Raw genomic sequence first — 144,179 nt, 5'->3', positions numbered from 1 at the left:
AGGAGAGGAGCCTGAAAGCTGAAGGCTCTGCCTCCCATTCTACTCTTACAAACCCTAGGAACTACAAGTAAGCCTGCAGTCTGAGAGCGAAGCGCTCTATTGGGGTGATATGGTACTATGAGGTCCCTAAGATAAGATGGGACCTGATTATTCAAAACCTTATAAGTAAGAAGAAGAATTTTAAATTCTATTCTAGAATTAACAGGAAGCCAATGGAGAGAGGCCAATATGGGTGAGATATGCTCTCTCCTTCTAGCCCCCGTTAGTACTCTAGCTGCAGCATTTTGAATTAACTGAAGGCTTTTCAGGGAACTTTTAGGACAACCTGATAATAATGAATTACAATAGTCCAGCCTAGAGGAAATAAATGCATGAATTAGTTTTTCAGCATCACTCTGAGACAAGACCTTTCTAATTTTAGAGATATTGCGCAAATGCAAAAAAGCAGTCCTACATATTTGTTTAATATGTGCATTGAATGACATATCCTGATCAAAAATGACTCCAAGATTTCTCACAGTATTACTAGAGGTCAGGGTAATGCCATCCAGAGTAAGGATCTGGTTAGACACCATGTTTCTAAGATTTGTGGGGCCAAGTACAATAACTTCAGTTTTATCTGAGTTTAAAAGCAGGAAATTAGAGGTCATCCATGTCTTTATGTCTGTAAGACAATCCTGCAGTTTAGCTAATTGGTAGAGAGACACTGTGAGAGACATAATCTAAAAAAAAAAAAAATCTGGAAATCACAATGTTTGATTTTTTTAATAATTTATTTGTATGTTACTGCTGCAAATAAGTATTAAACACCTGTGGAAATCAATGTTAATATTTGGTACAGTAGCCTTTGTTTGCAATTACAGAGGTCAGACATTTCCTGTAGTTTTTCACCAGGTTTGCACACACTGCAGCAGGGATTTTGGTCCACTCCTCCATACAGATCTTCTCTAGATCTTTCAGGTTTGAAGTTTCAGCTCCCTCCAAAGATTTTCTATTGAATTCAAGTGTGGAGACTGGCCAGGCCACTCCAGGACCTTGAAATGCTTCTTATGGAGCCTCTCCTTAGTTGCCCTGGTTGTGTGTTTGGGGTCATTGTCATGCTGGAAGATCCAGCCATGACCCATCTTCAATGCTCTTACTGAGGGAAGGAGGTTGTTTGCCAAAATCTTGCAATACATGACCCCATCCATCCTCCCTTCAATACGGTGCAGTCGTCCTGTCCCCTTTGCAGAAGAGCACCCCCAGAGTATGATGTTTCCACCTCCATGCTTCACAGTTGGGATGGTTTTCTTGGGGTTTTTCTCATCCTCTAAACATGTTAAGTGGAGTGGATTCCAAAAAGCTCTATTCTGGTCTCATCTGATCACATGACCTTCTCCCATGCCTTCTCTGGATCATCCAGATGGTCACTGGTGAACTTCAAACAGGCTTGGACATGTGCTGGCTTGAGCAGGGGGACCTTGCTGCCCTGCAGGATTTTAAACTATGACAGCATCATGTGTTACTAATGTAATCTTTGTGACTGTGGTCCCAGCTCTCTTCAGGTCGTTGACCAGGTCCTTCTGTGTAGTTCTGAGCTTTCTCAGAATCATCCTTACCCCACAAAGTGAGATCTTACATGGAATTCCAGACCAAGGGAGATTGACAGTCATCTTGTGTTTCTTCCACTTTCTAATAAATAATCATAACAGTTGATGTCTTCTACCAAGCTGCTTGCCTGTTGTCCTGTAGTCCATCCCTGCCTTGTGCAGGTCTACAGTTTTGTCCCTGGTGTCCTGAGACAGCTATTTGGTCTTGGTATGGTGGACAGGTTGGAGTGTGATTGATTGAGTGTGTGAACAGGTGTCTTTTAGACAGGTAACAAGTTCAAACAGGTGCAATTAATACAGGTAAAGAGTGCAGAATAAGAGGGCTTCTCAAAGAAAAATTAATAGGTCTGTGAGAGCCAGAATTCTTGCGGGTTGGTAGGTGTTCAAATACTTATATGCAGCAGTAACATACAAATAAATTATTTAAAAATCATACATTGTGATTTCCGGATTTTTATTTTTAGATTATGTCTCTCACAGTGGACATGCACCTAAGATGAAAATTTCAGACCCCTCCATGATTTCTAAGTGGGAGAACTTGCAAAACCACTGGGTGTTTAAATACTTATTTTCCTCACTACAGTGGTGGGCACAGTTCTGCTAATCCACTAACCGCTAATTATCAAAGATAATGTTTTATCGGATTAGCTTTTCAGATAACTTTGAAAACCATTATCGGACTAATTATCTTCCGATAGGTTTTAGTCTGATAATTTTTAGACCGCTAAAGTATTTTTGCAGATGTGGTAAACAAAGCTGAGTAGTTACAAACATTTATGAAACCTAAAATCAGTTGAGTACTTACCTGCTAAATGTTTTGTAGCAGATGCACAGTTCTATCCTCCACAGGCAAAGGAGAACTGGCCACAGAAAAGAAAAAAGCTCATTTCTTTTGACCCCATACTGATACGCTGGCAATATCACCCAAGTCATCCAGAGGCATACAGTTTTAACTTATAGTTAAAATTTTAACCAAACTAATTTCAGACAACTTATTTAAATTAACTTCAGGTCTGAAGTTTTATAAAGTGAAAATATCAGATATATGTTTTAGTTTTAAAGTAATGCACTAATTTTGAAGGTTTTAGTGTGGAGATGGTGGGCCCAGCAGTGCATTATGGGTAATGGCAGTACATTCACGATAGAAGAAATGCATTTGAGACACTCTGATCAGGCTCCACATGGGCAACAGCATTAAACCCTTTGTATATTGTGCCTAAAACTCTCATGAATATATTCTCTGGGTTTATAGACATTATTGTGTTTGTTTTATGTAAAAATGCCAGAAGACGCCCAGGTTGCTTCTCATTATTTTCAACTGGAATCATTGCAATCGATTCCTGTTTGCTATTTAGAGTCCTGCTTATGTCAAACACTGTCTGTCGTCTTTGTTCCAGAGTAATATATATAATATGTCTGAAATTCAGTTTGCGTTAATTAAATTCAAGGCATCTTAAACGTAGCAGAGACGGATTATCTGGAATTTTGTTTTGGCAAGTTTTCACGGTCTCTACTGCCATCTACTGGTGGTTGGCTCTCACTGCGGTATTGTATCACTTCCTGTTCCGGAGCACAGCGGTGTTTTGCTGTATCTGTTAGCTGTTTAATCTGCACAGTTTGATTGATCTAGATAACTAGATAACGCTTTCTTTGACAGTGTAATCTTCACGTGCCTTAACTAAAGCACTCCCTCTGCTGAATCACCTCTAAATTATTTACACATTATTCACTTCGTGTGTTTGTAGGAATCCGCTAGCTTAGCGCAGCTACTAGCTCTTAGCCGGTTTAGCATGGCGGCTTCTCCTGTCTCTCCCGCACTTTTCTGCTCTGGGTGTGAAATGTTTAGTTATTCCTCGGCCTCCTTTAGCAGTAATGGTACTTGTAATAAGTGTAGCTTATTCGTAGCTTTGGATGCCAGGCTGGGCGAATTGGAGACTCGGCTCCGCACCGTGGAAAATCCTACAGCTAGCCAGGCCCCTGTAGTCGGTGCGAACCAATGTAGATTAGCCGCCATCAGTTCCCCTCCGGCAGATCCCGAGCAGCCGGGAAAGCAGGCCGACTGGGTGACTGTGAGGAGGAAGCGTAGCCCTAAACAGAAGCCCCGTGTACACCGCCAACCTGTTCACATTTCTAACCATTTTTCCCCACTCGGCGACACACCCACCGAGGATCAAACTCTAGTTATTGGTGACTCTGTTTTGAGAAATGTGAAGTTAGCGACACCAGCAACCATAGTCAATTGTCTTCCGGGGGCCAGAGCAGGCGACATTGAAGGAAATTTGAAACTGCTGGCTAAGGCTAAGCGTAAATTTGGTAAGATTGTAATTCACGTCGGCAGTAATGACACCCGGTTACGCCAATCGGCGGTCACTAAAATTAACATTGAATCGGTGTGTAACTTTGCAAAAACAATGTCGGACTCTGTAGTTTTCTCTGGGCCCCTCCCCAATCGGACCGGGAGTGACATGTTTAGCCACATGTTCTCCTTGAATTGCTGGCTGTCTGAGTGGTGTCCAAAAAATGAGGTGGGCTTCATAGATATTGGCAAAGCTTCTGGGGAAAACCTGGTCTTGTTAGGAGAGACGGCATCCATCCCACTTTGGATGGAGCAGCTCTCATTTCTAGAAATCTGGCCAATTTTATTAAATCCTCCAAACCGTGACTATCCAGGGTTGGGACCAGGAAGCAGAGTTGTAGTCTTACACACCTCTCTGCAGCTTCTCTCCCCCTGCCATGCCCTCATTACCCCATCCCTGTACAGACGGTGCCTGCTCCCAGACCACCAATAACCAGTAAAAATCTATTTAAGCATAAAAATTCAAAAAGAAAAATAATATAGCACCTTCAACTGCACCACAGACTAAAACAGTTAAATTTGGTCTATTAAACATTAGATCTCTCTCTTCTAAGTCCCTGTTGGTAAATGATATAATAATTGATCAACATATTGATTTATTCTGCCTTACAGAAACCTGGTTACAGCAGGATGAATATGTTAGTTTAAATGAGTCAACACCCCCGAGTCACACTAACTGCCAGAACGCTCGTAGCACGGGCGGAGGCAGAGGATTAGCAGCAATCTTCCATTCCAGCTTATTAATTAATCAAAAACCCAGACAGAGCTTTAATTCATTTGAAAGCTTGACTCTTAGTCTTGTCCATCCAAATTGGAAGTCCCAAAAACCAGTTTTATTTGTTATTATCTATCGTCCACCTGGTCGTTACTGTGAGTTTCTCTGTGAATTTTCAGACCTTTTGTCTGACTTAGTGCTTGGCTCAGATAAGATAATTATAGTGGGCGATTTTAACATCCACACAGGCGCTGAGAATGACAGCCTCAACACTGCATTTAATCTATTATTAGACTCAATTGGCTTTGCTCAAAATGTAAATGAGTCCACCCACCACTTTAATCATATCTTAGATCTTGTTCTGACTTGTGGTATGGAAATTGAAGACTTAACAGTATTCCCTGAAAACTCCCTTCTGTCTGATCATTTCTTAATAACATTTACATTTACTCTGATGGACTACCCAGCAGTGGGGAATAAGTTTCATTACACTAGAAGTCTTTCAGAAAGCGCTGTAACTAGGTTTAAGGATATGATTCCTTCTTTATGTTCTCTAATTCCATATACCAACACAGGGCAGAGTAGCTACCTAAACTCTGTAAGTGAGATAGAGTATCTCGTCAATAGTTTTACATCCTCATTGAAGACAACTTTGGATGCTGTAGCTCCTCTGAAAAAGAGAGCCTTAAATCAGAAGTGCCTGACTCTGTGGTATAACTCACAAACTCGCAGCTTAAAGCAGATAACCCATAAGTTGGAGAGGAAATGGCGTCTCACTAATTTAGAAGATCTTCACTTAGCCTGGAAAAAGAGTCTGTTGCTCTATAAAAAAGTCCTCCGTAAAGCTAGGATATCTTACTACTAATCACTAATTGAAGAAAATAAGAACAACCCCAGGTTTCTTTTCAGCACTGTAGCCAGGCTGACAAAGAGTCAGAGCTCTATTGAGCCGAGTATTCCTTTAACTTTAACTAGTAATGACTTCATGACTTTCTTTGCTAATAAAATTTTAACTATTAGAGAAAAAATTACTCATAACCATCCCAAAGACGTATCTTTATCTTTGGCTGCTTTCAGTGATGCCGCTATTTGGTTAGACTCTTTCTCTCCGATTGTTCTGTCTGAGTTATTTTCATTAGTTACTTCCTCCAAACCATCAACATGTCTATTAGACCCCATTCCTACCAGGCCGCTCAAGGAAGCCCTACCATTAATTAATGCTTCGATCTTAAATATGATCAATCTATCTTTATTAGTTGGCTATGTAGCACAGGCTTTTAAGGTGGCAGTAATTAAACCATTACTTAAAAAGCCATCACTTGACCCAGCTATCTTAGCTAATTATAGGCCAATCTCCAACCTTCCTTTTCTCTCAAAAATTATTGAAAGGGTAGTTGTAAAACAGCTAACTGATCATCTGCAGAGGAATGGTCTATTTGAAGAGTTTCAGTCAGGTTTTAGAATTCATCATAGTACAGAAACAGCATTAGTGAAGGTTACAAATGATCTTCTTATGGCCTCAGACAGTGTACTCATTTCTGTGCTTGTTCTGTTAGACCTCAGCGCTGCTTTTGATACTGTTGACCATAACATTTTATTACAGAGATTAGAGCATGCCATAGGTATTAAAGGCACTGCGCTGCAGTGGTTTGAATCATATTTATCTAATAGATTACAATTTGTTCATGTAAATGGGGAATCTTCTTCAAAGACTAAGGTTAATTATGGAGTTCCACAAGGTTCTGTGCTAGGACCAATTTTATTCACTTTATACATGTTTCCCTTAGGCAGTATTATTAGACGGCATTGCTTAAATTTTCATTGTTACGCAGATGATACCCAGCTTTATCTATCCATGAAGCCAGAGGACACACACCAATTAGCTAAACTGCAGGATTGTCTTACAGACATAAAGACATGGATGACCTCTAATTTCCTGCTTTTAAACTCAGATAAAACTGAAGTTATTGTACTTGGCCCCACAAATCTTAGAAACATGGTGTCTAACCAGATCCTTACTCTGGATGGCATTACCCTGACCTCTAGTAATACTGTGAGAAATCTTGGAGTCATTTTTGATCAGGATATGTCATTCAATGCGCATATTAAACAAATATGTAGGACTGCTTTTTTGCATTTGCGCAATATCTCTAAAATGAGAAAAGTCTTGTCTCAGAGTAATGCTGAAAAACTAATTCATGCATTTCTTTCCTCTAGGCTGGACTATTGTAATTCATTATTATCAGGTTGTCCTAAAAGTTCCCTGAAAAGCCTTCAGTTAATTCAAAATGCTGCAGCTAGAGTACTGACAGGGACTGGAAGGAGAGAGCATATCTCACCCATATTGGCCTCTCTTCATTGGCTTCCTGTTAATTCTAGAATAGAATTTAAAATTCTTCTTCTTACTTATAAGGTTTTGAATAATCAGGTCCCATCTTATCTTAGGGACCTCATAGTACCATATCACCCCAATAGAGTGCTTCGCTCTCAGACTGCAGGCTTACTTGTAGTTCCTAGGGTTTGTAAGAGTAGAATGGGAGGCAGAGCCTTCAGCTTTCAGGCTCCTCTCCTGTGGAACCAGCTCCCAATTCAGATCAGGGAGACAGACACCCTCTCTACTTTTAAGATTAGGCTTAAAACTTTTCTTTTTGCTAAAGCTTATAGTTAGGGCTGGATCAGGTGACTCTGAACCATCCCTTAGTTATGCTGCTATAGACTTAGACTGCTGGGGGGTTCCCATGATGCACTGAGTGTTTCTTTCTCTTTTTGCTCTGTATGCACCACTCTGCATTTAATCATTAGTGATTGATCTCTGCTCCCTTCCACAGCATGTCTTTTTCCTGATTCTCTCCCCTCAGCCCCAACCAGTCCCAGCAGAAGACTGCCCCTCCCTGAGCCTGGTTCTGCTGGAGGTTTCTTCCTGTTAAAAGGGAGTTTTCCTTCCCACTGTTGCCAAGTGCTTTCTCACAGGGGGTCGTTTTGACCGTTGGGGTTTTTCCGTAATTATTGTATGGCCTTGCCTTACAATATGAAGTGCCTTGGGGCAGCTGTTTGTTGTGATTTGGCGCTATATAAATAAAATTGATTTGATTTGATTTGATCTACTGACCAGTAGTGTTCAAAGGATTCAAAGGATTCAAAGAAATTTTATTGTCATATGCACAGAAGAACATGTTCCCTGCACAATGAAATGTGTCTACTGCATTTAACCCATCCTAATTGCCAGTAGGAGCAGAAGTCGCCATTAGGCACCCGGGGACCAGCTCCAGATGTACATCCCTGCCTTGGTCAACAGCAGGGCTGAGCAAACCAACTCCGACCCATAACAAACAACACACACACAACACACAACACATAGGCCGGCCCGGTACATAAAACATATATATGAAAGCAAAACACAAGGGAAAAGGAGAAAAAAAACCCTCATAGCCGCTGCATTACACAGTGGCAATGAGGAAAAAAATCCCCATCAGCACAGAAAACAATAATCACACAGACAAAAACAAGGACACAGGACGACAACCGAGATTTGAAAGGGTCCAGTTTATCAGAACACTCCGGAGGCAGCCTGTTTGGCGCCGTCAATGGCCTTGTCCGACAATCCTGGAGGGGGAGGGGGCAGCCCTGCGCAGTCCTGAGCAGTTCTGAACACAGTCAACGTCAGAGCTGGAGAAGCTGAGGGGAATGGGGGAAGACCAGGGAGCGAGGCTTAAGTGTTGATCTTCTGAGGAGGTTTTATCACAGCGACCTTGAAGTGCAGCTGTATTTGGGGAAGCCAAATGAATAGCCAGATTAGCAGACGCCTGAAAGATTCCACAGTTCTGAGAACAGAGTGGCTCTCAATGCATCTGAATGTAGAATGTGGTCTTCACAGACGGTCAGAGCGGGTTTCCAGGGCTGCAATTCTGCTCAAGATGTTTTCCAACGCGTGGTTAACCCCCGCCGACTGCGCAGCCACTGCCTTCCCAATCGAATCAATCATGTAGGGCAGCCTGGAAGGACCAATCAAAGCTGCTTCCACTTTCTTGATTTTCCGGTAAACCAGCATAGTGCCCGCTCCACACATCAGAAAGCCGGTCACCACCAAGCCGAATATGTACACATCTTCGACGTCCTCCACAGAAAGCATGTAAAGGCACATGACCTGCCATCTCCGCCACGAGTCCATCACGTAACCCATCACATGCGTCCCGGCAGGACAGGTCGGGTCCTCCGCCCCCGAATGTCTTGTAGAAAAAATAGTGTCAATTGCGTTCAGAGACCACTTTAACAGATCCATTTTTGTCGTTTTCCAGAAGAGCAAAGCTGCAGCCTCACAGACAACACGCCACAGAAGCAGGAAAGATAAGGAGGGAGGGAGAAGAGAAAAGTGCGTCCGTATCGGCCGAGTGCAAGCTGGCAAAAAAAAAAAGAAAAAAAAAAGGGCATTATTCGCTCGGCACCAGTAGATCATGGCAGTGTTCTATTTATTTTGACACCGGTTATATCAGACATTTATCTAATTACAACTTGGCTTTTTTTTTTTTTGAAAATGCCTTTTTATTATAAATGAAAAAATGACATATTTTAGAAAAGCACATTTATTTGTAAACACCAACACACAACACCTCACATTAACGTGATGGTTTTTACACAGAATGAATGAGTCAACAAATCAGTATTAGCGGAAGCACATTTTACCTATAATCCCTTTCACATTTGTCTGTGTTTGTTACAAAACTTCAGAATTAGTGCATTATTCAACATTAAAAGATGTTATATTTTAACTTTGTACAAATGACAGAACTGACATTAATGGAGTTATTCTATCAGTATTAATTTTATTTATAAACCAAACCACAAGTCAGTACTGTTTTATTTTCCAAGACCTCCGCCTCACGGCAATGCTGTTATTGAGTAGACAGTTGAGCTTCGCTGCTCCTCTTAACTGCTACTATGCTGGAAGTTATGTAGTAAACAGGAGCTTCCAGCAGCGGGCAGGGCGCACAAAGACAGAAGTGCTGACTCATTGTTTGGGTCTGTAGTTGCCTTTGATGCTACAAGAAGTAGCACCAAGAAGTGGTGTTAGACCTCAAAATCAACTTGTTCGTAGTTGCAAGTGCACCAGAGACAGTACTGGAATTTATGGTTATTGGTTATCTGTAGCTTTCGATAAATTTTTGGGTGGTTTATCGGTTTAGCTTTATAAAAGATAACTTTTCAGTTAGCTGATTATCAGTTATCGAAGCAAATTTTTTGGTTACCTGTGCCCACCACTATATATACGAGGTCTATTAGAAAAGTATCCAACCTTATTATTTTTTTCAAAAACCATATGGATTTGAATCACGTGTGATTACATTAGACATGCTTGAACCCTCGTGGGCATGCTAGAGTTTTTTCACGCCTGTCGGTTACGTCATTCGCCTGTGGGCAGTCTTTGAGTGAGGAGTCGCCCACCCTCTCGTCGTTTTTTTTCATTGTTTAGGAATGGCTCAGAGACTGCTGCTTTGTTTGATCAAAATTTTTTCAAAACTCTAAGGCACAACTGAGTGGACACCATTCGATAAATTCAGCTGGTTTTCGGTAAAAATTTTAACGGCTGATGAGAGATTTTGGTCTGGTAGTGTCGCCGTAAGGATGGCCCACGGCGCCTGACGGTGATCTGCGCTTCGAGGCGGCATGTCTCGCCGTTTCAAGTTGAAAACTTCCACATTTCAGGCTCTGTTGACCCAGGAAGTCGTCAGAGAACAGAGAACTTTCAGAAGAAGTCGGCATGAGGAGTTTATTTGGACATTCCATTGTTAACGGACATTTTGTAATGAAAGAACGTGCGGGCAGAGTCGCATGTCGGGCCGGACCCGACCGCGGGGGGTCGCGACAGGAAAAACACCTCCGTTGAAAACCTTAATGGGCAAGTTGGAACATGCCCAAGCTGTTAAACAATCTCTCAGTTACTCACTTGTTGAAAGCCATCAAAAGCCGCCTGAATTTTACAAATGGTTTACAACACGGAGGTGTTTTTCCTGTCGCGGCACACACAGATTCGCCGAGTTGTCACGGAAATGACTCGTCACGGAAACGACTCGGCGAATTTGCGCGCACGTCTTTCATTAAAAAATGTTCTTAAACAGTGGAATGTCCGCATAAAGTCCCCATGCCGGCCTCTTCTGAATCTTCTCTGTTCTCTCACGACGTCCTGGGTGAATTAAGCCTTAAATTAGGATGTTTTCAGGTCGAAATAGGCCGACGACGGCGCCTGGAAGCGCTGCAGGACGTCCCGCTCTGTGGGAAGTCCTTACACCAACAGAAACACCCCATAATCTCTCATCAGCCATTAAACTTTTCACCGAAAACCAGCTTAATTTCTCGAATAGTATCCACTCGGATATTCCTCACAGGTCGAGAAAAAATTTTTGATAAAGCAACGCACGCCGTCTCGAGCAACGTGTGAAACAAAGGAATTCAGCTGAGAGGGCGGGACCACATCTCACTCAAGGCCTGCCCACAGGGAAATGACGTCACCGACATGCGTGAAAAAACTCACGCATGCGCACGAGGGTTCAAGCATGATTGGTGGAATCGCACGTCATTCAAATCCATATAGTTAAAAAAAAAATAAAAGGGTCGGTTTATTGTCTAATAGACCTCGTGTATATATATATATATATATATATATAGATAGATAGATAGATAGATAGATAGATAGATAGATAGATAGATAGATAGATAGATAGATAGATAGATAGATAGATAGATAGATAGATAGATAGATAGATAGATAGATAGATAGATAGATAGATAGATAGATAGAAATGTGTGAAATTTGGTTTGTGTTTATGACAAAATAAAATAAACCTCATCAAGGTAATGATTTAAAATGTGTAAAATGAAAGCAATTCTTATTTAAAACACAATCATTTCTGTCTCAATATTAATATAATATGTATATGTCGCAGACATTAATGAGCGAAGCTTTTCAGCATCTCACCATGTCATTTAGGTTCTTCAGATTTTTCTCAGTAAATCCTTCTGGGGAGCATTAGCATGGCTAAAACCTTCAGCTTCCCCCTAACTACAGCCCTCTTAACCCCTTTCCACTTTAAGCATTTTTTTATGTAGATGGAAATTAATATTCAGACCTTTCAGCTAGTTGACAGTAGGGCTGCACAATATGGCCAAATTATCGTATCTCAATATTGAAGCCAAATATTATATCTCTATCGATATGATATTACACAATATGACTATGATTACACACAAAGTACAGCAACAGGGAAAATTAAGCATTCTTAAACAATACAGTAATAATACCATGCTCATTTTTCACTCATCATAAGGTTAGGATACAGTGCTCTCCAAAAGTATTGGAACACTTGGTGTTTCACACATTTTAATTTGTTTATGCCATTTCAAATATAAGAAATACAACAAATATATTTTAAAAAATTCTAAAATTATCTTCCTTAAACTCAAACTGAAAGCAAATTTCTAAAAATGTATAATGTGTAAAAAAAAAAAGCCAAGATGATGGGTTACATAAGTAATGCTACATTTTGGTATAATACCTGTAAATAATAATCACTTTTATTGCCAGTTTTCTTCAGACAAGTCAGGGAACGCATACATGAACATTTCCAAGTCAATGAATATGTCTTGGACTTTATTTACATCAATTATGAAGAAATATAAAATTTCTTTCACCAACACATAAAATTTTTCTACACCCACTTAAGTAATGGTCACCAAGGGGCAGAGCCTATTCCAGCAGTCATAGTGCAAAAGGCAGGGTACACCCTGGACAGAAAACCAGTCTATTGCAGGGGCACTGACAAACACACACACAATTTAAAGTTATTATTTCACCTAACTTGCATGTCTTAAGGCACTATCCATCCATCCATCCATCCATTTTCTTCCGCTTTATCCGGAGTCGGGTCGCGGGGGCAGCAGCTCAAGCAAAGCTGCCCAGACCGGCCGATCCACACACACCTCCTCCAGCTCCTCCGGGGGAACACCAAGGCGTTCCCAAGCCAGCCGAGAGATGTAGTCCCTCCAGCATGTCCTGGGTCTTCCCCGGGGCCTCCTCCCAGTGGGACGTGCCCGGAACACCTCTCCAGCGAGGCGTCCAGGGGGCATCCGGAAAAGATGCCCGAGCCACCTCAACTGACTCCTTTCGACTCCGAGCTCCTCCCGAGTGACCGAGCTCCTCACCCTATCTCTAAGGGAGCGCCCAGCCACCCTGCGGAGGAAACTCATCTCGGCCGCTTGTACTCACAATCTCGTTCTTTCGGTCATGAGCCAAATCTCATGACCATAGGTGAGTATCGGAACGTAGATCGATCGGTAAATCGAGAGCTTTCCCCCCTACTCAGCTCTCTCTTCACCACGACGGTCCAATGCAGCGACCGCATCACTGCAGATGCTGCACCGATCCGTCTATCGATCTCACGCTCCATCCGTCCCTCACTCGTGAACAAGACCCCGAGATACTTAAACTCCTCCACGTGAGGCAAGGACACTCCACCGACCTGAAGAGGGCAAAGCACCTTTTTCCGGTCGAGAACCATGGCCTCGGATTTGGAGGTGCTGATTTTCATCCCGGACGCTTCAAACTCGGCTGGGGCGGTTTGCAGCCGAGCCGAGTCTTAAGGCACCTTGACACGAAATTGATCCCTGCACTGCCATGCAGTTCGTTGTGCCAGTGGATCCCGCTTTGTCCCACTTGACTCCACACTATATACAAAAAAAAAAATAAAGTCTGTGCCATATCATTTCATAGCCGATGACACATTTGCGCTCTGAACTTGGCTGATGAAACCATTTTCTCATCGCTCCCAGAATCACAGAGAAATTATCTACAGCTGCATGTTGTCTCGTGTGTGTCATGAGGTGGAGAACGCATTTGCAGCCCTTCCCCTTACCCCTTCCCCTCCATTTTGCACGGGCACGAGAGACAGAGGGGTGTCTCATTTCTCTTTTTGGAGCGAGGCGGATGGATAGACAAAGGGCTACAAACCCCTTCAAACGGAGTGAATCTAGAGGCACACTCCCTTTGGAGGGGTGGGAGGAGCTTACCACTGTCTCCACAGAAACAAACATCGCCCTGAAAGAGCCACACAAATGAAAGCCGCTTTCATTACAAACTACACTGTTTAGAAAATTATAACTTGCCAAAAAACTTTACAGGCAATTGCCTATGACAGCAACGTGTATGCTGCTGGATGCATATATTGTCATTCTGAAGAATATCGTAACTTCGCTCATGTGCTGGGGCGTTATAATGCATATACACACGAACGCTACGATAAGACACTTTTATTTCTCACAATGGAGAAAATCATGATAAAGGATAAGCACATTAATTTGTATGTTCATACATCTTTGGATAATAGGGATTCCTGCTGTTGGATTTCAAGGTCTGTAATAAACAAACAGGGAGACCTGAGCAAACTCGTCTCCTAATAAGCTTTCAGGCAGGAAATGAGGGGAAGTTTCATCAATGGGAGTAAGTCGGAAAATATATATACACACACATGTATATGTGTAACACATAACCTGATGTCCTAATAGACCGCTATTATTTGTCAAGGAAATTTCTAAAGGAAATAGGGCTGGATGCAAAAAAAATGGGAGAATTTGAAAAAGAAATATAAGGTTAACAGAACTAGATGCAGCCCATAACATACATACAGGTGCTGATCATATAATTAGAATATCATGAAAAAGTTGATTTATTTCAGTAATTCCATTCAAAAAGTGAAACTTGTATAATGTATACATTCATTCCACACAGACAAGTGTTTGTCTTTTAACTACAAATCAATTAATTAATTAATTAATTACTAATCAATCAATTAGTGATTAATCAATTAATATTAATTATTACTAATATTAATTGTTAATTATTAGTAGTATTATTAACGTTAATTAATTACTAATTAATAAATTATTAATGCTATTTATTATTATTATAAATTACTAAATAATTAAATTACTTATTAACAACACAAAATTCTCTGACATGATTGCGATGCGTCAAAGAAATCTGCGACTTCTTCTATTTGTTTGCATTTACGCAGAAAGGCGAGAAAATAAAGAGCAAACAGGCTACTGCAACAAGTTGCACTTCAGTTGCCATGTTGACAAACAGTGAAGACTGTAGTTTGAGACGAGCAGTTTTTTCCCCCATAAGGTGGAGGGATGTCTCAATTCACAGGGCTAGAAGCATACCCCTTTGCCTTACCCCTTGTTTTAAAGGGTTAGGCATAGGGGTAGGGGTACAAAAGAGAATTAAGATTGGGCCTTGGAATCTTGTCTCAAAGATCATTATTTATAAAATATATACAGTAGTGTTCAGAATAATAGTAGTGCTATGTGACTAAAAAGATTAATCCAGGTTTTGAGTATATTTCTTATTGTTACATGGGAAACAAGGTACCAGTAGATTCAGTAGATTCTCACACATCAACTGGCCTAAAGAGAAATGGAGGAATATTTAGTGGACTTTCTTGGCAAAGGCTCACCCATTGATCAGCTCCAGGATGATCAAAGACAGTCTGGAGTTACCTGTAAGTGCTGTGACAGTTAGAATCCTGTGTGAAGCTAATTTATTTGCAAGAATCCCCCGCAAAGTCTCTCTGTTAAATAAAAGACGTGCAGAAGAGGTTACAATTTGCCAAAGAACACATCAACTGGCCTAAAGAGAAATGGAGGAATATTTTGTGGACTGATGAGAGTAAAATTGTTCTTTTTGGGTCCAAGGGCCGCAGACAGTTTGTGAGACGACCCCCAAACTCTGAATTCAAGCCACAGTTCACAGTGAAGACAGTGAAGCATGGTGGTGCAAGCATCATGATATGGGCATGTTTCTCCTACTATGGTGTTTGGCCTATATATCGCATACCAGGTATCATGGATCAGTTTGGATATGTCAAAATACTTGAAGAGGTCATGTTGCCTTATGCTGAAGAGGAAATGCCCTTGAAATGGGTGTTTCAACAAGACAATGACCCCAAGCACACTAGTAAATGAGCAAAATCTTGGTTCCAAACCAACAAAATTAATGTTTTGGAGTGGCTAGCCCAATCCCCGAACCTAAATCCAATTGAGAACTTGTGGGGTGACATCAAAAAAAGCTGTTTCTGAAGTAAAACCAAGAAATGTGAATGAATTGTGGAATGTTGTTAAAGAATCTTGGAGTGGAATAACAGCTGAAAGTTGCCACAAGTTGGTTGACTCCATGCCTCACAGATGTGAAGAAATCATGAAAAACTGTGGTTATACAACAAGTTTAGTGATTCACAGGATTGCTAAAAAAGCAGTTTGAACATAATAGTTTTGAGTTTGTAGCGTCAACAGCAGATGCTACTATTATTGTGAACACCCCCTTTTCTACTTTTTTTTTTTTTTTACTAATAGCCCAATTTCATAGCCTTAAGAGTGTACATATCATGAATGCTTGGTCTTGTTGGATTTGTGAGAATCTATTGAATCTACTGGTACCTTGTTTCCCATGTAACAATAAGAAATATACTCAAAACCTGGATTAATCTTTTTAGTCACATAGCACTACTATTATTCTGAACAATACTGTATATATTGTAATGGCTTGGTAAAACCATTGCATTTTCATTCCTTCTTATGAGTTAGATAATGTATCTGTAAAGTTATGTTTATTATAGATGTAACATCTCTTTATAATCTAATTTGAGGTTCAGATGCGCTGCACACAATGACACACAGTGTTTGCCAATAGTTTGTGCGATGTTCACAACTAGTTCATGCAAGTGCCATGAAATTTATGAGTGCCAGAAACTTTGAACATTTAAACATTTTCTTTGCACGTTGGCACACAGCCGCGCACAGTTCATGCAGTTTACAATGGGTTTACTCATTGGCACGATTGTATGCTAGTCCAGGGATCAAATTCATGCAAGTTCCAAGGTGGCATTAGGAAGGAGAAGGAAGCTGGGGCACCCAGAAGGAACTCACATGAACACGGGGAGAACATGCATACTCTACACAGAAAGGTCCACTTCGGAAGTGATCCCATGAGCTTCTTGCTGTGACCACTAAGCCACTGTGCCGTCCACGCAAAACATGGTCCAAAGGAAAAAAACCTTTTTAATATCTAAACAATTAGGAAGGCTAATAGTTTCTCTTTATCTTAATTTTATTGTCCATGTGACAGGATCTCAGTCCACTTAAAAATAAACCTCGTGTTTTGATTGCTGGGAATTTCCTCCTGGACATGTGGTTCCACCTTTCATCTCCTGGCACTTGGAATGCTGAGACTTTCCTACTGGATGTGCAGTTCTACCATTAGTCTCTTGGTGTACGAGTTGTTGGCTCTTTCCTTCTGGATGTGTGGTTATATTGTTAGTCTCCTGGTGTTTGGGTTGCTGGGGCTTTCCTTCTGGACATGTGGTTCTCTCATTTATCTCCTGGTGTTTGTGTTACTGGGATTTTCCTTCTGGATGTGTGGTTCCTCCATTAGTGTTGCAGCATTTGGGTTGCTTGGACTTCTGTCTGGATGTGTGGTTCTGCTGTGACTCTCCCGACATTTGGGCTGCAGGGACTTTCTGTCTGGACATGTGGTTTCACAGTTAGTCTTCCAGTGTTAGGATTGCTGAAATTTTCCTTAAGGAGACAGTTTCGCAGTTAACCTCCCGGTGTTTTGGTTGATGGGACTTTCCTTCTGAATGTGTGGTTTTGTGAGTAATCCCACAGTTTTTGGGTTGCCAGGACTTTCCTTCTGGATGTGTCATTCTGCCAAGAGTCTCCCAGTGTTTGGGGTGCTGGGACTTTCTTTCTGGACATGCAGGTCCACCTTTCATCTCCTGGCATTTGGGTTACTGGGATATTCCTTCAGGATGTGCAGTTCCACCATTAGTGTCTTGGTGTATGAGTTATTGGGTCCTTCATTCTGGATGTGTTGTTTCATTGTTCATGTCCTGTGTTTAGGTTGCTGGGACTTTCATCCTAGGCATGGGTTCTGCCATTCATCTCCTAGTGTTTGAGTTGCTGGGACTTTCCTTCTGGACGTGTGGTTCTGTCATTGATCTCCTGGTGTTTGTGTTGCTGGGTCTTCTCTTCTGGATGTGTGGTTTTGCTGTTCATGTACTGTGTTTGGGTTGCTGGGACATTCCTTCTGGACATGTGGTTCTGCTGTTGGTCTCCTGGTGTTTGGGTTACTGAAATATTCATTCTGGATGTGTGGTTCCTCCATTAGTGTCCAAGCATTTGGGTTGCTGGGACTTTCTGTCTGGATGTGTGGTTCTGCTGTGACTCTCCCAATGTTTGGGTTGCTGAGACTTTCCTTCTGGATGTGTAGTTTCACCATTAGTCTTCCAGTGTTTGAGTTGCTGAGATTTTCCTTCAGGGCACACAGTTTTGCAGTTAACCTCCTGGTCTTTTTGGTTGCTGGGACTTTCTTTCTGAATATGTGGTTTTGTGATTAATCTCAGAGTTTTTGGGTTGCTGGGACTTTCCCTCTGGATGTGCGGTTCTGCCATTTTTGTTGCTGAGAATTTCGGTTACAGGGACTTTCCATCTGGAAGTGTTCTTCAGTTCATCTCCCAGGATTTTGCTTGATGGGACTTTCCTTCTGGACATATGGATCTGCTGTTCATCTCCTGGTGTTTGGGTTGCTGGGACTTTCCTTCTGGATGTGTGGTTCCACCGTGAATCTCCTAATGTTTGGGTTGCTGGGGTTTTCCTTCTGGATGTGTGGCTCTGTTATTACTCTCCCAGCATTTAGGTTTCTGAAAGTTTCCTTCTGGACATGCGGTTCCACCTTTCATCTCCTGGCAATTGGGTTGCTGAGACTTTACTTCTGGATGTGCAGTTCCATCATTAATGTCTTGATGTGTGGATTGCTGGGTCTTTTCGTCTGGATGTGTAGTTCCGCCGTTGTTCCTGATGTTTGGGTTGCTGGATCTTTTCTGGTGGATGTGTCGTGCTGTCATTCTTCCCGCTGCATTTAGGTTGCTGGGACTTTCCTTCTGGAAATGCAGTTCTACCACTAGTCTCTTGGTGTTTGGGTTGCTGGGACTGTTTTTCTAGATGTATGGTTCTGCGCCTTGGGGCAACTGTTTGTTGTGATTTGGCGCTATATAAAAAAATTGATTGATTGATTGATTCATTCATCTCCCATTGTTTGGGTTGTTGGGACTTTCCTTCTGGATGTGTGGTTCCGCCATTTACTTCCATGCATTTGGGTTGCTGAAACGGTTCTGTTATCTGGATTTGTGGTTCCGTCATGAATCACCCAATGTTTGGGTTGCTGATGCTTTCCTTTTGGATGTGTGGTGCCGTCATTATTCCCGCTGCATTTAGGTTGCTGGGACTTTCATTCTGGGAATGCAGTTCCACCACTAGTCTCTTGGTATTTGGGTTGCTGGGACTTTTTTCTAGATGTATGATTCTGCCATTCATCTCCCATTGTTTGGGTTGTTGGAACTTTACTTCTGGGTGAGTTGTTAGGATGGATGACAGTTGACTTCCCAAGCAGATCTTCTACCCAGCTGAGGGAAGGAAAACGGTCCAGAGGTGGGCAGAAGAAATGCACAACTTCACTACTTCAAATTCAAAAGATGTGCCATCGACTGGAATCACTCCAGTCTCCCAGTCTCCTCATCACTCCAGAATCCTGGAGTCACTGAAATCCACTCCATCATGCCTTTGTTTCATCTACAATGTTTTTTTTCTGGTTTGCCATATACAAGCATTGAGGTTCTTAAGATGGTTCAGAATGCTGCAGCTAGAATCCTGACTGGGACGAGAAAGTTTGATCATACTACTCCAGTTTTTGTCTCCCTTCATTGGCTTCCTATTCATGTGAGGTCTGATTTTAAGGTCCTACTAGTAACACATAAAACTTTATATGGTTTAGCACCCTCATACTTTGCTGATCAACATATACCTTATGTACTGGCCAGCACTCTGCATTCTCAAGACAAAGGAATGCTGTGTGTTTCTCAGGTGAAAAAAAAGCTAGCTGGTTGCAGAGAATTTTCTCGTAATGCACCTTGGTTGTGGAACTTGCTAATTGAGCAGTGGTGGATACAGACAGTTCCAATAATCTGATAATTATCGAAGATAATGTTTTCATTATCAGATTATCTGAAAAGATACCTTTAAAAACCATTATCGGACTAATTATCTTCCGATAAATTTTTGTCCGATAATTTTTAGATTGTTAACATGATAAACAAAGCTGAACAGCTACAAACATTTATAAAATTTAAAATCAGTTGAACACCAACCTGTTAAATGTTTCTTAGCAGATGTGTAGTTCTACCATCTGCAAAGAGAGGAGAGCTGCTTCTAGAAGAAACCGCTGTATCCTCTGCAGTCAAAGGAGAACTGGTCACCCCATACTGATACGGGCAATATCATCCAAGTCATCCAGAGGCATACATTTTTAACTTATGGTTCAAATTTTAACCAAACTAATTTCTGACAAGTTATTTAAATTAATGTCATGTCTGAAGTTTTATAAAGTGAAAATATCAGATATATGTTTTAGTTTTAAAGTAATGCGCTAATTTTTAAGGTTTTAGTGTGGACATGCTGTGCCAAGTGCATTATGGGTAGGATAGGGTAATCTCAGTACGTTCACGACAGGAGAAATGCATTTCAGACACTCTGATCAGGCTCCACGGACAACAGCATTAAACTCTAGTGCCTAAAACTCCCGTGAATATATTCTCTGGGTTAATAGATGTTATTGTGTTTGCTTTTATTAAATTCCATGCATCTTAAATGTAGCAGACACAGATTATCTGGAATTTTGTTTTGGCAAGTTTTCACGGTCTCTGCTGCCATCTGCTGGCCAGTAGTGTTCATGGCAGTATTGGCCCTGAAGCTGGGCTGATATTTTCAATCACTGTACTCGGTTCCAGCTCAAACTGTATGACAGAACTGCAGGGTGTAAAAGTTCAGAGTGCCCGATTTATGTTCTCACACACGTACGTTCAAAAACCACACGTCGGACTCATGTTTCCAGAAGCAAAATGTAAACAGACTTAATTTACATTTCTTATTTTTTTTACAAAAACTCTCGATGGGAGACATCAAAATGTAAAAAAAAATTACAAGATATGTCTGCGGTGTTGAATGCTTGTAGCACTTCAGCAGCGGGATACCCTCATGACGGCCAACCAGAATATCAAACAGGTTTGATTTTCATCTGACCATACAATCGCCGATCAGGAGGTGGTAGTGAAATGTTAAACTAAACGCAGCTCATTACTCCATGTATACTAAACGATGCAGTACACGCGATAAACCTGAAACTCGGTGTGATCCAAAAACTTCTTGCACGAATGAAAAATCAGCTGAAAAAGGGCCAAAACTCGCACAGTGTAAACCCAGCTTAAGTAGTGATTGTCTGGCACCAGTAGATCATGGCAGTGTTCTATTTATTTTTGACACCGGTTATATCAGTTGGTTATCTAATTACAACTTGGCTTTTTTTTTTTTTTGAAAATGTCATTTTTTACAAATAAAAAAATTGAATATTTTACAAAAGCACATTTATATGTAAACATCACACACACCTCACATTAACGTGTTGGTTTTTACATAGAATGAATGAGTCAACCAATCAGTGTTAGCAGAGGCACATTTTACCCAGAATCCTTTGCGATCTGTCTGTGTTTGTTACAAAACTTCAGAATTAGTGCATTATTCAACATTAAAAGATATATGTTATATTTTAACTTTGTACAAATAACAGAATTGACATTAATGGTGTTATTCTATCAGTATTCATTTTATTTATACACCAAACCATTACTCAGCATTGCTTTACTTTCCAAGATCTCCGCCTGATGGCAGCTTTGTAATTGAATAGAGAGTTGAGCTTCATGGCTCCTCTCAGCTTGCTTCCGTGCTGGAAGCCATGTAGTAAACAGGAGCTTGCAGCAGGGGGCAGGATGTTCAAAGATAGAAGTGCTGACTCATTGTTTGGGTCTGTTGTCACTTTTGATGCTAGCAGAAGCGATCATGATGTTAAAACTAAAAATCAGCTTGTTAGTAGCTGCAAGTGTACCGGAGACAATACTGGAATTTATCGGTTATCTGTAACAATACATTTTTGGGTGGATTATCGGTTTAGCTTTATAAAAGATAACTTTTCAGTTATCTGATTATCTGTTATCAAAGTTAATTTTTTGGTTATCTGTGCCCACCACTATAATTGAGATAAGACAGACATATTCTGTGGGCTTGTTAAAGTCTAGATTAAAGACTCATTTGTTTCTTTATTAATTGATCTGATTTATTTGTTATCATTTTGGACACTGTTCTTTAATGTGTATGTCTTTTGAATTTTTTGTTTTAACTGTTTTATTGTTGGTTGGGGTGGTGTGAGGACTGGGCCACTGATTTGGATCTTACCCTTGTGAAACACCTTGGGGCAATTTGTGATTTACCGTAATATAAATAAAACTGAATTTTAGTGAGTACTTTTTGTGTTGTCGCTGTGCATCTGTGACATTTTCTGCATTCCTTTGTCCCACTTCCAAACCCATCATGAGACAGTCAGCGCTTAATTGGCTCAGTAATTACTAATTAGTTCCAGCGTAGGTTAATTATCTGATAAGATGCTGCACTCTGTGGAATTATGGGTAACACAACACAGGGCTGCCAGTAATTACAAATCAAGCTTTCTAACATTAATTACAACACGTTCAGTTCTTTTTATTTCTCCTGCATCAGCAGAGAACATCACAAACCAACAAGGAATGGCCTGTTAATCAAAGATCACATTTGTAATTGGCATTAATTACAATTCCACTGATGAGTGTGTAATTGCTTATTGTGGAGTTTTTTATCTCATGACATCATCGTTTGTGGCCACCTCAGAAAAAAACACTTGTGTTTCTTGAGATGTCTCACAAAAACCAAAGAAAAAAACAAACAGCCTAATCAAGTTTGTATACGAGGTCTATTAGATAATAAACCGACCCTTTTATTTTTTGTTTTTTAACTATATGGATTTGAATGACGTGCGATTACACCAATCATGCTTGAGTCCTCGTGCACATGCGTGAGTTTTTTCACGAGTGTCGGTGACGTCATTTCCCTGTGGGCAGGGCTTGAGTGAGATGTGGTCCCGCCCTCTCGGCTGAATTCCTTTGTTTCACACGCTGCTCGAGACGGCATGCATTGCTTTATCAAAATTTTTTCTGGACCCGTGAGGAATATCCGAGTGGACACTATTCGAGAAATTAAGCTGGTTTTCGGTGAAAAGTTTAACGGCTGATGAGAGATTATGGGGTGTTTCTGTCGGTGTAAGGACTTCCCACGGAGTGGGACATCGTGCAGCACTTCCAGGCGCCGTCGTCGGCCTGTTTCGACCTGAAAACATCCTAATTTAAGGCTTAATTCATCCAGGATGTTGTGAGAGAACAGAGAAGATTCAGAAGAGGCCGGCATGAGGACTTTATGCGGACATTCCACTGTTTAAGGACATTTTTAATGAAAGACGTGCGCGCAAATTCGCCGAGTCGTTTCCGTGACGACTCGGCGAATCTGTGTGTGCCGCGACAGGAAAAACACCTCCGTGTTGAAAACCATTTGTAAAATTCAGGCGGCTTTTGATGGCTTTCAACAAGTGAGTATCTGAGAAATTGTTTAACAGCTTGGGCATGTTCCAACTTGCCCGTTAAGGTTTCCAACGGAGGTGTTTTTCCTGTCGCGACCCCCCGCGGTCAGGTCCGGCCCGACATATGACTCTGCCTGCACGTTCTTTAATTACAAAATGTCCGTTAACAATGGAATGTCCGAATAAACTCCTCATGCCAACTTCTTCTGAAAGTTCTCTGTTCTCTGACGACTTACTGGGTCAACAGAGCCTGAAATGTGAAAGTTTTCAACTTGAAACGGCGAGACGCTGCCGCCTTGAAGCGCAGATCGCCGTCAGGCGCTGTGGGCCGTCTTTAAAGCGACACTTACAGACCAAAATCTCTCATCAGCCGTTAAAATTTTTACCGAAAACCAGCTGAATTTATCGAATGGTGTCCACTCAGTTGTGCCTTACAGTTTTGAAAAAATTTTGATCAAACAAAGCAGCAGTCTCTGAGCCATTCCTAAACAATGAAAAAATCGACGAGAGGGTGGGCCACTCCTCACTCAAAGACTGCCCACAGGCGAATGACGTAACCGACAGGCGTGAAAAAACTCTCGCATGCCCATGAGGGTTCAAGCATGTCTGATGTAATCACACGTGATTCAAATCTATATGGTTTTTGAGAAAATTATGTCGGATACTTTTCTAATAGACCTCGTATAACTTCATTAACCTTTTTGTACATACAGCATTCAGTAGCTCACCCATTCTCTGTGACTGTGGTCCGATCCTGCCTCCAAGCCATCAAGAAGCTACTTGCCTGTCCAATCCCTCAGACCAATAGTTCAGAACAAACTAAAACCTGTTTATTCCTTCCAATCTGTGCTCAGTGTGCTGCACTGGGGTTCTTATCTCATTGGTCACAATAATACAATCAAGTCTAAATGAACCTCGCAGACACATAATCTGTTTAAAAGGCCTTAGCCAGCTGACTTCCGGTTTGGGACATGTAGGAGCAAGACGTGAGAACGAGGGTCTCCTGAGATTTTGACTATAACCACCTGAAAACACCTATATACGCGACTTTACACCGAAGTAATAGCATCATAAGGCTATTACTCATCCAAATGGCTAGTTTTAGGTTATTAAACATGTATAAGAAAGAGTCCGAGAAGAAGTCCAGCCGAACGCTGAGTAGCAAAGTGGCTAACATGGCGGCAGCTGCTAACGCCGAAGACTTCGGTATGATATTGGCTGCAGAAATGGAAAAACAACGCAAACATTTGAGAATGGACATGACGTCTCTAATTAAGCCAATCCAGGCATCCATAGTGAATTTTCAAGAGACGGTAGTAAACTGGAAAAGAGGGTCGCAGTGGTGGAGTCCAAAGCAGGTGACAACTTTGATGCACTGTTCAAGGCTGAGCAAGATATCACTGAATTGAAAAAGCTATAAACGCTACTTTGATGGATCGCATTGATGACCTGGAGAACCGGTCTAGGAGGGAGAATCTTTGCATCATTAACGTGCCTGAAGGTAGCGAAAAGAAAGCAGACAACATGGTCACGTTCAAACAAAACGTCAATCATACATAACGTCCTTGAAGTCCGTGGTACACAGTAAGAAACAAAAAGCTTACAAACAGCCAAAATACAAATATAAAGGGTCCAGTCTACCCACTCATCCCCAAAAAATGCAACCCCTCCTAACCCTGCTAAAATAGCAGCACGCAGGATCTGTCCCTCTTCTAACACTTCCAAAAACTTACTCTCGTTCAATAACCTCGCTCTCGAGAGAACTCCTGAAAAGTGACATAGAAAAATAAAAAAGGTAGGAAATCAACCTATAACCTGAAGTATTTGTTCACAATTGAATGAAAGAATGAAAACTTAAGCATGCAGATAAAGAACCAAGAACAGTGTCCACCAAAGCATGCAAATCATTTATTTTGGTATTTTCAGTTGTTTTTTTTTTTTTTTGTGTGTGTGTGTGTGTCTATGTATTTCTCTAATTTCCTCACGTTACCTCATATACAATCATGGGAGAGCTTGATTTCTTTTCAGACACATCAAAGAGTCGTAGTTTCAGAAATTTATAATCCCATTTTGGATCTCTGCATAAGTAAGTCCCTTCGGCTGCTCCCTTGTTTCCTTAGACCCACATTGGATCTGCTGCCACAGCCGATCCAGTGTGGGTCTTGTAGAAGTTGTGATGGCAGGATGAGACACAATTTCCCCGTTTTGGCAATGCAAGTGTGCGCCGTTTATTTCTCACGTTCTTTCTACATCTTAATCACTCATCATAGTAGTTTGCATAGCAGTGAGTGTGCTTTGACACAAACAAATCACAGACATTTTGTACAGCAGGAACACATTAGCGATGACAGGAAACAGCTTTATGTGCGCAGAACGGAGAACAGATTGCTCAGCACCCACGCAGGGGTTCTGTCGCAGACATGGATTTGCACATCCTGCAGGTGCACTCGGCTTATTGTGCATCTCGGCTTGTTAACACATGTATGACCAGTGTTGCCACAGTTACTTTGAAAAAGTAATCCAATTACTGATTACTGATTACTCCTTGAAAGAGTAACTTAGTTACTTTACTGATTACTCAATTGTAAAAGTAACTAAGTTAGATTACTAGTTACTTTTTTAGTTACTTTCCCCAGCTGCTGACAACAACTCACTTTATAGTCACCCTTTCTTGACTTCAATGAAAATAAATACTTGTTTTATAAAAAGTAAAATAAAGACCTCTTTCTTGACCTCATATTTAACTGTTGACAGCACTGTAACAGTAAAACTTGCAATTTCAAACCTACATTGTTTAGAAATATAACTATTAAATTCTAACTCTCTAAACATTTTACTTGTCGAAATTATTATTATTTTAAGCAATATTAGTAGTTGTAGTAAAAAACGGCTTCAAAACTGGACCTTTAATCTAGGGGTGTTGTGGGGGGCACATCCCTGCCCCACGCCCCCATTCCATCTGGATTCGCCCCTGCTTTGGTGGTTGAGCACAAAGAATAGATAACATTTATTTATGGAGAAAACAGGACCAGATTTACAGGTAAGAAAGTTTTATTGCGTTTTCACATCATGTGGTCCTCAGAAAGAGAGTTTAGGTGCATTTGAGTGGAAAATAGTTGTTGACGCGTCGCGGAGGATCAGCTGTTTTTAACGAGACGATACGGAGCGGCTCAGCTCAGAATTCTAAATAAAGGAGGGAAAAAAGTATAAAAATGTCTTTGTAAAGCTCAGTGCAGGTGTGCTGATCACCGCGCTTTAAGAGGTGAGGACGAGTCGAGCAGCTGCAAAAAACCGTGGATGAAAAGCTCACAGCTCGTTTAAAGTGGGCAGTTCAGTCGAACCCCGACCTCCTGCCCACAGACCAAGTTTAATGCTGCTATCGACCCACAATGAAAAATAATAGTAACACACAGTGACATGGAGAAGTAACTTTAATCTGATTACTGATTTGGAAAGATTAACGCGTTAGATTACTCGTTACTAAAAAAAAAAGTGGTCGGATTAGAGTAATGCATTACTAAGTAACACGTTACCGGCATCACTGTGTATGACAGGGAGCACCCTGTAACACCAAGTGGCGACGGCTTGTTATTTGCGTAGCTGCCATAGAGAGACCTTTGTATGCGTAGAATACACATTGCACGCCTCGCTGTGTTAACACATGCAGAGTGTGGGAAACATGGTCTGCACTCCGCACATCTGGGCGTGTTAACAAATCAGAGTTCAGACAGAGGACCAGAGGACATTTTGTCCAAAATGTGATGAATGTCACAAAAACAACAGTCTGCATGTTGATTTGGCACTGACGCAACTCCACATTACATGGAGAAATGTGGTAGCGGTGGGATTTGAACCAGGAACCTTCCACACTGAAACCAAGCAGTGCACAAATCACGGCCACCACCCCTGCCGTCTCTGTGACCCATCACTGATGAATTTGGCTCAGTGATGAATGGTGGGATAGAGTTGTTGGTGAGCTAAGTACAGTCTCATCTTGTGCTCGCCTCACACTCATAGTTTAAAGTCATTCACAGAGTCCATTCTTCAAAGTTAAGTGTTGTGTCACAGATGTTGTTCAAATATAGCCAAGGAAGCCGACGAGTGAGCACAGGAACACAGCGACTTGATTTACGGGTCTCTGACTGCTCATCTCCACCTCTGTGTTCTCCTCAGAGCAGACACAACCTTTTATACAGGAGGTTGGTGCCCTCTGCAGGTAACCCCAGTTACTGTACCCATGGAGCCTTCCAGACGCTACAGTGTCCTCCCCTCTAGACATTAACTGCACTTGTCTTTTTTTCCTTTTCTTTCACATACATGTGCAGTTTTTTCTTAATATACTATAACTTACACATTATTATTATTTCAATTTCTCTAGCAACATTCTGTTACAAGTTCAGACATTGTGGAGGATGCACATTTCTCCTTGGATGCGACACATTGTGTATCCACAGGATTTTCCACAGCTTGGTCCTTTCTCACCAAAACCCAAGGAACCTCGTTCTGAGGACAAATGGTTATGTGTTCACCTGCAGTGTCTTTTGACTCATTCTCTGAATCATTCAGTTCACTGACAAAATCAAAAGCAAAATGATCATCATCATCATCATCATTGACAATGTCTGGATTAACATTTTTTTTCTTGTCTTGCAGTAATTATGTAATTGACATGTCTTTTGATACAATTTCCATTTACCATCACCAAATACATAACAGGACCCAAAACCTGGGTCATTTCACCATTCACCCCACAGACAAGTCAAGTCCACCCTTCACGCTGTTTCTGAACATGTCGATCCTGGATAGTGGATAATTGAGAGAAATTTGGTTTCAGCAAAGATAACCTGGTGCAGACGTGTCTTTCCAGTTGTCACGTGTGGCATATTTCGATAACCAAATAAGAAATTTGCAATACAGTGCTGCAAAGTCAAACCACCAAGTGCTCTTCTTTTGGCTAAGGATCTTTTAAAGTTTTGCACCAGCCTCTCTCCCAATCCATTTGAGGCTGAGTGATAGGACGGAGTTTTGATATGCTTAACAGCATTCAGCTTCAGAAATGTCTCAAATTCACTTGCAGGTCCGTTATCAGCTACCACCTCTTTAGGCACCCCATAAGCAGAAAACAGGTTTCTCAAAACTTTGATTGTTTTGCACATGTTAGTAGTTTGCATATGAATAATTTCAGGCCATCTGGCATCCGCATCCATCACCGCAAGGAATATTTGCTTCAGACTCTGCAAAATCAAGGTGTATTCTCTCCCATGGACCTGAAGCCAATTTCCAAGTGTGCACTGGTGCTGTAGCTGGAACACTATGTTGATGTTTGCAGATATCACAATGATTTACCTCATCTTCAATGTCTTCATCCAATGAAGGCCACCACAATAAGCTCCTAGCCAAGGATTTCATTTTAACCATGCCCCAGTGGCTGTCATGTAGCTCTGAAAGTAACCTGTTTCTCAGACTCTCTGGAATGATGACTCTGAATCCCCAAAGTAAACAATCATCCTCCAGTCATATCAGATTTCCGTCTCACATATGACTGAACAGCTTCCTCAGACACATGTTTTGGCCAACCTGACAAAACATATTGTTTTACCTTTGCCAGTGTGGGATCTCTCTCAGATTCATGTGCAGTCTGCTGAGCTGTGATAGCTAGCTGTCTAGCTAAGAAACTCGAAACACAGGATTTGACCTTGGAAAATTTTTATCTTCTATTGGCAGTCTGGATAATGCACCTGCATTCCCATTTTGTTCTGACAGTTTGTACCTGATATCTTATCTAGCTAAATTCAAGGACCATCTCTGCATTCTAGCTGCGGCTAACGGCGGTGGCGGTACTCTTGTTTTTGGACCCAAGATTTTTAGTCATGGTATGTGATCAGTGAAAAAAGTGATCTTGCATCCAAACAAGTACTCATTAAACTTCATTACCCCACGAACTAGGCCTATGTAGCCGGCCTGCTCTCTATAAGCCTGATTCCATCAGATCTCAGAAGCTAAGCATGGCAGGACCTGGTTAGTACTTGAATGGGAGACCTCTTTGGGACACCAGGAGCTGTATGTGTTTCTCCAGGTTACACTGGAGTTGTGTCAGGAAGGGCATCCAGCGTAAAACTTGTGCCAAATACCCATACAGATCTGGCTGTATCTGCTGTGGTGACCCCGAACAAAACGGGAGCAGTCGAATGGACAACAACAACCCCAAGAACTAGGCCTAATGCTTCTTTTTCAATTTGTGAGTAGTTTTTCTCTGCTTTCGTGAGCATTCTAGAAGCAAAAGCAATTGGTTTTTCACTTCCATCTGGCATTTGGTGGGAGATCACTGCACCAACACCTACTGGTGAAGCATCACGTGCCAGTATGAGTGGCAGATCCGAGTTGAAATGTACCAAGACTTTGTTTGAATTCAGCTGTTTCTTGGCTTCCCCAAAAGCCTCTTGACATGCTTCTGTTCACTCCCACTTGACATCTTTGCATAGCAACCCAGTCATTGGTGCCATTAATGTAGACAATTTGGTCTGAACTTCCCATAGTACTCAATAGAGAGAAGAAAGACCTTAAGTCAGTTACATTATTGGGTTGCCTTTGCAATAGAGTCACATTTTTCTTGCATAGGAAGGATTCCCTCTGCATCGATCATGTGTCCTAAATACGACGTGCTGTGCTGGAAAACAGCAGATTATGTTTTTGCAGCCTCTTCAGAAGTACTTCTAAATTTTGCATGTGCTGTTCTCTGTCTTGCCCAGGGATCAGAATGTCATCCACATAACATACAGTAGTGTTCAGAATAATAGTAGTGCTATTTGACTAAAAAGATTAATCCAGGTTTTGAGTATATTTCTTATTGTTACATGGGAAACAAGGTAGCAGTAGATTCAGTAGATTCTCACAAATCCAACAAGACCAAGCATTCATGATATGCACACTGTTAAGGCTATGAAATTGGGCTATTAGTAAAAAAAAGTAGAAAAGGGTGTTATGTGCCGGACGCAGCCCGGAGAACCGACCAGCGTTTGAAGGACCCAGTATGAAATAAGCAGAGCACGGTACAAAGGATAACTAAATTTAATTACATAACAGTGATGTGGAAAATATAACAAAAGAGTGCGCGGTCTGGCGTGGTGGTGAAACGGTGTGCTCCCAGCAGCACTAACGGTCCGGAGCCAGAAACTGTTCGGACCCAAGGACCCCGCCGACACCCCCCAGGTGGCCGCGACAAACCGAGTCTGTGAAAGAAGAAATCATCATGTGAGTCCACACTCCACACACAGAAAGACCGCTCAAAGGTGTTCACAAACAGCAAACACTTCCTGGCTTAATTACTAATCAGCTTCCCACCCTGCAGGCATGGAACACCCTGTTCACAAACTCAACTGCAGTGGAAGCTGATTAAACGACTAACATAACAGCTCAATACAATAAGGTGTGAGGGACACCACATTTACTGACTGTATAAATGTTAGTCACAAAACCTAACGTACCTCAGGAAGTGTGCTGACGAGCGTGAGACCTCACCCCCTCCTCTTTCACAGACCATGCATCAAACCTGGACGTTCTCTGCATCCACTGATGATGAGATGGCTCTCGAGACGACGATCTCACCCGTCTGGTCACAAGGTCGAGTCTCTGGCAAATACACACTGTGTACTCCAGACTTAAATGCCACCATGCTCCAATCCGTGTAGATGCACCACAGCTGTGAGTCCTGACGAGCTGCACTTGATCAGCCTCAGATGATCAGGGTGAGGTCCTGAAAACTCAGCCACACAGCCACTCAGTCCTAAACGCGTACCACCTGGAAGGAAAAACAAAAGACAGCACAGAAGACAGAAACAAAAGGCAGCCAGGCCCCCCAGCCACAACAGCACCCCACCCTCACGGGAAGCCTCCCGGCGACCACACAAACCTGGTCCAGGAGAAACACCCCCCTCCAGGGACCATGGCTGGAAACCGTATCTGCATTCATCTTCCAACAGAATCTTCATCTAACAGAACGGTTGATGTCTTCTCCTCTGGCTGCATCTTTGCCTTTGTTTCTGTCAGTCAATTAGCACAGGTGTGGCCAGGAGTTCTTGAACCTGTGCGGTCAGCCTTTGTCCAACCATATTTACAGCCTGATTAGTCATAAAACAAAAAAGACAAACACAAACAACCAAACCCCCCCCCCCCCAGAGGACCGTCCCATCAAACCCCGGGAAGAGGAGAAAAGAAAAACAACCCAAACTTAAGCTTGCAAATAAAAACGCTAACACCCCCCCCACCCACCCCCGACGACATGTAGGGACCAACACCCCCCAGAGGACATCCTGCCAGCTCCAGGAGTAATAACCACAGGCGAGGTCCCTCTGGGATCCAAAGTCACCCACGGGGGCTCCCAGCGCCTCCCAGAGGACTGTTCCATCAACCCCAGGAGACACCCCCCCTCATGACCAACGGACCCAGCCCCGGCCGTCTATGGCTAGATGGACCCACAGCCCTTTCCCCCCCAGAGGACACCACAGTCACACCCTGAGGGCGGAAACTGGGGGGAAAAACAAAAGGAGAAAAAAACAAACAAACAAACAAAACAACCCCAACCCCACCCCCTCGGCGCAGTGGAAACTGGAAGCACGTCCAGCGTCACCAACCATGACTATACCCTAGAAGTCAACCGGGAGGAGTGGAACAGCGGTCATGGCAGATGGCACAAAACGGCACCACCCCTCCGACTTCCAAACCAGCCACCAGCTGCGGGTATATTCCACTGCCCCAAACCTCAGCCACGCCGATGGCAGACGGCTCAAAAGCGCGCTGAAGCCGGAGGTGGAACAGGGAATCAACAAAAAAAAAACAACACACCAACCCCCCCCCCCCCAGGTGCAGAGGTTACCTGCAAAACGCCCAGCATAACCAAACTGCACCACTCCAGCAACGCCGACAAACTACGGCTCACACGGCTGGAGCCAGAGGAGAAGAGGGAATAAAAAAAATACCCCAACCCCCCCCCCCCCTCCCGGGTGCAGAGGTTACCTGGGAAACGCCCAGCATAACCAAACTGCACCACTCCAGCAACGCCGACACGTACGGCTCACACGGCTGGAGCCAGAGGAGAAGAGGGGGCATAACAAAAACAAAAAAAAAGAAAAAAGAAAAAACAACCCAATTACCCCCCCCATCACCCCCCAGAGGACCGTCCCATCAAACCCTGGGAGGTGAAACCAAGAAACCAAAAGAAATAAAAAGAAAGACTAACAGACTAACATAAAGTGACTTGGGTCCTTTTTTATGCTCCAGACAGACTGCAGGGTCACGACCCCAGACACTAATAGTGTAAAAAAAATCCCACACAAAAACCAACTCAAACAACACCCACAAAAAATGAACCAACACAAAACTAATAAGTGATTTATACCGTCAAGCTCAAACAAATGGAACACACCTGTTCCAACTTAAGAGCTTAACGGTAATGTGACTCAGTCACCAACAGAGGGAGCCAAAGTGCTGAAAATAAAAAAACCCCTTTGGTAACAGAGAAAATAATTCATGCTGCTTTTCTTGTGAGCAGCTCTGTGTAACACACAACCAAAATGTGTTTCAACTAAATTGCGCCGGAGCTGACACAACAGACGCAGTAGTTATCTTCACCCGGGGAAACAGGGCTACAACTGTAACACAGGAAGCTCAGCGACCCATGCCACAGAGCTCCGCCGTGCGCGTTCACCCGTTACAGACACACTCTTGCAGCTCCCGTTTAAACCTCTTATTCGGTCGGAGCGTGACGCGAAGCCGTCGCCAGTCACACTCCACCACGACCCACAGATAAGGCAACAAACACAGGAACACGGCTGCAAGAGAGCTCAAATCAGTATTCAATAATAGGTTCTCAAACACGCACCATCCGGGCGGAGAGCACCCGCAACTGATCTGGATAACTTCTGAACGTCTGCTGCCACCTTCCCGGCGCGTTACCGTCTCTGCTACCGCTGGGTCCGTGATGTATGGCCAGAGACTACTGTTATGTGCCGGACGCAGCCCGGAGAACCGACCAGCGTTTGAAGGACCCAGTATGAAATAAGCAGAGCATGGTACAAAGGATAACTAAATTTAATTACATAACAGTGATGTGGAAAATATAACAAAAGAGTGCGCGGTCTGGCGTGGTGGTGAAACGGTGTGCTCCCAGCAGCACTAACGGTCCGGAGCCAGAAACTGTTCGGACCCAAGGACCCCGCCGACACCCCCCAGGTGGCCGCGACAAACCGAGTCTGTGAAAGAAGAAATCATCATGTGAGTCCACACTCCACACACAGAGAGACCGCTCAAAGGTGTTCACAAACAGCAAACACTTCCTGGCTTAATTACTAATCAGCTTCCCACCCTAAAGGCATGGAACACCCTGTTCACAAACTCAACTGCAGTGGAAGCTGATTAAACGACTAACATAACAGCTCAATACAATAAGGTGTGAGGGACACCACATTTACTGACTGTATAAATGTTAGTCACAAAACCTAACGTACCTCAGGAAGTGTGCTGACGAGCGTGAGACCTCACCCCCTCCTCTTTCACAGACCATGCATCAAACCTGGACGTTCTCTGCATCCACTGATGATGAGATGGCTCTCGAGACGACGATCTCACCCGTCTGGTCACAAGGTCGAGTCTCTGGCAAATACACACTGTGTACTCCAGACTTAAATGCCACCATGCTCCAATCCGTGTAGATGCACCACAGCTGTGAGTCCTGACGAGCTGCACTTGATCAGCCTCAGGTGATCAGGGTGAGGTCCTGAAAACTCAGCCACACAGCCACTCAGTCCTAAACGCGTACCACCTGGAAGGAAAAACAAAAGACAGCACAGAAGACAGAAACAAAAGGCAGCCAGGCCCCCCAGCCACAACAAAGGGGGTGTTCACAATAACAGTCGTGTGGCATTCATTCAGTGAGTTCGTCAATTTTGTGGAACAAACAGGTGTGAATCAGGTGTCCCCTTTTTAAGGATGAAGCCAGCACCTGTTGAACATGCTTTTCTCTTTGAAAGCCTGAGGAAAATGGGACGTTCAAGACATTGTTCAGAAGAACAGCATAGTTTGATTAAAAAGTTGATTGGAGAGGGGAAAACGTATACGCAGGTGCAAAAAATTACAGGCTGTTCATCTACAATGATCTCCAATGCTTTAAAATGGACAAAAAACCAGAGACGCGTGGAAGAAAACGGAAAACAACCATCAAAATGGATAGAAGAATAACCAGAATGGCAAAGGCTCATCCATTGATCAGCTCCAGGATGATCAAAGACAGTCTGGAGTTACCTGTAAGTGCTGTGACAGTTAGAAGATGCCTGTGTGAAGCTAATTTATTTGCAAGAATCCCCCGCAAAGTCCCTCTGTTAAATAAAAGACATTTGCAGAAGAGGTTACAATTTGCCAAAGAACACATCAACTGGCCTAAAGAGAAATGGAGGAATATTTTGTGGACTGATGAGAGTAAAATTGTTCTTTTTGGGTCCAAGGGCCACAGACAGTTTGTGAGATGACCCGAAACTCTGAATTCAAGCCACAGTTCACAGTGAAGACAGTGAAGCATGGTGGTGCAAGCATCATGATATGGGCATGTTTTTCCTACTATGGTGTTGGGCCTATATATCGCATACCAGGTATCATGGATCAGTTTGGATATGTCAGAATACTTGAAGAGGTCATGTTGCCTTATGCTGAAGAGGACATGCCCTTGAAATGGGTGTTTCAACAAGACAATGACCCCAAGCACACTAGTAAACCAGCAAAATCTTGGTTCCAAACCAACAAAATTAATGCCTCACAGATGTGAAGAAATCATGAAAAACTGTGGTAACTAAATACTAGTTTAGTGATTCACAGGATTGCTAAAAAAAAAAAAACAGTTTGAACATAATACTTTTGAGTTTGTTGTGTCAACAGCAGATGCTACTATTATTGTGAACACCCCCTTTTCTACTTTTTTTTACTAATAGCCCAATTTCATAGCCTTAAGAGTGTGCATGTCATGAATGCTTGGGCTTGTTGGATTTGTGAGAATCTACTGAATCTACTGGTACCTTGTTTCCTATGTAACAATAAGAAATATACTCAAAACCTAGATTAATCTTTTTAGTCACATAGCACTACTATTATTCTGAACACTACTGTATTACTCCATCTAAACCCTGTAAACCCCGAAACACCAATTTTTCAAAGATTGCAGGTGCACTGGCCACTCCATAAGGAAGTTGGTTTACCTTACACAGGCCCGTGTGAGGGTTGTGTTAAGTACTCTTTTGAACCCTCATCCAGTTCCACTTGTTGATATGCTTGTGACAAATCTTACATCTGTCTTCTCCTGCCAATTTGTGAACAAGTCTTGTGGTTTTGGAATGGGGTACTGATCTACCTCCAACCAAGTGTTTATAGACACTTTGCAGTCACCACATATCCTGACTAGGGATGGGTATTGATAAGATTTTATCTATCAATGCCATTATCGATTCCACTTATCGATCTGATTCCTTATCGATTCCTCTTGTGAATTTTCTGTGTACTAAAAGTAGGCTTTACAGGTTTTCTATGCCAACAACATTTTATTGAGTCTTAAAGTAAATAAATATGAAATTGGTCACTGGATCCTTGATCTCTGGACATAAATAAAAATAAACAAAATCTGTAGTTTTTGTAAAAAACATTTCCTTTCAGTCATTTTGGCATTAATGTCACTCCATACTTCTGAGCTGAGCTCAGCCAGCTGCTCCACGTCAGCGCAGGACATCTCATTTTGGGAGGAAAAAAAATGTTTTGATCGATTGCTGTTTGTTTGTAATACAACATTTGGAAAGAGATGTCAGTTAATTTAAAAGGTGTTTTGCTATTAATTCCGACTGGACTCTATCGTTCTAAATTGACTCGGCAGAGAGCCACACAGCGTTTGCACTGTAAAACTCAATGAGTCAGTTGAACTCAAACCATTTGAGGAAACCGATTGCCTTAAACCATTTGAGTTTGACAACTTAAATAAAATAATTTTCAAAAATGTAATTGTTAAAGTTTTAGTAACTTAACAATTTATAGTTAATTAAACCTATGTAAATGTAGTTTGTTTTTCAATTAAAAAAAAGTGACAAATAAATTTGACAAATAAATGGAATGCATAGACATGCTAATGCATTAGCATCGGTCCCGTTTATAAGTTATAAAATACATCTATCAACTGTTTCAGAAGACCATAACAGGTCGGTTTAACATAAAAAAGGTAAATATTACTCACAGACATACGAGGTCTATTAGGTAATAAACCGACCCCTTTTTTTTTTTTTAACTATATGGATTTGAATGACGTGCGATTACACCAATCATGCTTGAACCCTCGTGCACATGCGTGAGTTTTTTCACGCGTCGGTGACGTCATTTCCCTGTGGGCAGGCCTTGAGTGAGATCTGGTACCGCCCTCTCGGACCTGTGAGGAATATCCGAGTGGACACTATTCGAGAAATTAAGCTGATTTTCGGTGAAAAGTTTAACGGCTGATGAGAGATTATGGGGTGTTTCTGTCACTGTAAGGACTTCCCATGGAGCAGGATGTCGTGCAGCGCTTCCAGGCGCCGTCGTCGGCCTGTTTCGACCTGAAAACATCCTAATTTAATTCACCCAGGACGTCGTGAGAGAACAGAGAAGATTCAGAAGAGGCCGGCATGAGGACTTTATGCAGACAATCCACTGTTTAAGTACATTTTGTAATGAAAGACGTGCGCGCAAATTCGCCGAGTCGTTTCTGTGACGACTCGGCGAATCTGTGTGCGCCGCGACAGGAAAAACACCTCCGTGTTGAAAACCATTTGTAAAATTCAGGCGGCTTTTGATGGCTTTCAACAAGTGAGTAACTGAGAAATTGTTTAACAGCTTGGGCATGTTCCAACTTGCCCGTTAAGGTTTCCAACTGAGGTGTTTTTCCTGTCGCGACCCCCCGTGGTTGGGTCCGGCCCGACATGCGACTCTGCCCGCACGTTCTTTCATTACAAAATGTCCGTTAACAATGGAATGTCCGAATAAACTCCTCATGCCGACTTCTTCTGAAAGTTCTCTGTTCTCTGACGACTTCCTGGGTCAACAGAGCCTGAAATGTGGAAGTTTTCAACTTGAAACGGCGAGACGTTGCCGCCTCGAAGCGCAGATCGCCGTCAGGCGCCGTGGGCCATCCTTACGGCGACACTACCAGACCAAAATCTCTCATCAGCCATTAAAATTTTTACAGAAAACCAGCTGAATTTATCGAATGGTGTCCACTCAGTTGTGCCTTACAGTTTTGAAAACATTTTGATCAAACAAAGCAGCAGTCTCTGAGCCATTCCTAAACAATGAAAAAAACGACGAGAGGGTGGGCGACTCCTCACTCAGAGACTGCCCACAGGCGAATGACGTAACCGATAGGCGTGAAAAAACTCTTGCATGCCCACGAGGGTTCAAGCATGTCTGATGTAATCACACGTGATTCAAATCCATATTATTTTTGAAAAAAATAATAACGTCGGATACTTTTCTAATAGACCTCGTATGCTCTTTGGGGTTTTGCAGGGAAAAATTAAGATAAAACAAAATAAAACAAAGAACCAATGAAGCAGCGGGTCGGATCACTGCTTCATTGTTTCAAGCTTCAAAGAAGAGCTGCACTGCAGAAATGGTTGATTACAGACCCTGCAGGGTAGAGAAATGATCATTTTGATCATCGACAAACACCCCCCAAAACAACGGCTTATCTGAAGGAGAGCAAAGGGAATCATTAAGCAAAAAGGCTATTGATGTCGGTGGATCGAATCATTTCTTAACGATACCCAAAAAGAACCGGTTCCCGATACCCATCCCTAATCCTGACAGAGTTATCAACATTTGGTATGTTCACAATGGGTGCAGCCCACTCACTATAGCTAACAGCTGTGATAACACCTTCTCTTTCCAATTTGGTTAATTGTGCTTTCATTGCATCTTCAAGTGCATAAGGCACAGGGCAAGGTTTACAAAATTTTGGAATGGCCCCTGGTGCAACATGTAGTTTAGCTTTGATCAAATCAAATCAATTTTATTTATATAGCGCCAAATCACAACAAACAGTTGCCCCAAGGCGCTTTATATTGTAAGGCAAAAGCCATACAATAATTACAGAAAAACCCCAAGGGTCAAAACAACCCCCTGTGAGCAAGCACTTGGCGACAATGGGAAGGAAAAACTCCCTTTTAACAGGAGGAAACCTCCAGCAGATCCAGGCTCAGGGAGGGGCAGTCTTCTGCTGGGACTGGTTGGGGCTGAGAAGAGAGAATCAGGAAAAGGACATGCTGTGGAAGAGAGCAGAGATCAATCACTAATGATTAAATGCAGAGTGGTGCATACAGAGCAAAAAGAGAAAGAAACTCACATGAGAACACATCATGAGAACCCCCCAGCAGTCTAAGTCTCTAGCAGCATAACTAAGGGATGGTTCAGGGTCACCTGATCCAGCCCTAACTATAAGCTTTAGCAAAAAGGAAAGTTTTAAGCCTAATCTTAAAAGTAGAGAGGGTGTCTGTCTCCCTGATCCGAATTGGGAGCTGGTTCCACAGGAGAGGAGCCTGAAAGCTGAAGGCTCTGCCTCCCATTCTACTCTTAAAAAACTAGGAACTACAAGTAAGCCTGCAGTCTGAGAGCGGAGCGCTCTATTGGGGTGATATGGTACTACGAGGTCCCTAAGATAAGATGGAACCTGATTATTCAAAACCTTATAAGTGAGAAGAAGAATTTTAAATTCTACGAGGTCTGTCCAGGTGACCCTGAACCATCCATTAGTTATGCTGCTATAGACTTAGACTGCTGGGGGGTTCCCATGATGCACTGAGTGTTTCTTTCTCTTTTTGCTCTGTATGCACCACTCTGCATTTAATCATTAGTGATTGATCTCTGCTGTCTTCCACAGCATGTCTTTTTCCTGATTCTCTCCCCTCAGTCCCAGCAGAAGACTGCCCCTCCCTGAGCCTGGTTCTGCTGGAGGTTTCTTCCTGTTAATAGGGAGTTTTTCCTTCCCACTGTCGCCAAGTGCTTGCTCACAGGGGGTTGTTTTGACTGTTGGGGTTTTTCTGTAATTATTGTATGGCTTTTGCCTTACAATATAAAGCGCCTTGGCGCAACTGTTTGTTGTGATTTGCCGCTATATAAATAAAATTGATTTGATTTGATTTACTGCCAGCTTTACGCTAAGCAAAGTGTAGTTTTGTTTTCCAACGACGGTCAAAAACAGTGCTTTCGACTTTTCATCACCATACTTTAGTCAGTTTGCCACGAAGAACTGTCCCAGTCCTGACGTGCCCAACCAGTCGATCGCATGAAAAAAAAAAAAAAATCTGGACTCAGTGAGAGGATTTAGTGCTGCTATAACAGACTGATGCAGAAGGTGGCAGCAATGCACCGATAAGAATGCTGATTGCCATTAAACGCCAAACAAGAAGAAACGCCGTAGCAGAAAAAGAAGAATGAGGTAATGCCAAAAAAACTAAAAATTTTTCATTTAGAGTGAGAGGAGGATTATTTTTTCATTTATTCAAATGGCAAATCCGTCTGTCTTATCTGCAATGCAAGTGTGGCTTTACCAAACAAAGACAGTTTGAAGCGGCATTTTAAAATGAGCCACAAACCATCCATCCATCCATCCATCCATTTTCTTCCGCTTTATCCGGAGTCGGGTCGCGGGGACAGCAGCTCAAGCAAAGCCGCCCAGACCTCCTGATCCACACACACCTCCTCCAGCTCCTCCGGGGGAACCCCAAGGCGTTCCCAAGCCAGCCGAGAGATGTAGTCCCGCGTGTCCTGGGTCTTCCCCGGGGCCTCCTCCCAGTGGGACGTGCCCGGAACACCTCTCCAGCGAGGCGCCCAGGGGGCATCCAGAAAAGATCCTCTGCATCCTCTGCACGCCCGAAAAGTCCAGGAATTGAAAAGTCAAAGCAACAAAATGGTCCATAAATATGGAAGGCATGGTGGTGTTCTGTTCGGGCTCGGAGTCAGCAGAAGTGTTTATTCCATGCGTAGCTGTAGGAGACATGCAGATAAGGCTATTTGCACCACTGAGGCGTAAATTATATTTTATTACACTCCAATTTGCACCACCCTCATTTACAAAAATTTTATTTATATTAGAAACATCTACTACCGTGGTGCAAATTAAACTTTAATATCCCTTTATTTGCACCATGATGGTGCAAATAAATATTTGGCATTTTATTCATTTACACCACTGTGGTGTAAATAAGGATTTATTTATACCACTGTGGATTTAGTTTTACCATATTTGCACCACCTGTGGTGTAAATAGCCAGTCCATGTGCAGATCATGATCAGCAACATGATCAGCTACATGAACACATTTAAAAGCAAGTTACACCTGCTGTCAAGCAGGTTGCAAGTGTGATCTGACAGGTGCTTTTATTGACTTTGCATCAATTGAGCCTGTTGTCAGTTTTCTATGTTTTCCATTTTGGGGAAAATATACAGTAGTGTTCAGAATAATAGTAGTGCTATGTGACTAAAAAGATTAATCTAGGTTTTCAGAATAATAGTAGTGCTATGTGACTAAAAAGATTAATCTAGGTTTTGAGTATATTGCTTATTGTTACATGGGAAACAAGGTACCAGTAGATTCAGTAGATTCTCACAAATCCAACAAGACCAAGCATTCATGATATGCACACTCTTAAGGCTATGAAATTGGGCTGTTAGTAAAAAAAGTAGAAAAGGGGGTGTTCACAATAATAGTAGCATCTGCGGTTGATGCTACAAACTCAAAACTATTATGTTCAAACTGCTTTTTTTTAGCAATCCTGTGAATCACTAAACTAGTATTTAGTTGTATAACCACAGTTTTTCATGATTTCTTCACATCTGCGAGGCATTAATTTTGTTGGTTTGGAACCAAGATTTTGCTCATTTACTAGTGTGCTTGGGGTCATTGTCTTGTTGAAACACCCATTTCAAGGGCATGTCCTCTTCAGCATAAGGCAACATGACCTCTTCAAGTATTTTGACATATCCAAACTGATCCATGATACCTGGTATGGGATATATGGGTCCAACACCATAGCAGGAGAAACATGCCCATATCATGATGCTTGCACCACCATGCTTCACTGTCGTCACTGTGAACTGTGGCTTGAATTCAGAGTTTGGGGGTCGTCTCACAAACTGTCTGCGGCCCTTGGACCCAAAAAGAACAATTTTACTCTCATCAGTCCACAAAATATTCCTCCATTTCTCTTTAGGCCAGTTGATGTGTTCTTTGGCAAATTGTAACCTCTTCTGCACGTCTTTTATTTAACAGAGAGACTTTGCGGGGGATTCTTGCAAATAAATTAGCTTCACACAGGCTTCTAACTGTCACAGCACTTACAGGTAACTCCAGACTGTCTTTGATCATCCTGGAGCTGATCAATGGGTGAGCCTTTGCCAAGAAATATACTCAAAACCTGGATTAATCTTTTTAGTCACATAGCACTACTATTATTCTGAACACTACTGTATTTGCTCATTTTGAAATGGATGTCTGCAACACCTTTCAAAAAAGCTGGGACAGTGGTATGTTTACCACTGTGTTACATCACCTTTCCTCCTAACAACACTCAATAAGCATTTGGGACAGAGGCAATTTTAGACTTCCAGTTTTAGGGGTGCTTAGCACATTTTTAAAATTTTTAAAATCTAGATGTCCAGAAATACAATTTCCCGTGATTTCAGAGTGAAAACATTGCTTGTAAAAGCTGCATTCATTGTCAAAATGATAAAAAAAAAAAAAAATGCATATTAGCAATGGATAACAGCCCATACATAAAATTCCTGCATTCTGGTGCAGTTTATATAACAAATAATTTAATCTCCTAATGTGGTGAGGACAAATAGTAATTGCAACTTAGGAGCACGTCTGAAATATTGAGAGGCTGAGTACAGTATATTATCCTTGTTTTTATATTAGTCTTATGAGCCTATAGTTATTGAAGATTTTTTATTTCATCTTAACAGATTATTATGTCATAGTACTTAGTACAGAACACTCACCCTGGTATCACTTTTCAATTACATTTAGACAGTTTTAGGCATTACCTAGATTGTGTTTTAGTTTTGGCTATTCATTTATTTATTCTACAAACTGATGTCTTGGTTTTTCTGGCAGCACGTACATCCACGTTGTAAGTTATGAAAATACAGTAGTTGCAGCTGTTCTGATCAGTGAGGTTTTAGTGCCGTGTGCAGGAGGACCTGGTTTAGCACAGCTACAGCAGCACTCCACTATGAGGCTGGATGGAGAACACAGATGTATACTGCACATAAATGGGTTCAGGATAAGAAATATATGAATATGAATTATTTATTGAATTAACGGCAAAGCATAGAAAGGACAGACAAGATCTAATGAAGTCCTTCAAAGTAAGAAAAATTAAAATGTGTGACCTAAAAGTCACAATTCATACCAAAACACCAGTAACACAAGTAAGACACCTCCACAGTCTGATACACATATTCAAGTTACCCTTAGCTTCACTTTCCATCCTTTGCTATTCTCAGTGTCCATATCTACTATCACATAAGGTCTATAGAGTGCACAAACCTCACCTGAAGCTTTTTTTTGCTTTTGAAAAAAATGCTCTGATATCCATCACTGCACTGCAGGCTTGGTTTGCCACTTACTGCCAACAAATAAAAATACAAAATGAGTTTTATGATTTATGCCTTTTTAGCAGGAATTTAAATTATTCACTTATTATCATGCTGTGCATTAAACTTTGTGGTAAAGTTTATTGTCTTAATTTTGAAATGCTTAGTTAAGGACCTTAACTAAGCATTTAAGGTCAGATCTGTGTACATGATATTTGATGTAGGAGAGTGATTTGTTCATGGAAGCTACACAGATTGAAGGGCCAGCACCATTTAATAGCTGACAAAAGGATTTAGTTGGAAAAAAAAAAGACAACACTGAATCAATCTTACATTTGACCACGCACAGGGTGCACTAATTTGTAGAGCAATATACTGTGTTTTGCGATAGGTAGCCAGGTGAGTAAAATAAGCACTTTTCAGAAAGTTGCACTTGCTCTTCACATTCAGAGACGTAAACTGTGAATGAACACCTCGCAAATGTGACAGTCGCCTGGCAATCACTTGACAGCGCGGCTGTGCGAGGTTACCACCAGCGCTCACAGGACAGCGCCTCTGCTAAATGAGAGGCACCCGCAGCAGGACCACGCGACACAAACACATGCCAGAGCAGAGAGATGAATGTAGGCGCGCTTCGTGGATTGAACCATTTGCCCAAGAAGGGGAGATGATCAAATTACTGTGTTCTTGTAATACATATTTTGGCATAATGCTTGAAATAGGTTGTTTAAAAAAACAGTAGTATAGAAGCATATATATATATATATATATATATATATATCAAATCAAAATCAAATCAATTTTATTTATATAGCACCCAATCACAACAAACAGTTGCCCCAAGGCGCTTTATATTGCAAGGCAAAGCCATACAATAATTACGGAAAAACCCCAACGGTCAAAACGACCCCCTGTGAGCAAGCACTTGGCGACAGTGGGAAGGAAAAACTCCCTTTTAACAGGAAGAAACCTCCAGCAGAACCAGGCTCAGGGAGGGGCAGTCTTCTGCTGGGACTGGTTGGGGCTGAGGGAGAGAACCAGGAAAAACACCCCTAAAAATAGGGTAACTCCGCCCCCGGTTTGGGAACTGAGGACACTAATTGTTGAAGCTTTGTAGGTGGAATTCTTTCCCAGTCTTGCTTGATGTACGACTTCAGTAGTTCAACAGTCCGGGGTCTCCGTTGTCGTATTTTGCGCTTCATAATGCGCCACGCATTTTCAATGGGTGACAGGTCTGGACTACAGGGAGGCCAGTCTAGTACCCACAGCCACGCTGTTGTAACACATGCAGAATGTGATTTGGCATTGTCTTGCTGAAATAAGCAGGCACGTCCTTCAAAAAGTTGTAGCTTGGATGGCAGCATGTGTTGCTCCAAAACCTGGATATACCTTTTAGCATTGATAGTGCCATCACAGATGTGCAAGTTGCCCATGCCATGGGCACAAACACAGATACCATCACAGATGCTGGCTTTTGAACTTTGTGCTGGTAACAATCTGGATGGTCTTTTTCCTCTTTTGTCCGAAGGACACGACGTCCATGATTTGCAAAAGCAATTTGAAATGTGGACTCATCAGACCTCAGCACTTTTCCACTTTGCGTCTGTCCGTTTCAAATGAGCTCGGGCACAGAGAAGGCGGCAGCATTTCTGGATGTTGCTGATGTGTGGCTTTCGCTTTGCATGGTAGAGTTTTAACTTGCACTTGTAGATGTAGCAACAAACTGTGTTAACTGACAATGGTTTTCTGAAGTGTTCCTGAGCCCACGGGTTAAGATCCTTTATATAACAATGTTGGTTTTTAATGCAGTGCCGCCTTGCAATTGAACGTTGAGAAACATTGTTCTTAAACTGCTGGACTATTTTTTTTCACACAGTTGTTCACAAAGTGGTGATCCTCACCCCATCTTTGCTTTGTGAATGGCTGAGACTTTTGGGGATGCTCCTTTTATACCCAATCATGACACTCACCTGTTTCCAATTTGTTCTTTGAGCATTCATCAACTTTCCCAGTCTTTTGTTGCCCTGTCCCAACTTTTTTGAAATGTGTTGCAGGCTTCCATTTCAAAATGAGCAAATATTTGTACAAAAACAATAAAGTTTATCAGTTTGAACATTAAATATCTTGTCTTTGTGCTGTATTCAAATGAATATACGTTGAAGAGGGTTTGCAAATCATTGTATTCTGTTTTTATTTACATTTTACACAATGTCCCAACTTATTTGGAATTGGGGTTGTAAAAGGTTGGGCACCCATTAGCCATTCCAGGCAGACTTCAAATTCTTCTTCTGTTTTGTCAAAGCGGAGGTCTTCTGCAATTCTGAACATCGCCATTACATGTGTTCAGTCGTCTCAACTTAGTTCAGGCTTTGGCTCAAAACTCATTTCCAAAGCAGTATCCCAATCCTTGGCGTCAATTTCTGTTGTGTCACAGCTGTTGTTTGAATATAGCCAAGGAAGCCCACAAGTGAGCACAGGAACACAGCGAACTTTATTCGGCCTCAGGGTGTATGGTTTTCTTCAGGGTGTATAAAGCCATATTCATTGGTGCAGCCATATTCATTGGTGCACAACTTGATAACGATTTTATCATATACCTATAAATGATAAATGTTTGGTTTTCTGAAGGGTGTAAAAAGCCATAGTCATTGGTGAACAACTTAACGATTTTATCATATACATGTACACTAAAGGCAATAGTAATAAATGCTGTGTCAATTGTAATCAGAATTTTATTAAATAGAACATTTCTAAACAGCTGTAATAAGACATTGAAAATATCTACGACAAACACATTCAATTGATAATGTCATTGAATAGAACAGAAACAGGTGCGTTAAACTTGGCTGCTTCGGGATCAGAAACGGAGCTTCTGATCCTGAAGCAGCCAAGTACTCACGAAAATTCTTCGCAGCTTTATTTGCAGCTAACGTTTTTAGGAGTTGTTTGGTGTTTTATCAGCGATTTCTTCACGGGAATGTAAGACAAATCACTGAGTGCGTCCGCCCTCGTCAGTGGCCATCGTGTCATCTGAGTAAACAACAATCGCATGTGCCGTGATGTCACAACATATGTATGGATTGGCTGATTACCAAGGTGACATTCATTTTGTGGGTTTTACTCGGGTGGTATGAAAAATATTACCGGTCTGCAAAAAATATCACAAGGGTGTATTGCTATTTATTCTTTAGTGTTTTAGCCAATCATATTGGCATATCATTTATAGGTATATGATAAAGTTCAATACAGAGGGATCTGTCTGCATATTACTGGAAAGCACTCTCAGCATCTGATGGAAAAAACCTTGCAGAAAGTAGTTTTTGAAATTTGTAGCACATGACCTTGGTGCAGGTTGTGTCTAATTCGGTTTCGTAGAGTTTTGAGGGCAACGCCACAAGCAATGCTACAACCCCGCCCACCCAGTCCTCCCCCCACCCCCTGATGACCCCAGGCTGTCTGACAGCCAGCAATTAGACCTTCACCAGTAACTACCCCAGACCCTAATTAAGGATTAATTAAATCAAATCCATATGGAATTAAGAGTCTTAAACCTCAGGGAAACATCTTCACGTTCCCTGTTCCACAGTAAGAAGGGCAGCAGACTGTCAAACAGACTTTCCCCTCAAAGACAAAAACTAAAACTTAACGTTTGCTGCAGTTCCTGTCTGTGGTGGCTGCAGGGATGTGTTTCACAGACTGAAAGCAAAACCTATTAATGAATAGGCACCACAGAACAGAAAAACAAAAGCAGCCCTCAGAAATCAGCAGATTTATTAAAACAGAATTTACACGCTCAAATTTCAAAACAGAAAAAAGTTACAAATTTAAACATCCATTTCACAAAAATACCATTTATTTATTCTCAAAGGTAACAAAAACCTACAAAATTATTATTTACACAATGCAAATTAAAAACAGATAACTGACGTCCACAGGTTTCCTAACGTTAGCATCCGCTCGCCATCCTGGTTCATCACCCCATCATCTGCTCGCCATCTTTTGTCATAACGTAATCTGCTCACCATCATTTTTTCTTCATCAAGTGAATTTAAATGTGTGACTGTTAAGGAAATATGGCAGCTGCAGGAAAAGATCACTGTAACCATAGTAACAAGTGATGTCACAGTAAAGTAAGTCCACACAGAATCCAAATTAATACGTATATACGAGGTCTGTTAGAAAAGTATCCAACCTTTTTATTTTTTCAAAAACCTGATGGATTTGGATCACGTGTGCTTGCATGAGCCAACCCTGAACCTTTGTGCGCATGCATGAATTTTTTCATGCCTGTCGATTGCGTAATTTGCTTGCAAGCAGCCTTTGTGTGAGGATGGGTATAGTCTCTCATCTTTTTTTCTTTGCAAGGAAATGGCGGGACGACTGGAGCAGCGCGACTGCATCAAATTTTGCCAGAAACTGGACAACAGCCAGGTGGAAACCATTCGGATTATTCAGACGGCTTTCAGTGACGATGCTTTGGGCATCACACAGATTAAGAAGCGGTACAACCGGTTTAAAGACGGCTGCACGACGGTGGAGAGCGAGTCACGCTCCGGTCGGCCATCAACATGCTGAAATGACCAGATCATTTCCAAAGTGAACACTGTGGTGATGCAGGACTGTCGTGTGACTATCTGAGAAATTGCGGAAGAGGTGGACATCAGCACTTTTTTGGCACATTCCACTATGACAGAAGATTTTGCCATGAAAAGAGTTGCAGCGAAATTCATGCCGATGGCTTCGGCACGAAGTTGATGGCGGAGCAAAAGCGCCTCCGTGTTGAAGCCTCACAGGACATGCTGGACTCCGAAAAATGATGCCCACATCACTGGTGGTTGGCTCTCACTGCGGTATTGTATCACTTCCTGTTCTGGAGCACAGCGGTGTTTTTCTGTATCTGTTAGCTGTTTAATCTGCGCAGTTAGATTGATCTAGTTATCTAGATTACGATTTGTTTCCCAGTGTAATCTTTACGTGCCTTAACTAAAGCACTCCTTCTGCTGAATCACCTCTAAATTATTTACACATTATTCACTTTGTGTGTTTTTAGGAATCCGCTAGCTTAGCGTAGCTACTAGCTCTTAGCCGATTTAGCATGGCGGCTTCTCCTGTCTCTCCCGCACTTTTCTGCTCTGGGTGTGAAATGTTTAGTTATTCCTCGGCCTCCTTTAGCAGTAATGGTACTTGTAATAAGTGTAGCTTATTCGTAGCTTTGGAGGCCAGGCTGGGCGAATTGGAGACTCGGCTCCGCACCGTGGAAAATTCTACAGCTAGCCAGGCCCCTGTAGTCGGTGCGGACCAAGGTAGCTTAGCCGCCGTTAGTTCCCCCCTGGCAGATCCCGAGCAGCCGGGAAAGCAGGCTGACTGGGTGACTGTGAGGAGGAAGCGTAGCCCTAAACAGAAGCCCCGTGTACACCGCCAACCCGTTCACATCTCTAACCGTTTTTCCCCACTCAACGACACACCCGCCGAGGATCAAACTCTGGTTATTGGCGACTCTGTTTTGAGAAATGTGAAGTTAGCGACACCAGCAACCATAGTCAATTGTCTTCCGGGGGCCAGAGCAGGCGACATTGAAGGAAATTTGAAACTGCTGGTTAAGGCTAAGCGTAAATTTGGTAAGATTGTAATTCACGTCGGCAGTAATGACACCCGGTTACGCCAATCGGAGGTCACTAAAATTAACATTAAATCGGTGTGTAACTTTGCAAAAACAATGTCGGACTCTGTAGTTTTCTCTGGGCCCCTCCCCAATCAGACCGGGAGTGACATGTTTAGCCGCATGTTCTCCTTGAATTGCTGGCTGTCTGAGTGGTGTCCAAAAAATGAGGTGGGCTTCATAGATAATTGGCAAAGCTTCTGGGGAAAACCTGGTCTTGTTAGGAGAGACGGCATCCATCCCACTTTGGATGGAGCAGCTCTCATTTCTAGAAATCTGGCTAATTTTCTTAAATCCTCCAAACCGTGACTATCCAGGGTTGGGACCAGGAAGCAGAGTTGTAGTCTTACACACCTCTCTGCAGCTTCTCTCCCCCTGCCATCCCCTCATTACCCCATCCCCGTAGAGACGGTGCCTGCTCCCAGACTACCAATAACCAGCAAAAATCTATTTAAGCATAAAAATTCAAAAAGAAAAAAAAAATAATATAGCACCTTCAACTGCACCACAGACTAAAACAGTTAAATGTGGTCTATTAAACATTAGGTCTCTCTCTTCTAAGTCCCTGTTGGTAAATGATATAATAATTGATCAACATATTGATTTATTCTGCCTAACAGAAACCTGGTTACAGCAGGATGAATATGTTAGTTTAAATGAGTCAACACCCCCGAGTCACACTAACTGTCAGAATGCTCGTAGCACGGGCCGGGGCGGTGGATTAGCAGCAATCTTCCATTCCAGTTTATTAATTAATCAAAAACCCAGACAGAGCTTTAATTCATTTGAAAGCTTGTCTCTTAGTCTTGTCCATCCAAATTGGAAGTCCCAAAAACCAGTTTTATTTGTTATTATCTATCGTCCACCTGGTCGTTACTGTGAGTTTCTCTGTGAATTTTCAGACCTTTTGTCTGACTTAGTGCTTAGCTCAGATAAGATAATTATAGTGGGCGATTTTAACATCCACACAGATGCTGAGAATGACAGCCTCAACACTGCATTTAATCTATTATTAGACTCTATTGGCTTTGCTCAAAAAGTAAATGAGTCCACCCACCACTTTAATCATATCTTAGATCTTGTTCTGACTTATGGTATGGAAATAGAAGACTTAACAGTATTCCCTGAAAACTCCCTTCTGTCTGATCATTTTTTAATAACATTTACATTTACTCTGATGGACTACCCAGCAGTAGGGAATAAGTTTCATTACACTAGAAGTCTTTCAGAAAGCGCTGTAACTAGGTTTAAGGATATGATTCCTTCTTTATGTTCTCTAATGCCATATAACAACACAGTGCAGAGTAGCTACCTAAACTCTGTAAGGGAGATAGAGTATCTCGTCAATAGTTTTACATCCTCATTGAAGACAGCTTTGGATGCTGTAGCTCCTCTGAAAAAGAGAGCTTTAAATCAGAAGTGTCTGACTCCATGGTATAACTCTCAAACTCGTAGCTTAAAGCAGATAACCCGTAAGTTGGAGAGGAAATGGCGTCTCACTAATTTAGAAGATCTTCACTTAGCCTGGAAAAAGAGTCTGTTGCTCTATAAAAAAGCCCTCCGTAAAGCTAGGACATCTTTCTACTCATCACTAATTGAAGAAAATAAGAACAACCCCAGGTTTCTTTTCAGCACTGTAGCCAGGCTGACAAAGAGTCAGAGCTCTATTGAGCTGAGTATTCCATTAACTTTAACTAGTAATGAGTTCATGACTTTCTTTGCTAACAAAATTTTAACTATTAGAGAAAAAATTACTCATAACCATCCCAAAGACGTATCGTTATCTTTGGCTGCTTTCAGTGATGCCGGTATTTGGTTAGACTCTTTCTCTCCGATTGTTCTGTCTGAGTTATTTTCATTAGTTACTTCATCCAAACCATCAACATGTTTATTAGACCCCATTCCTACCAGGCTGCTCAAGGAAGCCCTACCATTATTTAATGCTTCGATCTTAAAGGTGGCAGTAATTAAACCATTACTTAAAAAGCCATCACTTGACCCAGCTATCTTAGCTAATTATAGGCCAATCTCCAACCTTCCTTTTCTCTCAAAAATTCTTGAAAGGGTAGTTGTAAAACAGCTAACTGATCATCTGCAGAGGAATGGTCTATTTGAAGAGTTTCAGTCAGGTTTTAGAATTCATCATAGTACAGAAACAGCATTAGTGAAGGTTACAAATGATCTTCTTATGGCCTCGGACAGTGGACTCATCTCTGTGCTTGTTCTGTTAGACCTCAGTGCTGCTTTTGATACTGTTGACCATAAAATTTTATTACAGAGATTAGAGCATGCCATAGGTATTAAAGGCACTGCGCTGTGGTGGTTTGAATCATATTTGTCTAATAGATTACAATTTGTTCATGTAAATGGGGAATCTTCTTCACAGACTAAAGTTAATTATGGAGTTCCACAAGGTTCTGTGCTAGGACCAATTTTATTCACTTTATATATGCTTCCCTTAGGCAGTATTATTAGACGGTATTGCTTAAATTTTCATTGTTACGCAGATGATACCCAGCTTTATCTATCCATGAAGCCAGACGACACACACCAATTAGCTAAACTGCAGGATTGTCTTACAGACATAAAGACATGGATGACCTCTAATTTCCTGCTTTTAAACTCAGATAAAACTGAAGTTATTGTACTTGGCCCCACAAATCTTAGAAACATGGTGTCTAACCAGATCCTTACTCTGGATGGCATTACCCTGACCTCTAGTAATACTGTGAGAAATCTTGGAGTCATTTTTGATCAGGATATGTCATTCAAAGCGCATATTAAACAAATATGTAGGACTGCTTTTTTGCATTTACGCAATATCTCTAAAATCAGAAAGGTCTTGTCTCAGAGTGATGCTGAAAAACTAATTCATGCATTTATTTCCTCTAGGCTGGACTATTGTAATTCATTATTATCAGGTTGTCCTAAAAGTTCCCTAAAAAGCCTTCAGTTAATTCAAAATGCTGCAGCTAGAGTGCTGACGGGGACTAGAAGGAGAGAGCATATCTCACCCATATTGGCCTCTCTTCATTGGCTTCCTGTTAATTCTAGAATAGAATTTAAAATTCTTCTTCTTACTTATAAGGTTTTGAATAATCAGGTCCCATCTTATCTTAGGGACCTCGTAGTACCATATCACCCCAATAGAGCGCTTCGCTCTCAGACTGCAGGCTTACTTGTAGTTCCTAGGGTTTGTAAGAGTAGAATGGGAGGCAGAGCCTTCAGCTTTCAGGCTCCTCTCCTGTGGAACCAGCTCCCAATTCAGATCAGGGAGACAGACACCCTCTCTACTTTTAAGATTAGGCTTAAAACTTTCCTTTTTGCTAAAGCTTATAGTTAGGGCTGGATCAGGTGACCCTGAACCATCCCTTAGTTATGCTGCTATAGACGTAGACTGCTGGGGGGTTCCCATGATGCACTGTTTCTTTCTCTTTTTGCTCTGTATGCACCACTCTGCATTTAATCATTAGTGATCGATCTCTGCTCCCCTCCACAGCATGTCTTTTTCCTGGTTCTCTCCCTCAGCCCCAACCAGTCCCAGCAGAAGACTGCCCCTCCCTGAGCCTGGTTCTGCTGGAGGTTTCTTCCTGTTAAAAGGGAGTTTTTCCTTCCCACTGTAGCCAAGTGCTTGCTCACAGGGGGTCGTTTTGACCGTTGGGGTTTTACATCATTATTGTATGGCCTTGCCTTACAATATAAAGCGCCTTGGGGCAACTGTTTGTTGTGATTTGGCGCTATATAAAAAAAAAAATTGATTGATTGATTGATTGACATCTTCCACCATTCGGAAGATTCAAACGGCTTTTGGTGGCTTTTCAGTCGTGTGACTATCCAAGAAATTGTGGAAGAGCTGGGCATGTTACAACATGTCCTGTGAAGCTTCAACACAGAGGTGCTTTTGCTCCACCATCAGCTTCGTGCCGAAGCCATCGGCATGAATTTTGCTGCAACTCTTTTCATGGCAAAATCTTCTGTCACAGTGGAATGTGCCGAAAAAAGTGCTGATGTCCACCTCTTCCGCAATTTCTCGGATAGTCACATGACGGTCCCGCATCACCACAGCGTTCACACTGGAAATGATCTGGTCATTTCAGTATGTTGATGGCCGCCCGGAGCGTGGCGCGCTCTCCACCGTTGTGCGGCCATCTTTAAACCGGTTGTACCGCTCCTTAATCTGTGCGATGCCCATAGCATCGTCACAGAAAGCCGTCTGAATAATCCGAATGGTTTCCACCTGGCTGTCGCCCAATTTCTGGCAAAATTTGATGCAGTCGCGCTGCTCCAGTCGTCCCGCCATTTCCTTGCAAAGAAAAAAGACGAGAGACTCCACCCATCCTCACACAAAGGCTGCTTACAAGCAAATGACGCAATCGACAGGCGTGAAAAAACTCACACATGCGCACGAAGGTTCAAGGTTGGCTCATGCAAGTACACGTGATTCAAATCCATCAGGTTTTTGAAAAAAAATAAAAAGGTCGGATACTTTTCTAACAGACCTCGTACAGGTACATCTCAACATTGTTGTCAGGTATTTCAGAAAATGAACATTTTATATATTCCAGACTCATTAAATATAAAAAAAATGTTTCAAGCTTTTTGTACCTTTAATTTGGATAATTATGGCCTACAGCTCCAAAAATAGAATATAACGCAATGCTAAAATACCCTCGGCCATATAGGCCATGTGTTCTTTATCATTTACAGTTGTTTGATTAATTATTAAGATCCTATCAAGAGGATTAAGTACTGCTATAACAGAATGATGGCGAAGGTGGCAGCATGCTGGCTGCCATTATACACTGTAGAAGAAGAGAGGCGCACTTGATTTGTACACAGGGACGCGCTTCATGTCAAAATAAAGCCATAAAGAGTAAAAAGGGAAGGAAATCAATTGTAAGGCCTGGAAGAAGTTTCTGTATGACGTATTTCAGCCATACAGTGGGGCAAAAAAGTATTCAGTCAGTCCCTGATTGTGCAAGTTCTCCTACTTAGAAAGATGAGAGAGGTCTGTAATTTTCAACATAGGTACACTTCAACTGTGAGAGACAAAATGAGAAAAAAAAAATCCAGGAGATCACATTGTAGGATTTTTTAAAGAATTTATTTGTAAATTATGGTGGAAAATAAGTATTTGGTCACCCACAAACAAGCAAGATTTCTGTCTCTAACAGACCTGTAACTTCTTTAAAAAGTTCTTCTGTCCTCCATCTGTTACCTGTATTAATGGCATCTGTTGGAACTCATCTGTATAAAAGACACCTATCCACAGCCTCAAGCAGTCAGACTCAAAACTCAACCATGGCCAAGACCAAAGAGCTGTCGAAGGACACCAGGAAGAAAATTGTAGATGTGCACCAGGCTGGGAAGAGTGAATCTACAATAGTCAAGCAGGTTGGTGTGAATAAATCAACTGTGGGAGCAACTGTAAGAAAATGGAAGATATACAAGACCACTGATAATCTCCCTCGATCTGGGGCTCCGCACAAGATGTTATCCCATGGGGTCAAAATGATCATGAGAACGGTGAACAAAAATCCCAGAACTACACGGAGGAACCTGATGAATGACCCGCAGAGAGCTGGGACCAAAGTAACAAAGGCTACACACTACGCAGAGAGGGACTCAAATCCTGCAGTGCCAGGCGTGTCCCCCTGCTTAAGCCAGTACATGTCCAGGCCCGTCTGAAGTTTGCCAGAGACCATATGGATGATCCAGAAGAGGACTGGGAGAATATCATGTGATGAGATGAAACCAAAATAGAACATTTTGGTAAAAACTCAACTCGTCATGTTTGGAGGAAGAAGAACGCTGAGTTGCATTCCAAGAACACCATATCTACTGTGAAGCATGGGGGTGGAAACATCATGCTCTGGGGCTGGTTTTCTGCAAAGGGGACAGGATGACTGATCCGTGTTAAGGGAAGAATGAACAGGGCCACGTATCGTGAGATTTTAAGCCAAAACCTCCTTCCATCAGTGACAGCACTGAAGATGCAAAGTGGCTGGGTCTTCCAGCATGACAATGATACCAAACACACTGCTCGGGCAACGAAGGAGTGGCTCCGTAAAAAGCATTTCTAGGTCCTGGAGTGGCCAAGCCAGTCTCCAGACGTCAACCCCATAGAAAATTTGTTGAGGGAGTTGAAAGTCCATGTTGCCCAGCGACAGCCCCAAAACATCACTGCTCTAGAGGAGATCTGCATGGAGGAATGGGCCAAAATACCAGCTACAGTGTGGAAACCTGGTGAAGACTTACAGGAAACATTTGACCTCAAAGATTGCCATTGCCATTAAAGATTATGTTACAAAGTATGGATTGAACTTTTGTTATTGGCCAAATACTTATTTTCCACCATAATTTACAAATAAATTATTTAAAAATCCTACAATGTGATTTCCTGGATTTTTTTCTCATTTTGTCTCTCACAGTTGAAGTGTACCTATGATGAAAATTACAGACCTCTCTCATCTTGCTAAGTAAAAGAACCTGCACAATCAGGGACTGACTAAATAACTTTTTTAGCCCAATGTAAGGTCAAGTGAGAGGTTTGGAAAGGTTTGTATGCCGCTGTGAACCTGAGAGCTGTGTTGTCTGGAGCCTTCATGCTCCTGGTAGGGTCTCCCATGGCAAATTGGTCTCAGGTAAGGGGCCACACTAAGAATGGTTCATAATGACACCATGACAAAATGAGGCAGAGCAAACATGACCCAGCCTAGAGGAAGCCTGGGGCCTCCATCTGGAGCCAGGCCTGGATGGAGGGCCCATTAGCGAGCGCCTACTGGTTGAGCTAGATCTGGTGGGCCTCGCCTCCACGCACAGCCTTGGCTCTGGAACCACTCTCCTTGATAGGGGATGGACCTTATTCTTCTCTGGATTTGCCCAGGGTGTGAGGCACTGGGCTGATGTGGGGATACTCACACGTCCCCAGCTGAACACCACTACATTGGAGTTTACCCCGATAGATAAGAGGGTCACCTCCTTGCACCTTCGGGTGGCGGGTGGGACTCTAACTGTTGTTTGAGCGTTGAGCATATACACCGAAGAGCAGTTTGGAGTATTTGGCCTATTTGGAGTCCTTGAATAGAGTCCTGTATGGGACTCCCATGGGGGACTCCAACGCACACATGGGCAATGAGAGAGACTCCTGGAGAGGCGTGATTGGGAGGAGACGGCCTCCCCGATCTAGACCCGAGCAGTGGTTTGTTATTGGACTTCTACACTAGTCATGAGCTATCCATAACGAACATCATGTTCAAACATAAGGATGCTCATAATTGTACATGGTACCAGAGCACCCTAGACCGAAGGTCTAAGATCGATTTTGTGATCGTATCATCTGATCTGAGGCCGCATGTTCTGGACACTGGTGAAGAGAGGGGCAGAGCTGTCAACTGATCACCATCTGGTGGTGAGTTGGATCCGAGGGTGGGGGAGGACATTGGACAGACCCGGTAAGCCCAAACGGATAGTGTGGGTGAACTGGGAACATCTGGAGGAGCCCAGTGTCTGACAGATCTTCAACTCACACCTCTAGCAGAGCTTTTCTGGCATCCTTGTGGGTGGGGGCGCGGCAACCCTCAAACACCGTAGTGGACTCCGGTGGTCAGGGAAGCCATCTGACTCAAGAAGGAGTCCTTCTGAGATACGTTATCTCTGAGGACTCCGGAGGCAATTACAAGATACTGACAGGGCTGAAGGGCGGCAGCCTCTGTTGTGGGGTAGGCAAAGCAGTGGTTGTCTAAGGACTTCGAAGTAACCACAGTGAAGGACTTTGGGTTGGCACCAAGGTACTTCTGGTGGACCGTGAGGCAACTCAGGAAGGGAAAACTGGGAACCATCCAAGCTGTCTGCAGTAAGGATGGGACTCTGTTGACCTCAACTGAGGATGTAATCTGGCTCTGGAAGGAACACTTTGAGGAACCCCTGCATCACACCAGAGTGCCCTTTATAGTAGGGGTAGAGCTGGAAGCTGATGGGTTATTATCATCAATTTCCCTGGTGAAAGTCACTAAGTCAAACAACTCCACAGTGGCAAAGCAGGTTGATGAGATGAGATCCATCCAGAAATGCTGAAGGCTCTGGGGTGGAGGGACTGTCTTGGATGAGAGGTACCTTCAATGCTGTGTTGAGGTCTGGGACAGTGCCTAAGGAGTGGCAAACTGGGGTGGTGGTCCCCATATTTTAAAAAAGGGGACCAGAGACTGTGTGCCAAATCACAGTGGCATCACACCACTCAGTCTCCCTGGTAAAGTTTACTCCAGGGTGCTGGAATGGAGGGTTTGGCCGATAGTTGAACCTCTGATTGCCTGTTGCACCTCTGATAATATAATTTCATCAAGTAATAATAATATCACTTGAAATGTTCAACAACTGTCCTGGGGATCTATAGTTTCCATCTCTGGAACATTCTGCCTGAAGATGTTACACTTGAAGATGGAAAACAGAACTCGTTGCCGACCGAACACCCCCCCCCCAAAAAAAGTCCGCCCTGCCTTCACTGCGCATGCGTCATTTCGGAACTCAGCAGCATCATTTCTAAGCGTCACCAGCAATTCACTGATTATCACCTTGTTTCTGCTTAAAACTGCACTCCAGTCATCATCTATCTCAGCGACAGATATCGGAAGCTTTTTTACAAAAATAATTTCCATATAAATTCAGCATTATTTCATAATAAAAGATGGAGGAAGTGATCAGAGCGCCACGTCTGACTCTGACGAGCTGCAGCACCTACATCATTTCAGAGCGTCAGCTGTGACTCACGGTTTGTTTCTGCTTAAAACTGACTTGAGAGTGATTTAAGAGGTTTTACTTTGTCATCTGATGGTTAATAATCACATTATTCCCTTTAATCGCTTTGGGTGTAGAGAGTCAGACTCAGACGTGCTGCTGTGGTCCCACATGAGGCATGTGCAGTGAAGGCAGGGGGGACCAATTTTTAGAGGGGGCCGTTTGGTCTGCGACAGTGGCACTGCTGACCTGACAGGTACCATTCACAAACTCCAAAACTCCACAGTGATGGGGAAGCGGAGGTTGGAGGACACTTTGGTATAAAGGATATGAGTCATAGTCCAGTTTTTGTGTAAGGACTCCTGTTAGGATCAGTTCAGCATTGTGGACATCTGGAGGACGGACAGAAACGGTCAGAGGACGTCAGCAGTCGGGCAACTCATATCCACTTTATGACAACATGAGTGAAAACTAAATGTTGACACTTTATTTTGTTGGGGTGCATCTTACCGATGTTTTTCATGAAGTATTCTCGGCACAGGTGAAGGTCATTGTCACAGGAAATTAAGACGATTTCAGGAAGGTTCTGGAACAAAAGCCCAAGAAGGAGCCATTACTTTGGTACAATCAGAAAATTCACCTTCCCTCCAGCACTAAAAAAAAAAACCACGAGGAAAAAAAACCACAGGAGCAGTCAGGAGCTCCACCCACACCACACCATGGATTAAAATAAATAAGTCTTCTGACTGAAAACCTATGGTGAGTGAATCCTGACACTAATATAAATGGGAGAGGTCTCAGAGACAGCAGAGGGAAATCTGATATGACAAAATAAAGCTCTCACCCATATGAGCTGGTTGGAATCAGCACAGATCAGGGAGAGCAGAAATTAAATTATTTCATTCCTCTGGGATGAAGGGGGGGGCAGGGTTCTTCACAGGAAACTATTACAAAGCTACCTTTTTGGTGGGAGTCCAGGGATGTGGGAGCTCCTGGATTTTCTCATAACACTGATGCATTCTCCTGCATTACCCCCATTCCAACTTTTTTTTTGGAAATGTGTTCCAGGCCGGAATTTTGGACCCACCTCTGATTAAAGACATTAAAGGCATTAAAGACTCAGTTTTGGTGGAGCGTCTCTGACTGACCTTGTTCTGTTTATGCTCCATGATCTTCCGGTAGGAGGGCTGTCTGGCCAAGAGTTTTCCCCCAGCACTCTCCAGGATGGACTTCATGGTGCTGAGACTCGGGCAGATGCCAGGGGTCAGGTAGAAATACTTCCCCTGTGACAAAGACATGAAGGAGAGGCAGAAACATAACGCTGGCTGTGACTCAAGTCTCCACACAGGCCACGTTATAAACACGGCATCAACCAAAGCACTGCAGCATCAGTCTGGCTTAAAAGGAAATCCAACACGCAACAGCTACGGGACATTGTGGCAGAGCATTTCTGGCATCCTTGTAGGTGGGGGCGTGGCAACCCTTAAACACCGTGGTGTACTTCGGTGGTCAGGGAAGCCATCTGACTGAAGGAGGAGTCCTTCTGAGATGCGTTATCTCTGATGCCTTTTACCTGCAGGCGTGTATGAGTCGGGTTTCAGGGCTCTCTCTGGTGCTCGAAAAATTATGAAGGCGCCTTTAATATTCTGTCGGCTTTTAAAATTGATCGGTTTGTGGTTACCACTGTTGCCTCAAGGAGGTTGTGGGATCACTTCCTGCCTGGTCCTTTCTGTGTGGAGTTTGCATGTTCTCCCTGTGTTCGCATGGGTTCCCTACAAGTGCTCTGGCTTCCTCCCACTTCCAAAGACATGCAGGTTCAGTGAATTGAAAACTTTAAGTTGACCGTATGTGTGAATGTGTTTGTCTGTCAATATATGGCCCTGTGATAGACTGGCACCCTGTCCAGGTTGTACCCCACCTCATGCCCTATGGCTGTTGGCATAGGCTCCTCCAGCCCACCGTAACCCTTGATCAGAGTAAGCCGGGATAGAAAATTAATAAATGTAGCAGCACACACATGGCTGTGTCTCAGTCAACAAGATAAACAGGCTTCTTTACAGATCAAGGTTACATCCAAACACTTATGCTAGCATACTAAACAGCAGGTCAAACAGCAGGATGTCACAGCCTGTAGGGTGTTCAGACACTCAGTATGCATTTAGTAGCAGGCAAACTTAACTGAGAATGTTAAACTACTAAACTATCTTGTCCCATGATGCAGCTGGAGCCTGGTAACTGAAGAAGAACCTTCTTGGAAAATAAAAAGAGGGCGGACACACATGAAAACGACAGCAAGGAGCTGTGGCACTGTACACATTGTGTCACTGGAAAACCAGCCAGGGTCTAGGGCCTGCAGGGCCCCAGAAACCAAATTAATTTTGCATCTAACGATACAATTTCAGCATCTCCTGGAAGAACAAAATCTCAAAAGAAGCACATATTTAAATGATCCTAGATTCAATTTTTCATTTGAACTGTCAATGATTATGTTGAAGTAACAGATTATGACATGGAAGTAGGACCTGAAATGATTTTCCTTTTAATTGTAAACCGAATTAGGCATTAACTCAGAACAATTAAACTACATGAAATTCAAGAAGACTGAAAAGACTTAAAGCATTTCAAAAACCACAGCTAAAGCTTGTAGAATATTTTGAAGATCATGGTAAAATATCAATAAACATAACTTATAGTAAAAAGTCACATATTCTCATGTGAATTCCTGTAAATCCATTCAAAGCCATGGTGTATTTTTTTCCAATGGAAGTCACATAATCTTGTGTGATTCCTTATCCAACTTTTTGAGTCTGTCGCCATATTCTCTCTGTCCGACATCGCTCTGATACAGACATACCGCAAAATTCTTCTTTTAAAAACTTGAGAGTTCTATAAAGTACGCGATGTCCACATGCTACGTTTAGCTTAAGGACAGCGTCTTGCAGCAGCCAGGAACACAGCCTGACCGTAGCAACCAACCAGTCCCGCTTTGCAACAACTGTCGTAACAGCCATGCTTTGAGTGAGGTATTTTTCTCCGTAGAAATCCGCGGACACTGATCTGTATCTGTTATACAGATCAGTGTCCGCGGATTTACAAAAATTGTACGATGTCGTAAAAAATAAGAACGCTTTGCAATAGGCATTTTAAAAACTTGGTGTCAATCACGATGCAGAGTAAAACACCAACACCCCGCCCCTCCTCCCCATGATGAAATCTACAGAATTCCTGGAATCTGCAGAGTTTTCACAGCCCTGGTGGAAACGCACTCGAAGAAATGCAGACAGCGGAAACACACTCTGAAGAAATACAGACAGCAGAAACCCACTCAGGAGCATCATCATTCTGACCTTGAAAAGCGGTGCACTGTGCGCTCTCTTCAGAGAATCCTCCAGACTGAAGCCAAACAACACCTCAGCCTCTGCATCCTTCAGCACGTAACTGTGCTCCTCTGAAAACACATGCAGGGACTGAGGGTAAGATATGGGGGCAGCACCAATCTGGTCCCAGAGCTACAGCAAGGCAAACATACCGACAAACTTCTGGCTCCTCCAGCTCTCCTCCAGCCACTCCGGGGTGACTATGTGTTGGACCACTGACATGGCTGTTAGGAACTTGACAGTGCGAGTCACCTTACTGGCCACCAGGTGTGTGACGTTCTGGCTGCTGTCTGTGACCTCGCCGCCTAAGGCATGCAGCCACTGCGGGGGGGGGGGGGGGGGAAGGGAAACACTGTTATATAATTCATAGTTAATTTAATTCTAATACACTCTGCAACAGCTCAGCTATATTTGCACCTAAGCAGCTGTCATTCACTGATTCTAAATTCTGAAACACAGGGGAGCTTGTCACCACCCCCACCCAGTTCACTCTTGTGTACACTGACTGAAGCGCATATTAAAAGCGGACACTGTCTTTAGCAGTGCACCAATTGCCCTGTTGCATAACTGTTCAATTTGTTTAGATTGAGAATTTTGATTTCTGCATCAGTATTTTTCACTCGGTGCTTCTTGTTCTGTGTTGAGCGTGCTGTACGTAGTCCAAAAACAGCTGCTTTTTCTATTTCATTTTGCAGCACAGCTCTGCACTGCACACGGTCCCATCAGATTTGGAGAAGAGTGACTGTAATGAAGCTGTGCAACAAATGCACTTCAATAAAAAGGACATTACTGACTCAAAAAAAAAAAAAAAAAAGACTCGACCAAAAGTAGAACCACAGGTTCACAAACGGAACGTGAAAAGTGCTCATTTAAGGTGGCCAACAGCCACGTTCAGCAACTGACGTTTACTGAATCATCTGATGAATGAAAGTTGTGCTTCAGTGAGTGAGGTTACCTTCGTGTACTTCTGCACTTGTGATGGCTCCAAACCTGTGAACATGATGTGAGGTGTGGACTCTGGTGGAAGAGTCTTACTGGAGGACTGGATCTCCTCAAGTCTACACACACACAGAAATACACAAGCATGCCTTGTTGTAGTATTTTTGGTGACATTTTGGAACCTGGAATTTTGCACACAGCAGATATGCAACCTCATCAACATTACTCCCTGAGCAAGACCCCCATCAACCCCCCCCCCCCCAAATTCTCCCCAATAATTTACACAAAAAGCCATTTATTATAGCAATAAGGTGCACAATCTTCTCCCAGCTCCAACATTGCCAAAAGACAATGAGACAACTGTACAAAACACTATAAATGATAAGAACTTAAACACTATATACACAAAAGTGGCAAATATGTACAATCGGACTCATCATTCAGATGGAAACAAAAAGATATGAATTTTCAATAAAAATGATGTTGAGGCAGGTTTACACAAAGAGAGAGAGCGAGTAAGAGAGCGAGAAAGGGGTGAAATGGTAAAAAAAGGAAAACTGTGTTCATCTCCATGAGTTCAAAAATGACGTGAAAAAGAAATAAAACAGGAGATTTTTCAATAGGTTTATGTCTGCTGTAGTGCATTTGTGTATCCGAATACACATCAACATGGCATTTTCAGTAAATAAATAAATAAATGAATAAACTCGATATATAAGCAGACAGCTTAACAGCAGCTCGTCATGCCGCCACTCTCTGTATAAAGGGACTCTACCACCACATGCCCCTCCCCTTTCCACTTCTCACAGCTTCTTGTGCACCTTCTGAGCAAGCAGGGGCACCAATTTGCCAATTCCCCACACAGTGATATGACACATAATAGAAAACCGCTTTGCATGCAGATTACTTTTTTTTTTAAGTGCTCGTGCCACAACCCATGTATTGGTTTGCCTGTGCCAAAAACTTCTACTGGCAGTGAGCACCCAGCTAAAACTAAAGTCAAAGTCTCTTCCTGACTCTGACCTACAACACAATAGTTTTCATACTGCAGACCCTCAGTATGTTGGCTGCATCTGTGTGAACGTTTGGATCCTGAGCTCACATGCTGAGAGCAGACTGTGAGTTTTTAGTCTGCGGTTACTGACCTGGTTTCTAGGCGCAGCCAGGGTGTAGAGGGGGTCTGGTTTGGGAACCACAGAATCTCGTCTCTGCTGTTTGCAGACGATGTGGTTCTGTTGGCTTCGTCAAATCAGGACCTTCAGCGTGCACTGGGGCGGTTTGCAGCCGAGTGTGAAGCGTCCGGGATGAAAATCAGCACCTCCAGATCCGAGGCCATGGTTCTTGACCGGAAAACGGTGCTTTTCCCTCTTCAGGTCGGTGGAATGTCCTTGCCTCAAGTGGAGGAGTTTAAGTATCTCGGGGTCTTGTTCACGAGTGAGGGACGGATGGAGCGTGAGATCGATAGACGGATCGGTGCAGCATCTGCAGTGATGCGGTCGCTGTATCGGACCGTCGTGGTGAAGAGAGAGCTGAGTAGGGGGGCAAAGCTCTCGATTTGCCGATCAATCTAGGTTCCGATCCTCACCTATGGTCATGAGATTTGGCTCATGACCGAAAGAACGAGATCGCAAGTACAAGCGGCCGAGATGAGTTTCCTTCGCAGGGTGGCTGGGCGCTCCCTTAGAGATAGGGTGAGGAGCTCGGTCACTCGGGAGGAGCTCAGAGTCAAGCCGCTGCTCCTCCACATCGAAAGGAATCAGTTGAGGTGGCTCGGGCATCTTTTCCGGATACCCCCTGGACGCCTCGCTGGAGAGGTGTTCCGGGCACGTCCCATTGGGAGGAGGCCCCGGGGAAGACCCAGGACACGCTGGAGGGATTACATCTCTCGGCTGGCTTGGGACCGCCTTGGGGTTCCCCCGGAGGAGCTGGGGGAGGTGTGTGTGGATCGGGAGGTCTGGGCGGCTTTGCTTGAGCTGCTGCCCCCGCGACCCAACTCCGGATAAAGCGGAAGAAAATGGACGGATGGATGGGTTACTGACCTGGCCTTCTTGCTGGTCGGCTGGGTCACTGAGTCACTGAGTTTCTGCTTGTGCAGCAGCTGGAGGCTCTAGGGGGGGACGATAAAAAATGTAAACACATGAACCAACACGGCAAAATATGTCAGTGAGCCCAGTTCCTTCAAACAGTTCCAGGACCTCAGGTCTGCATGGATAATTACACACTGCTTCATTTTTCCTCTGTTTCTGAATACAGTAACATTTTAAAAGTAAAGACGCTAACGGAGACATCAGGCAGTGGAAGGAACACTGAAGCCCGACTGACAGATTCAACTTAGAAGACGCAGTGATGGAAGGCTTGGGTGGATCTGGTGCCATTTCCCTGGTGGAAGTGTGGTAGTAAACTGTGGTAGTAACATTTTTATATACACACAGCTGTATATAAAAATGGACTCCACTTCCACCACAGTTCTGCCATCTGCACTTCACTGTTGCCTGGAGGAGATAAGGGCATGGATGACTGATAACTTTCTTCAACTGAACAGCAGCAAAACAGAAGCCATCCTTATCGGTACCCCTCACCAAACCCAGTCCTTCTCGAACCTAAACAGTATCTCGATCTTTGACCATAACATTTCCCTGTCCTCATCCGTTACAAACCTTGGTGTCAGATTTGATTCATATCTCACATTGGACTCCCACATCCGTCACCTCTGCAAGGACTCTTTCCTCCACCTTAAAAATATCGCAAAACTCCGCCCCTCCCTTTCCCAACCCGACGCAGAGAAGTTGGTCCATGCCTTTGTCTCCTCCAGATTGGACTACTGCAATGCCCTCCTCGCCGGGATCCCTCGTAAAAGTCTACAAAAGCTGCAGCACATTCAGACCGGTGCTGCCCGGGTCCTGACAAGGAGGCGCAAATATGATCACATCACTCCAGTCCTCAGATCCCTTCATTGGCTGCCCATTCAACAAAGAATTCAGTACAAATTCTGTCTCCTTACCCACCAGTGCATACATGGAACTGCCCCTGCCTACCTCAGTGAAGTCCTCACGCCACACACCGCCCCAAGAACCCTCCGCTCCACCACGTCCACCTACCGCCTGCACCAGCCCAGATTCAAGCTCTCCACCATGGGAGACAGGGCCTTCCAGGCAGTCGCCCCACGGCTCTGGAATGCCCTTCCAGAGACCCTGAGGGCCCCACAGAGTGTGGGGGCATTTAAAAAAGGCCTCAAGACATTTTTATTTAAAAAGGCCTTTTAAAATGTTAAAATGTTTAAAATGTTATGATTTTATCTGTGTGGTTATGCTTTATGAATATTTTATTGTTTTTGACTATGTATATTGTTTGTTTTTAGCCTCTGCTCTGTAGCACTTTGAGATTCTATGGAATGTAAAGTGCGTTACAAATAAAATGTATTATTATTATTATTGTTATTATTAGTAAACTGTGCACCACCTTAGAGAAAACTCTGCAGTGTCTCACAGTAAACTGTGCAGCACCTGAGTAAATTGTGCAATGCCTCATAGTAAACTGTCCAGCGCCTCAGAGAAAACTCTGCAGCATCTCAGAGAAAACAATACAACACTCAGTAAACTATGCAGTGCCTCAGAGTAAACTGTGCAGCACCACACAGTAATCTCTGCAGTGCCTCAGACTAAAGTGCACTGAAGCTCAGAGTAAACTCTGCAGCAGCTCAGAGTAAACTATGCCACACCTCAGAGTAAACTGTGCAGCAAATCACAGTAATCTCTGCACCACCTTAGAGAAAACTCTGCAGTGTCTCACAGTAAACTGTGCAGCGCCTCAGAGTAAACTCTGCAGCAGCCCAGAGAAAACTATACAACACTCGGTAAACTGTGATGTGCCTCAGAGTAACTGTGCTGCACCTCAGAGTAAACTGTGCTGTGCCTCAGAGTAAACTGTGCTGTAGCTAAAGAGTAACCTGTGCTGTGCCTCAGAGTAAACTGTGCTGCACCTCAGTGTAAACAGTGCTGCACCTCAGAGTAAACAGTGCTGCACCTCAGAGTAAACAGTGCTGCACCTCAGAGTAAACTGTGCCGCTCCTCAGCGTAAACAGTGCTGCACCTCAGAGTAAACAGTGCTGCACCTCAGAGTAAACTGTGCTGTGCCTCAGAGTAAAATGTCTCTCTAATAGCAGCACAGACAGAGAAGGATTCAGAGACTCTTTACATCAGTGACCTCTGCAGTTAAGCTGATGTCTGAGGGCAATTTCAGCTAATCTAACACACTGATACAGATACTTCAGGTGGCGTTTTCTGCCGTCATTGGATTCTTTACATTATGAATTAGGAACTCAATAAACTCACCGCCAACGCTTCTAGAGACACTTTGATTGGCGTTCGCCAAGCACCTACACAGAAACAAAGGGAGACTACAGTCATACAGTCTGCAAACAAGCACGGACCACAAGTAAAAAATTCCAGTTCACCAAAGCTGACCCTGCACCGTGCTGGCATTTATGTACACCACCAGCATCTGTAGAGAACTGTGACTGGCTGATCTGTGATGTGCAGAGTGCAGCATGGTCGAGTGAGCGCACTTTAGTGTGCATTTTTAATGTCTTACACTGCATCTAAACATCAGTCTAAAGACTGTGGTACACTAAGGGCAGGTTCAATACGGGGCACAAAAACACCCACTCAAAAACAAAGAGGGGTATCTTTGACATGTGATAAAACTATTGAAATCATTTAAAACACTGACAAAAAAAAACAAAACAAAAGTCAAAACCTTAAAGCAGTCCAATTAATGCAGGCTTCTTTTACACCAGTCTCAAACTACGGGCGTCCATGACTAAAATTAAATAAACCAATGGAGGGCATCAGGGGGCTGACGCACTCTGTTCAGACTGACTCATGAGGTTCTGCACTGGCAGAAAACTGTGAAGTTAAGGTCCGGCCTGCCTACAGTGTACATACCCAGCAGGTTCTGGACTAGATGTGGGTTGGGCATCAATGGTTCCGGGTGGCTGTAAATGGTGTATCGGCTGTGATGAATCTGTCTCAGGGCTTCAAAGTTACCCAACAGTATATCACACAACCACTGGGCATTGACACAAGGAATCTTCCATTCTTTGGCCTTCTCATACTTCAGACCGCTGGGTCTGCAAAGGATTTAACAAGACAAGCTGGTTAGTGGACAGTACTCCTAACCCCGATTCAACTAATATGACCAGATGAAGGAGAAAACTGTCAGTGCAGGTATTATTAATGATCACACGTTTAGTTTAACATTCCCCCTCCCACCAAGTGGTATTCAGATGCGATAGGCAAACTGGTTGACCCGCCCAGAATTCAGCCATTAGTTTCTGCTGGGTCCATTTGTCTCGAACATGTGCTTCCAACAGTCCTAATCAGATAGCTCCCCTCGCTGTTCACTATTTCTTTGGAACATAAGGTTATGTGACTGTCAGATCCTAGGGGAAGCTACAACACTCTGCTGAGCCAGCCTCCATCAACCCATCTTCAAAACACACTTACAGTAGTGTTCAGAATAATAATAGTGCTATGTGACTAAAAAGATTAATCCAGGTTTTGAGTATATTTCTTATTGTTACATGGGAAACAAGGTACCAGTAGATTCAGTAAATTCTCACAAATCCAACAAGACCAAGCATTCATGATATGCACACTCTTAAGGCTATGAAATTGGGCTATTAGTAAAAAAAAAAGTAGGCTGGAAGTTGATAATTCCGAGTCAGCAGTTGCAACATCTGATCTAAATGTATTCCAGTGTATGGACATAAATCTCCTTTCTGTGACACTTTAATTCTTCATCTTACGTGGAGGATTGGCATGGGTTTGTGGCTCACAGCAACACCAACTCATGTTGGAACCCAACAGATGCGTGTATTGCAATCAAACACTACTTACAAGTAATTATCAAGGAAAAGAGTATTTCTGTTTAAGACTCACTGCGTGTGTGCCCTCACATTGCTGTGATATCACACTAGCTACCTCTGTCTTCACTGATCCGGTTCAAATTTCTGACTTGAAATTCCAATTTGAATGGTAATTCTATTGTACTTTTCAGAGTTTATGGGTGCAAGCAACTGAAAGTTTTCTGACTGAACATTTTCTGTGAGTTTTTTTTGGTTTAAAACTCATGGGTATTTGACTCTTATACTGGAACAAAATATGGCTCAAGTCTTGATTTCATTAAAATTTATTTACCATCTTGTATGTATTGCCTGTAATAACTTTCCACAAATGGACTGTCTACATTAACTGACTGTAATTCTGCTTTCATTGCTTTCATTCTACATTTATCAAATTCTAGGTGTCTTATAAAACAAATCAATTACATCCTTTCTGCTTTTACTAAATAATACACTTAAAGACATAACTACTGTCAATGAAAAGTCTTCTGTCACTTGTAAGTCATTTAAAATTGATGCAATAGTTAAAAAATTTAATAAAAAAAAAAGATCATCACCAGATCAAGACCACATACCACCACACCAACTGATTTCTAAATAAATTGTGTGAAATGCCATCACCAGAATGCAGCGCTTTCAAATGCCACCAGTTATAATATAAATATTAAAAATCAGAACCAGTGAATATACCTGTACAGTATTTAGCAGTGTTTTAATTTTACCTCAAAACATTTTATTTTACAAAATATATCTCGTTATTTTTGAATGGTTTATCTGTTAAAGAGTAAAAATGGAACGAAATCAATTGTAAGGCCTGAAAGATGTTTCTGTAGTAAGTATTTTAGCCATAAGGTCACATAAAAGGGTGAAGCATTGGCTTTTTAAATACTTGAAAGACACTGGACTCATTGAGAGGATTTAGTACTGCTATAATAGACTGATGCTGAAGGTGGCAGCAATGCAACGATAAGGATGCCGGCTGCCGCCACAGGAGAAGAGAGGAAGGGTACGCTTGATTTTCTACACAAGGTCACATTTGGAGAGGAGCACGTTTAGTGCCAATATAAAGCAATTATTTATACATACATACATACACACACACACACACACACATATATATATATATATATATATGGTTGGGTAGGATTACTTTGAAATGTAATCCAAAAGTAATCAGATTACAAGTAATCCAAATGTATGTACATACATACATGTAATCCACATGTATTCTTTCAAAGTAACCCTACCCAACCTTGTATATATATATATATATATATATATATATATATATATGTTCTTATGTGACAAAGTAAACAGAACATGGAAACAAATTTTGACAGAAATCTGTATACAAACAGAGGTTTTGCAGCCCGGGAGAGTTGGAGCTCAATTCCCCCCTGAGTTTAGATGACAATCAAATGCAATATTATTCCAGTTGAGAGTTGCAGGGGGCTGGAGCCTATCCCAGTGCTGATAGGCAAGAAGTGTGGTTCACCCTGGGAAGGAACCCACACAAACACAGAGAGAACATCCCAAAACTCTATGAATGGAGTGATACCAGGCCATGGAAGATCTGGGCCATGATGACACCTGACAGTTGCAGATGAATGAACTGGTGTGATGGCCTGATGACCTGATCACACCATCACTGATGAAATACATTCAGGTCTGTTTGTTGTTTTAATGTGGTAGAAGACAGAAGAAAATACAAGACTGGAACATTAAATAAAAATGATATTACTGTGTGTTCCAGCAGCCCACAACTGGGATGCAGCAGGCTGCCAGGCCGATAAAATGGCAGGGAGAAGTCCATTATTAAGTAAAAAAAAAAAGACCATCTGATTCGCTTTTAATTGTGAGTAGGTTCCTGGAAAGGATTCTGGTTTGGTTCAGAGCCAACAAAAACATTTTGCATGTACAATGTCCTCCTTACTCTTTACAGATAAGAACAGTGTTGCTGCGACACAAGTATCCAGTGTATCTGGCACCAGCGAGGTAGGCCATCAACTTCAGGTCATCCCTGTCGGCATCTACAAATCCAGTCACAGATATAATCTGGAAGAGAAAACACAGAGAAAAAAAAGAGAGAACAATCTTAAGAGAAGAACACAGACTCTGGTACGAATGTGCAAAAGCCCTGTCTCGTTCTTTCTATCTGCTTCACTTTCCAATTCTATCGATTCGCACTCATACTCCATCACCTCGCGTGTCCTGAATGAATCTGGCGCAACAGCCTGTTGCTTTAAGAAGACTTTATTAAATGATGGTGCTGATCTGGATCCATCTTAAATCTGTTTTCATTGTTCTCCTTTTGATCCCTTCTCTTTCTTCCTCTATTAAACCAGGCAGATCTGTAACCTTCATCCCCATTTGGAAGTCTGCACATACACATGATTTAGCAGAGATCTACTCGTATGATCCACAGTGAAATTTTCAAGTTTGACAATCATTTATGATTTGATGTTTTCCAGTTAATCCACATTAAATTGCCAACATAAAGGCATATAATAGAGCCATGATTTGTGGAAAACAGAAGTCTGACTACAGATGGGCAATGTCTACTTCACTGACATCCTGACCATGTGTGCAGTAAAACACTGTGATGGACTGTGACAGTGGTGAGGAAGGGGGTACTTCCATGTTGTTACGACTGTCCGTGTTCAGCTCTTAAATAGTAGTATGTTAGTGAATACCCTAAAATCATACAACATGAACAGACACGTTTTCTGTGTCTGGTCAGAATGTCCAGTGTAAATCCAGTTTAATTACAACCCCACATCAGAAAAAGTGGGGGAGTTATGACAAACGGAGAATATTCTGGAGTGATTCTTACATTTACTGTTTCTCTGCAGACAGCATGAACCCAAGATAAAATTGGGGGGGGGGGGGGGCTTCTGTCTAGCTTTGTTTAATTTGTTAAGACTCAGCCATTCCTTCATTTAAGGCCTTAAACATTAAAAAAAAGTTGGGGCACTACAGCATTTACCACTTTGGAATGTTACCTTCTCGCAACACTTAAGACATTTTGGCATTGAGGGTAACAGGCAATGAAGCGTTTCAGTTGTTATTTTGTCCCTGCAAACATGTCTTAAGGTGGGCAACAGCACAAGCTTGTCGTTGTTGCATTTTTCATTTTAAAATTCTCTACAGATTCTCTGTTGGGGACAGGTCAGGACTGCAGTCAGGTCAATTTAGGAATTTAGGCATCACTGTCTGTGATGATCAAGGGGTTTTAAGAGTCCACACAGAAATGCTACTTGTCTGTGGCCACTTTAGTATGCATATTTTTTTTATTTTTAATGTGTTGAAAACGTGGCTAACAGTTTCTGACCCCCAGACAGGACCCTCTGAGAGAGGTTAAGGTGCTGGTGGAATTATGTAGCACTAACATGTGATAAAGGTGGCACAATCTGAGCACATTAGCCAATCAGGGAGGAAACTCAGAAGCAGACCGCTCTAGAAAGATTGTTCTTTAACCTACCAGGCACAGAAACGGACCAGAAGGACAAAATTTAAAAGAAAAAAAAGTAAGCAAGTAAATAAAGAGTGCAAACAGTTTTGTTTGCATTGTGTAACTGATGGCATGCAGAGTTCATCTGGATATTGAATGACTAGGCGGTGTTTGTGAGAATCAAACCTACGTGCTGGGAGCAAGGCTTGGCTCCGGGTGGGAAGGCGAAGGGCAGATGTAACGTACGATGAGGAGGAACCATCCTCTTCCTCTTCAACACTGTGTTCAGCCAGTGAGCCGTTACACAGCGCTTTCCCTCTCTGAGTGCCTAATAGAAAACAAATCCATAAAATAAAACAACCACCAAACAAAAAATGATCATCCCCAAACCCCACTTCTTCTCCTCTATCATGTTTTTCCAGCGTAAGGAGGCAGAATGAAGCTGGTCTTCTCACAAAAGAAAAACGGTGCTTCAGGTGCACTGGTCTGTGCAGAATAGCTTATATGACCAGCTCAGTTTAGGTCAGGTCTGGAAGCATCCACAATGCTACAAAACCACCTCCAGTCCTGGATAGCAACCACCCAGGCAGAAAAGCAGCCCACCCCCACCTCCTAAAAGTATCCATCTACTTGCTGCAGCCAAGTGAAACGTGGACATGTTCTCGACCTTCTCCAGCCACTGAGGTTTTCAGCACTGAGGCACCGGTGTTCTGGATCATGTACAGAGAAACACACCACATGGACAAAATGTGGTAGCTGATGTTCCCTCACAAAGTCAGTGATCCTCTTTATCAGTCTCACAAAGTAATTGTTCATTTGACACAAAGTTATTCCAGCTGGAACCAAGGATCCTCCAAAGACATCCAGTCCTGGACTCAGGGCACTGGTTGGAGTTCCAAGTCTCAGAAACGTACAGTATAACAGGAAGCACCAGGACCCGAGACATATCAGCATCACCAAACCTCTCATCTCATAAGTTCTTCCCGGGCACCTCTGGATGTCAAAGGCCGAGGACCCAGAGACGTCAGTATCACTGCTGAGACCAGTGAACGTCTCCACAAGTTCAGCACTTTCACCACAAAGAGATACACTTCTGATAGAAAAGACCACAAAGTCAATGAAACCCTGGATCTGAGTCTTGCTCGAGGAGAATCGCAGACTCAAACTCTCAGCTTTTAAAGTGCTGCAATCAAAACAGAAGAGACAACATTGGATGCAATACAGGAAAGCATTCTGCCACAGTGCTGCATAGAGAAGCTTCCTCCACAATGTCGCAGACAGGAGCTTTTTCCACAACGGTGCAAACGGGAGCTTCCTTCATAACGACGTAAATGGGAGCTTTCTCCACAACATCGCAAATGGGAGCTTCCTTCATAACGACGTAAATGGGAGCTTTCTCCACAACATCGCAAATGGGAGCTTCCTTCACAATGTCACAAACAGGAGTGCAGATTCTGTGGACAACATCCGGACCCTGCTCTCTGCACAATGCCTGGAGTTCACATGAGAAAACAGCTGAGACATGTTAAGCAACACAGAACACTGTGCACTATTTTTTTTTATCCAACCACCCAGTTTTTAGGCAGGCAAAAATATTGGAAGAGACTGGTCTTGAACAGGACTGCCACGATTAGTTGATTAGTTGACTAGTCACGATTATGTCGACTATCAAAATCATCTAATTTAATAATCGACATCATGGTTTATTTTTTTAAGCTTTGTTTTTCTCTCAAAGCTGCCACTTTACCTTCCGCTGCCTTTCTGTCCTTGAAGCACATGTGCAGCAGTGGTAATCCGGGTCAGCCATGATGTCACTGGAAAAGTTATGCCAAAACAATATAATGGCTAGCCACCAACAAAGCTAAAAAGTTGGGAACCTTTTAACCAAATTAAAGATAAAAACGTGCAATGCAAAATCTGCAAGTCAGAACTTGCCTTTCATGGCAGTGCAATGGCGATGCAGGAGCATCTGAGAAGGAAACAGTTGAAGGGACAGTTGTCTCGGTAAGCTAATTGGCTAGGTAGCTGCTAACATTAACGTCTACAGTGAGCTACTCACTTATATTGGTAGCTGTAAACGTTAACATTAATAATGATGATTTCATTACCCTTAGCACTCGAAGACATTTGCACAAGATGTTTGGCAATATTGCACATAAGTCTGAGTAACTGAAAAACTCTGAATAACTCAATATGCATTCATCTTGCAGAAGAGGGAGGAATTATATAGTCTGTTTGCCACAGGTAGGAAGGACCTCCTGTAGCGTTCTGTGGTACACCTCGGTGGTCTCAGTCTATGGCTGAAGGTGCTTTGACAGGACATCAGTGTGGCATGCAGGGGGTGGGAGGTGTTGTCATGGATGCTGAGCAGTTTCCTCAACATCCTCCTCTGACACCTCCACCACAGACTCCAGCTTAACCCCCAGGACAGAGCCAGCTCTCCTGATGAGCTTGTTGAGTCTGTTTGTGTCAGCTTCCTACAACCTGCTGCCCCAGCACACTACAGCATAGAAGATGACGCTGGAGACCACTGAGTGACAAAACATCTACAGCATATTTCTGCAGACATCGAAAGATCTGAACCTCCTGACAAAGTACAGTTGGCTCTGATCTTTCTTATACACAGTCCTGTTTACAGTCCAGTCCAGTTTGTTGTCTATGTGGACACCCAGGTACTTGAAGTAGTCCACAATGTCCACCTAAGTTCCATTGATGGTAACTGGGTTCGGACGGGTTTTCCATCTTCCACCACCAGTCCACCACCAGCTCCTTCCTCTTAGATACGTTGAGCTACAGGTGGTTGAATTCACACCACTCCACAAACCTGTCCATTGCACTCCTGAACTCAGCATCCTGTTCATTGCCGATGCAGCCCACAATGGCAGAGCTGTCCAAAAACCTCTGCAGGTGGCAGGACTGTGACCAGAAGAACAACCGACCAGCTCTTCACTCTCACAAGAATCCTGGAGGGTGCCTGGGAGTATGCCCATCCAGTCTACATGTGTTTTGTGGACTTGGAGAAGAGCGGGTACCCCTGGAGATACTGTAGGAGGTGCTGCGGGAGGATGGAGTGAGGTGGTCCTTTGTCAGGGCCATCCAATCTCTATATTCACAAAGCAAGAGCTGTGTTCGGGTGCTCGGCAGTAAGTTGGACTTGTTTCTGGTGGGGTTTGGGCCCCGCTAGGGCTGCGCCTTGTCACCAATCCTCTTTGCGATATTCATGGACAGGATATCAAGGCGTAGTCGGGGAGAGGAGGGTTTCCAGTTTGGATGGCACAGGGTCACATAACTGCTTTTTGCAGAGAATGTGGTCCTGTTGGCTTCATCGGCCAACAGGACTCACTGGATCGGTTTGCAGCCAAGTGTGAAGCGGCTGGGGGTCAGCACATCTAAATCTGATGCTATGGTTCTCAGCAGGAAACCGATGGATTGCCTTCTCCGGGTAGGGAATGCGGTCTTGCCCCAAGTGAAGGAGTTCAAGTACCTCAGGGTCTTCTTCATGAGTGAGGGGACAATGGAGTGCAAGATTGGCCGGAGAATCTGCGCTCCATCGTATTGTTGTGATGAAAAGGAAGCTGAACCAAAAGGCGAAGCCCTCTATCTACTGGTCAGTCTTGGTTGCTACTCTCACCTATGGTCATTAAGGTTGGGTCATGACAGAAAGAACTACATCGCGGGTACACGTGGCCGAAATGGGCTTCCTTTGGAGGTTGGCTGGTGTCTCCCTTAGAGATAGGGTGAGAAGTTCGGTCATCTGTGGGGAGCTCGCAGCAGAACCGCTGCTCCTTTGTGTTAAAAGGAGCCAGCTGAGGTGGTTCGGGCAACGGTAAGGATGCCCCCTGGGTGCCTCCCAAAGGAGGTATTACAGGAACGTCCATCTGGGAGGAGACCCTCGGGGAAGACCCAGGACTAGGTGGAGAGATTATATCTCCACATTGGCCTGGGAATGCCTCAGAATCTCCAAGTCAGAGGTGGTCAAGGTGGCCCGGGAAAGGGAAGTCGGGGGTCCCCTGCTGCAGCTGTTGCCCCCGCGACCCAATCCTGGATAAGCGGTTGAAGATGAGTGAGTGAATGAGTAACATATAGTGAAATAAATAATTAATTAAATGATATAATAAACAATAGCAACATTCAAAGACAAATAACAGCTGCAATTTACAAATGATTCGATTAGTCAACTAATCGCAAAAATAGTCGGTGAGTAGTCGATTTTCAAAATAATCGTTTGTGGCAGTCCTAGTCTTTTAGTAAATAACACTTACTACTCTGTTCCACATCTCTCGTTTTCAATAACTGCAACAAAGATGTGAACATGGCATCACCATATGTTTGCTTGAAGGCTGTATGCCTATAAAACAGCGGTTTCCAAACCATGAGGTGGATCCCTGTGAAACCGACAGGAAGTAAAGCCGATTTAATTAGGGTGGGGTCTATCAAGAGACTGAGCTGAAGGGCATGTTGTGGTGGATTTTCCCCATGTGACCTTCACATTTCAGAACCCCCGCCCCCCATTTCAACATTCTCATCAAGATGTGGCTATCTCAAGAAGAGTTAGAAACAAATAGAAAAAGATCTTTAAACAGCGTTTTTTCCCCACATCTGACAATTCAATCATGTGTTTGGAAAACAGGAAAGACTCTTTTTAAGGTTGAGAACCAGTGGATCTGTGTTCCACTGTCCTGTCAACACTTCCATTGTGTTACAAAGCACAGCTGGAACAATTGGACGCATTTCTTACCTGTACATACAAGCTGCTGACTTGACTTTCGCACAGCAGGTGTGTGCAGCGGCTGGTCAGCGTGGCATCAACAGCGCCTCCACAGGCCTGGATGACCTGGGTAGAGATAACGTGTTTAGCTACTATTCCAATGTTTTCAAGCCTGGTGATACTCACACACACACAAAAAAAAAACAACCCTCAAAAGGTGAAAAGGTGAAGCGCTCAGAAACACAAAAGCAGCTAACAAACTGACAGAAATATTTTGTTTCATAAAAATAAAGGGTGTAACCTGTGAACTTTGCAAAAATGTCATCACTGGTCAAAGGAGAACCTTTCATGGAAATCTCGCCCAGTGGTCTTGAGATCAGTTTTCACCAACTGTCATTTAGTCATTTTTAAACAATAGATTTGTTTTGCCAGTAAAAGCCAAGAGTTGTGTGCATTATTGTCCTGCACCCTGTTCATGGTTTTACTGATGAGTCTATATTAGAGACATGACAAACAGAAACAACTTCTTAAAACATTTCAGTGATTGAAAAAGTAATGACTGCTATCCAGTTACAAATCAATTTTCTCAACTTCACTTTCCCAACCACCCCTCAACTAAACTGCCAAAGAGCTCTGTGACCCACAGGACCCAGATTATGAAGATAATGAATGTAGCAATGATGCCAAGACATCTTTACAGAACTAAAATTGGCTTCCCTTTCTCCTTTAACAAAGCACTGGACTGGATAATCTTAAAGCCGGAATGTGAAGATGAATGACTCTGAAGTATTTCTTGATACATCATGTAAATCTATCTCAGATAAATAAGGACTAACGCGTCATTTAATAATCATTAATATTACTCGGTAATATTACTCGGTAAGAGGACAGAAATGCTTTTTGAGAATTTGTTTGTGCATTCCTTGGTAAAATTTAAGTGTTATTCATACACTTGCAGAATGTTTGGGAGCAGTGTAGATAAAATTATTTGAATCAAATTTGCTGCTAAATTGACATGTAAATCGCCATTGGTTGAAGTCGGTGGAGGGCACTTCAGGTTGACATCACTGGTTGGGGTCTCCTCTGCTGGGGATGAGTCCAGTCGAGATCCAACATGGCGAGCAAGGCATCGCTGCAGAAACACCTTCCTCAAAATCAGAAAATACAGAAATTTCCGAAGATGTGCTTTAACTTCGGCCCTTTTGCACAGTTGGCTCATACTGACCTCTACTGGTCGTTGGCTCTCACTGCGGTATTGTATCACTTCCTGTTCCGGAGCACAGCGGTGTTTTGCTGTATCTGTTAGCTGTTTAATCTGCGTAGTTAGATTGATCTAGATAACTAGATAACGATTTGTTTCACAGTGTAATCTTCACGTGCCTTAACTAAAGCACTCCCTCTGCTGAATCACCTCTAAATTATTTACACATTATTCACTTTGTGTGTTTTTAGGAATCCGCTAGCTTAGCGCAGCTACTAGCTCTTAGCTGGTTTAGCATAGCGGCTTCTCCTGTCTCTCCTGCACTTTTCTGCTGTGGGTGTGAAATGTTTAGTTATTCCTCAGCCTCCTTTAGCAGTAATAGTACTTGTAATAGGTGTAGCTTATTCGTAGCTTTGGAGGCCAGGCTGGGTGAACTGGAGACTCGTCTCCGCACCTTGGAAAATCCTACAGCTAGCCAGGCCCCTGTAGTCGGTGCAGACCAAGGTAGCTTAGCCGCTGTTAGCTGCCCCCCAGCAGATCCCGAGTAGCCGGGAAAGCAGGCCGGCTGGGTGACTGTGAGGAGGAAGCGTAGTCCTAAACACAAGCCCCCTGTACGCCACCAACCCATTCATATCTCTAACCGTTTTTCGCCACTCTGCGACACACCCACCGAGGATCAAACTCTGGTTATTGGCGACTCTGTTTTGAGAAATGTGAAGTTAGCGACACAAGCAACCATAGTCAAATGTCTTCCGGGGGCCAGAGCAGGCGACATTGAAGGAAATTTCAAACTGCTGGCTAAGGCTAAGCGTAAATTCGGTAAGATTGTAATTCACGTCGGCAGTAATGACACCCGGATACACCAATCGGAGGTCACTAAAATTAACATTGAATCGTGTGTAACTTTGCAAAAACAATGTCGGACTCTGTAGTTTTCTCTGGGCCCCTCCCCAATCGGACCGGGAGTGACATGTTTAGCCGCATGTTCTCCTTGAATTGCTGGCTGTCTGAGTGGTGTCCAAAAAATGAGGTGGGCTTCATAGATAATTGGCAAAGCTTCTGGGGAAAACCTGGTCTTGTTAGGAGAGATGGCATCCATCCCACTTTGGATGGAGCAGCTCTCATTTCTAGAAATCTGGCCAATTTTATTAAACCCTCCAAACTGTGACTACCCAGGGTTGGGACCAGGAAGCAGAGTTGTAGTCTTACACACCTCGCTGCAGCTTCTCTCCCCCTGCCATCCCCCCAATACCCCATCCCCGTAGAGACGGTGCCTTCTCCCAGACCACCAACAACCAGTAAAAATCTATTTAAGCATAAAAATTCAAAAAGAAAAAATAATATAGCACCTTCAACTGCACCACAGACTAAAACAGTTAAATGTGGTTTATTAAACATTAGGTCTCTCTCTTCTAAGTCCCTGTTAGTAAATGATATAATAATTGGTCAACATATTGATTTATTCTGCCTTACAGAAACCTGGTTACAACAGGATGAATATGTTAGTTTAAATGAGTCAACACCCCCAAGTCACACTAACTGTCAGAATGCTCGTAGCACGGGCCGAGGGGGAGGATTAGCAGCAATCTTCCACTCCAGCTTATTAATTAATCAAAAACCCAGACAGAGCTTTAATTCATTTGAAAGCTTGACTCTTAGTCTTGTCCATCCAAATTGGAAGTCCCAAAAAACAGTTTTATTTGTTGTTATCTATCGTCCACCTGGTCGTTACTGTGAGTTTCTCTGTGAATTTTCAGACCTTTTGTCTGACTTAGTGCTTAGCTCAGATAAGATAATTATAGTGGGCGATTTTAACATCCACATAGATGATGAGAATGACAGCCTCAACACTGCATTTAATCTATTATTAAACTCAATTGGTTTTGCTCAAAATGTAAATGAGTCCACCCACCACTTTAATCATACTTTAGATCTTGTTTTGACTTATGGTATGGAAATTGAAGACTTAACAGTATTCCCTGAAAACCCCCTTCTGTCTGATAATTTCTTAATAACATTTACTTTAATGGGCTACCCAGCAGTGGGGAATAAGTTTCATTACAGTAGAAGTCTTTCGGAAAGCGCTGTAACTAGGTTTAAGGATATGATTCCTTCTTTGTTATGTTCTCCAATGCCATATACCAACACAGTGCAGAGTAGCTACCTAAATTCTGTGAGTGAGATAGATTATCTCGTCAATAGTTTTACATCCTCATTGAGCACAACTTTGGATGCTGTAGCTCCTCTGAAAAATCAGAAGTGCCTGACTCGGTGGTATAACTCACAAACTCGCAGCTTAAAGCAGATAACCCGTAAGTTGGAGAGGAAATAGCGTCTCACTAATTTAGAAGATCTTCACTTAGCCTGGAAAAAGAGTCTGTTGCTCTATAAAAAAGCCCTCCGTAAAGCTAGGACATCTTACTACTCATCACTAATTGAAGAAAAAAAGAACAACCCGAGGTTTCTTTTCAGCGCTGTAGCCAGGCTGACAAAGAGTCAGAGCTCTATTGAGCCGAGTATTCCTTTAACTTTAACTAGTAATGACTTCATGACTTTCTTTGCTAATAAAATTTTAACTATTAGAGAAAAAAATACTCATAACCAAACCCAAACACATATCGTTATCTTTGGCTGCTTTCAGTAATGCTGGTATTTGGTTAGATTCTTTCTCTGCGATTGTTCTGTCTGAGTTATTTTCATTAGTCACTTCCTCCAAACCATCAACATGTCTATTAGACCCCATTCCTACCAGGCTGCTCAAGGAAGCCCTACCATTAATTAATGCTTCGATCTTAAATATGATCAATCTATCTTTATTAGTTGGCTATGTACCACAGGCTTTTAAGGTGGCAGTAATTAAACCATTACTTAAAAAGCCATCACTTGATCCAGCTATCTTAGCTAATTATAGGCCAATCTCAACCTTCCTTTTCTCTCAAAAATTCTTGAAAGGGTAGTTGTAAAACAGCTAACTGATCATCTGCAGAGGAATGGTCTATTTGAAGAGTTTCAGTCAGGTTTCAGAATTCATCATAGTACAGAAACAGCATTAGTGAAGGTTACAAATGATCTTCTTATGGCCTCAGACAGTGGACTCATCTCTGTGCTTGTCCTGTTAGACCTCAGTGCTGCTTTTGATACTGTTGACCATAAAATTTTATTACAGAGATTAGATGCCATAGGTATTAAAGGCACTGCGCTGCGGTGGTTTGAATCATATTTATCTAATAGATTACAATTTGTTCATGTAAATGGGGAGTCTTCTTCACAGACTAAGGTTAATTATGGAGTTCCCCAAGGTTCTGTGCTAGCACCAATTTTATTCACTTTATACATGCTTCCCTTAGGCAGTATTATTAGAAAGCATTGCTTAAATTTTCATTGTTACGCAGATGATACCCAGCTTTATCTATCCATGAAGCCAGAAGACACACGCCAATTAGTTAAACTGCAGGAATGTCTTACAGACATAAAGACATGGATGACCTCTAATTTCCTGCTTTTAAATTCAGATAAAACTGAAGTTATTGTACTTGGCCCCACAAATCTTAGAAACATGGTGTCTAACCAGATCCTTAGTCTGGATGGCATTACCCTGACCTCTAGTAATACTGTGAAAAATCTTGGAGTCATTTTTGATCAGGATATGTCCTTCAATGCGCATATTAAGCAAATATGTAGGACTGCTTTTTTACATTTGCGCAATATCTCTAAAATTAGAAAGGTCTTGTCTCAGAGTGATGCTGAAAAACTAATTCATGCATTTATTTCCTCTAGGCTGGACTACTGTAATTCATTATTATCAGGTTGTCCTAAAAGTTCCCTGAAAAGCCTTCAGTTAATTCAAAATGTTGCAGCTAGAGTACTGACGGGGACTAGAAGGAGAGAGCATATTTCACCCATATTGGCCTCTCTTCATTGGCTTCCTGTTAATTCTAGAATAGAATTTAAAATTCTTCTTCTTACTTATAAGGTTTTGAATAATCAGGTCCCATATTATCTTAGGGACCTCTTAGTACCATATCACCCCAATAGAGTGCTTCGCTCTCAGACTGCAGGCTTACTTGTAGTTCCTAGGGTTTTTAAGAGTAGAATGGGAGGCAGAGCCTTCAGCTTTCAGGCTCCTCTCCTGTGGAACCAGCTCCCAATTCGGATCAGGGAGACAGGCACCCTCTCTACTTTTAAGATTAGGCTTAAAACATTCCTTTTTGCTAAAGCTTATAGTTATTGCTGGATCAGGTGACCCTGAACCATCCCTTAGTTATGCTGCTATAGACTTAGACTGCTGGGGGGTTCCCATGATGCACTGAGTGCTTCTTTATCTTTTTGCTCTGTATGCATCACTCTGCATTTAATCATTAGTGATTGATCTCTGTTCCCTTCCACAGCATGTCTTTTTCCTGATTCTCTCCCCTCAGCCCCAACCAGTCTCAGCAGAAGACTGCCCCTCCCTGAGCCTGGTTCTGCTGGAGGTTTCTTCCTGTTAAAAGGAAGTTTTTCCTTCCCACTGTCACCAAGTGCTTGCTCATAGGGGGTCGTTTTGACCGTTGGGGTTTTTCTGTAATTATTGTTTGGCTTTTGCCTTACAATATAAAGCGCCTTGGGGCAACTGTTGTTGTGATTTGGCGCTATATAAATAAAATTGATTTGATTTGAACCTGTTGATCCCGAAGCCATGTTGTTGGTGCCCAGAGAGGTTATACATAAGAACTGGAGTCCGCACTCGCACTGAGCCGTGTCCCGGCAAGGAGGCGTGGTTGCCATTTTAATTCCGGGCAGTTTACTGAGCTCACTCATTGAAGTTCTACTGGTCTCATCAAGAAACAGGTGGAATATGCCGGAAAGCTGCACTTGTTGGCAAAGCCACAAACGGAGGTACAACGGAGACAATATTTCCTTCTATAAGTAAGTGGTTTTGGTGATTCTTGTCACTTTGACAAGGAACATTTGGTTGATGTATGTTTCCTGCCTGTGCCCTCCGAGGACACGGATGACACTTACACACACCACTCACACACAGAGATGTGCACACACACCACTGACTTCATGAATGAAACTCGGTCAATAAAGGATAATTGTGCAAAAATATTACACATACATACATACATACATACATACACACATATATATATATATTTATATATATATATGTTACGTAATGGTTTTAGGAACTGCACTATGCTGAAAACAGCAGCAGCTCGGTTCAGCCTAGCAGCGCCACTTAACAGCACAGATCCGTGTAACTTTCAACACTAATATTTTGGAATCTGTGGGTGTCAGAGTAAGTTTAATACTTTCCTGACATGATTTAATGTTAATTAATTTTACCGGCTCGATATCCAGGTCAAAATGGTATTTTAACACGTATTTTGCGAGTGTTTTTCTGAGTGTGTTCAGTCACGAATCCCCATTGAAAATGCATTAACATCTGGGAACTGTCAATATTTCAGGAGGCCCGGTTAGGAGGTGTCATGCCGTTGTCCATGAAGGGATGTTCACGTTTGGTGGGCAGCATTGGGAGTGTGGACTCTAGTAGTCATATATAACCTCTTTGTTGGTGCCTCTGGCACGGAATGTTAGAACGAGGCTCACTTTCCCCCAACCAGTGACGTCACCTGCCTGACCAGCATAAATGGCAGCAGCCGGTCGATGTCAAAGCCTCTCAGACCACAACTAAAACAAGGTTTTCTGTAGATGTTTTATGGTCTTTAGCGTTTCTTGAGCTATCAAATGAAGAAATTTTCATGCTGTAAATAATCCGTGTGCATTTCTGTTCCCCTTTGCATAATGTGTTTTTGCATGACTCTGTGTTATTTGTTTATTACATCCTCCAAGGATGTAATAAAATGACCTGCATATCTGTCTGTCTGCACGTCTGTCTGTCTGTCAGTCTGTTAGGAGGATTATGTCAAAACTTCTGCACGGATTTTGACAAAGATAGAGATTAGGTCAAGTAGTCCATAAGCCAGTCATGAATTTTGACCTAATTGGTACCACTTAAGGGGAAAAACGACACTTAGAATCCAGCCTGTGTATCATGGGCTACATAGCCATCCTAGGGTGGTAGCTGTAGCCAGGTATGGGTCAATGGAGAATTATAAAGAGGACAAACTTTAAAAATGCTCCAATCATGTTGAAAACTATATGACATTATTTGTGTGATCATAACAATTCCAAAAAAGGTCTAGTTTGGACTATCTACAATGGAATGTTCTGGAGTTATGGGGTAAAAATAGCAAAAATGGTGACAAAGGTCAATTTCAGGTTGTACAGGGGTCAAAAGTTAAAGCTGCTCCAATTTCAGCAAAAATTATGCAAATTATTGGTTGAAATAAAAGGATCAATAAATTGAATAGTTTTGATTGTGTTGAATGCTCTGTCTCCAAAGTAAAGGTCAAACAAGGTCAACAACCATTGAATTCTATGACATGACATATGTTACCCTGTAACATGATAACTAAGCATGACAGATGGTGCAAACAATTCCTTTTTAGAACCCTAGTAACACAAACAATAATTTGCCTTTTTTTTTACTGAAATTGGAGCAACTTTAAGATTTGACCCATGTACAAACTGAAACTGACCTTTGCCAAGATTGTGCAAATACATATTTCCGGGTGCCATCTTGAGAAAATGGCTACCATCTTGAAATATTTAAGTGGCTAACGGCTTTTTTGCAAAAGGTAGACCAAGAAGTACCACTGTGCTAAATCTGGCCCTTGTATTGCAAAATGAAAGATTCCCGTGACATACGTATGTGATTATCTGTTGCACTATGCTCAGTCTGGTGTATTTGATGTTTGAACTTCAGATTCCAAAGTGGGCACCAGCGTTGTTCTATGTGGCAATGGCTGTTTCACATCTTTTTTTTTTTTATTATTATTATTATTTAAAGTTCTGATAAATCTAGCTCCTGATCTGTGATGACTTTGTGTCTGGCTCAGGGCTTCTTTACAACCAGAGCTGAGCAAGTTTTTAGACTAACAAACCAACATCTCACTGCTTTCTTCGTGTCATCATTTATTTAAACTAACTTCTCATGAGCTGATCTGGAGATGGTTATTTGAGTTAGTTGGTGGTTAGGTCTCACTCACCCTCTTCCATGTGGCGAGAAGCTGTTTGTCGGCCATCTGTTCTGGGTAATCAGCAACAGCAAAAACACAACCCAGGAGGAAGCCATCTGGAGGAACTAAGCAGCACAACAAACACAAGTTACAACTACCAAAAATCCTTCAACACACCCTCCCACAAAACACTTTATTTATTTTTCCCTGACTGCATGGAAACAAAAAGCTTTACTGTTTTTCTTAAGTAAAGATGGCATTAACATCCATTAAAGCTGTAGCCCTTCTGGGATTTTTTTAAGATTTAAGACATAAACTCCAACTTATTCTGGGCTACAGTATTATTCCTTTGTATACAGGCAAGTACATTCACTGCCATAAAATACCAGGTACATAAAAACAAAACAAAACAAAAAAAGTGAAAAATGGTCTAAGAAAGACAGGCAGCTTTTAAACACGACACCAGAGATGCTATTGGGACAAACTATGGATAAAATCTGGACATATTTCACATAAAAACACTAAATTAACACTATACAGTGCATCTCCTTTCCAGTCTGTTTGAGCACTTAGTGTTGTCATGTTACAAGTTCCAACTTTTTATTTCTGCTGCTTGTTGACCACTGTGCGTGCGGTTATCCAGAGCAGACTGTTTCTTCCAGCTTCTTCCTATGTGGGTTGAACAGACTGGCTTAAAATGATTTTGAGATCAGTGACTGGTTGAAACGTTCACTGAACGCAGAGCAGAGGCCTCATGTACAAAGACTTGTGTGGGTTTCTTACTGAAACATGGCGTACGCTAAAATCTTGAAACTATCTTATGCACAAAAAGAAAAAAAAAAATCAGATGTATCAAAGTGTGCATACGCATGGATCCAAGCACATTCCCTTTGTACATCCCAATTAACGTGGAACTGAGTGCACATGCTGAAGTACCAAACTCCTCCCTGGCTACACCCCTATTTAGATATGCAAATTTGTTTAAATGGACCCTGGGACCTGGGGATTCCCCTCTCTGTCCAATCATTCCACATGAATAGAGGTAAGAAAAGGAATGTTACCAAGTGTGAGCTACAAATGAGGTAGAGTAAATGAAGTGGAGATACGCAGGGATATTTTATTTGGTACCCCGTCAACCTGAAACGGAAGCAATGCACACACACTGAAGTTAAAAAAATAAGAGGTGCACTACGTCTGATAGTATATGACATCACAACTTCACGCATGCATTTATTGACAAATAACAAACACAAGGAGACAACAGTGAGATTGTTAAGAAGCTGTAGTTTCACCATCGAGAAACAAACAAACAAAAAAATAATAATAAAAAACATACTTGAATGCGCACATGCCCAAATGTGCACTGTTTTCATTTGGAACAATTGCACGAATAAACTATGTACTCACTAGCAGCCACGGGGGCATGCAACGTGGGGTGGGGTGGGGGGGGGGGGGGGAGGTTGGTGTTGGTGATTCGGGTTCAGGGAAGGATTAGAAATAGTAAAATAAAGAAAATCGTATCAGGAAATGTGACTTATTTTGTGATGGGAGCATGAAAAAAAAAAAAGCCTGAGACTGGGCTGCCCCAATCATGCTGTTAGTTAGGATGAATGAGTCATGCGCTGAACCAGGCCACCTACCCACAACGTTATTTAGATGCATTTGTGCATCACATATGATTTGAACACTGATGGAATAAAATTATTTCCTTTTAACAAAAACAGATTCATCACGTGATGGCGTCGTTATAGCAATATGCGTGCAGTCAATTAGGGCTGGGTATCGATTCAAATTTCAAGAATGGATTCGATTCTGATTCTTAAGATTCAGAATCGATTATTTCGATTTGATTCAATCCGATATCGATCTGGGTTAGTGTTATTAAAACCGTTTTTTGAGCTGTCACCTGAATGTCTAGTTACGTAACATATTAATACTAGTATTATATTGACATTTGACAGCAAATTAATGAAGTATTGGTAGTTAATAATGATGGCTATAAGACTGATGAAAATGGAAAGGACCAATCCCTCTCCCAGAATGATAGACAAACATGTTGTAGGGCAGAATTAATGAAAAGCTCCAGGGCAGCCAAAAGAGGACGCCAGAGGTCTCTACACCTGGTTCATTGCTCCTGACACACATTTCTACACACACTTCTGTATTTTGGCCTGATGACTCGTTTCTTTTGGCTTTAAAACAAGGCTGTAACACAGATAAAAACTATGGCTTTACTTCACAAAATCTGGCCCTCAAAATGCAGGCAACAGTGTTTCAGAGAGTTATAAATTTAAAAATTTTCCTGGGGAGAATGCCTCCAGCCTCCCCTACTCGCGCGCCATGCCGCAGGAGAACTTTTCCCACAGCCGTGCAGCGAGTACTGGATAAAAGTTCTTCTGAGTCCTGCAGCAGGAGAACATGGTTATGGGAAAAGTTCTCTTGCAGCAAGCGCTGGGGGAAAAGGCACCAGAGAACTTTAGTGCTCTGTCCCACGGAAATGACACGTTCTGAAGAGGGAAAAAAAAAAAAAAAAAAAACGGCGGCCGATTCTCTTTTCTTGCCCACAACAACAGAGTTCTGGTAGTCATAATTGACAACTTTAAATGACTTTGACAGAGGTTGATGAATAAACTGTGGACTCGCTGCTTCTAAATTAGAACCAGCGGGTCCACAATCAATGTACAGAAATGATCATTTTCCCTTTATACACCCTCGGCAGCAGCGTATAACGATGGTGAGAAGTGTACATATAGACATTTTTTATTGATCTTTGGATGTATGAATTGATCTGTGGGGAATTAAAATGAGAATCAATTTAAAATCAGCGAATCGATCTTTTCAAACCCAGCACTACAGCCAATATCTCCAATTACATTAGGAAAACCGGCTCTCACTGCTCTTTAATGTTGGAATGTAATGTGCCTGGATGACATTCGGATGATCGCGTTTCACACAGCTGGCATGGCTCGGCTCAAGATTGACAGGCACACTCCTGACCAATCGGCCAGCTCCCACTGGAATGCCCCTGTCACCAAGAAGCCCAGCGTGGTCAGCACCTGGCTCCTCGCCATATTGCGCTCTGGGCCGGCCGCAGTTCTGCACATAACATAAGGTCTTGTCTCAGAGTGATGCTGAAAAGCTAATTCATGCATTTATTTCTTCTAGGCTGGACTACTATAATTCAATATTATGAGGTTGTCCTAAAAGTTCCCTGAAAAGCCTTCAGTTAATTCAAAATGCTGCAGCTAGAGTGCTGACGGGGACTAGAAGGAGAGAGCATATTTCACCCATATTGGCCTCTCTTCATTGGCTTCCTGTTAATTCCAGAACATAATTTAAAATTCTTCTTCTTACTTATAAGGTTTTGAATAATCAGGTCCCATCTTATCTTAGGGACCTCTTAGTACCATATCACCCCAATAGAGCGCTTCGCTCTCAGACTGCAGGCTTACTTGTAGTTCCTAGGGTTTGTAAAAGTAGAATGGGAGGCAGAGCCTTCAGCTTTCAGGCTCCTCTCCTGTGGAACCAGCTCCCAATTCGGATTAGGGAGAGACACCCTCTCTACTTTTAAGATTAGCTTAAAACTTTCCTTTTTGAAAAGCTTATAGTTACGGCTGGATCAGGTGACCCTGACCCATCCCTTAGTTATGCTGCTATAGACTTAGACTGCTGGGGGATTTCCCATGATGCACCCAGTGTTTCTTTTTATTCCCCTCCTTTTGCTCTGTATGCACCACTTTACTTTTAATCATTGGTGATTGATCTCTGCTCTCTTCCACAGCATGTCATTTTCCTGATTCTCTCCCCTCAGCCCCAACCAGTCCCAGCAGAAGACTGCCCCTCCCTGAGCCTGGTTCTGCTGGAGGTTTCTTCCTGTTAAAAGGGAGTTTTTCCCTTCCCACTGTCGCCAAGTGTTTGCTCATAGGGGGTCATTTGACCGTTGGGGTTTTTCTGTAATTACTGTATGGATTTTGCCTTTCAATATAAAGCGTCTTGGGGCAACTGTTTGTTGTGATTTGGCGCTATATAAATAAAATTGATTTGATTTGAACTCCAGTAGCACTAGCCTTAGTAATCAAAATTGGCTTTTGAGCCAATTATCATCATTTGCAAGTAAATCCTTGCGCTCTCTGAATACAGGCTCACATCTGATTGCACCATTTGCAAGGTCTTCTAATAATGCAGCCATTGCTAATGTCAATTTACTCATCACTCTGCACATGCTTTTATATCCACACATACAATTGCAAACACATGGGTGCAATAATTGTTCATAAGTGTGTCTCTGGTGTGCACATCACTCTGATGGCTTCATGTTATCACACTATTAACACGCTCCCAGCATCACCTCTACGTCTCGGCAGTGGAACAGTAGCTGTAGATGCGTATGCCAGCCATGAACTTGGTGTGGTGCACCGTACATTTCCATGGTCATTTTACTTTTGATACATCTGAACATTAGCGAGAAGATGGACGTACACCACGTTTGTGTGTGTATGCAGCCTTTGTTCATGAGACCTCAGGTCTGCCAATACTGACTCATCACAGTCTTGTCCCGGTCACTCGTAACAGACTCTGGTCACACACTCTGTGCTGAACTGTGAGTGAGTTTAGTGGAGGTATGGATGCTGCTGCACACCACCAGTCAGACAGCCTTTGCAGCACTTCAACAAGGGATCACTGAAGAACTGCTTCACAGCCATGACACAGAATTGCCAAAAGTGATATAAAAGGCCAATTTTCAGCCCTTGAGTACTTCTTCTTTCGGCTGCTCCCATTAGGGGCGCCACAGCAGATCAATTGTTTCCATCTCACTCTGTCCTCTGTATTTTCCTCTGTCACACCAGCCACCTACATGTCCTCCCTCAGCACATCCATAAACCTCCTCTTTGGCCTCCCTCTTCTCCTGCCTGGTGGTTCCATCCGCAGCATCCTTCTCCCTATATACCCTGGGTACCTCCTCTGCACGTCATATCCATCTCAATCAAACCGTCCCACCTGAGCTGCTCCTCTGATATGCTCATTCCTAATCCTGTCAATTCTCATCACTCCCAAAGAGAATCATCTTCAGCTCTGCCACCTGTCTTTTTGTTAGTGCCACCGTCTCTAAGATGTACAACATAGGTGGTCTCACTACTGTCCTGCAGACTTTCCCCTTCACTCTCGCTGATATTCTTTGGTTGCACATAATGTCCTATCGCAGCTCTGCCTTCAACTCAACTTCTGTCAGGATCGTGGCGCTTTGGGTGGAGTCAGTCTGACTCTCTCAGTCTGACTCCACCCAAAGCGATCAAAGGGAATAATGTGATTATTAATCATCAGATGACAAAGTAAAACCTCTTAAATCATTCTAAAGTCAGTTTTAAACAGAAATGAGGCAATTTTAAGCAAAAACAAGACAATAATCTGCGAATCGCTGCTGGTGCTTCGAAATGACGCAACAGTATGTCAGACCCAGACGTGCTGCTGTGGCGCTCTGATCGCTCCCCCGTCTTTTACTATGAAATAATGCTGAATTTATGTGGAAATGATTGTTGTACAAAAGCTTCAGATGTCTGTTGCTGAGATAGATGATGAATGGAGTGTAGTTTTGTGAGGCTGTAGTTTGCTGAAAGGACACATGCACAGTGAAGGCGCAGTGAAGGCAGGGCAAACTGATTTTTAGGGGGGACCGCTCAGTCAGCAACACTGGGACCAGAATAATCCATTGGAGATGTTTATGGATGCCGATGTTAAACAGCGATACCACTTCTGTCCGCATACAATCCTCTTCATCGTTGGCATGATAGTTCCAGCCAACAACCACCAAATGAAGAGGAACAATGACCTTCTTCAGGTTTTGATTGCGCTAAGGTTTTACAACTGTGGGACCTTTCAGCAGGCTATTGGCAACACCATCCACGTCTCCAAGTCGACCGTGTGCCCAATCGTGAGGGATGTTAGTTTGACACTTATCCTGCGCATCAGGCAATTTGTACCTATTGAAGGACACTGCAGTCTCCTCCTAAGCGCATCTTTTGGCAGCTAGGGCCAATGTTCTTCATTTGGAATACTCAAGAGCACCCCTACGTCGCTCGTATTCCTCCAAAAGGAGAGTTTTGTCCGCTTTGGATAACGTAGGGGCCTTTTACTATGAGCACTTCTCCGTCGGTGCGGTGGACTCAGACATCGTTGTCACACACGACCAACCTGGAAGTATATAAAACTCTCGCGCACTGGCAGTGTTTCTTGGAAATGGCACTCACGAGGCTGCTTATGCCTGTGAAAATTGTTGACTAATGTTAGATGGCTAATCTACAAGTTTAGCCGTTGATATGAAATGGAGATTAGACAGCTAATACTGGGCAACTAATCTTACTCGACAACGTTTAGTAGACTAAAAGATTAGACTGCTTTATGAAACCAGGCCCTGGAAGAGTTCACAATGACACCATGACAAAACGTGGAAGAGGAATCGTGACCCGGCCCGGAGGAAGCCCAGGGCCCCAGTCTAGAGCCAGGCCTGAATAGAAGGCCCATCGGCATGTGCTTTGTGGCTGGGACCAGAGCGTGTGCGCCAATTACAGAGGCATCACACTAGTCAGCCTCCCTGGTAAAGTCTACTCCAGGGTGCTGTAAAGGAGGGTTCAGCCGACAGTTGAACCTCTGATTGAACAGGAACAATGCAGGTTGCTTCCTAGTCGTGGAACAACTGACCAGCTCTTCACTCTCACAAAGATCCTGGAGGATGCCCATCCAGTGCACATGTGTTTTGTTAACTTGGAGAAGGCCTATGATAGGGTACCCGAGAGATACTTTGGGAGGTACTGCGGGAGGACGGAGTGAGGGGCTCCCTTCTCCAGGCCATCCAATCTCTGTACTCACAAAGTGAGAGCTGTGTTTGGGTTCTTGGCAGTAACTCAGATTCGTTTGCAGCGGGGGTTGGCCTCCGCCAGGGCTGCGCCGTGTCACCAATCCTGTTTGCAATATTCATGGACAGGATATCGAGGTGTAGTCAGGGGAAGGAGCATTTTCAGTTTGCCAAGCTCAGGATCTCATCTCTACTTTTTGCAGATGAGGAGGTCCTGTTGGCTTCATCGGCCTGTGACCTCCAACACCCACTGGATCAGTCCACCGCCAAGTGTGAAGCAGGTGGGATGAGGATCAGCACCTCTAAATCTGAGGTCATGGTTCTCAACAGGAAACTGATGGGTTGCCTACTCCAGGTAAGGAATGAGGCCTTGCCCCAAGTGAAGGATTTCAGGTACCTTGGGGTTTTGTTCACGAATGAGGGGACAATGAAGCATGGGATTGGCTGGCGAATTGGCACAGCAGGGACGGTACTGCATTTCTCTGCCGTACTGTTGTGACAAAAAGGGACAAAAAGCTCTGCCGTACTGGTCAGTCATCGTTCCTACTCTCACCTATAGTCATGAGGGTTGCTTCCTGACTGAAAGAACTAGTTCACAGGCACAAGCGGCCAAAATGGGCTTCCTCAGGTGGGTGGCTGGTGTCTCCCTTAGAGATAAGGTGAGATGTTTGGTCATCTGCGGGCAACTTGGAGTAGAGACACAGCTCCTTCTTGTTCAAAGAAGCCAGCTGAGGTGGTTTGGGCATCAGGTAAGGATGCCCCCTGGGTGCCCCCCTACGGAGGTGTTCCAGGCACATCCATCTGGGAGGAGACCCTGGGGAAGACCCAGTACTAATTGGAACAATTATATCTCCAGACTGGCCTGGGAATGCCTTGGTATCCACTAGAGAGAGGTGGTTAATGTGGTTCAGGAAAGGGAAGTTTGGGGACCTCTGCTGGAGCTGTTGCCCCCATGATCCGATCCAAGATAAGCGGTTGAAAATGAGTGAGTGACATACATATATATACATTAAAAGGAAACAGAGTTCTCATACATGAAGCCTAGGATAAACAGGCGCCATCACTCCAGGCACACAGTGAGTGCTGGAACAAATCTAACATGCATCAATTGTATATGCATGTGCTGGTATCTGTGGTTTATGATGGAATTTTGACATGATAGAGAATGAGCAGCTACCAGCTGATGCAACCACAATACCTTAGTGATTGTCCATGGCACCTGCCATGTGACTCACCTTCTTGACCAGGCTCATGGCCAAAGAGTTGAGAGGTCTGAGGAGGCTGCAGGAAGGTCTTCTGCTGTTGCTGCTGCTGCTGTGTAGGTGGCTGATTCTGATGGGGCACAGCCTGCTGCTGCTGCTGATTCTGCAAATGTTGCTGTTGCTGTAACTGCTGCATGTGCTGCTGTTGTTGGAGGAAATGTTGCTGTTGCAGATGCTGTTGGTGTAACTGCTGTTGATTTTGCTGTTGCTGCTGTTGCAGCATCTGCATGCGTTGCTGCTGCTGGAATTGCTGAAGTTGTTGCTGCAGTGCCTGTTGCTGCTGCAGTTGGTGCAAACCTGGCCGTGGCAGCTGCTGTGGGCGCAGTTGCTGCTGGGAGAATGCATGTTGCTGTTGCTGCTGCTGTGAAAATAATTGTTGTTGGTGCATTTGCTGCTGCTGTTGCAGAAACTGTTGCTGTTGGGGCAGTTGTGGGAAACCTTGCTGTGAAACTTGTGGCTGTTGATGTTGCTGATGTAGCTGCATCATCTGATGCTGCTGGAGGTGCATCATGGGATGCTGCTGCGGCATTTGTTGGTTGTGTTGCTGTGCCACCTGGTGCAGCTGCTGGTGCTTTTGCAGTAACTGTTGCTGTTGCTCTGCTGTAAGGGGCTGCCCAGGCACTTTTGGCTGACTGAATAGAAGAGAGCTGCTATTACTAAGGTTCTGCACATGGCTCTGATTGGTCAGCTGATCCAAGGGCTTTGTCTGATTGGCTGTTAAATTCTGGATGATCTGTAAGATGGAAGCACAACAAATAAATTAATGCCACATTACAAACACAAGTGCACATTAGAGATGAACACACACAATTCTACAGGAATCGCAGCACCTTCTATGTGGTCCCTTGTTGTTAAGAAAACAAAAGTGCGTTTTTGAGGACGACCTACTCGCCACATTTTTCCACACGCTGTCTTAATAATAAAGGGTGATCTGCCATCAAAATACATTATTCCCTCCACTGCATTCTGTACGTTATGCAAATTTTCATGAAAAAGATGAATCACTGACATTGTGGAATGTAAAGATCCATGGAGCCCAACTTTCTGTTAAACTGCAAACATGTATGCATGCCTAAAATACACTGTCACATCTCCTGAGCAGAGATGCTTAAATCATCCGTGAACAGACCTCTTATAGTAGTGATAGTAGACATATGAATGAATAAGCAATTAGATCGATCAGTAACCAGAACCAGGGCTGGATTGATGCACGGGCATGCCCAGGCTGAAGATCAGGTCACAGGAGGCCCCACTATAATGTTGTGGAGAACACAACAACTATAACAAAACAAATCAAATCAATTTTATTAATATAGCGGCAAATCACAACAAACAGTTGCTCCAAGGTGCTTTATACTGTAAGGCAAAAGCCATACAATAATTACAGAAAAAACCCAACGGTCAAAACAACCCCCTGTGAGCAAGCACTTGGCGACAGTGGGAAGGAAAAACTCCCTTTAAACAGGAAGAAACCTCCAGCAGAACCAGGCTCAGGGAGGGGCAGTCTTCTGCTGGGACTGGTTGGGGCTGAGGGGAGAGAATCAGGAAAAAGACATGCTGTGGAAGACAACAGAGATCAATCACTAATGATTAAATGCAGAGTGGTGCATACAGAGCAAAAAGAGAAAGAAACACTCAGTGCATCATGGGAACCCCCCAGCAGTCTAAGTCTCTAGCAGCACAACTAAGGAATGGTTCAGGGTCACCTGATCCAGCCCTAACTATAAGCTTTAGCAAAAAGGAAAGTTTTAAGCCTAATCTTAAAAGTAGAGAGGGTGTCTGTCTCCCTGATCTGAATTGGGAGCTGGTTCCACAGGAGAGGAGCCTGAAAGGTGAAGGCTCTGCCTCCCATTCTAAATAAAATAAAAACTACCAACTGATGCAAACACAACAACACTAACAGTAATAGTAATAAGAGTAACAATTGTATACCATGGCAGCACGGCTCTTAGTGATTAGCACCCGTCATGGGTTCTCTTTCCGCCAGCTCCTTTCTGTGTGGATTTTGCATGTTTGAGGTACTATGTCCCCCGTCTTTGTGTGGGTTTCTCCATGTGCTTCGACCTCCTCCCACTTCCAAGGACATGCAGGTTAAGTGAACTCGGGACTCTAAATTGGCTGTGAATGTGGATGAGTTTGTCTTTGTATATGTGGCGGTGCGATAAACGGTGGCGGCCTGCAAGAAGCCATGAACCCTGCCTCTAGCCCTCTGACCGCCAGAATAGGCTCCACCTGCCCCATGACTTTTCACTGGAATAAGCAGGTACAGAAAATGAATGGATGGGTCTATACCATAATTCTGTGAGGCGTAAACCTGTGTGTTGTGGAAACGGCGATGGATGACAGAAGGAGCAACAATTTCTCATTTTGACAACGCAACGGTGTGTCCTTTATTTCTCTTTTGGGTCACACAACACACTGACTTTATAGAACAGCTTGGACCCACCCATTAACCACACGGGGGTCCTGATGAGAAAACATCAATGGGGCAGAGACACTTTGCTATGCGCTTCACATGTTTTGTCACACATCAGTGTTTTGTCACATGCATAACAGGAACAAACATTGCCCATTACCTACAAAGGGGTCCTGATGGGAAACAGGAACACACATCGCCCAATAGGAAAACATCAAAGAGGCCGAGACACTTTGATATGCACTTCACACATCTCGGCGTGTTATCACATGCAAAACAGGGAGCAGAGTCTAACCACAGGTGACGACACTTGGTATGGTGAATTATGTCCACAATGTCCATTGTCCGCCACAGAGCCCGCTATACATTCGTTAGTTAATTAGGTAGTTAGCACATCAGTCTGGTAAAAAGTCAAAAACCACACAGTTAAATTGTCTTTTTCCAAGAAATATGCAAAATCATCTGAAGTTCAGTAAGAATTCTCTGAACAAAACTGTAACTTTAAAGCATGTTATAAATCCCAATGCGCACAACAGCAGTAGCTCCTGCTAACATTAGCCTGTCAGCATCATGTTAAGCGTTGCTGGTAGATTTTCATGCTAACATTAGCAGGTTTTCCTGCAGGGCGTCAGCCCATTAGCATCATCTTATGCAATGCTAACTGGTTTTCATACTAGCATTATCTTTCACGCTTATGTGAGCATGCATGCATTTATAGTATGTCAGCATGTATGTGTTTTTAAGCACATCATAAATCTTGTTGCTCACAATGGAGGTGTTCAGCTCATGCTAATGATAGTTGTTGCAATGTCAGCTCCTTCACACTCCAAGTGAGCACCAAGCCAACTATACAACATAATCTATAAAGACTGTAACTTTACTAAAATCAGGAAATAGTGCTGCAGCACAGTGACATCAATCGACAATTACGAACTGTAACTGGATTAAATATGCTATTTAGAAGCTCTTTGGAACTTGTTTCTCAGTGAAAATAAGTTGTTTCAGTTTCTCCCTTTGAACTCGGAGTCGGCTCAGCAGATGAGACACAGATCTGCATGCTGATTTGTTGACGTTTTACACTACATGCCCTTCTTCTCATTACCTGGTTTGGACAGAATGCCGTGGCTATCGCTTCCCCTTCTAACTCGACAAAACTGGGAAGAAAGTATCTCAAATTACTTTGGCCAAGGCAGTACTCTGTCAATGAGTGACTCACTTTAAGTCACTCATTGAGAGTGGCTTTTTTTTTTTTTTTTTTTTTTACTGTTTACTGTACTGCTTAAGTTCTGACAGTGTGATCAAAAAGGTTCCAAACATGAGGAAACCAATTTTTGTTCCTTAATGTTGAATCTGGTAAATTTGCTGCTTATAAGGAGTAAAACAAATTCTCTGCCTGTAGTAGAATCAGAATAAGAATACCATAGTACCATACTGAATTGCAGCTTCTTATGTTCTATTTAAATTTTTGGTATGATTTCTTTACATCATGTTGAATCGCATCGTGTCACACCAAATCGCATCGTATCTCATTATGAGGAATTGAATCGCCATCACATATATATCAAATCGCTTCAAATCGGGAACAGGGGTGAATCATATCGCATCGTCTCATCAGTATCATCATGCATCGCTATATGTACTGTATCGCTGGCAGTGGTGGGCACAGTTCCGCTAAGCCGCTAATTATCAAAGCTAACTTTTTTGTTAATGGATTAGCTTTCAGCTAACTTCAAAAACGTTTTTTACATAGTTAGTAATGGAGATTTATAAACTCTTTTGGCTCCTGTCTGCTATGAATTTTGCAGCAGCGAGGCAGCTAAGAGGAGTTAAGCTCAACTCTACCCCAGCAGAAGGGGCCTGGCCGCCAGGCTGCTACAAAAAATAAAAAAACAAGTCATTACCCTTTACAGCATACAGTGGTCCAGCCATGAGGCTGAAGCTATCAAAAGGAAAGCAGGTTTGACTTATGGTTTTGATTTATAAACCAAATGAATCCGGATAGTTTAACTACATTAATGCCAACTCTGTCATTTGTACAAAGTGAAAATATAACACATATCTTTTAATTTTAAAATTATGCACTAATTCTCAAGTTTTGAACATTAACACACACAGACGCCAAACTGCATTATGGGTAAACTGAGTCTGCGATCACTGATTGCTTGATTCATTTAACCAACACAAAACTTAACGTGTGTGTTAGTTTTGACAAATAAATGTGTATTTGTAAAATATGTCATTTTGGGCGTCATTCACATTTTGACCCATCTACTGGATGGCATATTATGAATTGTTTTGTGTGAAGCGCCTTGAGGCGACTCTGTTGTGATTTGGCACTATATAAAGTGAATAAATTGAATTGAAATTGAAGCTCGGTTCTTCCAATGTTTTTACCCCTCTAGATCCGTAGTTGATGACCATAACATGCAGACTGCTTTACCAGGGAGCTCAACCTTGCGAACAAATTCAGAGTCTCGCCTTTGTCCCGTCCACCTCTTGCTTAAACCATCCATCCATCCATCCATCCATCCATCCATCCATCCATCCATCCATTTTCTTCCCCTTTATCCGGAATTGGGTCGCGGGGGCAGCAGCTCAAGCAAAGCCGCCCAGACCTCCCGATCCACACACACCTCCCCCAGCTCCTCCGGGGGAACAACCCAAGGCATTCCCAAGCCAGCCGAGAGATGGAGTCCCTCCAGCGTGTCCTGGGTCTTCCCCAGGGCCTCCTCCCAATGGAACGCGCCCGGAACACCTCTCCAGCGAGGCGTCCAGGGGGCATCCGGAAAAGATGCCCGAGCCACCTCAACTGACTCCTTTCGACGTGGAGGAGCAGCGGCTCGACTCCGAGCTCCTCCCGAGTGACCGAGCTCCTCACCCTATCTCTAAGGGAGCACCCAGCCACCCTGCGGAGGAAACTCATCTCGATCACTTGTACTCGCGAATCTCATCCATTACCCAGGCCGAAGTCACCAAGATGGTTAGAAAGCTCCTCGGTGGCAAGGCTCCTGGGGTGTATGAAATCCGTCCTGAGTACCTTAAGTCTCTGGATGTTGTGGGACTGCTTAAACCATGTCCACATAATTTTTTTTACACCACTATCTATATCTTTAGTGTAGTCTTCCTTCTCTCTCTTGATAATTTTCACCATGTTAAACACGCAGCTCGACAGACTGAAACTTGGAGAAAATCCACGTCCAGGTACTTTCAGTCACTTTATTACAGAGATTCTCATTAGGTGAATGTTTGCTGTTGTAGAAAAAGTAACCAATGACATTGAATGTTTTAACTTGCAGTTTCTGCAGCACTATTATTGTTCCCATGCACATAAGGAAACGTTTAACTCGCACTACTCCCGCCCAAATATTTCTCAACGGATTTACACCGATCTCAGAAATGGCTCAGAAACCCAGAAAAAGTCGGAAATCTGCAGATCTATCGAAACATCTCATCCCAGGCACATGTGATTTCTTAGGTTTTTAATAAATTTGCACAATTTGTACATTGTCATTATGGGCTATTCTGTGCAGAAGTTTGAGGGGAAAAAAATTAATTTAATCCATTTTGGAATAAGGCTTGCTCTAAGGGGTTGGTAAAGTTAGACCTTACTTGTGTGAAGCACCTTGAGGCAACTTTGCTGTGATTTGGCATTATATAAATCCCCCGGACGAGCTGGGGGAGGTGTGTGTGGATTGGGAGGTCTGGGCGGCTTTGCCTGAGCTGCTGCCCCCGCGACCCGACTCCGGATAAAGGCGAAGAAAATGGATGGATGGATGGATAGATGAAATTGAAGGCTGTAGCATAAAATGTAGAAAAAGTGAAGCGCTGTGAATACATTCCAGATGCACTGTATTTGATAGATTTGATATACTTCATTAATTTAATAAAATATGTATTTTAAGTGTTGTTATTTTGGGAATTTTCAGCTAGACACACACCAAACTGTTTCCCCTAGAATTTTTTTTCACAAGCTAAAGTTAAATAATATACTCATTATTTATGAATTTCAACCATAGTCTTGCAAAACTTGATCATTAGTTTTTATCACTGATATTTTATTTGAAGTTTGACTCCAGACCCACTGCGAAGCATTTCAAAACAAATAGATGCTGGGCCAGACGTAGCCCGTGGGTCCCAAATTAGCAACCATGATTCAGGCACCGAACAGCCGCTGTTCGACAAAGCAGCCGTGCAGATCATTCAGCTTTCAAAATGTCACTTTGCCTAGAAAAATGCATATATCTGGTGCAAAACAGGAGTTACTCAGGAGTTTTAACAGCACCCACAGCTTGCATGAACTGTGAGAGCAATTCAAGGAAATAAGTCTGCAGTACAACATATTTCATGAGAGGTGGAGAAAAATGTTTGACTTTTGTTATGTCCACACAGAAGCCAAAATCTGTCAAGCAGATGTCAGCCTTCTAATTGAAAGCTCTGTCTAGTAACTCTGATTCTCCCTACCACACATAGAGGGAGGAGAAAAAAAAGAATCGACCCAGAATGCATCGCTTTGTCAACATCCCTTTCGTTCAACACTTAGAGTGTTGAACATTTAGAACGCAATGCAACCAGACTGAAATGACTGACATCCAATTAATTAAAAAGTGCCAGTAATTAAAATAAATAAATAAATTCTGGCCTGGTGGCCTGCCAGGCCTATAAATCTGAAGGGAAAACTCTAGTAAAGTCCCAATCAGATTTCCAATTGAACTGGGTGAATTTTTTTGTCTTGACCGGTTGTGTGGCACGCAAAAAGCTAAACAAAACTACAAAAATGAGAGCAGTCATGACCAAAGAAAAAAATAAGAATCAATGAAAATAATGTGACATTTTGCCACATTTTAAACCTTTTCCAGGCAAAAATCATTTGTACACACACAGACTGCCTTCAGTTTTCAAAAATAAATAAATAAATAAACAAAAACTATTACTAGTTTCGCAAAAGCAAAACGAAACTTGGAAATCCAGGAATATCTGTAAAACTTTCATCGGGGATTTATTACTTATTATTAGAAACAAAAATGTATTTCACACATAATTTTTCTCAATGACATTAAAATGTTCATATTTGACCACTAATTTCAAGCTGCACAGCTAAAGTAAAGGGATTCTAATACTACTGGTAATGCTACCACAAACCACATCTTAATTCAAAACTCCTCCAAAATTTAATGTACTCAATTTTAAGCCACAACCAATATTTTCACCACATTTCATGACTAGTTCCATAGCTTTTGAAAGATTTTGCTAACAAACAATTCAACTATAAAAACACAAGTGAAAATATAACCTTCTTGCTTGAGTAAGTGCAGAAAGAACCATGTGGATTGCTCACATGTGCAACGTTGGCAGGTCGAGTGCTGGGCTGCATGTCAGAGTTGTTGGTGATGTTACGGAGTGTTCGAGCAGCTGGACTCCACCCAGGGATGCTCTCTGAAACAGATACACCTGCAAATCAGAAAAAGATGATATGACCAGCATACTGGCTATGAAACCAGGATGTCGACTGCCTATAAGACCAAACTATTAATAGTTAAGTGGAACTGCAGCAGAGCCCGCTTGGCGGGCAGCCAGGCCAAAAAAGACCCTACCAATATATTTTGTTAAAATATTTCTGGCCCCCAAAACACAAACACTTTTGTTCAAAGAGCATCTATGTGACCTCAAGTCTAGGATTTTAGAGTACAAATAGCAAAGGTCAAAACTAGATGTTTTCCATCATGCATGGAGTAATGCTATCATGGACTACAAGCATGCATTATTGGTTACAAAGCGGGCCTACTACTCTGACTTGATTAGCAAAAACAAGCACAATTCAAAGTTCTTGTTAGCTTTGCCAACACTGTTTTCACTCCTGTTTGTTTGTCTGTTTGTGAATCCATAATTTTTCATATATCATTATCAAATTTTTAAAGGATTCATATCCTGACACACACTGACATTCACTATCACCTAACAAAGTTTGATCCGGATCTGATCTGGATTGTGGATTTTGTGGACAATTGAATTTAATATTGAAAAGCCCATTTAGTGTACATTTTTTTCCATTATACCTCAATCACAAGTGCCTCAATCACTCTCATTTTTACCACTGTCACATACCACCTATTTGTCAGATATGGTGAAGCTACGGAATTTAATTTCATTGCTATACTGATGACACTCTGCTTTACATGCCAATAACTCTCCCACACTAGGACTTAAGAGGACTGCATGGCTTAAGTGAAAAACCAGATGCCTAACAACTTCTTACTTTTAAATTCTGACAAGACCGAGATGATGGTCAATGGTCACAGGCATCAGTTTAACTAACTAATGTTAACCTTGGACTCCGTCACAGTGATAAAGCGAAAAACCTTGGGGTGACTTCTGATGATCCCACACTGTCCTTTGATATATACATTCGAGGAAATCACTAACACTGCTTACTATCACCTCCCTAATATTGCGAAGATTCATCCTATAAGACTAATCCAAAGACACTGATTCATGCCTTTGTCTCTTCTAGACTGGATTACCATAACATCCTATTTTCTGGCTTAAAGCAGTCCAGCATTGGTTCAAAATGCTGCTGCTAGAGTTCTGAGCAGGAGAATAGTTTGAGCACATTACCTGGTCTTGGCCTCCTTTCACTGGCTTCCTGTCTATATTGAGGTCAGATTTTAAGGTTTTGTTACAAACATACAAAATCCTCATTGGACTAGTCCCTCACTATCTGGCTGATCTAATTAAACTTGAACACACAGTAATTCTGCCTGAGAATGCAGAGGTTAAAAAGAAGTCAGCAGGCCACAGAGCTTTCTCTGACCGTGCACCTGATCTGTGGAACATCCTGCCTGATGAGATGTAGAAACATTCAAATCCAGATTAAAGACTCATCTTTGTCTCTTTTGTATGACTAAGATACAAGTGTTGTACTGAAGCAATTTTTCCCTCATCTTAATTTTGTTACTAATAATGGTGCAAGACTCAATGTCATATCTAAATTCTGGGACTGTTAATAAAGCAAATGACTAGCTGTCAGCAACCATATTAGTATCCTGTCTGTGATTCTGTTACTTTACTGCTGAGAATTAGTGTTATGTGCGCCGTTAGCTCCGGCTGACAGATTCTGTGCTCTCTTTCTCTGTTTGAGGTGACATTGTCGAATTCGTTGCCAATGGCTGCGGTGGAGCAGAGCACGCTTCTAGCAGTCCCCTGTCTGAACGTGTGGGTTTAGACTGAACTTGCACAAGGTGCATCTACAACACTTGTGACAAATTGTGGCGCATGCTGGCCCGTGGACAATCAAATCTTTTTCTGTTTTTGCTTGCATGTTTGACAATCCTTTGTTGCACTTTGTTTATTTGGTCTTTGTTATTGTATGTTTGGTCAAAGCACCTGGTCGCCTTTCTGAATCTGTTCCAAAATGTCTGAGAGTTTTATTCAACAATTTATTCAAAATATAAGAATTAAATCGTCATTTTTCCAGCCAGCTTTCTTGAGACTTGTCAGGGGTTGAACAAAGGAACATTTCCAAGTCACTGAATATGTCTTCTTGTACTTCATTTAGTACATCAGTCATTAAGAAATACAAACAGTATGGTACCGTATGGTAAATCTGTGTCAAGTAGACACATGCTGGAAGGAGACTCGTCCCCCTCACTCCAGGAAGGTGAGCTCTTTTTGACATCTTCGATATTTTTTTGTCTTGAGTTTTAACTAGATGCTGCTGTATAACATCATGGCAGAGGAGCAGCACTGATCCCAAAAACACTGCTGGAGCGCATGTCTCTGCTGGCCTCGATTCAGGCCGTGCACAGTGTGTCTAATAAAGACTCGCTGCTGTCCATCTTTGGCTGACACTCCTTGAAGTACACATTGATCAGTGCTCAGTTTCATGTCAGGGGAAATCCCTGTTGTGGCAGGGACAATAGGATTAGTGTGTGTGTGTGTGGTAAGTTAGGAGGCATGGCATTACAATGGAGGAACCACATTTTGATGTATAGTCAACTGTCCAGCCTGACATATGTCAGCACTCTCCTTTCATTTTGTCCATATTTTCTCAGTTTTCTTGAAGCTTACAGATTCCAAAGAAATGTAGCAGTACCACCTGAAACCATGAGGTCAGTGTAGCCAAAGTTTAAGTGAGACACAACCACAGGCAAAGGCCTCAATGAAGACCATTAACAGTAGCAGAGTGGTCTGAGTTTTATATAATCTTGTTGTAAAGCCTTTCACAGCTGCACAGACCACTTCGGTCTGCATCTGTCTGAACTTTTGTCTGCACATTTGTCTCACGTTTGTGTCAGAAACTTTCAAAAGCGTCTGCAGCATCCTCTGGTGGATGTTTTGTTAAATGGCAAAATGTCTGTCCACGTGAATGTGGACAGACAGAGGGTGAAAGTCTCCATCAGAGAAAAAGGTCATTCTGTTTTGTTTTGAGTGTCGTATGCTTGTCTCCAGAGGATGGTCGCGGGAGCTCTTCTTGATGACTGATCCAGAATCTTCATAAGCAACGATGTTTTTGTAATGGTTACAATGGATGTCTGTTATGTGTAACCTAGGTTTGTGTGTGTGTGAGAGAGAGGTTTACTGTGATGCTAGGTGTGTTTGATTTAATTTATAGAAAAAAACATGAATCAAGAAAATTACACCTTTTTGTGGAGCACAAACTGTCTGCAACGGAATTTACACATGATGGTGTTTTTTGTTGTTGTTGTTAATTTAATGAAAGCAGACAAATTCCAAACATACTGACCTTGTGTGGTGTGACTGAATGCAGCAGCTGAGCATCCCTCTGCTGGTACGGCTCCTCCACCCCCGGGTACTGGTGGAACAGTGGCACACAGGTTGATTAACCCACTGCCTGTCGATGGAACCGGATCTTTACTACCAGTTGGCAAAGTGCGTCGCCGAGCTGAGCCGGTTGGAATAAGAGTTGGTGTGACGACTTCAGCCGGAGTCCAGTTGAGATTGGTCCCTTCTTTTCCTATGGAGGAGTCATCGTCAGAGTCATCAAACATGCGCTCACTTCTGGATTCAGGTTTACAGGGTGAGGTGGGAGAAAGAGAGTTGAGCTTTTTGGGTCCTGGGCGTCTGCGGGGACTGGAGGGAGACTCATCACCAGATGAGCCCCCACTGGACGCTCGAGAGCAACGAGGGCTGTAGCTTCCATCTGTGTGCGAGTGCTGGTCATATGACTCCTCTTCACTCTCCTCCTCTTCTTCAGCTTCTATGTAGGTGAGCCGAGGATGATAGAGGGACTCATCCTTCCTGATCTTGCCTAGTAAAGGGAAGAAAGAGTTGTCATGTTTAAAAAGAAATGAGAAACTCTGACAATGGCTCCTCCAGTTGTTGACACTAAATCTGGAATGGGCCTGTTCACGGGACGTGATTTCCATGTCCCATTCCACAATCAACCTGTCTGACTTTTAATGAGTAAGTTAGTCATCATCATCCATGGACACACCTACGGAAAATGTTCACTAGTCCATATTTTTAGATCTCATTTATTGCTGCTTTTTCAGTAAATCAAGACGTTACCTTTGACAGAATCTGTTATCCAGTCTGGAGTGACTATCTTGATGCCAGGATGTTTCAGAGCACACTCAAATTTGGCCTGTAGTGAGACAAGAAAATGGGATCAATCAGTTCAGGATGCAGTGTACGTATGTAAAACTAAAGACAAACGAGTACCATGTACACCAGCGGTTCTCAAACCCTTGCCCTCAGGGACCACAGAACCTACACATTTTCCATCTTTCCCTGCTGTGCCACAAAATGATTAGCTCATTCACGTGTTTGTTAGCATTTACAGTAGGTTAGGTGCTACTTGATGACATGTATAATTTTGTTCTCTCTACAGCACCACAGTGGAGTTAAAATGAAATAATCATGATTTTTATATTACACACTTTCAGTTTTAGCTAGTTTTATCCTAGGGCTTTTTGGCCTTTTTTCGCCAACTGCTTGTCGCTCTCATTTGTAGCTAATCGGCTGTAGGGTGAGACAGAGAGAGTGAGAAAGACAGACTTGCTGAAGATCCACCAGTCTGTCGTAATGTGGTGACTGATGACTCCTGATTGAGTACTGTTGGGGTTTGCCCCTGGTTCCTGTCTGGTCTGTCTTGGTTCCTGCTGTCTGTTTTTCCAGGTGAAGCTGAGGTGACGCTGACTTGGCAGTTTTCTGTTTGGACTGTGCGTCGGCGGTTGGTGATGTCATGGCTCCACCCCTCCTGTCAAGACAGCACGTGGGCTCTGTTCGGTGCGGCGTCTCACATCTGATTGTTCTTCCTTCAGAGCAGCACGTTCACAGCTGGTTGTCATCCCACCTCATTACCACCAGTATATAACCTCGGATCGTCCACTGATTCGGGGCCAGAATCTCTGTGTTCCTCTGAGGACCTCCAGGTTGATACCGGGTTTCCACTGGGTTCCAGCTGTGTTCCAACAACACACCCAGCTGGTAACCTGGTCTTTGTTTTGTCTGCTCAGTTATCTTGGTCTGGCATCTCTTGCCGTTTGTGGCGCTAATGTATCCTGTTGTGTTTTTCCCGATGTGAGCCTCCACGCTCATGAACGTAACTCCTTGTGTTTTTCCATTGTGAGCCTCACGCTCATGAATGTTACCTGCCATGGTTTTCCCGCTGTGAGCTCCCACGCTCAGTACGTTACCTGCATTGATTTTCCCACTGTGAGCTTCCACGTTCAGTACGTTACCTGCTGTGATTTTCCCGCTGAGAGCTCCCAAGCTCAGTACGTTACCTGCCATGATTTTCCGGCTGTGAGCTTTCATGCTCAAGAACATAATTTCTCGTGTTTTTCTCACTGTAGCCTCCAGGCTCAGAATGCAACTTGTCGCATTTTTCTTCCGTATTTTCCTGTTACAAGCATTCAGACTCAATCAGACGTATTTTATTTCCTCTGCGAGCTTTCAGGCTCTGAACGTATCCGGCCATGTATTCCTTTGCAAGCTTTTAGGTTCAAAATACTAAGCTCTTAAACACAACTTCAGTTATTTAAAGTTGATCATTTGCTTGCTTCTGAGCCTTGGCACCTGACGCTGTCACTGGACTTTGTCTGCCACATGTGCAAGCCTTTGGGTAATGTCATGTAGAACTGAGACTTTGATCCTGAACTTTGATCTGAATTGAACTCCTAAATGAACTGAGACTTTGAACCTTTGATCTGAAATCCAGAATGAACTGAACTTTGAACCTGAACTGAAAGAATATCCTGAACTGAAAACTCAGAATGAACTTATTTGAGTTTAGCTTTTGACTTTTTATATCTAGATGTGTGCCCAAGTGCACCATCACATTCTCATCTCCCCTCTTGTTCTCCCCAGCAGTTAATCCTGTCCAAAGCAGGTTTGCATCAACTGGTTCCAGTCCCTGTCCTATCTAACCTGTCTGTCCCGTAGGTCAGGTCCCCATGGTAGATCCTGGCATAGTGTTCCCACACAGTTCCTTTTGTTCAATACGCTCTTGTTAATTTCGCCCTGCCTGCATTACTGCTCCCTGCATTTGGGTCTAACATCCAAACCCGGTCCTAACCAAAAACACACTACGGTGCAAAAGGTTTTAGGCATCCTAGAGTTATAATAATAAAAGTAGTATTTGATGCCCCTCCCCCATCCCATTTTTTATTGGCATGTCAACACAAAATCAGTTCCAACAAAAGTGAATATGTGAGCTATATTTTTTAATTCAATAATAATAATTTCTTTGTAAGTGCACTGGCTAGTAGAATACCACACAAACACAGTTGCAAATGATCATGCAATATTAAAATAATTGTAATTACTAAATTTACTTTAAGTTGCTTAAAATAGTTTTGAGGTCCTGCAACTTATACTCTGGTGCAACCTATATGCCAAAGAAAGAAAATCACATGTAAATAGAGCCCAACTGCCATATTAATTATCATCAAAGTTGAAATTCATCACATATTTTATTTATTTATGAACATTTAACAGGTATTCACACTTTTAATGTTTTTGGTGATGCATTAAATGTGCCTAAAACCTTTGCACAGTACTGTATGTATAACAGTCACTTACCCCCTTTGGCTCCTTCACCACCAAGTGCGTGACTTTCTTATTTAGGTTAAGCTGACAGTCCCCTCCGTAGAAGGTGATGTAAGCCCACAAGGTGTTGAGATCATCTGGAAGCTGGGGGTGCACAAACACACAGACATACGCTGCATTATGACAAAGGTGGTTCATGAGTCGTGCTTACAAATGTTGAGGGATGTTTGGAACAGATCAAACGACAAAAGTGTAGGAATCTGATGTTCGACTTCCACCTGAAATAACCAGTAATTACGCCTGTCATGTCAACAAATTTTGCTGGATGATATATTATCTCAGAAATATCATGATAAATAATATGATATTATCAACATTGTTTTAAGATCATTTTATGCTACTGATATAATGATAATATAATGCAAGTACATCCATTCAAAGAGCAATGAACTGTTAATTCTTAAGAATATACAACATTGAAATTGAAAAGCAAAAAATAAATAAAATAGATAAATCGGCGATTCATATTTCAGAAGGTATGTATGGGCTAGTGGCCCCTCAGTTCATGAAGTAATGGGCCATTTTCTCCATATGAAAGGTCCTTCAATGGGCCTTTACATAGTAAAATAAACAATTCAAGATGTGTCACAACTTAAATTTAAGTTCAAGTTAAATATGAAGTCATTTTCATTATTTTATGTTATATTTGGCCAATATACAAATATACAAATCGGCAGTGATCAAACCATTACTGAAGAAATCTAATCTTGACCCTAGTGTATTGAAAAACTATACGCAGATATCAAATCCATCATTTTGTTCTAAAATTTTGGAAAAAGTGGTTTCACAGCAGCTCCTGGACAACCTTACTGTGAATAATCTTTCTGAGCCATTGCAGTCTGCATTTAGAACGTAACCACAGAGAAAGCTCTCACTAAAGCCGTAAAGGATTCAGACACCACTACAGTTCTGGTGCTGTCAGATCTTAGTGCTGCGTTTGATACCGTGAATCATCATATTCTACTCAATAGGCTGGAGAATCATTTTGGGATTACTGATGCCTTGCATGGTTGACATCATACCTAAAAAGTCATTCTCACTGTGTCTTGTACAACAACACTACCGCTAATCTTAGAGACATGAAATATGGGGTTCCACAGGGGTCCGTCTTAGGTCCCCTGCTTTTCTTCCTTTATATAGCACCCCTTGGGCACATACTGCGGCGTTTTGTAATTACCTTTTATTGCTATACTGATGATACTCCGTTATACATGCCGATAACTGCTGGTGATCTCATCCACATAAAATCCTTAGAGGTTTGCCTTGCATCAGTGAAAACCTGGATGTCTAGCAATTTCTTACTTCTAAACTCGGACAAGACTGAAATGATGGTTCTTGGTTGAGCGAGCCATCAGCATCAATCTGACCAGTTAACACTTAACCTAGGCTTGCATAACATACATCAAACTGACAAAGTGAGGAACCTTGGGGTGATTTTTGATCCTACATTGTCCTTTGACCTGCACATTAAAGATATTGTGAGGACTGCTTTCTTCTACCTGTGAAATATAGCAAAGATTTGTCCCATCCTGTCTATGGCTGATGCAGAGACCCTGATTCAAACATTTATTTCTTCTAGACTGGATTACTGCAATGTTCTATTATCTGGTTTACCACAGTTCAGCGTTAGGGACTCCAACTGGTTCAAAACGCTGCTACCAGACTCTTGACAGGAAGCACAAAGTTCAACCACATTATAGCGATTTTGACATTTCTTCACTGGCTTCCTGTCTCTATGAGATCAGATTTTAAGGTTCTGCTATTAACCTATTAAATTATTCATAGACTAGCACCTCCTTACTTACTTACTTCTTACGAACCGGGCTCTGCGTTCTCAGGGTGCAGGGCTACTTTGTGCCTCTAGGGTGAATAAAAAGTCTGCGGGCCACAGAGCCTTCTCTTATCATGCACCTGCTTTGTCGAATGATGTCCCTACGGCAATAAAACAGTCAGATTCTGTAGAGACATTAAAGTCCAGACTTAAGACGCATTTATTCTCCCTTTCGTACGGCTTGCATTCTGCCATAGTATGTACGATGCTTCCTATCCTTGTAAATACATTCTATTAGTAAATGCAGCGGGTATCGGCCTCAACTTTACCTAAATTCTGGGTCTGTTAGTGAAGCTTAGGGCTAGCGGCCAGCGATCACCTTAGTATTTTCTCTGTTTTCCTGTTGCTTAATGCTGGCCGAATGATTCTGTTAATTTTCCCTCTGTCCGAGGTGTGGATGACGTCACAATGTCATGGGCTGGATTTTATGACTGCATAGTTTCTTAAACGGACGTGGAACAGACTCTGTCATGTGAACAGGCCCACTGAATGGCATGAGCACTGCTGGATGACCCGTGTCTGTGGTGCAAACACCTGCAAGGACTTCTCATTGTTGTGAAAGTGTAGGAACACGGACCCACAACAGGAGCGCAAATGAACGGACAATGGAATAAGCCAAAATATAACAATTTAATGTTGTGAATGTGCACAACAGAGCAACAGACAACACAACTGAGATCAACAGTCAAATTAGTCACAGTGATGTGTGGGCAGGCTCGAGGATAGAAGATGCCCGTCCAGAAAAGAGCCGGATCCCACATGCCTTCCACTTCCACCGGACCTGAAGCAACCCCGGAGCCACCAAGCGCTGGGTCCCCAGGTGGCCACTGCCTCCGGCTGTCAGATCGGGTACTGCTGGCAGGAAGAACAGACAGGTGATGGGGGGTGTGTGAACACCCAGCAAACAGTTCAGTACAACGGTGGAAAACACCTCCACCTCACAATCACAATGTTCCAGGATTACGTGCAGAACCTGTTGGAAGACTCAGTAGTCCTTAACCGAGGAGCGGAGTACGCCAACTCCCCAAACACCCGACTACTCCTTACTTACAAACAGGATTGTCTGCAAAAGCAATGTCACACACAGAAGCAAATACGTTACTACTGTTGTTGATACAGGCTGAGCGGTTTACCTGAATCGGTAGACGATTTCTCGGCAGTGAGGTGAAGATGCTGCCCGGCTCTTATGGAGATGTGATTGATGATGATGAGTGACAGCTGGTGTTGTTGATGGGCGACAGCTGCCACTCCCGGTTGCTCCTGCGCCCTCTCGTGCCTGAAGCCCGCACTTCAGGCAGGGCACCCTCTGGTGGTGGGCCAGCAGTACCTTCTCTTCAGCGGCCCACACAACTCTCATCAAATTAATCTTTTTTCTTTTGTAAAGTTGTGTTGTTTGATCTCCTGTTTTCTGCTTCTTCAGCTTTGTAAACTTTGTAAAAATCTTGCAACTGTTAGAATGGCCTAAGCAGTGGGTCAACCCTTTCAGTCTGGTCTGCTTGAGATTTCTTCCTCAATATCATCAGAGGGAGTTTTCCTGACCACTGTTGCCTATGTGCTTGCTCTAGGGGTTGGTAAGGTTAGACCTTACTTGTGTGAAGCACCTTGAGGCAGCTTTGATGTGATCCGGTGCTATATAAACTAAATAAATTGAATTTAGATATTTCATGTCATAAATAATAAATAAAGGCAGCACAGCGGTTTAGTGGTTAGCACTGTTGAACTACAGCAAGAAGGTCATGGGATCGATTCCCACCTGTGACCTTTCTGTGTGAAGTTTGCATGTTCTCCCTGTGTTTGTGTGGGTTCTCTTGGGTGCTCCGGCTTCCTCCCACATGCAAAGACATGCAGGTAAGGTTGACTGGAAACTTCAAATTGCCCGCAGGTGTGCGTGCAGGTGTGAATGCGTTTGTCTATTTGTGGCCCTGCGACAGATTGGCATCATGTCCAGGATGTACCCCACCTCATGCCCTATGACTGCTGGGATAAGCTCAGGCCCCCTGTGACCCTTAACTGGAGATGAGCGAGTGAGTGAAATAATAAATAATGTTAAATTATAACTATATAAAAAGAAATGATAAAAAAAATAATGTTGAGTAATGTCATAAATAATATCTAAAAGTTTAAAACACCATTAATATTGTATGGATATAGCATTTTTTTTTTTTGTGATGTTCAAAACTTACATATAGTTAGCTTTGAGTGATGTATAGAGCTGCTCTGACATAGCAGAGTACCGTGACACAGAGTGTAAATGTAAACCTTCTCTTTTCATTCAGCATTTTTGAGTTGGAGTCGATCTCTTGTCATTCTCAGTGGATGACTTTATGCTGCAGTGCATTAAGTGTGCTTTGTTTTGTTTTTCTTCTGTTGTTGTTCATTTTAGTGCAGCAGGTAAGAGAATATTAAGAGGAATCTTTCAAATGGTGATACAAACAGCAAATGTGGCACAAATACTCCTTACACATTATTACTCTTTTGAAAAGGCTGTGTCCACATTTTCAATAGGAGATTTTACAATAGTTCAATTGTAGAACTACACAGGGATCAAAATTTTAATTTTAATTTCATGGTGAAAGGTATTCCATATTATTTGTCTGATTATAAAGATTGCAAAAAGGTATAAGTTGGACTATCTATGACTGAATTCTATGGAGTTATGGGGTAAAAATTGCAACAATGGTGATAAAGGTTCATTTCAGTTTGTAAAGGGGTTCTAATATTAGAATATTTTAGTCAGCAAGCTTTGTATACACACAGTGCAAAGCTTGTACTGTGTGTATACAGTGCAAGCTTTGCACTTTGCACCAGTTATGCAGCTTCATGATGAAGTGGTATAAAGGAGGATTTTCTTAAAAAGAAGACCTGAAAGTTTAGCTACAAACTGCCAGGAGGTACATCTGAGATGCAAGCCTAGATTTGATCTGTTTGGTGGTGATGCAAAATGCAAAATTTGCACCGAGCACAATTTCTCCAATCACAGCCACATAAGCCTATAACTTCTTCTGGGTTGTCTTGGTGTCTTTCTTCACTCCTCTCTTTCTTGCACAGTCACTCAGTTTTTGAGAACTGTCTATTTCACGCAGATTTACCATAGAGTGCCATACTGTTTGTATTTCTTCCAAATTGATGTAAATAAAGTCCAAGATATATTCAGTGGCAGATTTACCATTAGAGAGGCTCATCCACAACTACCACAAAAGACTCCAAGCTATCATTGATGTTAAAGGGGGCAATGCATGGTATTAAGAACTGTATGTAAACTTTTGATCAGGATCTTTTGGGTAGTTTCTGTCAGTCATCTGTGTACAATCAGATTTCAGGTGAGTCCAGTGAAACCCTGGCCTCCACGCTAGCTCCACCCATGCCAGGAAGTGTTCAGCATTTGACATTTCCTGTTTCACTGTGAAAATTTGGCACTTCCTGCTTGAGTGTGAGCTTGCCAATGAGTTCCCGCAAGATTCCATGGGACCTCGTCTGTCGATCCAGGAAGTGATTATTTGTTTCACTATGGATTAAGAATTTGGCACTTCCTGTTTGGACACAGTGTATGATGAGAGAGCTTTGCGCTGCTGCGTGGCGCTTCGCTCGTATTACTTATTGATTTTATTTCATTTTGTTTTTCAGTGTCAAATGGCAGTCAGTCAAAAAAATTTTAGTTTAAAATTACATTTTTTTATTTCAAGCAAAGTGATGCTAATTTTTTTCTGTTACAGACTAAAAAACAATGTTAATAAAGTTATTCTTTGCTGTAAATTGATCTAAAGTTATTTCTTTTCTTTATTTAATGTTAATAAGGATACAATGTTATGCAGAGGTGACGTTTAACAATTTTATGGACAAATCATGCTATTTGTAGTGACGGCAGAGAGTGGGGCAGGGGATGCGAAATGTTTTCTTCTTCCTGGGGGCATAACAAAAAATAATTAAGAAGCACTGCCCCGTGCGTGCGCATAATGTCGAATCACAGCTCTACCTTCAACTCAACTTCACGATTGTGGCACATTAGATAGAGAGTCCTTTATCTCCTGAAAATAGCATCTGTGTGTTTCCAATATGAGACACATCTGTGTGTCCCGGCACGTCATGTTCACAGCAGCAGTAAACCAGCATCCTGTGACACAAACAACAGCATCACAACACTTTCGGTTTCAAAATCCAACAGACTCTGAAAAAGTTAAGAGTTTTGAGCTGAAGTATGTCGTCTCCTCTGTAAATCTGAGCCATCACTTTCAAATAAAAGCTCCGAAGCTTAATTACCAGACATAATCGCATTTGTTTCACTCTGTCAGCCATCAGATGTTTCTGTTTTGCTAATAAGTACGTCACATGCCGAGAATTGCCAAGTGAGACGTTTTCCGGAAATGCACCTGTCAACTCGCTCAGGAAGAGGAATAAAAAAACATCAGCGACCACTAATTATGAGCGCATGTGCGCCGAGAGACTTACAATCATGAATACTTTCATGTTGTGTTGCTAAGTGGGACGTTAAAAAACATGCAACATGTTGGTACCATGAGTAACGTGTAGTGGTTTTAATGTCTTCCGCCACCGTCTCTGTCAAATTAAAAGCACCTGCTTACAACAGATTCCAGAAAGACAAAAAGCTGTGTGTGCCTGCATGTGTGCATTCAATTTTCATCATGCACAAACTGTGGAGAGCTGACATTTGCAGTTTGGTATGCTTATGTATTTTGGGTGAAGGATGAACGGTGCCAAAATTTAACATTGATAGGAGTAATATTTTTTGAGAAGCTACATAAATGAGCTAACAACACTGAACAATGGACATTGATACTTATATTCTGCACTCACATGCCATTCCAGAAGGCGGCTGTATATATTAAGAGCATGTGTGCGTGTGATTTTATTTAATAACTTCAATGTAAGTACATAATATCATTGTAAGTACGTTACAAATACATGAATGACACAAAACACTTATTTCCATTGTGGTCCATTTAAAAATCAAATGACAAAATAGAAGTAATAACAAAATAATAATAATAATAATGTGTATATGATAACAAGAACCTAAACAACTTATAAACACACTAAGACAGTAAATTACCATTTAAAAAGTACATCATTAACAAGAAATAAAAGGGTTGAGTTCTTCAATAAACTGTTGAGGTCTAAGGTTCTAAAAACATTCTGGACTCACACGCCATTCCAACTCAATACAGAAACTTTGCATAAATCCAAAAATGTCAGCTACCTATTTTATAAACACTACCCAATCTAGAACCCATGGAGCCCCATGGGCAACCCGCAAGTGTGTATACATACATACATACATATATACATACACACACATACAGTGAGGAAAATAAGTATTTGAATACCTGTGAAAATCAATGTTAATATTTGGTAGAGTAGCCTTTGTTTGCAATTACAGAGGTCAAACATTTCCTGTAGTTTTTCACCAGGTTTGCACACACTGCAGCAGGGATTTTGGTCCACTCCTCCATACAGATCTCCAAACATTTCAGGTTTGGAGTTTAAGCACCCTCCAAAGATTTTCTATTGAGTTCAGGTCTGGAGACTGGCCAGGCCACTCCAGGACCTTGAAATGCTTCTTACGGAGCCCCTCCTTAGTTGCCCTGGCTGTGTGTTTGGGGTCATTGTCATGCTGGAAGACCCAGCCATGACTCATCTTCAATGCTGTTACTGAGGGAAGGAGGTTGTTTGCCAAAATCTCGCAATACATGACCCCATCCATCCTCCCTTCAATACGGTGCAGTCATCCTGTCCCCTTTGCAGAAGAGCACCCCAAACACCCCCATGCTTCATGGCTGGGATGGTTTGTTTGGGGTTGTTCTCATCCTCTAAACATGGTAAGTGGAGTTGATTCCAAAAAGCTCTATTCTGGTCTCATCTGACCACATGACCTTCTCCCATGCATCTTCTGGATCATCCAGATGGTCACTGGTGAACTTCAACAGGCCTGGACATGTGCTGGCTTGAACAGGGGGACCTTGCTGCCCTGCAGGATTTTAAACCATGACAGCATCAGGTGTTACTAATGTAATCTTTGTGACTGTGGTCCCAGCTCTCTTCAGGTCATTGACCAGGTCCTCCTGTGTAGTTCTGAGCTTTCTCAGAATCATCCTTATCCCACAAATGAGATCTTGCACAGAATACCAGACCGAGGGAGATTGACAGTCATCTTGTGTTTCCTCCACTTTCTAATAAATAATCATAACAGTTGTTGTCTTCTACCAAGCTGCTTGCCTGTTGTCCTGTAGTCCATCCCAGCCTTGTGCAGGTCTACAGTTTTGTCCCTGGTGTCCTTAGACAGCTCTTTGGTCTTGGCTATGGTGGACAGGTTGGAGTGTGACTGATTGAGTGTGTGAACAGATGTATTTTATACAGGTAACAAGTTCAAACAGGTGCAATTAATACAGGTAAAGAGTGCAGAATAAGAGGGCTTCTTAAAAAAAATTAACAGGTCTGTGTGAGCCAGAATTCTTGCTGGTTGGTAGGGGATCAAATACTTATTTGCAGCAGTCATACATTGTGATTTATTAGTTATTACTGAAGTTATTGTACTTTTATTACTGAAGTTATTGTACTTGGCCCCACAAATCTTAGAAACATGGTGTCTAACCAGATCCTTACTCTGGATGGCATTACCCTGACCTCTAGTAATACTGTGAGAAATCTTGGAGTCATTTTTGATCAGGATATGTCATTCAAAGCGCATATTAAACAAATATGTAGGACTGCTTTTTTGCATTTACGCAATATCTCTAAAATTAGAAAGGTCTTGTCTCAGAGTAATGCTGAAAAACTAATTCATGCATTTATTTCCTCTAGGCTGGAGTATTGTAATTCATTATTACCAGGTTGTCCTAAAAGTTCCCTAAAAAGCCTTCAGTTAATTCAAAATGCTGCAGCTAGAGTACTAACGGGGACTAGAAGGAGAGAGCATATCTCACCCATATTGGCCTCTCTTCATTGGCTTCCTGTTAATTCTAGAATAGAATTTAAAATTCTTCTTCTTACTTATAAGGTTTTGAATAATCAGGTCCCATCTTATCTTAGGGACCTCGTAGTACCATATCACCCCAATAGAGCGCTTCGCTCTCAGACTGCAGGCTTACTTGTAGTTCCTAGGGTTTGTAAGAGTAGAATGGGAGGCAGAGCCTTCAGCTTTCAGGCTCCTCTCCTGTGGAACCAGCTCCCAATTCAGATCAGGGAGACAGCCACCCTCTCTACTTTTAAGATTAGGCTTAAAACTTTCCTTTTTGCTAAAGCTTATACTTAGGGCTGGATCAGGTGACCCTGAACCATCCCTTAGTTATGCTGCTATAGACGTAGACTGCTGGGGGGTTCCCATGATGCACTGTTTCTTTCTCTTTTTGCTCTGTATGCACCACTCTGCATTTAATCATTAGTGATCGATCTCTGCTCTCCTCCACAGCATGTCTTTTTCCTGGTTCTCTCCCTCAGCCCCAACCAGTCCCAGCAGAAGACTGCCCCTCCCTGAGCCTGGTTCTGCTGGAGGTTTCTTCCTGTTAAAAGGGAGTTTTTCCTTCCCACTGTAGCCACGTGCTTGCTCACAGGGGGTCGTTTTGACCATTGGGGTTTTACATAATTATTGTATGGCCTTGCCTTACAATATAAAGCGCCTTGGGGCAACTGTTTGTTGTGATTTGGCGCTATATTAAAAAAAAATTGATTGAATTGATTGATTACATCTGCTTTGCAGCTGATTTGCGGACAATCTGTGAATGCATAACAAACACGTCACGTAAACCCAAAGTACTATATGTGGCAGAAAGCGACATACCTGCCAGTCAGTGCCGGTCCGGCTGTGTAAATCCACAAAGACGTAATAGCTGCTGCAATCCAGGACTTTTATTTAACACCAACAACAGGAAGAGTTGCTGTTTAGCCACAACTCACGCTGAAGTCTGTTTTCTGTAACACTCTCAAAAAAAAAAAAAAAACACTGTCTCACACCTGAGCGGCCCCCCCCCGCCCCCCCCCAAACTCATGAAGTTAACCCTCGCATGACAAAATAAACATTAACTCTGTGATCAACTTGTCCAAGTCCAGCAAATGCTCCAGAGCCTGTATTGTTGGTGTGAATAGTGATGCCAACGGCCCAAGTTAGCTTATTTTATGACAGCAATGCAGATGCCGTGCACGCGCAACACGTGCACGATGCATTCATAATACATCCGTAATACTGCCGTGATAATCTCAATGTGTCGGATCAGTTTCCTCACTACATGCGTTATATATCCGTGATTGTGCATCATATATTCGCTATATATTATTAATATATCCGTAATTCATACTGGGACATTTGTCATTTTTGGCCATTTTTGTTGCGGACGACAACGAATGCCCATAATCTGTGTACTCAATTCATGCGCAATTGATCCTCCCCCCAGTGGGACAGGGCCCTTAGACTCAAACTGAAAACAAATCTCTACAAGTTGATAAAAATTAATTAAAAATATAAAAGCCAAGATGATGGGTTGCATAAGTAATCAACCCCTTTGGTATAATACCGGTAAATAATCAGTTTAATTGCCAGTTTTCTTCAGACAAGTCAGGAGATGGATACATGAACATTTCCAAGTCACTGAATATGTCTTGAACTTTATTTACATCGGTTATGAAGAAATACACACAGTATGGCACAATATGGTAAATCTGTGTGGAGTAGACAGTTCTCAAAAACTGAGTGACCGTGCATCACTTTGTGGAGATGGGATGAGTTCATCAGTGAAACCACCTGCTGGAGTCAGTGGCTGCAAAGAAAACCTGCACCCACTTGGCCCCTTCTGGAACAGTTTGGACACCACTGGTTTACAACTTCTAGTATAAACAAACAATTAACAATGCGGAAAGAAAATTAACTCAAGCAATACATAAAGATGATTACCCCAAAATTAAATAGAGATCAGTGATTAACACACTTAACCACAAATACTACCTCTATCACAATTAAGAAGTAAAAACACTTTATTAAATTCTTGAATAGAGCAGTTCCCTTTAACCTGATTTGTCTTTTTAGCTCTTTAAGTACCTGCGTCCACAAATGATCAGCTCAAGAATCAGAGATTCTTGCTGAGGGGGTCCAAGGCTGCATTTGAGCAAAGTTTCATTGATGTACTCACGATGTTAATTAAACACGAAATATGCTAATTAGGTAGGTCATGCACGTTGGCCCTTTCTTAGGGCCCCTTCACACATAACACGAAACTGGGCGAAAGAAGCAGAAAGCGGGCGAAAAACCGCAAACAAAAAATGAAATGGGGAACCGCAAAACATTCCGCCTGCTGTCAGGATGGACACACGTTCGTGTGCACGAGCACCTGGAACGTGTGACACCACATCGTGCCGCTACTGTGGGAGGCAGGGGAAAACCAAACACCAAAAAAAAAAAAAAAACCCCAGCAATTTCTAATATTTAATCCCCTCAGCAAGCAGACAATACAAGTATGCACCTTCTGCTCCTCTGTATATGACCCATGGTCATAGACATACAGTCATGAAATGACATGAATGAAGCAGTGCGCTCTTATCATGTCCACATCTGCTGGCCCCGCGTGTCCAGCCGGCGACGCGCCAAAGGACACCACGTCATGTGGACCATAACTTACGTGGATGAGGTGACATTCAGATCGCCAGCTGAATGTATAATGATCAGAAGGCCCTTTTCACATGGCACAGCCTGCCGATGTGCACGCTGCACAGTCACTCCAGCTCGTTGCAAAGGCAATATGTGTTTTTATGTAATTCCACGTGAGGACAGCACTCCCATGTACGCACCTCATGGTGGAGTGTTGTAAGGTCATGTCCATCATAACACGGTACATGTTCTCCAGCTGTGACTTGCGGGTGCACAGATTCCAACAGCTGCTACTCGCAGCAACACGTCCACCTTACCGAACGAACTCAGTTCAAAGAAGAAGTGTCACTATGTGTTCCTTTATGTGATTATCTATGTTATGTATTTGTGACGTAATTATGTATGTAGTTATTGTTGTATGTATTTATTTAAATGTCCTGTTCTCTGTTTTAAGTTAACACGTCATGCACAGAGCCGCATTCAGCTGGAACTGACCAGAGCATGAGAGCCCACCCACACGTGCATTGCTGGAGTGTTGTTCATGTTGTTGATGGCACGACATATGTCCTCCAGATGAGTTGCAAGTACACAGCGGATGCACGCCACATGAGTTGGAGCGGTGGGGGGGGTCACTCTGTTGCTTGGTAATGGCACACTCATGGGGCACTTACAAAATATGCTGCCGTTCGCACAGCCAGGTCGAAAGTGGTCAGCTGCCCTCTACTCTTGTGCTGGCAGCACGAATGGTCCCACCTTTTCTAAATGCCCTGCAAGTGGTGTTGGATGTTTGTGAGTGGCACCTGGACTCTGGCCAACACTTGCCAAGAGGGGGTCGAATGGGCACTCGCAGGGCACTCACTGTCTTTCAGCCGCTGGTATGCACAAATTTTTGTTGGTGACAGCTCTACGAGGCGTTCAAGGCGGCTCCAATTTTTTACAAGTAGCATGTGATTCCTCCTTCATTGGAAAGTCGGCTTCAATCATGTTATGTTAAGTTTATGTTAAGTTTCATTGTTATGTTAAGTTTCATTACACTAGAAGTCTTTCAGAAAGCGCTGTAACTAGGTTTAAGGATATGATTCCTTCTTTATGTTCTCTAATGCCATATAACAACACAGTGCAGAGTAGCTACCTAAACTCTGTAAGGGAGATAGAGTATCTCGTCAATAGTTTTACATCCTCATTGAAGACAACTTTGGATGCTGTAGCTCCTCTGAAAAAGAGAGCTTTAAATCAGAAGTGTCTGACTCCGTGGTATAACTCACAAACTCGTAGCTTAAAGCAGATAACCCGTAAGTTGGAGAGGAAATGGCGTCTCACTAATTTAGAAGATCTTCACTTAGCCTGGAAAAAGAGTCTGTTGCTCTATAAAAAAGCCCTCCGTAAAGCTAGGACATCTTTCTACTCATCACTAATTGAAGAAAATAAGAACAACCCCAGGTTTCTTTTCAGCACTGTAGCCAGGCTGACAAAGAGTCAGAGCTCTATTGAGCTGAGTATTCCATTAACTTTAACTAGTAATGACTTCATGACTTTCTTTGCTAACAAAATTTTAACTATTAGAGAAAAAATTACTCATAACCATCCCAAAGACGTATCGTTATCTTTGGCTGCTTTCAGTGATGCCGGTATTTGGTTAGACTCTTTCTCTCCGATTGTTCTGTCTGAGTTATTTTCATTAGTTACTTCATCCAAACCATCAACATGTTTATTAGACCCATTCCTACCAGGCGCTCAAGGAAGCCCTACCATTATTTAATGCTTCGATCTTAAATATGATCAATCTATCTTTGTTAGTTGGCTATGTACCACAGGCTTTAAGGTGGCAGTAATTAAACCATTACTTAAAAAGCCATCACTTGACCCAGCTATCTTAGCTAATTATAGGCCAATCTCCAACCTTCCTTTTCTCTCAAAAATTCTTGAAAGGGTAGTTGTAAAACAGCTAACTGATCATCTGCAGAGGAATGGTCTATTTGAAGAGTTTCAGTCAGGTTTTAGAATTCATCATAGTACAGAAACAGCATTAGTGAAGGTTACAAATGATCTTCTTATGGCCTCGGACAGTGGACTCATCTCTGTGCTTGTTCTGTTAGACCTCAGTGCTGCTTTTGATACTGTGACCATAAAATTTTATTACAGAGATTAGAGCATGCCATAGGTATTAAAGGCACTGCGCTACGGTGGTTTGAATCATATTTGTCTAATAGATTACAATTTGTTCATGTAAATGGGGAATCTTCTTCACAGACTAAAGTTAATTATGGAGTTCCACAAGGTTCTGTGCTAGGACCAATTTTATTCACTTTATACATGCTTCCCTTAGGCAGTATTATTAGACGGTATTGCTTAAATTTTCATTGTTACGCAGATGATACCCAGCTTTATCTATCCATGAAGCCAGAGGACACACACCAATTAGCTAAACTGCAGGATTGTCTTACAGACATAAAGACATGGATGACCTCTAATTTCCTGCTTTAAACTCAGATAAAACTGAAGTTATTGTACTTGGCCCCACAAATCTTAGAAACATGGTGTCTAACCAGATCCTTACTCTGGATGGCATTACCCTGACCTCTAGTAATACTGTGAGAAATCTTGGAGTCATTTTGATCAGGATATGTCATTCAAAGCGCATATTAAACAAATATGTAGGACTGCTTTTTTGCATTTACGCAATATCTCTAAAATCAGAAAGGTCTTGTCTCAGAGTGATGCTGAAAAACTAATTCATGCATTTATTTCCTCTAGGCTGGACTACTGTAATTCATTATTATCAGGTTGTCCTAAAAGTTCCCTAAAAAACCTTCAGTTAATTCAAAATGCTGCAGCTAGAGTACTGACGGGGACTAGAAGGAGAGAGCATATCTCACCCATATTGGCCTCTCTTCATTGGCTTCCTGTTAATTCTAGAATAGAATTTAAAATTCTTCTTCTTACTTATAAGGTTTTGAATAATCAGGTCCCATCTTATCTTAGGGACCTCGTAGTACCATATCACCCCAATAGAGCGCTTCGCTCTCAGACTGCAGGCTTACTTGTAGTTCCTAGGGTTTGTAAGAGTAGAATGGGAGGCAGAGCCTTCAGCTTTCAGGCTCCTCTCCTGTGGAACCAGCTCCCAATTCAGATCAGGGAGACAGACACCCTCTCTACTTTTAAGATTAGGCTTAAACTTTCCTTTTTGCTAAAGCTTATAGTTAGGGCTGGATCAGGTGACCCTGAACCATCCCTTAGTTATGCTGCTATAGACGTAGACTGCTGGGGGGTTCCCATGATGCACTGTTTCTTTCTCTTTTTGCTCTGTATGCACCACTCTGCATTTAATCATTAGTGATCGATCTCTGCTCCCTCCACAGCATGTCTTTTTCCTGGTTCTCTCCCTCAGCCCCAACCAGTCCCAGCAGAAGACTGCCCCTCCCTGAGCCTGGTTCTGCTGGAGGTTTCTTCCTGTTAAAAGGGAGTTTTTCCTTCCACTGTAGCCAAGTGCTTGCTCACAGGGGGTCGTTTTGACCGTTGGGGTTTTACATAATTATTGTATGGCCTTGCCTTACAATATAAAGCGCCTTGGGGCAACTGTTTGTTGTGATTTGGTGCTATATAAAAAAACTGATTGATTGATTGATTATGTGTGAAGGGGCCCTTAAGTACCTTAGTCCACAACTTATGAACTTAAGAATCATAGATCCTTAGTCAGTGGGTCATGGGCTACATTTAAGCAAAGATTCCTAGACGTACTCAAGATGTGAATTAAATGTGAAATTGGGGGTGTTACATAAGCCCTCCTTAAGCCCCTTAGTCCACAACTGCGGAAGTTAAGAATCACCCAGTCTTTATCCGACTGCCAGACTGAACATTTTGGCACAGGTTTGGTGGATGTACTCGAGGTGTGAATTAAATCTGATTTCGGGGGTACTTCATGTGGCGCCCTCTAGTTGTAGTCCACATTTGTAGAACTTAGGAAAGGCCTTTTGGGGGTTCCCAAGTACAGTCCTAACCATCCTGGGTGTCAAACCTTCGTACTCGAGATGTGAAACAAATGTTTCTGGGGTCCCAGACTAATCATCATCACAGATGAAGGAGGGAAAGAGACAGACAGACAGACAGACAGACAGACAGACAGACCATGTCTGTGTAGTTTCTTATTTTAAAGACATCAATAGTTGGGACTCTACTTGGAAATCTTTTTTTTTTTTTTTTTTTTTTTTTTACCAAAATTAACTGTTCAGCCTGAAGAGCAATAATGAAATGTTTCTGCCTGACCTCCAGGCAGGAGAGGTACAAAGGTTATGCTTTAGGTGTCCCTGGCAGTCAGTCCCTGTGGAGTCCTGGGCAGGTACAGTTCTGTGGCTACCTGTCCTATGGCCAGCTGCTTCCAAAAGTTAATGGAATATCATACCATTAAGGACACACTGTGTCCACAGGAAGACAGACAGACGTAAGCATGACAAGTGTTATGTTTGTTACACTCGGTTTTTGCAGCTACTTGTACTTACCCTGGGAAGACAAGCCGTCACTCCAAAAAAGATCTGTCCAGACTCTGGTGAGAATCCAGTCACTCTGTGAGGTCAGTGGTTAAGACTCAACACAGGAACCAGGATTAGTGATGTCCCAATCCTTTTTTTTTTTAAAACTGTGATACTAATTTGATAGAATATTTTCCAACACTGAGTCCCGATCTGACACCTACATTTGAGACTTGTGTGGGCCGCCTGCTCACTCCACTGGCACCGTGCATATGAAACAAAGTGAGATGCAACGTGCACTGGTTTGGTGACTCAGGTTGAATTTATTCAAGACCAATGAATCAAAAAATGACCATCAGGTAGACAAAGCACATTGGGAATATCCCTAATCAGAATGTTTCACAACAATATTTAGTCTTTGATAAACTTGGCACTTTGCATAAACTCCATCAAGGAAATAAATCATAATTCATGAGTAAAAGTAAACATGTTCCTATTTATCTAATTATTTCATAAATCATGTTTAAACTGGCAATGAGTCATTCCATATGGAATCATCCACTTTGAGAAAAGATTCCCAGGTCGTCCTGTCAGATTCCTGAAGAAAAACTCCCTGGTGGTCTTATACCAAATGTACAGATAAATCCCAAAAGTCAAGTCTGCATCAGCAACAGGTTTGAAACTGCAGCCCTTTGAATATTTTTCTTGTATCAGCTTGTGGCATTCGGCAGGTTTGAGACTTTGTGACCAGGGCAAATGTATTCTGGAGAACTCAAAAATGTAACTAGATCAGCTGTACGTGGGTTACAAACTTTTCCGCCTATAAGTGTCTGAAAATGGATCAAAATTCAAAAGGCAATAAGATGTCCCCTTGAGAGCTTGTCAGAATAACACTGTGCTCAATAAAGCACTGACAACAAAGAAATCAAGCACATTTGGCGACCCCATGGCTACCATGTCCATGTCCCGTCTCTGACCCCCTGACCGAGTCCCCCTCTCCCCCATTCCCCATCTGCATTGCTGGGTTGTTTGACAGTGCACCACATTATGTGCCCTCTAGAGCAGAGGTCTCAAACCGGTTCCAGAAAGGGCCGAGAGGGTGCAGGCTTTCTGTGCAACCACCCACTCCAGCAGGGGATTTCACTGATTAACTGATTTCACCTGCTCAAAGTGATGTTAATCAGTGAAATCACCTGCTGGAGTGGGTGGTTGCACAGAAAACCTGCACCCTCTCGGCTCTTTCTGGAGCCGGTTTGAGACCTCTGCTCTAGAGGGTTCCAGTGTCTCGCTTGCTACTGGGGCTTGGGGCTTCTCCAAATCTTCCAGGTGGGCCCTCTTCTGCTAGTGTTCTGCGATTAAAAGCCCAACTATTTATTTTTTCACACCGTGCTCAGACTCTGAGCTGCAGCCTAACGTGCAGCTGCTAAATCAGACACAGCAAAAGGCTGTGATTTGACACTTTGCTGCTTTCACTGCTTCATCTTCCATCATATCATAATAGTTTTTTGCAGTGCGCATGCTGATTACATTTAGATAATGGATCAAATACATTTGGCAGAAAAAAATTTCAGAGGAAATTTTGACCCGGTCATTAAATGAGGCACACATCTACGGGGAATCAGGATTTCCCGTAGATGTTCGGCACTTCCTGACTGTAACTTAATCCATTACATACATATCTCTCACATCGGATCACAATGTATGTACATTAAAAACCCTGAGCAGTCTGGACGTGCAGAGATACAAATTATAGTTCAGCGCTCCTCTGACACTCCGATTTGAGGAAAGTGGGGCCGGAGTCATTTCCCTGATTAAAACCGAGACCGTTTATTTTTTTCACACTGTGCTCAGACTGGGACCTAAAGCCTGATGCGCACCTGTTAAATCAGACACAAAAGGCTGTGATCTGCTTTCAATCCTTCATCTGCCATCATATTTTAATAGTTTTTACAGTGTGCACGCTGATTACAAATGGATCAGAAAAGTCCGCACATTTACAGCACAAAGTCGGTGCAGCTTACCTTTGATTTGGAGGTGATGATTGTAGAAAGAAAAGCTTTTGGGGGTCCAATTAGTCCAGAATAAAGCATAATCCAGAGACGGAGAACTTTAAACTGTCACGCACGTCATTGTACGACAAGGAGTTACAGAGCTGCAGCTGCATAAATCAGGCTTTAAATTACTTAAATAAATCATCATAAATTGTAAATTTATGTAAATTTGATAGCTTAATTATTTTTATATTTATTTTGATCGTACCTGTACCTGGATGTGCTGCTGTATGTGGTTAAATGATTTTTTTTAAATGTTGAAAACATTAAAGGTTCATTCAGTAGTTCAGCGCAGTTGAACCCAAAATGGCACTGTGTACTGAGTAGATGCCACTCTCTCAATAAAGGCACACTATCTTCTGCTGCACCCCCCCACACACACACACACACACCAGGTATCTCTCACCTCCTACATACAACCATGTCATAACACTAGCAAAATAATAAATGTAATTGTATAACATGAACAATGAATGCAATAAAATCAAACAAAAAAATAGAAAAAAATAAAGAACAGACCCTCAATGGGCACAGGCAGTGGAGAACATGCACGCCTTCAGTCTGGTTACCTGAAAACTTTTACAGCTTTTCAGGGGCAGACCTGAATACATTCTAGCAGTCAGTTCCAGAGGTCAGTAAAGCCCAAAACAGCATGTCAACACATTTAGATGAAACTGGTCTATTCTTTGCAATATTACACAGATGACAGAATGCGGTTCTTGTCCTCTCCATAATGTGTACATCAAAAGACAATGGCTCATCAAAAATCACACCAACATTCCCAACAATCACTCGGCCACCCAAAGACAGGCTGAGTGTTGTGTGGGCCGCCAGAAGAGGAGGTACTGCTGGCCCACCACCAGAGGGCGCCCTGCCTGGAGTGCGGGCTCCAGGCACCAGAGGGCGCAGCCGCCTCACAGGAGCAGCTAGGGTGACAGCTGTCAGGCATCACCTGCAACAGCTGTTACCAATCAGCAGGGGTACATCAGCAGGACGACGTCTCCACCTCTTTGCCGAGATATCGTTCTACCTGGAAGGTAATATTCTCAGCTGACTGCTTGACAGTAACCTTTTGTGAGTGATAACAGACCTTTTTCCAACGAGAGGTGGAGGTAGCTTCCTGCCGTGCGGAGTACTGGGTGCAAACGCGCCCCACCTTTAATTGTGTTTTTGTTCCTCGCCAGCAGTACCAGGTCCGACACGCGGAGGCAGTGGCCACCTGGGAGTTCGGGACTTGGCGGCTCCAGTATTCCCGGGGTCTGGTGGCAGAGGAAATCGTGTGGTTCCGGTTCTGCTTTGGACAGGTGTCTCCTATCTTCGAGCCTGCCCACACGACACCTTGTGAATTGATTCTGATCTATTGTTGTAATCTGTTGTATTTGTTGTGCACATTCACAACAGTAAAGTGTTGTTATTTGACCTACTCCATTGTCCGTTCCTTTGCGCCCCCTGTTGTGGGTCCGTGTACCGACACTTTCCCAACAGGATATCTCGGCCAGCGTCATGGATCCCGAGGGGCGTCAACCGGCTGTTGAACGGCCAATGGAAGAACAGGGCGCACAGGCGTCCGCAGGAGGAATGATCGGTGAGTTGCAGCGGATCCTCACCGCTTTCACGGCTCGGTTGGATTTAATGACCGAGCAGAACGTCCTCCTTAACCGCAGGGTGGAGGCTCTCGCCGCACAGGTGGAAGCGCGCCCTCAGGGCGCTGCTGCGGCTCTCCCTCCTGTCGACCCTGTGCGTAACAGTGACGTTCCACAGGTCGTTCAACGACCCCTCCCACCTTCCCCGGAAGCATACATAAGCCCTCCAGAGCCGTACGGAGGTTGTGTGGAGACGTGCGTGGACTTTCTTATGCAGTGTTCGCTCGTCTTCGCACAACGTCCCGTCATGTACGCGACTAATGCTAGTAAGATAGCTTATGTCATTAATCTGCTTCGCGGCAAGGCACGCGCTTGGGCTACAGCGCTTTGGGAGCAAAATTCACGGCTCCTTCTGATATATGATGGGTTTGTGAGGGAGTTCAGAACAGTGTTCGATCACCCAAATAGAGGAGAGACCGCTTCAGCCGTGCTGCTGTCAATGAGACAGGGGCGCCGGAGCGCAGCTGTTTATGCAGTCGACTTCCGCATCGCGGCTGCGAGGTCCGGCTGAATAACACTGCCCTCCGTGCCGCCTTCGTAAACGGACTGTCGTTGGTCCTGAAGGAGCTCCTGGTGGCCAAGGACGAAACCGCGGGATTTAGACGGGCTTATTGATCTCGTTATACGATTAGACAATCGGTTAGAGGAACGCCGTCGGGAGCGAGGCGAAGGACGTGACCGGATACGCGCCGCCCCTCTCCCTTCCGGGTTCGAAAAGGGGCCGCCCTCCCCACGCTCCACAGCCGCAGCGCTTTGTGGGGCAACAGCTCCCCCTGGTGACGTTGTTAGGGAAACGCACAGGGCCAAAATGGGGAGGCTGATCCGTGGAGAGTGTTTTCTCTGCAGCTCAACAGAGCACACACAGAGAGACTGCCCCAAACGGCCAAAACATCAACACTCACCCTTAGAGACTGGGCTAAGGGGGGGTCAAGACATTCAAGTGAGACACACACAAATTGCCACACGACTCCCAGTCACAATCCTGAGCGGGGATTTAACCCTTCAAGCCCGAGCACTGGTGGACACGGGGTCAGAAGGGAATCTGCTAGACAGCAGATGGGCAAGGAAGTAGGGCTCCCTCTGGTGGCGCTTCCTTCGCCATTGCAGGTGCGGGGCACTAGATGGCACCCTCCTCCCTTTACTCACACACAAGACACAACCAGTAACTCTGGTGGTGTCTGGAAACCACCGGGAGGAGATTGAGTTTTTTGTGACTTCTTCTACCTCCCGCGTGATTTTGGGCATCCCATGGATGTTAAAGCACAATCCCCGGATCGATTGGCCGTCTGGGGTGGTGGTTCAGTGGAGCGAAATCTGCCATCGGGTGTGTTTAGGATCCTCGGTTCCCAGGCTAAGGAGGAGGTCAAAGTCCCTCCCAATCTGACGGCAGTGCCGGTTGAGTACCACGATCTTGCTGATGTCTTCAGCAAGGATCTGGCACTCACCCTTCCCCCGCACCGTCCGTATGATTGTGCCATTGATTTGGTTCCAGGCGCTGAGTTCCCGTCCAGCAGGCTGTACAACCTCTCACGACCTGAGCGCGAATCAATGGAGACCTACATCCGGGACTCATTAGCTGCCGGGCTGATCCGGAACTCCACCTCCCCGATGGGGGCAGGTTTCTTTTTTGTGGGCAAGAAAGATGGCGGACTTCGTCCATGTATTGATTACAGGGGGCTGAATGAGATTACGGTTCGCAACCGATACCCGTTGCCATTATTAGATTCCGTGTTCACCCCCCTGCATGGAGCCAAAATCTTTACTAAGCTGGATCTTAGAAATGCGTATCACCTGGTTCGGATCCGGAAGGGAGACGAATGGAAGACGGCATTCAACACCCCATTAGGTCACTTTGAGTACCTGGTCATGCCGTTCGGCCTCACAAACGCCCCCGCGACGTTCCAAGCTTTGGTTAATGACGTCTTGCGGGATTTCCTGCACCGATTCGTCTTCGTATATCTAGACGATATACTCATCTTTTCTCCGGATCCTGAGACTCATGTCCGGCATGTACGTCAGGTCCTGCAGCGGTTGTTGGAGAACCGGCTGTTTGTGAAGGGCGAGAAGTGTGAGTTTCACCGCACATCTTGTCCTTCCTGGGGTTTATCATCTCTCCCAACTCCGTCGCTCCTGATCCGGCCAAGGTTGCGGCGGTGAGAGACTGGCCCCAACCCACTAGCCGTAGGAAGCTGCAACAGTTCCTCGGCTTTGCAAATTTCTACAGGAGGTTCATTAAGGGCTACAGTCAGGTAGTTAGCCCCCTGACAGCCCTGACCTCACCAAAAGTCCCCTTCACCTGGTCGGACCGTTGCGATGCCGCGTTCAAGGAGTTGAAACGGCGCTTCTCGTCTGCACCCGTTCTGGTGCAACCCGATCCTAGTCGCCAGTTAGTGGTTGAAGTGGACGCCTCGGACTCAGGGATAGGAGCCGTGCTTTCCCAGAGCGGGAAGACCGATAAGGTCCTTCACCCGTGTGCCTATTTTTCCCGCAGGTTGACCCCGGCCGAACGGAACTATGACGTCGGCAATCGAGAACTCCTTGCGGTGAAAGAGGCTCTTGAAGAGTGGAGACATCTGTTGGAGGGAACGTCCGTGCCATTCACGGTTTTCACTGACCACCGGAACCTGGAGTATATCAGGACCGCCAAGCGGCTGAACCCCAGGCAAGCCCGCTGGTCACTGTTCTTCGGCCGTTTTGACTTCCGGATCACCTACCGTACCGGGACCAAGAACCAGAGATCGGATGCCTTGTCCCGGGTACATGAAGATGAAGTCAAAGCGGAGTTGTCGGATCCACCGGAACCCATCATCCCGGAGTCCACTATCGTGGCCACCCTCACCTGGGACGTAGAGAGAACCGTCCGGGAGACCCTGGCACGAAGCCCGGACCCCGGAACTGGGCCGAAGAACAAACTATACGTCCCACCAGAAGCTAGGGCTGCAGTCCTGGACTTCTGTCACGGCTCCAAGCTCTCCTGTCATCCAGGGGTGCGAAGAACCATGGCAGTTTTCCGGCAGCGCTTCTGGTGGGCGTCCCTAGAGGCCGACGTCCGGGATTATATCCAGGCCTGCACCACCTGCGCCAGGGGCAAGGCTGACCATCGCCGGGCATCAGGTTTACTCCAGCCGCTGCCCGTGCCTCATCGCCCCTGGTCCCACATCGGCCTGGATTTTGTCACGGGCCTCCCGCCGTCCCAGGGTAACACCACCATCCTCACGATAGTGGACCGATTCTCCAAGGCGGCCCACTTCGTGGCCCTCCCGAAGCTCCCAACAGCCCAGGAGACAGCGGACCTCCTGGTCCACCACGTCGTCCGGCTGCATGGGATTCCAACAGACATCGTCTCCGATCGCGGTCCCCAGTTCTCCTCGCAAGTCTGGAGGAGCTTCTGCCGGGAACTGGGGGCCACGGTGAGTCTCTCGTCCGGGTACCACCCTCAGACCAACAGGCAAGCAGAACGGGTAAACCAGGAGGTGGAGCAGGCCTTGCGCTGCGTGACTGCCGCACACCCGGCGGCCTGGAGTACCCATTTGGCCTGGATCGAGTATGCCATAACAGCCAGGTGTCTTCAGCCACCGGCCTCTCCCCTTTTGAGGTATGTCTGGGGTATCAGCCCCCGTTGTTTCCGGTGGTTGAGGGAGAGGTCGGTGTGCCCTCGGTCCAGGCCCACCTGCGGAAGTGCCGTCGGGTGTGGCGTGCCGCCCGTTCTGCTTTGCTAAAGGCCCGGACGAGGGCAAAAGCCCATGCAGACCGTCGGCGGACCCCGGCCCCCTGCGTATCGGCCTGGGCAGGAGGTGTGGTTATCCACAAAGGACATCCCCCTCCAAGTGGACTCCCCCAAGTTACAGGACCGTTACATCGGCCCATTCAAGATCCTGAAGGTCATCAGTCCAGCCGCAGTGAGGCTTCGGCTGCCGGCCTCACTGCGGATCCATCCTGTGTTTCATGTGTCCCGGATTAAACCTCATCACTCCTCACCCCTCTGTACTCCGGGTAATATAAGGTAATGTTGTTGTTGTTGTAAGGTAATATTCTCAGCTGACTGCTTGACAGTAACCTTTTGTGAGTGATAACAGACCTTTTTTTTCCAACGAGAGGTGGAGGTAGCTTTCCTGCCGTGCGGAGTACTGGGTGCAAACGCGCCCACCTTTAATTGTGTTTTTGTTCCTCGCCAGCAGTACCAGGTCCGACACGCGGAGGCAGTGGCCACCTGGGAGTTCGGGACTTGGCGGCTCCAGTATTCCCGGGGTCTGGTGGCGGAGGAAATCGTGTGGTTCCGGTTCTGCTTTGGACAGGTGTCTCCTATCTTCGAGCCTGCCCACACGACACCTTGTGAATTGATTCTGATCTATTGTTGTAATCTGTTGTATTTGTTGTGCACATTCACAACAGTAAAGTGTTGTTATTTGACCTACTCCATTGTCCGTTCCTTTGCGCCCCCTGTTGTGGGTCCGTGTACCGACACTTTCCCAACACTGAGATCATCACATAATCCTGTCTGTCAGGCCCAAAAACCAGCATCTCAGTCCCATCAGCATTGAGCAGCAGGATGCTAGAGAACAGGTAGTTCCTCACAGCAACCAGGACATAAGACTCAAAATTATATCCTGCATTCACCAGCATATACAGCTGTAAATCATCTACATGGCAATGAAAACTATACCAAAGCTATATATGAGTTTACCTAAATGTGCCAAATACAAGGGGCCAGGAGCTGACCCTTGAGGAAACCCATGCCTCACAGCAGAGTATCCAGAAAAACATTGTTCAAAACAACACATCACAGCCGACCCACAACATAATGTAAGTCTTCGACCATGAAAGCACCTTCCCAGAAATACCACAAGTATTCTCTACTCTGCCCAACAAAAATTTTATTATCATCCACTGTGTTGACATCTGCACTGAGATCCAATACCACCAGCACAGATACAGATCCAGCATCCAAGGTCAGCAATTGATCATTCACCACTTTCGTTGAGGTGGCTTCAGTGGAATGATGAACCCTGAAAGCAGACGCAGCTGTTCAAACAGAGAGATGTTCCACAAGTTGGTTTGAGACAACCCTGTTACAGCACATGTTGTCGTAGGGCATATACTGTCACCACGACGCTATATACTGATGTTCATGGCCACACTGTGGGACATACTGTCGCCAGCAACAATATGTGTCCACTGTCCAGGTGTGTTACTACATACAATCCACTGAACAAGCAACAATATGTGCCTTGAACATTGGTACATATTGTCATAATATGCCGCAGCAGTTGTGTGAGAGAGAGTGAGCGAGAGACACAGAGAGAAGTCATAATAATTAATAATAATAATAGTCATAATAATTTTGTATTTTATTAACTTGTGCATATAGATGGCTTTGTAGCCATTTTTAAGTATTTCTTTTTTTTTTAATCTTTGTTTTTCTGTGTTGTCATGGGTAATTTCATATCATGTATTTTGCCAAATCAATCAATCAATGAAAGCGAGAGAGCGGCAGGCAGACAGAAAAACGGGATCTGTGCACCTTGTGCATAAAAGCTGGTTGGATTTGCACATAAATCTGTGGATCAGCACAAGAACTGCCGGTGCAGTGTAAAGCCCCATATGATTGTTCCGCCGGTAGCAGCCCGAATCCTCCTGGCCTGCGTGTACACCGACAATATAATGTCGTGGACGCTTAATAGAAGGCATTTGATGATGTCACGGGGGCCGTAAGCAGAAAACTCTTATTTCGCCACTGACTGCCACTGTTCAAAGTATGCACTCGGGGATCCATCACAAGCTGACAGATCAGCTCAGGGCCGTAAAACCCATCGACACACACACATCCAGATGGATGACAATCCATTTAAAAGATTTTCACTTCGCAAGTATTCAGTCTCAAGGATCAGATGTGCTTTGAGTCAGAAGTGTCCAGTACAGGTGGGAGATGTGATCACATGAGCTCACCCTGTGTTCGAACTCATCACATTAAAACCAAATCTCTGATTCTGTATTTTTTTTTTTTTCCTATGGTTTCCTCTGCTCCACATTTAGGCAATAAGCTGAAGTTATTATGAGGGCTGCAAACTAACAATCTGATTTTCGGTTTATTCTTTAGAGATCAAACATAGTTTAACATTCCTAAAGATGAGCATTTATGCAGAACGCAAGTGTGCAAAAGAGCAATTTTGCAGACAACGGATGAACACAAAGTGAAACGTTGGACTCACCAGTGTCAAAATGACTGTAAGCTGCGGAAGAAATAAATCCAGCGAGAAGAAGCACAGAGGCGACTGTCCAGGAACCGATTATTCAGTTCTAGCTGGTCTGGTGGATTTCAGGTTGTTGAAATGTATGAAATACACATACACGCACACAATACATACATACATATATATATATATATATATATATATATATACACACATACTCAAATTGCTATGGATGGGTTGATTTTGTGTTTGTGGATCGCGTGTTGTGCTCAGGGTTTATTTTATTTTAGGTAAGTGTTGTTTGCAGATGACATTGTGATCTGCAGTGAGAGTAGAGAGCAGGCTGAGTCTAGCTTGGAGAGGTGGAGATATGCTCTGGAGAGCAGGGGAATGAGTCAGCAGGAGCAAGACTGAGTACATGTGTGTGAATGAGAGGGAGCCCGGTGGAATAGTGCAGTTACAAGGAGTAGAGGTGGTGAAAGTAGATGAGTTTAAATACTTGGGGTCAACTGTCCAAAGTAATGGAGAGTTGGTAGAGAGGTGAAGACGAGAGTGTACCCTTACCAAAAAGTAGTATATGCAAGTATGTTTCAAGTATACTTCTAGTTTACTTTTTATATACTTATCAGTACTATTTTTTGGTAAGGGTAGGCAGGGTGGAGTGGGTGGAGAAAGGTGGCAGGAGTGATTTGTGACTGAAGAATATTAGCAAGAGCGAAGGGAAAAGTCTACAAGACAGTAGTGAGACCAGCTATGTTGTACAGCTTAGAGTGGTGGCACTAACAAAAAGACAGGAGGCAGAGCTGAAGATGTTGCGATTCTCTTTGGTGGGAGTGACGAGAATGTACAGGATTAAGAATGAACATATCAGAGGGGCAGCTCAGGTGGGATGGTTTGATTGAGATGGTTTGGACATGTGCACACACTGCACATAGATTCACAGATACACACACATACAGTCATATAACTTTTGCCCACTGCTCGTTACAGACACCGTTTTCATTGGCACTTTTCTCTGTCACTGTCACGGTTTGTTTCATGGTGCATTTGTGTGTCACCCCCTTTAATTTACTGGAAAATAAAAAAGGCAGCAAATCGTTACTGCTGTGAATGTTCTTAATGATACAAGCTAACTGTGACTCATACTAAAGTCATCTACATAGACAAGGGGTTTATAAAAAGAAGACGCACATCAGTTCTTTATCTCTCACACTGTCAGACTGATAAACTCTCAAATGTGGCATTGTTTTGTTTCCTTTTGAATTTTCGACCATTTTCAGAGCCTTGTAGGAGGAAAAGTTCAAAGCTGCATGTGTCATATGAAAGCAGGTATGAACCTTAGATGGAGAGACTGGTTCCAGTCATTAAACTTTCAAAGAGCTGTTTTTTTCTGAGCCATTACAGATTATACAAATAGTGACTGGTTTGGAGGGCAGCATCATGGAATGTCACCCCGAGGGATCATTGTTGCCCAAGGCCGTGGGCAACAATGATCCCAACATTGTGGGGCAACTGCCCCGTTATGACAAAATTGGTCCGCAATCACTCATAATGTTGCTCAAAATGATGCAGAATCAGTCAATAATGTGGCTACTGTTAACTTTGGACGATTTATTGTGAAAAGTATTGCAATTATGACATGTGAATCAGCCAATCAGAACAAAGGATTTCAGTCAGTTGTATAATAAACAGGCATGTTGGGGATTTCTCCAAAGGTTTGGTAGAAGGGTACCTGTGGATTTCTTCAGGGAAATCTGAGAGGCTGACCTTTGACCTTTGGTGGTGGTAGCCTGGAATTGCTGATGAAAGGATACGGTAACAAGTGTCCACATCGGACAGACAGGATCACCCAGGAAGGCTAGAGGAAATAAACGGAGGACAAGACGTTCTCATGTTTGATTTTGGAGAAACAAAGCAGCAAAAATACAAACACCATCAAAATGAATAAATAACTCATGAAGAATGAGGCAAATTAAAAGTACAAATCTACATATTTTAGTCATGGAACTATAAAGGATGGCTGCGCCACAAAATTAATTGAAGTAGACTTTCCCCAGAAGTCAATACTAAGGTTTTTTGCCATTTTGTTTCCCCACTTGTCGTGTTGGGTAAAACAGGTTTCCCATTGCTAATTTCACATGACTGTTGACCTGAGCAACACAAAGAACAATCAGATGATGCTACAGTGTACAATCTGTGGTAATAGTAGTGTTGTAGATCAGTGACCGATCCGGACAATTTTGAAGAGCAACAAAGTCATGACATTGTGGCAGATCATGATCCAGAAATGTGAATAATCAGAAGTAATCTGTGCAGATAGAGGGTAATGCTTGTCTTTTCCTTTAATTTCACAGACAGCTTTGGCTTTTATTTTATTACTACATCTTGAACTAAATCGATTCTGCCTGTATGTGGATTTGGCTGCAGTTACTTTTATGTCAGGTTAAAATTAAAGACTAAATTAAACTAGAGCACCACACTCATAGCGCGCAAACCTCCACCAACACTAGTTTCTAATTCCACAAATCTTGTCCTTGGAAAAAAAATTCAAGGTCAAAGTCCTGTTAGAAGTGGCTTTTCATAACCTAAAATATAATACAAAATATAGATCAAAAGAGCTTTTCAAAGTTAAAATTAAATATCCACTAAATCTGCAATACAGATTAGATGCGGATCAAACTTGTCTATTCATTGAGAGTGCCAGTTTGCACCTCATTGTCACAAAGGTGAGTGACTGGGGCACTTTTGACTGAGATATAATGCAAAATGTACACCAAATGGGCTTTTCAATATTATATTCAAATGTTCACAAAATCTACAATCCGGATCAGGTCCAGATCAAATTTTGTCAGACGATAGTGAGTGCCAGTCTGCACCTCACTTTCAAATATGAGAGTAACTGGGACATGTTTGATTAAGATAAAATGTAAAATATATATTAAATGGGGTTTTCAATGTTACATTTAAATGGCCACAAAATCTGCAATCTGGATCAGAGCTGGATGAAACCATCCTACATAACGCTCTCAAATATGAAGGAAATTTCATCTTTTTTACAGCGTTATGAATTTTTGAACATTCATTCCATGTTAAAGATCAGATTTTTTCCAAGATTTTTCCTGGCTTTGACCTTGAAAACTAAATCAGTTCTTGCCTACCAGGATATGAATCTTCAGAAAAAATGTCATAATACGTATATGAAAAATTGTGGGCTCCAGGCTGTTCACAAACAGACAAGCAAGCAAACAGGGGTGAAAACATATAAGACAATAATGCAAATATAATGAAGATTATTTTCTGTTTTGCAGCAGAGGGATTTCATTAACCAGAGCAGCCAGTGGACCTCAGCTGTCAGTCTGTCTGTGTGCATATGTGTGTGTCCACAGACTCTGATCCCTGTTGGTCCTGGACTCTTACCTTGACAACAGGCAGGTCAAAAACCTCCCGTGATTCACTCACTTCAGGATTATCACCATCCTCTGCAATAATGTGAGTAGCCAAAGCATTGTAAGAGACCTCCTTGCCTTTTCCTGCTTTGAGCAGCTGAACCACCTGCAACAGAAGCACAGGATTCAAATAAAGTCAGTTTACAGTAACTTCACAAGCAACATACATGCTTATTATGCATGTACAGACTGTGCAGTGACTGTAGCAGTTAAATATGAAACTCAGAATTCAACATGGATGTACAATTCTGAACTGTGCAGCAGGTGACAACACATTACATGATGTGCTACTTTTCATGCCACTCTTGAGCAATGTTCTTAACAAGGATTCAAACTCTTAATATTGATTGATGTGACAGGAAATGATGACAAGAGCTTTCAAATGTTAGATGTTCTGGGAGAACACGGAACGGAACAGGGCAATATGGAACTGTTTATCATCCTTAAATGCAAGGACTTAATGGTCAGAATATATTTAAGAATTATACTCTGCACACTCCTGTACAGTAGGCAACATACACTCAACAAAAATGTAAACGCAACACTTTTGGTTGGATGTCAATGTTGTGGATCGAGTGGCCCATGGTGGCAGTGGGGTTATGGTATGGGCAGGCATCTGTCATGGACGAAGAACACAGGTGCATTTTATTGATGGCATTTTGAATGCACAGAGATACCGTGATGAGATCCTGAGGCCCATTGTTGTGCCATACATCCAAGAACATTACCTCATGTTGCAGCAGGATAATGCACGGCCCCATGTTGCAAGGATCTGTACACAATTCTTGGAAGCTGAAAATGTCCCACTACTCACCGGACATGTCTGGACCGGCATATACGACAGCGTTTACCAGTTCCTGCCAATATCCAGCAACTTAGCACAGCCATTGAAGAGGAGTGGACCAACATTCCACAGGCCACAATTGACAACCTGATCAACTCTATGCGAAAGAGATGTGTTGCACTTCATGAGGCAAATGGTGGTCACACCAGATACTGACTGGTATCCCCCCCCAATAAAACAAAACTGCACCTTTCAGAGTGGCCTTTTATTGTGGACAGTCTAAGGCACACCTGTGCACTAATCATGGTGTCTAATCAGCATCTTTGTATGGCACACCTGTGAGGTGGGATGGATTATCTCAGCAAAGGAGAAGTGCTCACTATCACAGATTTAGACTGGTTTGTGAACAATATTTGAGGGAAATGGTGATATTGTGTATGTGGAAAAAGTTTTAGATCTTTGAGTTCATCTCATACAAAATGGGAGCAAAACCAAAAGTGTTGCGTTTATATTTTTGTTGAGTGTATGCACCGAGTTTACCAATGAAAAGGTTCAGCACCATCCCCAGCCACATTAGCCCCAACTATCTATTCTTTAATTCTGGTATTGCTTTCTTGTTCTGTCATGTACTTCGGGTCATACTGTGATGTCTTCCTTTTCTTGCAGACTCCAAAGAAACATTTGAAACAAGTTTCAAACATTTTAAAGCAATGGTTCAAGTTGGCCATCAGTAATTTCCACAACAGAGAAAAACCTCTGGCACCATCCACAGCCACATGTTGTGTAATCATTAATTCCAGTTTTATTTAACTTACAAATAAGAGGCAAAGCAAAGCAATTTCTGGGATTGTTGTAGTACATCAAAGTTCACCAAAAAATAATCAGTTCATCCTCGTTATGTGCCTGTTTTACTTTGATGAATTACAAGACAATAGCATTTAGTGCCTTTGAGTTAGCACTGAAAGAGCTGGCTGGGATAGCTGAACTAACTCACTGAACATATGTGCTGTCCGAGTCAGACACTGTTACCACCAGCACAGGTAAATATCAGGAACTACATTCACAGTACCATGCCAAACAGTTCTATTTACCAAGTCCAAAGTCCTTTACAGAACCCGTTTGTGGAGCGCCTCTGTGTTCCAGATGTGTATGGAACCAGTTTATGAACCGGTGTCACCGAACAAACAGCCCACCCTAAAAATCAGTCCACCCTGTCTTCACTGCGCAAGTGCACATGTGTCATTTCGGGGCGTCAGCAGCATCATTTCAGAGTGTCAGACCTTAAAACTGACTTTAGAATGATTTAAGAGCTTTTACTTTGTCATCTGATGGTTAATAATCACATTATTCCCTTTGATCACTTTGGGTGTAGGGAGTGAGACTCAGAGTCAGTCTCAGACGCATGTGCAGTGAAGGCAGGGCGGACCAATTTTTACAGGGGACCATTCAGTCCGCGACACTGGCTCAGCAGTCCAGATGCTTAGGGAACCAGTTTGTAAGCCAGTTCAATGTTACAGATGTTTACAGAACCTGTTTACAAACTGGATCAGTGTTCCAGATGCTTATGGAAGCAGTTCATGTACCAACCCACTTACTGACTGGCTGAGTGTTACAAACACATCCATGGACGGGCTCAATGTTCCAGATGTTTACGAAGCCTGTTTGTGGACTGGCTCAGTGTCTGAGATGTTCATGGAGCCTGTTTGTGGACTGGCTCAGTGTCTGAGATGTTCATGGAGCCTGTTTGTGGACTGGCTCAGTGTCACAGATGTTCATGGAGCCTGTTTGTGGACCAGCTCAGTGTCCCAGATGTTTATGGAGCCCATTTGTGGACTGGCTCAGTGTCCCACATGTTTAAGGAGCCTGTTTGTGGACCAGCTCAGTGTCCCAAATGTTTACGGAGCCCAATTGTGGACCAGCTCAGTGTTCCAGATATTTATGGCGCCTGTTTTTGACCAGCTCAGTGTTCCAGATGTTTACGGAAACCGGGAGAAAGACAGTGCTAACACATTAGCTTCACCGCTAGTAGCTCATAAAACGCAGTTAAATGGTGGCTACATGTGCAGGAGCAAAGCTACAGATCTGTAAGACAAAGCGTGTGCCTGCACATAGTGCACAGAAACAGTCAGACAGTCAGGGAGTGAGACAAGACAGGAGCCGCTGAGCTAGCTCGTTAGCTTCTGCAGGAACTTCTGATCAACACTGTTAGCCTGCTAACAGCTAACGTCCTCACCTTCACATCAATGTCCCCAACCACGTAGAATTTAACATCTTTAAAAAGTTCCTCGGATACTTTATCTTCGTCACACATGATTGTCCATGAATGTGGTAAAAGTATATTTTAACAAAATCTCAAAGAGCCGCTACAGCTCGTTGGAAGAACAGCGAAGGAGCTGTAGCGCCAAATCAGTGAGCGCGCCTCGGACCACACCACTGTGCACTCCGCGGGGGGTTACAATACTTCATTCCTTCCTTCATATTGTTTCATTTAAAACGCCACCAAACAGCATGCCACACCTAATGTGACTCGGTCCATCAACCACATTGACAGCAGATATCAGTACAGAAGATTTACACCGAGGTGGTTCAAAAATGAGTTGAGTTTAGGAGAAGGAACCCCCGCGTTGGGAAAGTTCATATTCATGTCGAAACGTCACAAAGCCTGGCGGACACATCATCAAAATATTATTATTATTATTATTATTATAAAACTTCACAAACAAAAACAGTGAAAACCTTGATTGTTATTAAATCGCCACTGCCTTAAATTTATCTGCTAAACCTGATTTTTTTTTTCTTTCTAGTCTTTTCTCATTTGATTGATTGTTGATTTATAATTTATGATTTTTGCAAAACATATGTCATGTTTTATATATGTATTTATTTTCTGTATCTGTCTTACTGGTGCTCTGTGACAGACTGGCGTCCTGTCCAGGGTGTCATGGCCTCACACCCTGTGACTAGAGGTGGGCGATACCGGGAATTTTGGTATTGATCCGATACCAAGTAAATACAGGCCCAGTATCGCCGATATCAATACCGATACCGATACTTTTTCATATTTAAGCTTCATAGATCCAAAGGATCCAAAAGACCTAGGACAGAATTTTGCCAAACATTGTCCGTGACAACAAAATACTTTATTATCACAACCAATATTTTTGTTTAAAAAAAATCACTCAACACAACTTAAAACAAAATCTTTTGAGGTAGAGGGCTCAGGGCTGACTCAAGGAGAGCGCTGAGTGGGCGGGCCAGGCTGAGCCTACCTGCATGGCTGTTGCCTGGCGCCACTGAGACGTGACGGCGCAACAACAAAAGACCAGAGGGGGGAGGGTGCTCTGCTCTGTGTTGTGTGACACAGCGCAGCATTGCTCTTACAGAGAGTAGACTTTGATGAATCTGCATGCGCAGCAGTCAGTGCGTCCGGGAGAGAAAAGAGCTTGAGTATCAATCTTTTTACACGAGGATCGTTCAATATCAATACCAGTGTTGGTATCGATATTATCGATATTAGGATCGATCTGCCCACCTCTACCTGTGACTGCTGGGACAGGCTCCAGCCCCCATGGCCCTTAATTGGAGTAAGTGGATATAGAAAATGGGTGGATGGATTACTGGTCCCTGTTACGCGTGTGGGCAGCGGTAGATTAGTGGTGACCTAACTTCCTCATGCAAAGTGATCGGTTCCGGCTGCACATGTTGCTACAGGCAGTCTACACAGGAAAAAATAGCAAAACCATGCGTGAAATGTGCATATCACACAGTACAAGGTTGCAGACTGCCCGTGGACGCATTTTTGTCCTGCACATGCAAATTAGGTCACTGCCATGCATCAGAACATCAGAAGTACTACACAAGTACTTCATAGAAGTGTGCGGATCGATCCTAATATTGATAATATTGATCCCAACACTGGTATTGATATTGAACGATACTCGTGTAAAAAGATCGATACTCAAGCTTTTATTCTCTCCCGCATGCACTGACTTCATCAAAGTCTACTCTCTGTCTGTAAGAGCAGCACTGCGCTGTCACACAACACGGAGCAGTGCACCCTTGTATTGTGGTTTGTCACCCCTCTACCTCAGGAGATTTTGTTTTAAGTGGTGTTGAGTGATATTTTTTTAAAGAAAAATGTTGATTGTGATACTAAAGTATTTTGTTGTCACGTACGTTTGGCGAAATTCTGTCCTAGGTCTTTTGGATCCTTTGGATCTATGAAGCTTAAATATGAAAAAGTATCGGTACCGGTATCAGTATCGGTGATACTGGGCTTGTATTTACTTGATATCGGATCAATACCAAAATTCCCGGTATCACCCACCTCTACTGCTTCACATCTGCTATTTGCGCAGCATGCAAGACAGAAGTACATCTCACTCTCCACTGCTGCGTGTGGCGCGAACTGCCTGCACGCCACAAGTACCTGCAAGACTCCAGGTATATACAGTATTGCGCAAAAGTTTTAGGCATCCCAGACTTATAATTAAAGTACTGTTTGATGCCCTTCACCCCACCCCTTTTTATTGTCCTGTCAACACAAAATTAGTTCCAACAAAAGTGAATATGTGAGCTGTATTTTTTTTATTCCATAATAATAATAATAACAATAATAATAATCATCATCATCATCATTTCTTTGTACGTGTACTGGCCGGTAGAATATCACACAAATACACTTGCAAATGATCATGTAATATTAAAATGATTGTAAAACACAATTACTGTGTTACTCTTAAAATAATTTTGAGGTCCTGCGACTTATACTTGGAAACACTTTAAAATCAACAGCAACACACTGGTGTGTTTTACACAAAACACTGAAGTCAATCAATCAATTCAATCAATCAATTTTTTTATATAGCGCCAAATCACAACAAACAGTTGCCCCAAGGCGCTTTATATTGTAAGGTAAGGCCATACAATAATTATGTAAAACCCCAACGGTCAAAACGACCCCCTGTGAGCAAGCACTTGGCTACAGTGGGAAGGAAAAACTCCCTTTTAACAGGAAGAAACCTCCAGCAGAACCAGGCTCAGGGAGGGGCAGTCTTCTGCTGGGACTGGTTGGGGCTGAGGGAGAGAACCAGGAAAAAGACATGCTGTGGAGGGGAGCAGAGATCAATCACTAATGATTAAATGCAGAGTGGTGCATACAGAGCAAAAAGAGAAAGAAACAATGCATCATGGGAACCCCCCAGCAGTCTACGTCTATAGCAGCATAACTAAGGGATGGTTCAGGGTCACCTGATCCAGCCCTAACTATAAGCTTTAGCAAAAAGGAAAGTTTTAAACCTAATCTTAAAAGTAGAGAGGGTGTCTGTCTCCCTGATCTGAATTGGGAGCTGGTTCCACAGGAGAGGAGCCTGAAAGCTGAAGGCTCTGCCTCCCATTCTACTCTTACAAACCCTAGGAACTACAAGTAAGCCTGCAGTCTGAGAGCGAAGCGCTCTATTGGGGTGATATGGTACTACGAGGTCCCTAAGATAAGATGGGACCTGATTATTCAAAACCTTATAAGTAAGAAGAAGAATTTTAAATTCTATTCTAGAATTAACAGGAAGCCAATGAAGAGAGGCCAATATGGGTGAGATATGCTCTCTCCTTCTAGTCCCCGGCAGTACTCTAGCTGCAGCATTTTGAATTAACTGAAGGCTTTTTAGGGAACTTTTAGGACAACCTGATAATAATGAATTACAATAGTCCAGCCTAGAGGAAATAAATGCATGAATTAGTTTTTCAGCATCACTCTGAGACAAGACCTTTCTGATTTTAGAGATATTGCGTAAATGCAAAAAAGCAGTCCTACATATTTGTTTAATATGCGCTTTGAATGACATATCCTGATCAAAAATGACTCCAAGATTTCTCACAGTATTACTAGAGCTCAGGGTAATGCCATCCAGAGTAAGGATCTGGTTAGACACCATGTTTCTAAGATTTGTGGGGCCAAGTACAATAACTTCAGTTTTATCTGAGTTTAAAAGCAGGAAATTAGAGGTCATCCATGTCTTTATGTCTGTAAGACAATCCTGCAGTTTAGCTAATTGGTGTGTGTCCTCTGGCTTCATGGATAGATAAAGCTGGGTATCATCTGCGTAACAATGAAAATTTAAGCAATACCGTCTAATAATACTGCCTAAGGGAAGCATGTATAAAGTGAATAAAATTGGTCCTAGCACAGAACCTTGTGGAACTCCATAATTAACTTTAGTCTGTGAAGAAGATTCCCCATTTACATGAACAAATTGTAATCTATTAGACAAATATGAGTCAAACCACCGCAACGCAGTGCCTTTAATACCTATGGCATGCTCTAATCTCTATAATAAAATTTTATGGTCAACAGTATCAAAAGCAGCACTGAGGTCTAACAGAACAAGCACAGAGATGAGTCCACTGTCCGAGGCCATAAGAAGATCATTTGTAACCTTCACTAATGCTGTTTCTGTACTATGATGAATTCTAAACCCTGACTGAAACTCTTCAAATAGACCATTCCTCTGCAGATGATCAGTTAGCTGTTTTACAACTACCCTTTCAAGAATTTTTGAGAGAAAAGGAAGGTTGGAGATTGGCCTATAATTAGCTAAGATAGCTGGGTCAAGTGATGGCTTTTTAAGTAATGGTTTAATTACTGCCACCTTAAAAGCCTGTGGTACATAGCCAACTAATAAAGACAGATTGATCATATTTAAGATCGAAGCATTAATTAATGGTAGGGCTTCCTTGAGCAGCCTGGTAGGAATGGGGTCTAATAAACATGTTGATGGTTTGGATGAAGTAACTAATGAAAATAACTCAGACAGAACAATCGGAGAGAAAGAGTCTAACCAAAAACCGGCATCACTGAAAGCAGCCAAAGATAACGGTACGTCTTTGGGATGGTTATGAGTAATTTTTTCTCTAATAGTTAAAATTTTGTTAGCAAAGAAAGTCATGAAGTCATTACTAGTTAAAGTTAATGGAATACTCAGCTCAATAGAGCTCTGACTCTTTGTCAGCCTGGCTACAGTGCTGAAAAGAAACCTGGGGTTGTTCTTATTTTCTTCAATTAGTGATGAGTAGAAAGATGTCCTAGCTTTACGGAGGGCTTTTTTATAGAGCAACAGACTCTTTTTCCAGGCTAAGTGAAGATCTTCTAAATTAGTGAGACGCCATTTCCTCTCCAACTTACGGGTTATCTGCTTTAAGCTACGAGTTTGTGAGTTATACCACGGAGTCAGGCACTTCTGATTTAAAGCTCTCTTTTTCAGAGGAGCTACAGCATCCAAAGTTGTCTTCAATGAGGATGTAAAACTATTGACGAGATACTCTATCTCACTTACAGAGTTTAGGTAGCTACTCTGCACTGTGTTGGTATATGGCATTAGAGAACATAAAGAAGGAATCATATCCTTAAACCTAGTTACAGCGCTTTCTGAAAGACTTCTAGTGTAATGAAACCTATTCCCCACTGCTGGGTAGTCCATCAGAGTAAATGTAAATGTTATTAAGAAATGATCAGACAGAAGGGAGTTTTCAGGGAATACTGTTAAGTCTTCTATTTCCATACCATAAGTCAGAACAAGATCTAAGATATGATTAAAGTGGTGGGTGGACTCATTTACTTTTTGAGCAAAGCCAATAGAGTCTAATA

General features: G+C 43.0%; 1 protein-coding gene across 2 annotated transcripts; it reads right to left on the bottom strand.

Annotated features, from left to right (window-relative positions):
• Positions 1-46,656: 46,656 nt before the first annotated feature.
• paxip1 (PAX interacting (with transcription-activation domain) protein 1) lies at positions 46,657-138,954 on the bottom strand. 2 transcript variants are annotated; one of them, XM_034183213.1, is made up of 23 exons: positions 138,771-138,954; positions 135,725-135,859; positions 134,122-134,165; positions 122,453-122,516; positions 106,510-106,620; positions 103,993-104,068; positions 103,208-103,732; positions 99,803-99,915; positions 92,025-92,784; positions 83,970-84,064; positions 75,705-75,800; positions 71,157-71,294; positions 69,449-69,570; positions 66,557-66,741; positions 65,945-65,988; positions 63,653-63,720; positions 61,630-61,732; positions 60,827-60,995; positions 60,645-60,745; positions 58,446-58,580; positions 57,808-57,883; positions 57,629-57,689; positions 46,657-46,959 (listed from the first exon to the last, which is right to left on the bottom strand). In XM_034183213.1, the coding sequence occupies exons 1-23, from the start codon at positions 138,846-138,848 to the stop codon at positions 46,944-46,946; spliced, it is 3,315 nt and encodes a 1,104-aa protein (XP_034039104.1). In that variant the 5' UTR covers positions 138,849-138,954; the 3' UTR covers positions 46,657-46,943. The 2 variants fall into 2 exon arrangements, with proteins under 2 accessions (XP_034039104.1, XP_034039105.1); XM_034183214.1 differs by having other exon boundaries at positions 99,803-99,900; positions 138,771-138,953.
• Positions 138,955-144,179: the final 5,225 nt, after the last annotated feature.

Source organism: Thalassophryne amazonica, chromosome 12 (assembly GCF_902500255.1).
Source record: "Thalassophryne amazonica chromosome 12, fThaAma1.1, whole genome shotgun sequence".
In the NCBI taxonomy this organism is placed as follows: Eukaryota; Metazoa; Chordata; class Actinopteri; order Batrachoidiformes; family Batrachoididae; genus Thalassophryne; species Thalassophryne amazonica.
Note: the sequence above shows the minus strand (reverse complement) of the source record. Positions and strands in the feature narration are given on the sequence as shown.

What these genes read in the sequence shown, in the direction of transcription:
- paxip1 (XM_034183213.1), bottom strand. Translation starts at nt 138,848, where the DNA reads ATGTGTGACGAAGATAAAGTATCCGAGGAACTTTTTAAAGATGTTAAA. An exon ending in CGATGTGGACACTTGTTACC is followed by an intron (nt 122,517 to 134,121) that starts GTATCCTTTCAT and finishes CTGACCTCACAG; the next exon opens with AGTGACTGGATTCTCACCAG. An exon ending in ACAGTGCACCGCTTTTCAAG is followed by an intron (nt 58,581 to 60,644) that starts GTCAGAATGATG and finishes TCTTTGTCACAG; the next exon opens with GGGAAGTATTTCTACCTGAC.